Source organism: Coregonus lavaretus (genome assembly GCF_964263955.1).
Source record: "Coregonus lavaretus genome assembly, chromosome: 10".
Classification (NCBI taxonomy): domain Eukaryota; kingdom Metazoa; phylum Chordata; class Actinopteri; order Salmoniformes; family Salmonidae; genus Coregonus; species Coregonus lavaretus.
The window spans coordinates 39,612,348-39,735,139 of NC_139997.1; the positions used below are offsets into that span (position 1 = coordinate 39,612,348).

At 40.4% G+C, this 122,792-nt stretch overlaps 1 protein-coding gene and 1 pseudogene across 2 annotated transcripts; both read left to right on the plus strand.

The window, feature by feature from the left end:
* The first annotated feature begins 27,310 nt into the window (after positions 1–27,310).
* LOC311136335 (G-protein coupled receptor 83-like) lies at positions 27,311–27,786 on the plus strand (annotated as a pseudogene). Its single transcript has one exon. The product of its transcript is annotated as a G-protein coupled receptor 83-like (transcript).
* Positions 27,787–55,496: 27,710 nt separating this feature from the next.
* Positions 55,497–113,670, plus strand: LOC311136148 (androgen receptor-like). The gene is made up of 8 exons (XM_084170237.1): positions 55,497–57,538; positions 71,054–71,205; positions 74,053–74,169; positions 106,004–106,282; positions 106,503–106,647; positions 110,804–110,934; positions 112,344–112,495; positions 112,670–113,670. The coding sequence occupies exons 1-8, from the start codon at positions 56,121–56,123 to the stop codon at positions 112,826–112,828; spliced, it is 2,553 nt and encodes an 850-aa protein (XP_084026363.1). The 5' UTR covers positions 55,497–56,120; the 3' UTR covers positions 112,829–113,670.
* Positions 113,671–122,792: the final 9,122 nt, after the last annotated feature.

Consider the following 122,792-nt stretch of genomic DNA (forward strand, 5'->3'; position numbering starts at 1 on the left):
TTGCTCACGTTGAGGGAGAGGTTGTTGTCCTGGCACCACACTGCCAGGTCTCTGACTTCCTCCCTATAGGCTTTCTCATCGTTGTCGGTGATCAGGCCTACCACTGTTGTGTCGTCAGCAAACTTAATGATGGTGTTGGAGTCGTGCTTGGACACGGAGTCGTGGGTGAACAGGGAGTACAGGAGGGGACTAAGCACGCACCCCTGAGGGGCCCCAGTGTTGAGGATCAGCGTGGCAGATGTGTTGTTACCTACCCTTACCACCTGGGGGCGGCCCGTCAGGAAGTCCAGGTTCCAATTGCAGAGGGAGGTATTTAGTCCCAGGGTCCTTAGCTTAGTGATGAGCTTTGTGGGCACTATGGTGTTCAAGGACTGTGTGAGAGTCAGGCTGGGAAAGAATACAGCGCATTCAGAAAGTATTCAAACCCCTTCACTTTTTCCACATTTTGTTGCGTTTCAGCCTTATTCAAAAATAGATTAAATTGTTTTTTTTCCTCATCAATCTACTCACAATACCCCATAATGACGAATCAAAAACAGTTTTTTATAAATTTGTGCACATTTATTGAAAATAAAAAACTGAAATATTACATTTACATTAGTATTCAGACCCTTTACTCAGTATTTTGTTGAGCCACCTTTGGCAGCGATTACAGCCTTGAGTCTTCTTGGGTATGACGCTACAAGCTTGGCACACCTGTATTTGGGGAGTTTCTCCCATTCTTCTCTGCAGATCCTCTCAAGCTCTGTCAGGTTGGATGGGGAGCGTCGCTGCACAGCTATTTTCAGGTCTCTCCAGAGATGTTCGATCAGGTTCAAGTCTGGGCTCTGGCTGGGCCACTCAAGGACATTCAGAGACTTATCCCGAAGCCACTCCTGCGTTATCTTGGCTGTGTGCTTAGGGTCATTGTCCTGTTGGAAGGTGAACCTTCACGCCAGTCTGACGCCCTGAGCGCTCTGGAGCAGGATTTCATCAAGGATCTCTCTGTACTTTGCTCTGTTCATCTTTACCTCGATCCTGACTAGTCTCCCAGCCCTGCCGCTGAAAAACATCCCCCCCAGCATGATGCTGCCACCACCATGCTTCACCGTAGGGATGGTGCCAGGTTTCCTCCAGACGTGATGCTTGGCATTCAGGCCAAAGAATTCAATCTTGGTTTCATCAGACCAGAGAGTCTTGTTTCTAATGGTCTGAGAGTCCTTTAGGTGCCTTTTGGCAAACTCCAAGCAGGCTGTCATGTGCCTTTTACTGAGGAGTGGCTTCATAAAGGCCTGATTGGCGGAGTGCTGCAGAGATGGTTGTCCTTTCTGAAGGTTCTCCCATCTCTACAGAGGAACTCTGGAGCTCTGTCAGAGTGAACATCGGGTTCTTGGTCACATCCCTGACCAAGGCCCTTCTCCCCCGATTGCTCAGTTTGGCAGCCAGCTCTAGGAAGAGTCTTGGTGGTTCCAAACGTCTTCCATTTAAGAATGATGGAGGCCACTGTGTTCTTGGGGACCTTCAATGCTGCAGAAATGTTTTGGTACCCTTCCCCAGATCTGTGCCTCGACACAATCCTGTCTCGGAGCTCTACGGACAATTCCTTCGACCTCATGGCTTGCTTTTTGCTCTGACATGCGCTGTCAACCTTATATAGACATTTGTGTGCCTTTCCAAATCATGTCCAATCAATTGAATTTACCACAGGTGGACTCCAATGAAGTTGTAGAAACATCTCAAGGATGATCAATGGAAACAGGATGAACCTGAGCTCAATTTCGAGTCTCATAGCAAAGGGTCTGAATACTTACGTAAATAAGGTTTTCCTGTTTTCACTTTGTCATTATGGGGTATTGTGTGTAGAAAATGTATTCAATCCATTTGAGAATAAGGCTGTAATGTAACAAAATGTGGGGTCTGAATACTTTCCGAATGCACTGTAAGTAATAAATCGTTTGTCACAATAGCTCTGGACTGAACAGCCAACACAGGAGAACGCAAATAAGATATAATGTTATTTTACTTTCATCAAGAGGTCATTCCTTTTCCACATTGTATTTCATGTGCATGGATCTCTGAAACTGTATTGACAAAGTGGCTCAATTTCAAACTGCCATCTGAAGCATTTCACAACCATGACATGTTGTCACTTTGGTTCCAGATATTTCCTGCTAACTAGCCTTGCAGTTATCTTCCTCATTGTAGCTTCCTCTTTGTGATGTTAAGGCTTATTAATGATCAGGCGTGTTGTCAGATGCACAGTATCATCAGTGTCTTTGTCGCCGTTTGGTCAAAGGAGAGAACTCGACTAAGGAATCATTGGGGCATACACTAAACATCCACCATTTCAACTAGAGGTCAAATCATTCAGGTATAACATTATATTGTTTCATGGTTTAATTTATAATTCATTAAATTGACATAACAAATCTGTACAACTTTGCAATATATTATACAGTATAATGTATTGCTTTTTCTGAATGTAATGGGTCTTTGGTCATTGTTTCTATTTGATTTGTGGTTTTATGAAGATATCAACAGAACTGTTATCTACCCTAAACAAACAGTTGAAAGGTGCTGGTCCAGGATAGTCCACTGGTTTCACTAAAGTACAGTTAAGTACACCAAAACAAAAAAGTACATCAAGACAAAAAAGAGCCTGGAGTTAAATGTTTGGACAGCGAATACATTCATGTTTAAAAATTACACAAATGTGTCTTCTTTTCATACTACAGGCTCATCGTCAGCAACTGTGAGAGCAGGCCCCCCACTTAGTGTATTTGACAAGCTGAGTTGGACACTCAGTATGACAGGGTGTCAGTTTGTCAAATACCCCAAGTGAGGGGTCACTTGTCTGCTGAGCATCTCCCATCAATTGACTTCAAAGAAGATCACTTCATTGACCTCCAAGTGACTTTCACTGTTAAGACTTTCTCAGAGGCAACACATTTTGATTATGTGAAAGATATTGTCTTTATCTACTACGAGCGATAGTGTACATTTGATCACGCACTGTCACTAATTTCTCATGCATTTGGTGTAAGTTTGTATGATGGAACTTGGTACACTGTGTAACAAATGTGTGTGTTTGTCTCTGTATTAAATATTGCATAAGTACTGGGTTATATAAAATTGAGGTCCCTAGTATATTTATAGACGATGTGTATAGATGAATAGGAATGAATAGAAATTGAATAATGATTGCATTTCTATAGATAACTTTTCAACAGGTTTCTAAGCACTTTATGCAGGCCTGCATTATGTGTAAGGGTGACTGACCCACTACTACCAATGTAAAGTAATCACTGGGTGATGCACAGGAACGGTGAGTGGTGGCTCTATGATGCTCAGCGCATATCAGTTATCACAGAGGAAATTAAAGGAGAGTTTGTGCTAATATGAAGCAGAGTCTAAACATTGCTTTTAATTAATTAAGGGAGATATAGAGCAGATATATCACTTATTTATCTTGCACTCTGTGCTTTTACAAGGCCTATTATTATGTTCAATAACCTGCCTTTGGATACTTCTATAAAATACCACCCTTTATCTGTCAGTCCCACATGCTTTCCTGTGCTCACAAAGCCACATGAGCTTGAGTAAGAGCGGATGTCTGTGCTATCTTGTGATTAGATAGCAGTGTGTGACTCACATACTGCATAGCAATGGCGGTCAATAAATATGGAGCCATCACCCATCAGTGTCATGTGTCATCAGTAACACTGAATATCATTGTAATTTACCGACATGGTACCAAAACCACCCAGCATGACTATACTGTATGTATTTCCATACAGTAACTTTGTATTTCCAATTGTGATTTCCTCTGAGATGAGACTAATTCAACCCAGATGGCTGGCCTCCATGGGAGTCTTCCATCAGTCAGGTAAAGATATACTAAAAGTAAAGTAAAAGTCTAAAAGAGAGAGAAAACGTTCAGAATTTCCATACTATGGCCACGACTTGTGCAATGGAAACAATGGAACAGTGAAAACCCTGCTCATCTGTCACCCCAGACAGGCTCAACCAAATTTGAATGTTTTATAAATATTATTTCAAATCACACACTTCATAAACAACAGCTGTAGACTAACAGTGTAATGCTTACTTACGGGCCATTCCCAACAATTCAGAGAGAAAGAAATTAGAGAAATAATATAAAAAAATAACATGTAATAATAAAAGTAATAATAAATACACAATGAGTAACGATAACTTGACTATATACATGGGGTACCAGTACCGAGTCGATGTGCAAGGGTACAAGGTAATTGAGTTAGAGACAGTGCCTTTGGAAAATATTCAGACGCCTTGACTTTTTCCACATTTTGTTAGGTTACAGACTTATTCTAAAATTGATTAAATTGTTTTTTCCCCTCATCAATCTACACACAATACCCCACAAAGACAAAACAAAAGCAGGTTTTTAGAAATGTTTGCTAATTTATAAAATTAAATAAAAGGAAAATTCTATTTACATAAGCATTCAGACCCTTTACTCAGTACTTTGTTGAAGCACCTTTGGCAGCGATTACAGCCTCGAGTCGTCTTGGGTTTGATGCTACAAGCTTGGCACATCTGTATTTGGGGAGTTTCTCCCATTTTTCTCTGCAGATCCGCTCAAGCTCTGTCAGGTTGGATGGGGAGCGTCGCTGCACAGCTATTTTCAGGTCTCTCCAGAGATGTTCTATCGGGTTCAATCTATCTATCTGTCTGGGCTCTGGCTGTGCCACTCAAGGACATTCAGAGACTTGTCCCGAAGCCACTCTTGCGTTGTCTTGGCTGTGTGCTTAGGGTCATTGTCCTGTTGGAAGGTGAACCTTCGCCCCCAGTCTGAGGTCCTGAGCACTCTGGAGCTGGTTTTCATCAAGGATCTCTCTGTACTTTGCTTCATTAATCTTTCCCTCGATCATGACTAGTCTCCCGGTCCCTGCCGCTGAAAAACATCCCCACAGCATGAGGCTGCCACCACCATGCTTCACCGTAAGGATGGTGCCAGGTTTCCTCCAAGCCAGGCCAAAGAGTTCAATCTTGGTTTCATCAGACCAGAGAATCTCCTTTCTCATGGTCTGATTAGGTGCCTTTTGGCAAACTCCAAGCGGGCTGTCATGTGCCTTTTACTGAGGAGGGATGTCCGTCTGGCCACTCTACCCTAAAGGCCTGATTGGTAGAGTGCTGCAGAGATGGTTGTCCTTCTGGAAGGTTCTCCCATCTCCACAGAGGAACTCAAGAGCTCGGTCAGAGTGACTATTGGGTTCTTGGTCACCTCCCTGACCAAGGCCCTTCTCCTCCGATTGCTCAGTTTGTACGGGCGGCCAGCTCTAGGAAGAGTCTTGGTGGTTCCAAACTTCTTCCATTTAAGAATGATGGAGGCCGCTGTGTTCTTGGGGACCTTCAATGCTGCAGACAGTGTTTGTTACCCTTCCCTAGATCTGTGCCTCAACACAATCCTGTCTCAGAGCTCCACGGACAATTCCTTCGACTTCATGGCTTGGTTTTTGCTCTGACATGCACTGTCAATTGTGAGACCTTATATAGACAGGTGTGTGCCTTTCCAAATCATGTCCAATCAATTGAATTTACCACAGGTGGACTCCAATCAAGTTGTAGAAACATCTCAAGGATGTTCAATGGAAACAGGATAACCTGAGCTCAATTTCGAGTCTCATAGCAATTTGCTAAAATTTCTACAAACCTCTTTTTGCTTTGTCATTATGGGGTATTGTATGTAGGTTGATGAGGAAAATTGTTTATTTAATCAATTTTAGAATAAGGCTGACACGTAACAAAATGTGGAAAAGGTCAATGGGTCTGAATACTTTCCCGAAGGCACTGTATGTACAGTACCAGTCAAAAGTTTGGACACACCTACTCATTCAAGGGTTTTTCTTTATTTTTCCTATTTTCTACATTGTAGAATAATAGTGAAGACAACAAAACTATGAAATAACACATACGGAATCATGTAGTAACCAAAAAAGTGTTAAACAAATCAAAATATATTTTGTATTTGAGATTCTTCAAATTAGCCACCCTTTGCCTTGATGACAGCTTTGCACACTCTTGGCATTCTCTCAACCATTTTCATGAGATAGTCACCTGGAATGCATTTCAATTAACAGGTATGCCTTGTTAAAAGTTAATTTGTAAAAATAGTGAAAAGGGTAAATCCATTTGAATTCAATCACTTTTTGACAGCACCCCTTTTGACTTGAACGAAACCTGCCATACATGTTTGCCCATTGTAGAGGTGTAGTAATGAAAAAGAAGGCCCACACACTCTTTAAGCTCCCAATTCACCGCTTTATTGATTACATTTCGATCCCAAACCGATCTTCGTCAGGTTTTTTTGTTTGACCTGACAAAGATCCGTTTCGCATTCAAAACGTAGAATTGTTCAATTTAAATGATTATACAAAATTCTTGCAACCAAGAGAATGTTATTTATATGGGGGATCGACGGGCCTCCCGAGTGGCGTAGCGGTCTAAGGCCCTGCATCGCAATGCTGCGGCGTCACTACAGCCTGGGGTTCGATCCCAGGCTGTGTCATTACCGGCCATGACCGGGGTCCCATAGGGCGGCGCACATTTGGCCCAGCGTCATCCAGGTTAGGGGAGGGTTTGGCCAGGGGGCTTTACTTGGCTCATCGCGCTCTAGCGACTCCTTGTGGCGGAACAGGCCCCTGCAGGCTGACTTCAGTCGTCAGTTGAAGTGTTTCTTCCGACACATTGGTGCAGCTGGCTTCCGGGTTAAGCGAGCGGGTGTTAAGAAGCGCGGTTTGGCGGGTCATGTTTTCGGAGGACCCATGACTCGACCTTCGCCTCTCCCGTTGGGGAGTTGCAGCGATGAGACAAGATTGTAATCACGAAACTGGAGAGAAAAAGGGGGTAAAAATTACAATAAATTAAAATTGTAAAAGTGCGTCGACAACATTGTCCCCACAGTGACCGTACATACATATCCTAACCAGAAGCCATGGATTACAGGCAACATCTGTACTGAGCTAAAGGTTAGAGCTGCCGCTTTCAAGGAGCGGGACACTAATCCGGACGCTTATAAGAAATCCCGCTACGCTGTCCGATGAGCCATTAAACAGGCAAAGCGTCAATACAGGACTAAGATCGAATTCTACTACGCCTGCTCTGACCAGTAGCGGTGCGGAGGTAAAATAACTGGGGAAGCCAAGCCATATTACAACCTATGTGTTGTGATAATTACGTTGTTTGCTCTTTAACCTGTGAATTCATATGCCTTGCGAATGCGATATATAGACCTAAAGGCCGAGTCAATAAGAATACACAGTGGCAGAATAAATTCAACCACACCTTTGTTTTATCACAAAACCAGACAGCAACCTCTGTCCGGTGAAGTCCACAAAGCATATTGCATGTAACAGACAGTTACATGACCTATAGCATTGTCAATCAACTTAATGTTTCCGACATTTTCGGACCACTAAACAACTATTGATTTAGAACCACAGAGAGTTACCGCAAGTCGCAAAGAAAACAGGAGATGCCTCCACCATTCCAGCTCCATTTCAACATCATCAAATCACCTCTGCTTAGTCTAATACAGTGACAACTAACAGATACCAAAAACAATTTAGTCCAATCAATGTAAGCTAAATATGATGTGGATGTACTTGGTTCTGATTTCTGTGTGCACTTTTATTTTTTGTTGTCCTAGGCTACCTGGCTAAAGTTATTGTTCGCTAGCCTAACTTCCATTCATGAGCAACATTAGCTAGTTAACATTAGCCTTCTACAGTGGCTTGCGAAAGTATTCACCTCCCTTGGCATTTTTCCTATTTTGTTGCATTACAACCTGGAATTTAAATGGATTTTTGGGGGGTTTGTATCATTTGATTTACACAACATGCCTACCACTTTGAAGATGCAAAATATTTTATATTGTGAAACAAACAAGAAATAGTCAATACTTTGTAGAGCCACCTTTTGCAGCAATTACAGCTGCAAGTCTCTTGGGGTATGTCTCTATAAGCTTGGCACATCTAGCCACTGGGATTTTTGCCCATTCTTCAAGGCAAAACTGCTCCAGCTCCTTCAAGTTGGATGGGTTCCGCTGGTGTACAGCAATCTTTAAGTCATTCCACAGATTCTCAATTGAATTGAGGTCTGGGCTTTGACTAGGCCCAGACCTAGTACCCGCAAAACACCAGTCTCAATGTCAACAGTGAAGAGGCGACTCCGGGATGCTGACCTTCTAGGAGGAGTTGCAAAGAAAAAGCCATATCTCAGACTGCCCATCTTAATCTTTTCTTTTTATTGGCCAGTCTGAGATATGGCTTTTTCTTTGCAACTCTGCCTAGAATGTCAGCATCCCGGAGTCGCCTCTACACTGTTGATGTTGAGACTGGTGTTTTGCAGGTACTATTTAATGAAGCTGCCAGTTGAGGACCTGTGTGGCGTCTGTTTCTCAAACTAGACACTCTAATTTATTTGTCCTCTTGCTCAGTTGTGCACCGGGGCCTCCCACTCCTCTTTCTATTCTGGTTAGAGCCAATTTGCTCTGTTCTGTGAAGGGAGTAGTACACAGCGTTGTACGGGATCTTCAGTTTCTTGGCAATTTCTCGCATGGAATAGCCTTCATTTCTTAGAACAAGAATAGACTGACGAGTTTCAGAAGAAAGTTCTTTGTTTCTGGCCATTTTGAGCCTGTAATCGAACCCGCAATTGTTGATACTCCAGATACTCAACTAGTCTCAAGAAGGCCAGTTTTATTGCTTTTTTAATCAGCACAACAGTTTTCAGCTGTGCTAACATAATTGCAAAACTGTTTTATAATGATAAACTTGGATTAGCAAACACAACGTGCCATTGGAACACAGGACTGATGGTTGCTGATAATTGGCCTATGTAGATATTCCATAAAAAATCAGCCGTTTTCAGCTACAATAGCCATTTACAACATTAACAATGTCTACACTGTATTTCTGATCAATTTGATGTTATTTTAATGGACAAAAAATGTGCTTTTCTTTCGAAAACAAGGACATTTCTAAGTGACCCCAAACTTTTGAACGATAGTGTATATATGCATATCTTTTTTTTATATGTATATCTTTCCCTCCTCTAATTGGAGTAAACTAGTGAACAACAACACTTAAGCCTCTACTTCCAGCTTATACATACTATATACATTTTATATGGACACTGTCTGTTTTACAATAGTTATATTTTGTTTGTTTTTACTCCTGTCCTTCCTCTACCCTCAACCTCTCCCATCTATTTCTGATGTCCATCCGGTTTGATTTCTATTTGGCATATCTTTCAATCTGTGCTCTTTCACAAAAGTTCTTAACCTATAACCTATATACGTTTTATGGACACAGTATGTTTTACATTAGTTATCTTGTTGTTATTAGTTGTGATTAGTCCCAACCTTCATCTCCATTCAACCCCTCCCATCTTTATCTTAACACCATCGATATTGGATTTCTATTTGCCATATATGCTTCACAAAAGTTCTGAACCTTTCTATTCTTATTGTTTCTACAGATTGTAAATTGAATGTTTTGTTTTGCAATTATTCAGCCATTCCTGGACCTGTGACCAAAAACAAGCTACATATGGACAGTACCAAAACAAATGATCTAATGATTCTGTCTCTTCGCAGGAAAATCTGCAGATCTGGGAAGGTGGTATCCCCCATATAAATAACATTCTATTGGTTGCAAGAATTTTGTATAATCATTTAAATTGAACAATTCTACGTTTTGAATGCGAAACGGATCTTTGTCAGGTCAAACAAAAAAACCTGACGAAGATCGGTTTGGGATCGAAATGTAATCAATAAAGCGGTGAATTGGGAGCTTAAAGAGTGTGTGGGCCTTCTTTTTCATTACTACACCTCTACAATGGGCAAATATGTATGGCAGGTTTCGTTCAAGTCAAAAGGGGTGCTGTCAAAAAGTGATTGAATTCAAATGGATTTACCCTTTTCACTATTTTTACAAATTAACTTTTAACAAGGCATACCTGTTAATTGAAATGCATTCCAGGTGACTATCTCATGAAAATGGTTGAGAGAATGCCAAGAGTGTGCAAAGCTGTCATCAAGGCAAAGGGTGGCTAATTTGAAGAATCTCAAATACAAAATATATTTTGATTTGTTTAACACTTTTTTGGTTACTACATGATTCCGTATGTGTTATTTCATAGTTTTGTTGTCTTCACTATTATTCTACAATGTAGAAAATAGGAAAAATAAAGAAAAACCCTTGAATGAGTAGGTGTGTCCAAACTTTTGACTGGTACTGTACATACAGTGCCTTCGGGAAAGTATTCAGACCCATTGACCTTTTCCACATTTTGTTACGTGTCAGCCTTATTCTAAAATTGATTAAATAAACAATTTTCCTCATCAACCTACATACAATACCCCATAATGACAAAGCAAAAAGAGGTTTGTAGAAATTTTAGCAAATTGCTATGAGACTCGAAATTGAGCTCAGGTTATCCTGTTTCCATTGAACATCCTTGAGATGTTTCTACAACTTGATTGGAGTCCACCTGTGGTAAATTCAATTGATTGGACATGATTTGGAAAGGCACACACCTGTCTATATAAGGTCTCACAATTGACAGTGCATGTCAGAGCAAAAACCAAGCCATGAAGTCGAAGGAATTGTCCGTGGCTTATTAATGAAGCTGGTGACTGATGTGGTAAACTCCTCAATGCCATCGGATTTCAGTCTGTGCTAGAGAAACAGTCCTGTAGCTTAGCATTTGCTTCATCGGATCACTTCGGTATTGAGAGCTTCACTGGTACTTCCTGTTTGAGTTTTTGCTTGTAAACAGGAATCAGTAGGATAGAGTTATGGTCAGATTTTCCAAATGGAGAGCAAGGAAGTACTTTATTATTATTATTATTATTTATTTTTATTTTTTTGGGGGGTGGGAATGGATCAGCTTAATATTGCAGATAGATTGTATCTTCTATCAATGTAATTGTCTGCATCACTTCCAATCCCCCATGTTTTTTTTATATATATATATATATATATATACTCCCCTTTATTACTTTTCAACCCCACCATCCTTTCCCTACTTGGAGTAAATTAGTGAACAACAATGCCCAGGCCTCTACTTCCGGTCTATACTTACTATCTACACCTTATGGACAGAGTTAATTTTACAATAATTCTATTATATATATATATATATATTTGTTTTTTTTCATTTTCAATTTTTTTTGCTCTTGAACTTCTTCTACTCTCAACCTCTCCAATCATTTTCATGATGTCCATCCGGTTTGCTTCTATATGCCATATCTTTCTAACTGTGCTCTTTCCCAAAAGCTCCCAACATACAACCTATATACTTATTATGGACACAGTATGCTTACATTATTAGCTATCTTTGTTATTATTTGTTGTTATTTGTTATTAGTCCCATCCTTCAACTCTATTCAATACCTCCCATCTATCTCTTAACACCATCCATATAGGATTTCTATTTACCATATATATTTCAACCGTACTGTGATGTTTTACAAAAGTTCTGAACCTTTCTATTCTCATTGCTTCTACAGATTGTGAATTAAAAATAAACATTTTTGCTAAAAGTATTATTATATTATTGATTGATTGACTATGACTTTTCAGATCACCCAGTAATGCTATCTGCAAGGTTAGCTCCAGGTAAATATTGCAATCCTTTAGCCATTCCTGGACCTGTGTCCAAAAACAAGCTACAAATGGACAGAACCAAAACAAATGATCTAAGGATTCTGTCTCTTCACAGCAAAATCTGCAGAGCTGGGAAGATTGTATCCCCCATATAAATAACATTCTATTGGTAGCAAGAATTTTATATAATAATTTAAATTGAAAGATTCTAATTTTTGAATCCGGTGTCGTTTTGCATGTCAGTTCATAAACACTATGCCATGGGATCGGTACGTCAAAGATCTCTTCCCAACTATTTTGCAATCTATATGGGATGGCTGTCAATCCTTTGGTCCTTAAGTGAAACTGATATACTTTTTTATTTATCACAGTTTTCCTTAACCAATTATGTTCTTTAATGCAAGGCCGACAGACAAGTTCCTTACTTTCTCCCCCTTCCACTTTCCTCTTCCACCTTTGCGGTAAGGCTGCAATTATTTGGTTGTAATTTTGGGTAGAGCAGACATTTCCATATGTTTTTGTTAGCTGCATGAGCGACATAACTCCACCAGTCCTACCGATGATATCATTTACGAAGATTATACCTTTTTTTAAACATTCTGTCAAAAAATAAAGGTTTTTTGTCAATTAGTATATTTGAATTTAACCACAATATTTGTTGCATTATTTGTTCTGTCGTTTCTGGAGGATTAAATTGAAATTGCAACCAACATTCTATGGCTTGTTTTAGAAATAGTGATATTTGGGAGATTATTTCCTTTTCAAATAACTGAAAGTGAGAGGTTGTGATCTGAATAAAGGGAAAAAGGCCTTTCTTGAACATTGGGTGAGACAATCTTACTAATTTGCTTGAGAACCAGTTCGGATTTAAGTATAACTTTTGTATGACTGAAGCTTTTAGTGATAGGTCTAATGCTTTAATATTTAATAATTTCTGTCCTCCGAATTCATATTCATTATATAAATATGCCCTTTTAATTTTGTCTGGCTTGCCGTTCCAAATAAAATTGAATATTTTTTTCTCATATAATTTAAAAAACTGTTCGCTAGGCGTAGGCAAGACCATAAGCAAATAGGTAAACTGGGATAATACTAAAGAGTTAATCAGGGTGATTTTTCCACAAATTGACAGGTATTTTCCTTTCCATGGTAGTAAGATCTTATCTATTTTTGCTAACTTTCTATTAAAATTTATTGAAGTGAGATCATTTATTTCCTTTGGGATATGTATTCCGAGTATATCCACATCACCATCAGACCATTTTATTGGTAAACTACATGGTAATGTAAAAATTGTATTTTTCAGTGATCCAATACGTAATATAGTACATTTGTCATAATTTGGTTGTAATCCAGAGAGGTTAGAAAATGTATCTAGATCCTCTATGAGGCTGTGGAGGGATTCTAGTTGTGGATTACATTAATCATCAGCGTACAATGACACCTTTGTTTTTAAGCCCTGGATTTCTAATCCTCTGATATTATTATTGGATCTGATTTTAATAGCTAACATCTCGATGGCCACAATAAATAGATATGCCGATAGTGGACAACCTTGTTTCACTCCTCTTGACAGTTTAAAACTTTCTGAGAAATAGCCATTATTTACTATTTTACACCTAGGGTTACTATACATGATTTTGACCCATTTTATAAGAGATTCTCCAAAATTGAAATGCTCCAGGCATTTATATATAAATCCCAGTCGAACTTTATCAAATGCCTTTTCGAAGTCTGCTATGAATAGCAGGCCTGGTTTCCCATATTTTCCATAGTGTTCTATTGTTTCCAATACTTGCCTTATATTATCTCCAATGTATCTTCCATGTAAAAAACCTGTCTGATTAGAATGAATAATATCCGACAATACCTTTTTAATTCTATGCGCTATACATTTTGCTAGGATTTTTGCATCACAACACTGAAGTGTAAGGGGCCTCCAATTTTGTAAATGGACTGGATCTTTATATTTTCCACTTGTATCCTGTTTCAGTAATAATGAGATCAGACCTTCTTCTTGAGTGTCAGATAATCTACCATTTACATAGGAGTGGTTAAAACATGCTAATAACGGTCCTCTTAGTATATCAAAAAAGGTTTGGTATACCTCGACTGGTATACCATCCAACCCTGGAGTTTTCCCAGACTTAAAGTATTTAATTGCATCCAGAAGTTCCTCCTCTGTAATTTCACCTTCACATGAGTCTTTCCGTGTGGCTGTTAATTTGACATTATCAATAAAAAAAAAATCTCTACAATTAGCTTCAGTTAGAGGAGATGGAGGCGACTGAAAAGAAAACATATGCTTAAAGTACTTTGTTTCTTCCTTCAAAATATAATTTGGTGAATTATGGGTGACTCCGTCAATTGTAACCAGTTTCATGAAGTTCTTTTTGGTAGCATTCCTATGTTGAAGATTAAAAAATAATTTTGTGCATTTTTCCCCATATTCCATCCAGTTTGCTTTATTTTTATAATATATTACACTTGATCTTTCTTGAATATGTTTCTCCATTTCTTTTTGTTTTTCCTCTAATTTATTCTGAGCCTCTATGTTACAGTTTTTATTGCCATCTATCTGTTCTGTTAGACTTTCTATTTCCTTTCTTAGTATAAACTCTTTTGACCTAAATTGCTTTTGTTTTGGAGATGAGTACTGAATTGCATGGCCTCTAAAGGCACATTTAAAGGTGTCCCATACAATAAGGGGATTCGCTGTACCTGTGTTATGTTGGAAAAAGTCAGTTATAAATTCCTTTGTTCTAATTATAAATAAATTATCATCCAATAGGCTTTGATAAAATTTCCAATATCCTCGCCCACGTGGAAATTCAGTAAGAGTAATGTATATGCCTATTATATGATGGTCCGACCGCATTCTGTCCCCTATCAACACTTTTTTTTACTTTTGGTGCCAACGAGAATGAGATAAGAAAGAAGTCAAGACGACTAGCTTGATTCAGTCTCCGCCATGTATATCTCACTAGATCAGTATATTTAAGTCTCCATAAATCTACTAGTTCTAATATATCCATGACATTCACAATTTCCTTAAGAGCATGTGGGTGATTGTTTGTGGTGTGATTTCCTTTACGGTCCATTGAGCTATTTAACAGTATTATAATCCCCCACCATAATAATATTGTCTTGAGTTGCTTGCAGGCTTGATAATTTATTATATATATTGTCAAAGAATTGTGGATCATCATTATTTGGTCCGTAAAGGTTAATGAGCCATATCTGTTTATGGTCCAATAACATATTTAAAATAATCCATCTACCTTGCGTATCTATTTGGATAATTTGCACATTCGGATCGAAATTACTATTAATTAATATCATCACCCCTTTTTAATTTCTTTGCCCATGGGAGAAATATATTTCCCCCCCCCATTCTTTTTTCCACGCTACTTCATCTCGAATTGTTGAATGAGTTTCCTGTATACAATAGATATTATATTCATTCTCTTTGAGCCATGTAAATATTGTTCTTCTTTTGTTATTATCAGCTAAGCCATTACAATTATAACTGGCTATACTTATTTCACCATACACCATAATGAGATACAAGTTTCAAGTCTATTTATCATTATATATGTTTGTAAATTTACCAATAAAAAATAGCGTAATGATTGAGTGTCCATATAGCTGTACCGTGATATTTGCATTGCTATGGAGTAACCCTTCAATTGTTCTCCACTAATTCCCCCGCTAAAGCCCCTCCCCATCCCAAGTTGAGCCGTCATCCCAGTGATCAGCATCCCACCCACGTCCCTCCGTATCCCTAAGGCCCCGAGAGGCCAGGACCCATCCATCGAAAACAGCACACAGTGCCACCCACAAAACAGAAGCAGATTAACCGCCAAAAGCATTTCCAATGCTTTCACCTCTATATATATATCTATATAACTCTTTTTTTTAAATTATGCATATCCTATTTTCCATCATTATCAATTAATATGCGTAATAATGTCGGCAGTTCACACGTAGGATTCTAACATATAACCCGGATTGCCATTGTATTACATTTAATTCATTGACAAGCAATTATTATCCTAGCAAATAATTCCCGTGGTCCATCCCATACCCCCCCCCCCCCCCCCCCAACATCCCCACCCCCCCACAGCAGATGCCAGACGAGCACACACGCACATACTCACATACTCCAACACACTCAACCCCCCTCCTCCACAATCCACCATAAAATCAGATACTCAACGGCTGTTACTTTGTATGTGTTTCTGTGTGTGGAGTAAAGGTGATCTAGTGTTTTGTCTCCTCTAGTTGCACAGGTGACATGCTGGTAGAAACGAGGTAAAACGGATTTCAGTTCCCCTGCATTAAAATCACTGGCCACTAGGAGCGCTACCTCTGGATGAGCATTTTCTTGTTTGCTTATGGCCCTATGTGTTGCCAACTAATTTTCAGGGGAAGTTGCTAGAGGCAGGTCGATTTGTTGCTAAAAGTTACTAAATGACGTTGTGATGTCATTGCGTGATGACGTCATTACGTAATGACGTAAAACTGCGTCATTACGTAGAATACACAATAACGTTACTCAAATTGACTGGCCATCTCGGCAAAAAATATGATATGACATTTGTTAGTTTAGATTTGTTTGTTTATTATCACATATTTTTATTTGCAAAAGTAATATAAACACAACACATTTTATATGATCAGATATTTTTATTTTTTAAACACAACACATTGAATTATTGAACAATTACACATTACACATTATTGAACAATTACATTTTATTCATTTTCTTTTTAACTAGTAAACCTACACATTCTGAACAATTATAGTTTTAAGCAGTGTATTGGTAGTTAGTTATCATACTACCTAACTGATCAACAATTATAGGTACAAGCTAAGAACAAGGTATACAGTGGGGAGAACAAGTATTTGATACACTGCCGATTTTGCAGGTTTTCCTACTTACAAAGCATGTAGAGGTCTGTCATTTTTATCATAGGTACACTTTAACTGTGAGAGACGGAATCTAAAACAAAAATCCAGAAAATCACATTGTATGATTTTTAAGTAATTAATTTGCATTTTATTACATGACATAAGTATTTGATACATCAGAAAAGCAGAACTTAATATTTGGTACAGAAACCTTTGTTTGCAATTACAGAGATCATACGTTTCCTGTAGGTCTTGACCAGGTTTGCACACACTGCAGCAGGGATTTTGGCCCACTCCTCCATACCTTCTCCAGATCCTTCAGGTTTCGGGGCTGTCGCTGGGCAATACGGACTTTCAGCTCCCTCCAAAGATTTTCTATTGGGTTCAGGTCTGGAGACTGGCTAGGCCACTCCAGGACCTTGAGGTGCTTCTTATGGAGCCACTCCTTAGTTTCCCTGGCTGTGTGTTTCGGGTCGTTGTCATGCTGGAAGACCCAGCCACGACCCATCTTCAATGCTCTTACTGAGGGAAGGAGGTTGTTGGCCAAGATCTCGCGATACATGGCCCCATCCATCCTCCCCTCAATACGGTGCAGTCGTCCTGTCCCCTTTTCAGAAAAGCATCCCCAAAGAATGATGTTTCCACCTCCATGCTTCATGGTTGGGATGGTGTTCTTGGGGTTGTACTCATCCTTCTTCCTCCAAACACGGCGAGTGGAGTTTAGACCAAAAAGCTCTATTTTTGTCTCATCAGACCACATGACCTTCTCCCATTCCTCCTCTGGATCATCCAGATGGTCATTGGCAAACTTCAGACGGGCCTGGACATGCGCTGGCTTGAGCAGAGGGACCTTGCGTGCGCTGCAGGATTTTAATCCATGACGGCGTAGTGTGTTACTAATGGTTTTCTTTGAGACTGTGGTCCCAGCTCTCTTCAGGTCATTGACCAGGTCCTGCCGTGTAGTTCTGGGCTGATCCCTCACCTTCCTCATGATCATTGATGCCCCACGAGGTGAGATCTTGCATGGAGCCCCAGACCGAGGGTGATTGACCGTCATCTTGAACTTCTTCCATTTTCTAATAATTGCGCCAACAGTTGTTGCCTTCTCACCAAGCTGCTTGCCTATTGTCCTGTAGCCCATCCCAGCCTTGTGCAGGTCTACAATTTTATCCCTGATGTCCTTACACAGCTCTCTGGTCTTGGCCATTGTGGAGAGGTTAGAATCTGTTTGATTGAGTGTGTGGACAGGTGTCTTTTATACAAGTAACGAGTTCAAACAGGTGCAGTTAATACAGGTAATGAGTGGAGAACAGGAGGGCTTCTTAAAGAAAAACGAACAGGTCTGTGAGAGCCGGAATTCTTACTGGTTGGTAGGTGATCAAATACTTATGTCAGCAATAAAATGCAAATGAATTACTTAAAAATCATACAATGTGATTTTCTGGATTTTTGTTTTAGATTCCGTCTCTCACAGTTGAAGTGTACCTATGATAAAAATGACAGACCTCTACATGCTTTGTAAGTAGGAAAACTTGCAAAATCGGCAGTGTATCAAATACTTGTTCTCCCCACTGTATATGCTATCTTATTGAACAAGCAACTTAACTCAAATGATGATGTGTGCTCTAGGCATCTCTCTCCAGCTCTCTCCAGGTTTATGTGCTTCTTTGCTGGCTATTGCCACTGTTCTCGCTCACACTGCAGTGCACACTGCCACCATCAGCTGTGTGTCTCCGCCAGTTCCAGAAAGTCCACTCCTTGCATATGTACTGTAAATATGATGAATCATAGAATGGCAAGGAAATCCTCTTCTCTGTCCAACTGCATTGTCACGGAGCTGGAACCAGCAGAAGAGGACGGAGTGGCCTTAAAGCTGTATGCTGCTGTGGTGCCAAACTCCTGCAGAACTTCACTTGGTAGTTTATGCTGGTAACAGGTATCACCAGCCAGCTTCAATCCATACCACACCAGGAGTATGGAGTTGAGCGTGTGGAGTGACATTCTATTTCTTAACTTTGACTTGACCACACTCATTTGGCTGAACAGCCGTGTGGCAAGGAGAGGGCAGCGAGTGCACCCGGAAGAGTCTGTGTAGTTATTCACTTCACTCCAAAACTCAACTGTATTTTCAGTTGAGTCCCACGTAAACAGATGGATGTTTCTCCATTGGGAAACAATTTTATCAATTGTTTGGGGCTGGTACCCCAGTAGCTCAGCTACTTTAATCATTTCAGTGGTGCCTTTATTGTGCTTTAGCATTTCCTTAACACTGAACAAGGTCATGTTTCACAAGGCTTCTAGGTTGTCTGGGAGCCTTGCTTGCAGCTCCTTGCTTAAAGCAACAATGTAATTGATGCACTGTCTCCAAATGACCTTTTTGTCATCTGGCGCAAGACTGAGTTGGTACACCGTGCTCTCGAAAAGGTACCCAAGGTATGGTGATGGACTGAGATGTCCATCAATGGAATCCTTCAGGACATCAATTTTTGCCATAGGGTTGACTACTCTGCTGCAAATTAATGTTAAGAGGTGTATCAGATTGTCCAAAAGCTTGACAGGATCTGTTTGCTCTCCCTCAAATGACTTCACTGCAACTTGTACGTCGGACAGGATTGATTTCAAGAATGTCAGGTAGACATAGTTGGTCTTGTCCATGTACATGGCGTGGAGCACATCCGCCATTGTAAGGTTCTGTATTTATTTTCTTAGTTCACCTTAGTTCACCTAGCCCTGTTTCTTTGTGTTCTTGAACGTAGGCCTGTCTTTCATTTTTGTTAATTGATTTTACCTGTGTTAGTTACTCACCTGGTCTCATCAGCTCCTTATTTAGTTCAGTTCATTCTGTTTGTGCCTTGTGAGGTATTGTTCGTTTTGACTCTACTAAGCCTTTTCCTAGCTCATTTGTGAAAATCAGTTATAGCCTTCAGTCTTAGTTTTGATTCACCTGCCTGATTGCCTACCTGTGTATGACCATTGCCTGCCTGTGACCACGATTCCTGCCGCGCTCTGCGCGTGAATCTACACCTTTTTCTCCCTGAGTATTCATTACAGCCATGTAGCAATGCTCACTGGCCTTGTCCAACTCAAAGTGGAGTTTCAGTTCTTCCCACTGGCTCAATATACAGTGAGGGAAAAAAGTATTTGATCCCCTGCTGATCTTGTACGTTTTCCCACTGACAAAGAAATGATCAGTCTATAATTTTAATGGTAGGTTTATTTGAACAGTGAGAGACAGAATAACAACAAAAAAATCCAGGAAAACGCATGTCAAAAATTTTATAAATTGATTTGCATTTTAATGAGGGAAATAAGTATTTGATCCCCTCTCAATCAGAAAGATTTCTGGCTCCCAGGTGTCTTTTATACAGGTAACGAGCTGAGATTAGGAGCACACTCTTAAAGGGAGTGCTCCTTATCTCAGTTTGTTACCTGTATAAAAGACACCTGTCCACAGAAGCAATCAATCAATCAGATTCCAAACTCTCTACCATGGCCAAGACCAAAGAGCTCTCCAAGGATGTCAGGGACAAGATTGTAGACCTACACAAGGCTGGAATGGGCTACAAGACCATTGCCAAGCAGCTTGGTGAGAAGGTGACAAAAGTTGGTGCGAATATTCGCAAATGGAAGAAACACAAAATAGCTGTCAATCTCCCTCGGCCTGGGGCTCCATGCAAGATCTCACCTCGTGGAGTTGCAATGATCATGAGAACGGTGAGGAATCAGCCCAGAACTACACGGGAGGATCTTGTCAATGATCTCAAGGCAGCTGGGACCATAGTCACCAAGAAAACAATTGGTAACACACTACGCTGTGAAGGACTGAAATCCTGCAGCGCCCGCAAGGTCCCCCTGCTCAAGAAAGCACATATAAAGGGCCGTCTGAAATTTACCAATGAACATCGGAATGATTCTGAGGAGAACTGGGTGAAAGTGTTGTGGTCAGATGAGACCAAAATCGAGCTCTTTGGCATCAACTCAACTCGCCGTGTTTGGAGGAGGAGGAATGCTGCCTATGACCCCAAGAACACCATCCCCACCGTCAAACATGGAGGTGGAAACATTATGCTTTGGGGGTGTTTTTCTGCTAAGGGGACAGGACAACTTCACCGCATCAAAGGGACGATGGACGGGGCCATGTACCGTCAAATCTTGGGTGAGAACCTCCTTCCCTCAGCCAGGGCATTGAAAATGGGTCGTGGATGGGTATTCCAGCATGACAATGACCCAAAACACACGGCCAAGGCAACAAAGGAGTGGCTCAAGAAGAAGCACATTAAGGTCCTGGAGTGGCCTAGCCAGTCTCCAGACCTTAATCCCATAGAAAATCTGTGGAGGGAGCTGATGGTTCGAGTTGCCAAACGTCAGCCTCGAAAACATAATGACTTGGAGAAGGTCTGCAAAGAGGAGTGGAACAAAATCCCTCCTGAGATGTGTGCAAACCTGGTGGCCAACTACAAGAAACGTCTGACCTCTGTGATAGCCAACAAGGGTTTTGCCACCAAGTTTTGCAGAGGGGTCAAATACTTATTTCCCTCATTAAAATGCAAATCAATTTATAACATTTTTGACATGCGTTTTTCTGGATTTTTTTGTTGTTATTCTTTGTCTCACTGTTCAAATAAACCTACCATTAAAATTATAGACTGATCATGTCTTTGTCAGTGGGCAAACGTACAAAATCAGCAGGGGATCAAATACTTTTTTCCCTCACTGTATGAGTTACCGCAGGCTCAATCGATAGCCAACGTGTGGCACACACTTTGGTGATCTGCAGGGGTTTCTGGCCACAATTAATGGTGGCATACACTGCTTTGTACACCTCGTGCCATTTTGGGGAAATAGAAAATCAGTTGTAGGTTTCCCTGATTAAGTACTCAACACTCCTAGGGATGGTTTCTTTGAATGCTGCACTGACAGCCAATTGTAAAGAATGGCACACACAGCGGATGAGTACCAAATTGGGCAATGCACATTCTTCCTTTAAAATCTTGTGCACCCCGTTGTGCACCCCAGTCATCACAGACGCATTATCAGTGTCAATCCCTTGAAGATTATATTTTTTAAGGTTACACTTCTCAAGAAACTCAACTACCGCCTTTGCTATTGATCTGGCATCGCCCCCCTCCAATTCAAACAGCCCGAGAAATGTGGACACAACGGTTAATTTTTTAGCACTTAAATACCGAATCACCACACCCAGGTATTTCGAGACACTGACATCAGTGGACTCATCCAAAAGGAGACTGAACTTCTCATCCCCCACATCTGATGTTACCCTTTTGAGAAAATAAGGAGCCAGTACTCCCCTAATAATTTCTGTGCACTTGGTGCAGTGCGTTTGGAAGTTTGTTGCTGCCACAGAATCTGAAAAGGCAGCTTTGCAAGCCATACCTAAATGGTCGCATGCTAGCAGCGGCGAACAATGCTCCGCAATGGCCATTGCCATAGTAGATTCTGCGCTTTTGCAGTTATCCACTTTCTTAACCAACTGTGGTAATGTAGACTGCCTTGCAGGGTTGTACAGTTTTGATTTATTTATAGCACAATGTTTTTTGATGTCATACATTTTTGCAAGCATATCTGATTTGCAGTACGCACAGTATGCCCAACAATCATCCCCAATTACTGGCTTCAGCCACCCTTTAAATTCTGGTACAGACGCCCACGCTTTTCTGTACTTCTGGCTGTACAATTTTGATTGAGACATATTGATTGATGTTGTAAGTTCTGTTCAAGATCAAACATTCGTGACCAACTATATTCATTTGGTTTGTCTCGTCGAACGCATACTACTGCTGCTGCAGTCAGCCAACAATGATTTGCAATTTGCTGAAATTGCTGCTGGCCTGCTGCTGCCTGTGCATGAGCTGAGCGCCTGCTGCTGACATCACTCACAATGCACTTTTGCAGCCAGGCATGTGTGTTGTGACTCAGTGTGTGACAGAGAAAATCGTTTTTGTGTCATTTAGAAGGAAAATGCGTGCATTTTAGCGTTTGAGTCACTTTTCAAAAGTTGCTAAAAGTTCCTCTTTTTTTTAAGTAGCTACATTTGTTGCTAGGTGCTGTTTGAAAAAAAAAGTTGCCAGGGTAGTCTGAAAAGTTGGCATCACTGTATACAGCTCGTTGAGTGCAGTCTTAGTGCCAGCATTGGTTTGTTGTGGTAAATAGACAGCTATGAAAAATGTAGATGAAAACTCTCTTGATAAATAGTATAGTCTACAGCTTATCATTAGGTATTCTAACTCAGGCGAGCAGAACCTCGAGACTTCCTTAATATTAGAGAGCGTGCACCATCGGTTGTTAACAAAGAGAAACATTTGAACCCAAGTCTGGAAATGACACCTAAAATAGATAAGTCTAGCTTGACCCTACCTATGGGTCATTAGACAGAGTGATTGTGGGAAATGATTACAAATGTATTTAACCTCATCTCATGTGTGATTATCCATGTTTATCATGTTCCCTGTTAAAGTACACATTTTATCCATGAAATGTTATCTATGGTGTTATGAAAGTGTGTAACTCTTTCATAGTTTCTTTATTTCTGTAAGGAACACAATGCCCTGTAAAGGGACTTTCACAAATCAACTTCTCCATCAGCCTGGTCTCATAGACTAGACATAACAGAGTAAAGTAAATCCGAGACAATTAAATTAAAATGATAAGTTACGTTTGGAATGGTTACATAAGATAGATGGTTACTTAATGCAAAAACAAAAGTAGTATGGTTGGATGGGTGGGCGTATAATGTAAATGTCTACCAACCCAAAGGTTATGAGTACGAATCTCATCACAGACAACTTTAGCTAATTATCAACTTTTGAACTACTTACTGCTTATAGCTACTTTGCAACTACTTAGCATGTTAGCTAACCCTTCCCCTAACCATTTTAGCTAACCCATTCCCTAACTTTAACCCTTTAACCTAACTCCTAAACTTAACCCTAAACTTAATCCTAACCTTAACCCTTAGCCTAGCTAACTTTAGCCAGCTAGCTGACGTTAGCCACTTAGCCACCTAGCTAGAATTCGTAAGATATCATATGTTTGCAAATTCATAACATATAGTATGTTTTGAAAATTCTGAACATATTGTACATTAAGCAAATTCGTAACATATAATACGATTTTCAATTTCTATATCATATGAAATGTGTGATGGACATCCACAAATTAATACATACCATACCATACGAAACGTAACATATCATATCAAAAGGAGAATGCCCGTTTACGTACAGAATAATACTAAATGCTCTGAGACCAGGTTGTCTCTATTGGTGGATAGGTCGAGAGAACGGTTTATTTCATGACATGGTATCAACAGACGTTAATGCTTAAGTCACAAATACACAATACACAAGAAATCCATCAATACAATAATCCTAATTTAATCCTAATAATAAATTCTGTAGGCCTATATTCCCATTCTTTCATTCTAAATTAATGGATTTTATATGATAAAATATGTATATTTTATGGCCTCCTATGGAATCCATTGAAGGTTCGGTGTTCAATGTAGGCCTAGCAGAATACCTTCTTTCTGGTGCGAACGTAAATCAAACAGACTACCTGAAAGAATAGCGCTGGATCTGTGGGTAGCTATGCTTCGAGTCAAATTATCTCACCAACCAGTTTAGACGAAGAGGAAAACATGCTGCAGCATCTGTCATTTATAGACACAAATGATCAAGAAACGGTGAAGTGAAGTTCCTCATTGCAAATGAGCGCGTGTTAGTTTTCCATGGTGACAAGAACAAATAGTTTCGCATACTTTTAAAAATATTTTTACACACAGTTAAATAATGTATCATTTTGGAATTTTTATGTTGATGAAGAAATGTACGACAACGTAACTAAATATGAGATGGAGTCACACAATTAAACAACCAAGACTTTACTCATTATAGTTTATTCAGTCATTATCATAATTTCACTTTTTGGGAATATTGTTGTTTGCCACGTTGTGATAAAGAACAAGAAGATGCATTCTGTTACTATTTTGTTTATTATAAAATTTGCGGTTGCTGATTGAATGATTACTCTACTCAACACTCCTTTTATTCTGGTAAGTTACCTGAGCTAAATAGTCACCACAGACATGGGCTATACTTGTTAGTGACTACGTAGTAGGCTCGTTGTTTTAAAGTGCATTTCTGTGCAGTCATGTCGTGATTTTGCAGAATAGGCTTCTTTGACTTATAAAGACCTTACTAAGGTTAGTAGCCAAAACTGTCTTACCTTACCAAAATACTAAGGACCTAAAACTCAACTTGTTTAAATGTTTGTTGCCACTGGATAATTTATTCACAAATGTAGCATCATGTTTGCTCTCATAGAAAGATAAAAATAATTTGCTCTATTGTTTACATATTTTTTTTTTATATTGCATTTGCAACTAACAGACTACTGTAACAACTACTGTAACAGGTGTACTGTGTGTAAGCATTGTACTGCTTCTACATCTTGGCTTTTGTGGTACAGTCTGATAGCTCGCCTCTGTACCATAGGAGATACAGTTGGAGTCCCAGCTCTCACTCCCTCCCAGCTCTCACTCCCTCCTGCTACACTAGTGGCAGCGGTGGGATTCATCCCATTTCTCTCAGGCATTGGAGAAGTGTTCTCTGGTTCGCAGCTAGGGCTTTGTGCATGAGGACGCTTTTCCAGAGAGGGAAGATACTGTAAAAGGTGTACAGTATGTGAGCGTTGTACTGCCTCACAGAGGTCCAGGTTTTTGTGGTAGGCTACAGGCTGTTAGGAGCTTGTCTCTACACCGTAAGAGCTACAGTTTGAGTCCCCCTTACAGATTTTACTCTCTCCTGCTACACACTTTCATCAATTCTATTCTTCTGATAGAGGTGATGAATAATGATTTGATTAAATGCACATCAAATGCATAATGATCAACATGACATCTGTGCCCTGCACTCTTAGAAAAAAGGGTTCCAAAAGGGTTCTTCCGCTGTCCCCATAGGAGAACCCTTTTTGATTCCAGGGAAAACCCTTTTTGGTTCAAGGTAGAACCCTTTGTGGCCAGAAAATGTATACTGACCAAAAATATAAATGCAACAGGTAAAGTGTTGGTCCCATGTTTCATGAGCTGAAATAAAAGATCCCAGAAATTTTCCATATGCACAAAAAGCTTATTTCTCTAAAATGTTGTGCACAAATGTGTTTACATCCCTGTCAGTGAGCATTTCTACGTTGCCAAGTTAATCCATCAATCTGAGAGGTGTGGCATATCAAGAAGCTGAATAAACAGCATGATCATTACACAGATGCACCTTGTGCTGGGGACAATAAAAGGCCACTGTAAAATATGCAGTTTTGTCACATAACACAATGCCACAGACGTCTCATGTTTTAAGGGAGTGTACAATTGACATGCTGACTGCAGGAATGTCCACCAGAGCTGTTGTCAGAGAATTGAATGTTAATTTATTTACCATAAGCCGCCTCCAACATCGTTTTAGAGAATTTGGAAGTATGTCCAATCGGTCTCACAACCGCCAGCCCAGGACCTCCTCCTTAACCTGCGGGATCGTCTGAGACCAGCCACAAGGACAGCTAATGAAAATGTGGGTTTGCACAACTGTATAATTTCTGCACAAACTGTCAGAAACCGTCTCAGGGAAGCTCATCTGCGTGCTCGTCTTCCTCACCAGGGTCTTGACCTGACTGCAGTTTGGCGTCGTAACTGACTTCAGTGGGCAAATGCTCACCTTCGATTGCCACTGGCACGCTGGAAAAGTGTGATCTTCACGGATTAATCCTGGTTTCAACTGTACCAGGCAGATGGCAGACAGCGTGTATGGCATTGTGTGGGTGAGCAGTTTGCTGATGTCAGCGTTGTGAACCATGGTAGCGGTGGGTTATGGTATGGAAATCAGTCAATTGAAATAAATGCATTATTCCCTAATCTATGGATTTCACATGACTGGGAATACAGATATGCATCTGTTGATCTTATGCCTGCCGCAGGCATAAGCTACGGACAATGAACACAAATACATTTTATCGATGGCAATTTGAATGCACAGAGATACCGTGACGAGATCCTGAGGCCCATTGTCGTGCCATTCATACGCCTCCATCACCTCATGTTTTAGCATGATAATGCACGGTCCCATGTCGCAAGGATCTGTACACAATTCCTGGAAGCTGAAAATGTCCCAGTTCTTCCATGGCCTGTATACTCACCAGACATGTCACCCATTGAGCATGTTTGGGATGCTCTGGATCGACGTGTACGACAGCGTGTTCCTGTTCCCACCAATATCCAGCAACTTCGCACAGCCATTGAAGAGAAGTGGGACAACATTCCACAGGCCACAATCAACAGCCTGATCACCTCTATGCAAAGGAGATGCGTCGCGCTGCATGAGGCAAATGGTGGTCACACCAGATACTTACTGGTTTTCTGATGAACAACCCTACTTTTTTTTAAACAGATCAACAGATGCATCTGTATTCCCCGTCATGAGAAATCCATAGATTATGGACTAATTAATTAATTTCAATTGACTGATTTCCTTATATGAACTGTAACTCAGTAAAATCTTTGAAATTGTCACATGTTGCGTTTATATTTTTGTTCAGTGTCGGCCTTGTGCTTCCTTTTAGACATGAATAAATGGCTCCTGATTTTGAATGTACCTTTTACCTTGAATAGCCTCTATAATAACGACTATAAGCCTCTATAAACCCATAACTACTTACTTCCAAAAGTCGTTTTTTTCCTAATCACAGATAAGTTTGAATGGTGTGTCTGCCCAGCTTCCCACAGCCGTCAGATATGTTCTGGAAGTACTTGGACCTGGCCACGTTTTTCCTCCTCTACTTGTTGCCACTTTCTATCATCTCCATAGCTTACATTATCGTTGATAAGAAGCTATGGATGCGTAACGCTATAGGGGATGTGACTCTGGCGCAATATGTCGCCCACAGACTAAGGAAGAAGATGACTCTGAAGATGATGATGTTGGTGGTGGCTGTTTTTTGCTATTTGCTGTTTCTCTTTAAACTGTTATGTGATTTTAGTGTCCAGCCAGGCCATTAACACTAACAATGCTATCTACTTCACCTTCCATTGGTTTGCCATGAATAGTTTGCCATGAATTTGCCATGAATAGTAATAATCCTTTTATCTACTGCTGGCTGAACGGAAGTTTCAGGACCGAGCTCAAGTCCCTGCCTTTTATTTGGCGTTCCAAGAGGGCAGCACATCCATGCTGAGGTTGTCATCGCTATAACTACATAGATTATGTATAAAGATACAGAGGTTAATGCAGAGGTTAACATCTTTTCATAAGATTATGTGAAGGTCTTACCTATCTCCATCCGGTTGCTGTAATTTATCATTAGATCTAGGTCAACCTATAATATGAAATATTAGAGAATAACGAAAGTATATTTCATTAAGGGGAGGTAAAAAAAAGAATAAAATGGTGAAGTAGTTTGTGAAATATTTTGTCAAATATCGGGAAAGGGAATATCAGTGAAACACTTGTACGTATACCGTAATGGTAAATAAAACTAATGTGATTTTGCATGTTATGTGTTTTACAAAACATGATAGCCTACGGATAAACAATTCAAATAAAAAAATATTTGTTTCAGTGCCTATTCTTCTTTTATAGTATAATGTTTGTAAATTTGTAACTGTGCAGTAAGTTACAGCACAAATCCCATTCAAGTCATGGGACCGATATTAGCATTTTTTGCGTATCATGTCCAAATCATCCAAAACTATTTAAAATGTATTGTGAAGCTCAACAAAGTAACTTATAGATTTGAACATGATGCGTGAAAAATGCTAATATCGGTCCGATGACTTGAATGGGATTTGTGCCACAAATGCTAAAATGTTAGCATGTGGAAACAGTGCCATGGAAACTAAACCAATGCATGGATTGCTGTCATACCTTGCTTTATTTTTCTAGATCAAATAATATTGAAAACAACCACTTTTTGTGCAGTATTAATTTACCATCCTTACAAACCACTTAATGTAAATGTGCATTACTTTATTGTACATAGGCTGGTCATCTAGGTTTGTACCTGTAGACTTTCTATCACCATGAAGAAAATCAATGGGGGGGGATAGCTATGCATGCTCAGGTTTTCAGTTTTTTTTGTCTCAATTATTGTTTGTTTCACCCCCAAAAAAACATTTTGCATCTTCAAAGTGGTAGGCATCTTGTGTAAATCAAATGATACAAACACCCCAAAAATCAATTTTAATTCCAGGTTGTAAGGCAACAAAATAGGAAAAATGCCAAGGGGGGTGAGTACTTTCGCAAGCCACTGCTGGTTAGGAAACCAATATGTCATTTTGTAATTTGGGTGAACTATACCTTTAACGGCAAAAAGCCTATAAAACAATATTTCATAGCAGTATAACTCCATCATCCTACTCATGCCACCTGGTGTATAATATTGTGAACTACTTCACATTCGAATTTCAACCATATTTTCATCATATTATGCATTAAAGTGGCAGAATCATATTATTTTCAATAGATCACCAACTAGAAATGTCATATCACAAAAATTATAAAACATGTTTTACATTTGTCAATCTCAAATTAGATGGTCTTACTGGGAAGTCAGCTTTGTAACAGTTTACAGTTTTACCACACACACACAAAAACACAATAAGGTATATTCTATAAGCAATTGATATTGATATGGTTGTAAACAATACATTATTATTTTGGTTGCTAATACTAATTTGTTGTCTCATTGACATCACTGAAATCCTAATATTTAATGTAATACACATAGAGAACATCAGAGGGCTCCATCAGCTTGTTTATGACTGTAAAGCAGTCAAATAGCTTTATTTGACCATACAGCAAAAAAAAGTCATAATCATATCCAGTCTCCTACAGATGTACAATTATTGTACTTTTTCTTATTTTTGACTGTGGATTGTGATGTCTTCAGGTAAATTTCTTGTGATTTCTATACTGTACTTGTTTGGAAAAGTTAATGAATAATGCTGAGAAAAACTTAAGTTTAATTTCATAACAAAATAATTTGTATTGTTACACAATGTAGAAACCTTGCTAAAATGTAGCTTAGTAGAAATGTCAGTAGTGCGGCACTAGTTCTGCAAATCTTAATTTTACATCTGCTTTTCAATGATGTCTTGCAGAAATACAGTAACTGGCCACATTTTCTGTTGAAATCTGTCTATGACTATATACTTTTCATTATGTGAAGTTGATGACTTACTGAAATCTTCTGTTCCTGACTAATGACATCACAACACAATTACCATGAATAGGAATGTAATTTTAGTTATGTTTACAAAAGTCCAAAACATGTATAAAAGGTATACTAATACAAAATGAAATACTTTTTCTTCATTCATTCAGTACAACAATTAACATAATTTGTACAGTATGCATTTAAAAGAACATATCTTCTGACAAACTTTTTTCATATGAATGCATCGTTTTCATGCATAGCATTTGATGCATGACAAAATATCTGAAACATACAGTAAATTATGTCACATTAACATTCACATAGAGTACATGTGAAACCAGGTAAAAAAAATCACATTTTATCTATTCCAAATAAAAAATACAAATATAGCTGACCAGGCTTCACAGGATGACAGAAAGGACACAAAATCAATTGGATAACAAAGCAAGCACTCTCATGTAGGACCTATCTTCCTTTATGTGCAATCAGTGAAAGCATTACCATGTTTATCTCTCAATACCACAAGGACATCCATTATAGTGATGACAAGTTTCAAGTTGATAGGCCACTGTGTAGTGGATTTGCAGTGGACACGTAAAATAACTCAGCCATCTTTTGACCAATCCGTTAGCTGAAAGTAAGTTAAGACATGCACCATGGGCCTACATTCCAAAGTTGGTGATTTGGTCCTATGGTTCATGAGAAGATGTTTTAAGTATTTCAAATATGCATCTACTGGTATAGTGTGGCCATCTTTGAATGCACCAATGTTATTTTCTCAAATGCTTTATGGACTACTGTGAGTCCAAAGACCACATTTTGAGTGAATCTGACTTTTAGTCCATGAGAAGATTTTTTATTTTACCTTTATTTAACTAGGCAAGTCAGTTAAGAACTAATTCTTATTTACAATGACGGCCTACAGCGGCCAAACCCGGACGATGCTGGGCCAATTGTGCGCCGCCTTATGGGACTCCCAATCATGGCCGGTTGCAATACAGCCTGGAATCGAACCAGGGGGTCTGTAGTGACGCCTCAAGCACTGAGATGCAGTGCCTTAGACCGCTGCGCCACTCGGGAGCCCATAAGGTCCGTCGGGACAGAATTTCCTCAATCTTAGACATTTTGGAAAACCTTTGGTTATTTTAAGCATTAGCGTTACATAGTCAAAAAATTAAATTGTTTTTTAAGATATCAATGCCAAGTGTAGCATGGTTCATCATGGTAATGTCTTTGATGACTCTAAAAGGTTTCAAGTTGATAGGCTATTGTGGGGTGGATTTACAAAGGATTGAAATGGACACGTAAAATCTGATTTCCTGATTGATCAATAACTCAGCCATCTCTTAACCAATCCCTTAGCTTTTCTCAAACTGAGTTATGAAATGTATTATGAGACTACATACCGAATTTCATGAGAAGAAGTTACCTATGATTCATGAGAAGTTTTTCAAAGTTTTCCAAAATTTCTAAGATGGAGGAAAATCTGTCCCGACGGACCTTATGGATCCTTGAGGCAAATTTGTTCAGCACGGGGAACGACACCTACATACAACATTTCAAATGTAAGTCTCTAGGTCAAACGACGCGGCAGATATGAGGGTTTAAGTGGGACTGCTTATAACAGTGCCACCTATAGGTCAATCAGTGCTATTATTTTTGACCAAGTTATTCATGGCCTCTAGTTTTTGTGTGCCAAATTAGAAAAAAGTTACCAATCTATGCTTGAGTTATTTGACCATGTCAAGGAAAACAAATAATCTAAGAATAACAATAGCTTCGCTGTGAAACCCTAAATGTTTACATATCCACACCTGAGAGTTTGAGCAGTTACGTTGTTCCATGTAGGTTCTAGTTCAGTAGTATGCATACTGATCATATTATAACCTGTTGATGTCAGCATTCTAGGTTGTGTTGGTAGAAGTGTTGTTAGCATTAACAGTTAGCATGTGCATCCTGTGACCTGGCGCTGCATGGCATATTCACACAGCAGGAGCAGGGTGTCAAGCCTTTGCAGGAGATAGAAGGTGTGGAGTAGTTCAGGTACTGTCAGCAGAGTGCAGGAGGAAAGGTACCGAAAGACGTGATCAAACCCACACAGGCCTTTCAGCAACTCGTGAGGTATGCCCATCATCAGCGCCACCTGCTGGTAGTTCTGTACTCCTGGGAACGTTGGGTCCAGCTTCAGAGCCAGAGAATCCACCAAGGCCTGGGGCAGCCTGCCTAGACGGACCCCTGGACAGAAGATACACAGGCCAATGGGGAAATTAGCACAGATCCCCCTGACCACCTACCATGAGAGGTTAACTATTCAGCTATTACTGGATGCTACTGTTTCTACATTCAACATTTGAGAATGTCTGGTGGACAGTGACAGTGTGCAAATAACTTCATCCTCTGCGGACAACACACCACGTCAGTTGGTGTGTTGCTTCACCGGGAAGCCTACAGGTAGCAAATTCTAGCAATATTATCATGCTGTCATCATTACTACCTCAGGACTAGCACATGCTGTAAAGGGAAAACATGTATCCTCTTCTTGAATATTTAGCCAGTGGTGCCAAGTATGCGGCTAGGTCTCTTGGCACGATAGTCTGTTTCTCCATGTGGCCTGTAGAACAGTAAGACATTGTATATTTGACTATACCTCTTGGCCAAGGTAAAGACACGTTTTAAAACCATCAAGACGCAATGAAAAACGACTTTAAAAACGACTGTTAGAAACTACTGCATTAACTTTGAAATCCAGAACAAGATTCAATTGTGAACATGTAGCTCAACTAAATCCCTAGCCACAACAGCAACAGAACTTCACCTCATCAGTCATATACAGTGCCTTGAAAAAGTATTCATCCCCCTTTGCATTTTTCCTATTTTGTTGCATTACAACCTGTAATTTAAATTGATTTCATGTAATGGACATACACAAAATAGTCCAAATTGGTGAAGTGAAATGAAAATAATTACTTGTTTCAAAAAATTCTAAAAAATAAATAATGGAAAAGTGGTGCGTGCATATGTATTCACACGCTTTGCTATGAAGCCCCTAAATAAGATCTGGTGCAACCAATTACCCTCAGAAGTCACATAATTAGTTAAAGAAAATCCACCTGTGTGCAATCTAAGTGTCACATGATCTGTCACATGATCTCAGTATATACAGTTGAAGTCGGAGGTTTACATACACCTTAGCCAAATACATTTAAACTCAGTTTTTCACAATTCCTGACATTTAATCCTAGTAAAAATTCCCTGTCTTAGGTCAGTTAGGATCACCACTTTATTTTAAGAATGTGAAATGTCAGGATAATAGTAGAGGGAGTGATTTATTTCAGCTTTTATTTATTTCATCACATTCCCAGTGGGTCAGAAGTTTACATACACTCAATCAGTATTTGGTAGCATTGCCTTTAAGATGTTTAACTTGGGTCAAACGTTTCGGGTAGCCTTCCACAAGCTTCCCACAATAAGTTGGGTGGATTTTGGCCCATTCTTCCTGACAGAGCTGGTGTAACTGAGTCAGGTTTGTAGGCCTCCTTGCTCGCACACACTTTTTCAGTTCTGCCCACACATTTTCTATAGGATTGAGGTCAGAGCTTTGTGATGGCCACTCCAATACCTTGACTTTGTTGTCCTTAAGCCATTTTGCCACAACATTGGAAGTATGCTTGGGGTCATTGTCCATTTGGAAGACCCATTTGCGACCAAGCTTTAACTTCCTGACTGATGTCTTGAGATGTTGCTTCAATATATCCACATAATTTTCCTTCCTCATGATGTAATCTATTTTGTGAAGTGCACCAGTCCCTCCTGCAGCAAAGCACCCCCACAGAATGATGCTGCCACCCCCGTGCTTCACGGTTGGGATGGTGTTCTTCGGGTTGCAAGCATCCCCCTTTTTACTCCAAATATAACGATGGTCATTATGGCCAAACAGTTCTATTTTTGTTTCATCAGACCAGAGGACATTTCTCCAAAAAGTACGATCTTTGTCCCCATGTGCAGTTGCAAACCGTAGTCTGGCTTTTTTATGGCGGTTTTGGAGCAGTGGCTTCTTCCTTGCTGAGCGGCCTTTCAGGTTATGTCGATATAGGACTCGTTTTACTGTGGATATAGATACTTTTGTACCTGTTTCCTCCAGCATCTTCACAAGGTCCTTTGCTGTTGTTCTGGGATTGATTTGCACTTTTCGCACCAAAGTACGTTCATCTCTAGGAGACAGAACGCGTCTCCTTCCTGAGCGGTATGACGGCTGCGTGGTCCCATGGTGTTTATACTTGCGTACTATTGTTTGTACAGATGAACATGGTACCTTCAGGCATTTGGAAATTGCTCCCAAGGATGAACCAGACTTGTTGAGGTCTACCATTTTTTTCCTGAGGTCTTGGCTGATTTATTTTGATTTTCCCATGATGTCAAGCAAAGAGGCACTGAGTTTGTAGGTAGGCCTTGAAATACATCCACAGGTACACCTCCAATTGACCCAAATTATGTCAATTAGCCTATCAGAAGCTTCTAAAACCCTGACATCATTTTCTGGAATTTTCCAAGCTGTTTAAAGGCACAGTCAACTTAGTGTATGTAAACTTCTGACCCACTGGAATTGTGATACAGTGAATTATAAGTGAAATAATCTGTCTGTAAACAATTGTTGGAAAAATGACTTCAACAACACTAAGCAAGGGGCACCACCAAGCAATCCATGAAGACCAAGGCGCTCTCCAAACAGGTCAGGGACAAAGTTGTGGAGAGGTACAGATCAGGGTTGGGTTATAAAAAAATATCAGAACATCCCACGGAGCACCATTTAAATCAATATCTTTAATGGAAAGAATATGGCACCACAACAAACCTGCCAAGAAAGGGCCGCCCACCAAAACCCACTGACCAGGCAAGGAGGGCATTTATCAGAGAGGCAACAAAGAGACCAAAGATAACCCTGAATGAGCTGCAAAGCTCCACAGCAGAGATTGGAGTATCTGTCCATAGGACCACTTTAAGCCGTACACTCCACAGAGCTGGCTTTACGCAAGAGTGGCCAGAAAACAGCCATTGCTTAAAGAAAAAAATAAGCAAACACGTTTGGTGTTCGCCAAAGGCATGTGGGAGACTCCCCAAACATATGGAAGAAGGTCCTCTGGTCAGATGAGACTAAAATTGAGCTTTTTGGCCATCAAGAAAAACGCTATGTCTGGCGCAAACCCAACACCTCTCATCACTCCGAGAACACCATCCCCACAGTGAAGCATGGTGGTGGCAGCATCATGCTGTGGGGATGTTTTTAATCGGCAGGGACTGGGAAACTGGTCAGAATTGAAGGAAAGATGGATGCCGCTAAATAAAGGGAAATTCTTGAGGGAAACCTGTTTCAGTCTTCCAGAGATTTGAGACTGGGACGGAGGTTAATCTTCCAGCAGCACAATGACCCTAAGCATACTGCTAAAGCAACACTTGAGTGGTTTAAGGGGAAACATTTAAATGTCTTGGAATGGCCTAGTCAAAGCCCAGACCTCAATCCAATTGAGAATCTGTGGCATGACTTAAAGATTGCTGTACACCAGCAGAACCCGTCCAACTTGAAGGAGCTGGAGCAGTTTTGCCTTGAAGAATGGGCAAAGATCCCAGTGGCTAGATGTGCCAAGCTTATAGAGACATACCCCAAGAGACTTGCAGCTGTAATTGCTGCAAAAGGTTGCTCTACAAAGTATTGACTTTGGGAGGGTGAATAGTTATGCACGCTCAAGTTTTCTGTTTTTTTGTCTTATTTCTTGTTTGGTTCACAATAAAAAATATTTTGCATCTTCAACGTGGTAGGCATGTTGTGTAAATTAAATGATACAAACCCCCCAAAACTCAATTTTAATTCCAGGTTGTAATGCAACAAAATAGAAAAATGCCAAGGGGGGTGAATACTTTTGCAAACCACTCTATACTGTGTATTGTGGTTTCTTTGAGATTTGCAATGTTTCATTTTGTTTCTGTTGGATGTGCTCCAGCATTAAAATAAGCTTTAGATATCTAGTCAACTGAATAATAACCCACCTTGCATGATCCGGATACACTTCTTCAGCAGGCTCGCTGTTTCCATCTACAAATATTAATATCAATGAATTAATACTTTTTTTGCTTCGTCCAGGGAAACATCCTCTACTAAATTACTGAAGCTGTAAACTTAATTTGGCACATCTAGCAAATTATGTCTTAAATGACAAGTGGGAAACATGAAAAAAAGTATCTATGGGCATCCAGTCTCTTGCCTATAATGGGAGGATATCACAACTCATATTTTATGAGATCAGCCAGTGTGTGTGTGTGTGCCATTTGCTTTAAACATTTGCTGTGTAAGTATAAAGTACAGCTATATCTAGTGACTGCTCACTCAAACTCACTACTGTTGAGTAAATGGTCATCTGTGTGAGAACAACAGGTGACACAACCCTGTCTTTCCTAAGAGTAATTACCGCATTAGTGCCTCCCAGACTGCTGTTGCAGAGTTGTTGATGGCTGCTCCAACAGCTGTCAGTTTGCTCCTCTGGGCAGTCAGATGGACTCCTCCTCAGTTGTCTTCCTCCTGACCCGTCTCCGGAGGGGCCGTCCCTAATCTCAGATATCTCAGTAATCCCCAGGCTCACAGAGCTACAGTCTGGGTCAGTAGTACTGTGGAGGTCCAGTGTTGAGGCTGCAGTACTGTGGAAGTCTAGCTCAGTGCACTCTACTGGGACATGCTGATGGAGAGGGCTCTCCTGCAGCTCAGAGGCACAGTATCCCTCACTGCTCTGTAGGAACAGGGACCCTGCCACAGACTCCCCACTGTCTATTGGACCCACAGGGGTCTCCATTGTGAGTGGGACGTCCCCACTGGTTGAGGGCGGCTCAAAGGATATCTGAGAGACAAACCCAGAGGAGCAGTTACTGCAGGTGGAGTTCTGCACCAGCGGCTCGGTCTCCAGGAGATAGCTGTGGTCCTGAGTTTTAAGGTCAGGGCTTAGTAGAATGGACCCCAGAGGGCCAATCATGTCCACTTTGGACTGCAGTCTGGCCAACGTGTCTGCAGTGGTGGTAGAGTTATCACATGCACCTGTAGGAAGACAGGTCATCAGAGGGTTACATTAGTACCCTAACAAACCCCTTATGAACCATGCATTCACAAATTGACTAGAATATGAGTCAATTAGGGGACGTTTAATGCCCTTATTCATCATGTGTTATGTCTGTTCTAGTGAGACGTCAATGGACTATTAACAATGTGCTGGTCAATAAAGCGTAGTGGGTGCTGTTCTACTCTGATAATTACCTGAGTCTTGGTCTTGCTGCTCCAGGTTCAGTGTGACCCTGTTCACTGGGGATGCTGCACACTCCATGTCATTCTGACTTGTGCTTTGAGGAGCCAGGCATCCTTTCAGAGAGAGAAGATCATTAATGAGCTAGAGGGGGCACAGTTTGAGGAGGATTACTTGTACCCTGCGTGTTACTATAAAAGTTATTTCAACAAACACACTGACAGAATTCACATTATTACAGTTTCATCAGTGGTTGTGTGAACATCTCATACAACAAAAACTTCATTAAATTAGAGATTTGTGTGTGGATAATGAGATACCTTTAAATATTTTCTTTAGTAAGGTATGTCTGAAGTATATAAGCAAGGCAGCAGCGAGGATGATTGCCATGGTAACCAGGGCTACAGAAATTGTGGTGGCAACAGCAGCATTTTGGGCTGGGCCTTCTGGGCTCCAGACTTTTTCCACATACACTTCTCTGCTTCCTGCGAAACAAAAGGATTGAGGTTGGTGCTGATCAAATGGCTGGGCACATGCTTAAACACAACATTTATTTAATGTTTTAAATTTCTGACTCTGATCCTTTGGCAAATACAATTATTATAACACTATTCTATTAATAAAGAACAGTGTTATAATTCTTCAATATCTCATAACTCAAACAATGCATTCTCTACGTCAACAATTGCACACAGAAAATTAGCAAAATAAAAACATGGGTAATTATGTTGCCAGCACATGGAGGTAATTTTCTAATATAACAGTAGGCTACACAATTGACTCATACAATAATTAAGTTGTTTTCCTTTCTCAGAGTCCCGGGCCAAGCTTTACTGAGACTTACGGCTGCACTGCTGCTCAGTAGTGTAGGAGGGACCACACGGCATGCACTCCAAGTCCTGCAAGCCATCTATCCGTGTCTTACTGTAAAAGCTGAAATCAGATCAAATTAAAGCAGGAAAAAAAGTCTGAAATAGTTGTATTCCAAGTAAACGAGCTAATAACACTAAGTCAACATGTTCTGGTCTGGATGAAGAGCTTTTATGACTTAAAAGCACAGCTATGTCTTAACTATAACGATCTGTAGATACTATATGTAAGAATGTGATGAGATAATATACAGTACAAACCCTGGTAAACACTCCCCACAGACAGCATTGCTTTTAGAGGTACACAGTGACTTCTGGTGCCTGTTTATGCGTTTACACGACTGGCAGAATCTGCAGTTGTGGTAACCCTGACCCTCTTTATAAGTCTTTACATTACAGGGGATGCAATAAGCCGACCGTCCAATTCCATAACCACAGTCCTGGCGGGAAATAAGAATCAAAATATACAGTGCACATTAGACCTGTTTACAGCTAAGGATTTCACTGAAGTTAATTTCTTAAGCAGACGGTTGCAAAACAGAAATATAAATGAATATGATGATTAGAGGTCTAGATTACAAAATACATGACAGTTTCCCCTTCCAATGAGCACTGGGGTTATTTTAGGTCATGGTAAACCCAAATGTGAAGATCCTTAGCATGCCTGCCAAGTGGACTTGTGTGAACTTGGAATAAAGTTCTCTCTGCCAGTGGGATTCTTTTAGAGTGAGATCACCACAGACAGTCAAACCAAACTCTTTGTGGTTTCATAAAAATGTAGGAACTTCATTTGAGCCAGTTTTCTACAGCAACAGGAAATGTGAATTATTATGTGGATTATAATTAATGGACATTTTTGTAGGGTTGATAGGCTACATTTTTCAAAAGGGAAAATCAAGTCGGAAATTTCTCAATGGAAATTACAAATTTCAGAAGCCTTTTTAAACCTAAAATACACTACAAGTTTTACATGTCCTGCATTGCAGGAAAGTTATCCTGCAAATTAAGAATCAAATTAAGATCCTACACCTGTAGTAATCACATATAATGGTTCTGCAGTAAAGGATGTGAACATTTAAACCTTAAAACGTTTAAAGGAAATTGGGATCCTTAACGTTAAGAAAAATCCCTAACCGAGTTATCATAAGCACCGTATCTAATCAGTCTCCTCCGTTCCTAAAGGAATCGAATCTTGTCACTCAGAAATGGGAGTCGAAGTCGACATACAAGGAGTCGAGGAATCAATTATTTTGGCGTCAACTCTCCGCTACTTACGCACGTCGTCGTAGTTAACAGTTGGAAAAATGGCAGAGAAAGGCAAGCGACACCTGTGAAATCCTGTACGGCAATACTTTGAGAAGTTCAAGGAAATGCAAGGTGGAATTGAGGTACAGTAATAGTAGTACAGGTTAATCACGTGAAAGGGACGCACCGTGAGACCCAAACATGAGACCCAAACCATTGCAGGCAGCAGCACAGCTGCATTGTGAATTCACATGGAATTGTATGAATTCTTCTAACCGCTTTAACTCAAAACCCATAATAAAATGGAGGTTTAAACGTTAAGAAATGCTTTCCATTTGTCACGTCCCTACTGCTCAGCTGAGTTGATAGGCTACTAGACATGGCTGCAGTGAGAAGGAGATGAATCTGTGCAGCCAGCACCTAAAGGCCTATTAGTTTGTTGTCCTTTGTAAAAATCCAGTAAATTCTCTTTAAAGACAAAAATATTCCTCTATAATGTAATAATACCCACCTCTGACAGCTCTTGTCCTGGTCCACATTGCAGACAAGGGTGGCAGTTCCCATTCAAGTAGTACTGGGTTTCAGAACAATCCATGACAGCAATGTAACTCCTATAAAAATGCAATATGTACGATAGTTAATAGCTCAGTAGTTACTTATTTTTTAAAATCTTTATAATGAACACTGAGTAAAATGGAAACAGAATGCATAGAGATTGCTGTATCTTAGCCACTGCATTGAATATTGAATGAAATGTATTGCTTGTGTGCATGTTGAACCATTTTCAATATCCCTTCACTTGATGTCACTAAAGTACACTAAACATGCAGACAACAAAACACAAAGAGGATATAGAATTACAGGCAAAGAATGTCTAAAGCTGAAATCAGAGAGGCTCCATCCATCATCTCTATGTGTTGTTTTGAGGGGTAAAAAGCAATATAATAATTTTGAGAAAGAATACATGTAGAGGTTTTAGCGTCATTTATCCTCTACTTTAAATTACAAAACTGCTATACTAATATTGATTGGTGAGATTACTAAACTGTTTAATGAAATACCACAAAGCAAAAGCACTAAGGTTGAACAGCTCATTGGCAACTGGAAAGATCATTCATGAACAGCAGTGCGTATCTGATACCCATCACTTAGGCTACAAGCGAATAAATTACACCTCCCACCCTTAGTCTCACAAGCAATTAATCAAAAAATTAAAATATATATCAATGTCACATTACCTTGATCCATAAGTTTTACGAAGATACTTAAGCACACTTTTAAAAATCGTTTTCACGAGCATATACTTTTGCACGCTATCGATAGGCAGTGCCACTTCATCCAATCTAGACATGCCCTGACATGCCTTACAGGCTGCGCGTCGGGCGGCCAAAACCATCATCAATGCGCACTAATTAGGAAACGTCTGAAGTTTCACATTTACATTTTTAGTCATTTAGCAGACGCTAAATTCACACATACATTTTCAAACTGCGTAACACTATCGTATAGGGAATATGCAGCTGTATTTTTGTTATAGTGGTCCTGGAATATTGGCTAATTACAGAGAATTAACACATGATAGAAGACTGCCAGTCTGTGTAGTCTGCATGTCTGTCTGTGTAATAGTAGGGCTACTCTATGTGCAATGTAGTAGGCCTATAATAACATGTGTATGTAATAGATAAGAACTGTGTAGGCTAATAGTCTGTCTCTGTAATTTAAATGATCAACATTTATATTCATTAAGTTGTTTTTGTGACAACATTTTAATGTTTCTCTATATTAGAGAATTATGGCTCATTTTAGTTATTTTGAAATTGTTGTCACAGTATGAAAACTAAACATCAAATTGCTTCAATTGAGGTTTTAATATGTACTTTTCAAATTTTGTAACATAATAATCTTTCCTCATACTTTTACAACAGAACACACCAGCATGTAGGCTAATGTTGGACAATTCATTTTACCTTCATCCAGGGTAGACTAAATCAAGATACTTCTTGCAATAGTGTACTTTCAATTTGTGCCATCTCCATTGTTTACTACTAAATTCCATCCATGCAGTGCCAGGCTGACCTGGTTACCGCTTGAAACAAGTTATCTTTTTCCAAGCAAAGCATTGTTCAGTCTACATAGGTCTACTTACTTATCATCTTTCACAAAGGACAGGGAGTAATCAAAGTGTGGGATGATTTGTAGTGCACCAGCTTTCACACAGTCTTCATAACCTCCTAACACAAACCTTTGGGGTAGGCTACAGAGAATCAATATCCTCCCATTGTAAGAGGACATCAAAATAGTAAATCCTCTAATTTTAACTGTAGACTAAATCCTTTATTTTAATGCTGCCAAACAATGTAGATGTGACACAGATCACATAGGCCAATTTATGTTTATCATTTGCGGAGGGTGATGTGGAGAGGAGCAGGTCAGAGTGAACCATTGGTAATGGTGGTGAACTGTACTTATGTGATGAGTGACCTTTACTTTAGATCTGAAGACTCCTGTCATCTCATTAGAGCCAGAACCTATGCAGGGCAGTGGGATAACGCAGCATTATGTAAGTCAAGCAGACAACCTTCTTTCAATACCAGGTCAGTTACACCAGAGTTGCTATATAGAGTATGGGTTCAATACATTTTTACATTTGAGGCATTTAGCAGACTTACAGCTAGTGAGTGCATACATTATTAATATTATTTTTTGTATATATATTTTTTTACATACTGGTCCCCCGTGGGAAACGAACCCACAACCCTGGCGTTGCAAACGCCATGCTCTACCAACTGAGCTACATTGGACTATGTAGACATGACATAATGTTCTTCTGAAAAGCCTCCAAATTCCATTGTTTGACATGGATGACATAGAGATGTCTGATTGTTGAATGTGCCTTGCATAATCTTTTCGAGAAAGTTATGGGAAGCAAAGTATTGTTTGTTGCCAATATGTATGTTCTAGCTGTTGGACAGGTGTTGTTATGTTTTGTGAGAACTAGATAATTCCATTGGATGAGGAAACAGAGGTCATGCACAGTCTTATGTCAAACTTAAATGTCATTGTTACAGGTGGAGGAGCCTTCTATATTCTAGTAGACTTCAAACAACAAGACAGTGAATTCTCTCATATTCATAATCTCAACTATTTGCGGTGAATGATGTGACCTTGGTATTGCACTGTTGTGCTTACTGTCTATGTCATTCCAACATAATTTCCCTAACATCAAATGTAGTCCTCTAAGAATGCAAACATCATTATGCAAAAAAAAAATTCATAGGCTGATGGCAATTTAGTGTGTGAATGTATGCAAACAGTTAGATTCCTAGTAATGTTACTTTCTACCACTGTACTCTACTGTGGAAAGAAGCTCCGCCCACTGTCTCAGAGTGCATGCAATGTCTCCCTTTGACCCAGCAGGGAGACTGGCTCATTCACTGTGCTTCTCTAATTCAGAAGAAGCACTCAGACCAGCTAAGAAAATGGAGTGCTGACTTTGTATAGTCTGGAATGTTACTTTGTAGATATATATTTTTCCATTTTCAAATATTGCAGTTAAAGCATTTTCTTCCCATCTCTTTAACAACGTTTTAAATAACTAAACTCAAGATTTAACATAATAATTTCCTTTTGGTGTCATTAAATACTTTTCAAGATGTGTATTTCTCAAACTCAGAATGGAACTGTAACCCAGTTCTCACCAATAGGTTTATGTCTAGTCTACTGTCATGTGGTGTTAACCATGGATTACTTTACTTTGTTTACCGCCAAAGGACAGATATTACTTTTGAATACATAAATAAGTCAATGTCAAAGCATTACTCAAACATGTACTCATATTTTGCTAGGTCGACAAAGAGGCTTCTCTATCTAACCATAAACATAAGCAATCAGGGCATCAATGTGGCCATTTTAACAATGCATCATAATGCTGCATTAGCCACTTGGGAAGGAATCTCGAGTGCTGACAGAAAGCAGCCAGTGGTGTTTTACCTAGTGCTGTGTAGCCTACTTGAAGGACTGTTTTTTGTTCCAGTGGGAGCTGGTCCTCTGAAGGCCATGAATGGCTGCCAAACACAGACAGACGGACACAGAAATGCTTAAGATAAGAACCCTGACTGAAACATTTATCACCTGCAGCCAAAGGGAAAAAGTTATATTTTGGTCAAACACATTTGTCGTTTGCCCCAGTAACCTCGCCAGCTCCCTAAAGAGACTTTCACTAGTTTATCCTTAGCTCCTCATCACCACGGGAAATAGGAATTTTCCAGTGTCCTGATAATATTATAACCTGGAATATGCTTTGTCATAAGTGGTTTCAAGGGTATAAAACAGAGCATTACAGTAATCATCCCATCCATTCTGAAGCCTAAACATCCTTCAGAAGATTATTGTGTAGGCTGTGCTATTGTCTGATATACTTCTCCATATTACTTTATCAAAGACAAAGATGCCCATGTTGTCTTCATTTTGGTCTAATAAATCTCATTTTAGTGTCTGGACAGTCAGCAGACAGTGCATAATAAAGGACATCAGTGTCTTTGAAATGTAGTATATATAACAAGACATACAGTAATTTGATGTTACACCTGTTTTGTCTCAGTGTGCCTGTCACTGCAAAGTTACTGGTGACTTGTATGAATCCATGAAAAATATGAACTACTTAATTTCTTCTCTTACTACATCAAATTTCTGAGCTACTGTATGTGACTTTAGATCATCCATTGGCACAGTGAACACTGACCAGATGACGTTGATACATCTTAGTGTGTTCCATCTGGCTGCTTCTCCTTTATTCTCATAGGCCCATTGCAGACAATGGTTGTTGGCACAAGTGTATTGGTCCACATCTCTTACACACCAGACATGTTGGATGTGACTAGGCAGGAATAGCCCAAAGTTCAATTGGAATATCAGACTTCTTCTCTTTTGAAAGGATGGTTACCGTACCGATGATGTTAATATTTAATCTGTTGGTAGCCTCAGAGCACGGCACAACATAACCACAGCAGAGCCTTACAGAAGTGGTTCCAAACTTTTACTCCACACGACCCCAAATTGACACTAGAAAATGCAGGGGACCACACATGGACAAATTATATTCCCTAGTCAATCTCAACACATAATAATGACATGAAAGCGCAAGTGTAAGAGATCCTTAGTTGACACTAAAAGGTTATATTCTATACCCATTTGAAGAGAAAAAAGTTATTAATTTGTTTGATAAGATTACAGATTTTCTCAGGAACCCCATTTAAATTTCAAGGGACCCCACGTTCGGGAACCCAAGTTTGGGAACCACTGCCTTATGGGAAGAGTGGCAGTAGGCCACTGGGCACTAATAGCTCAAAGCACTGCCCTTTAACATTACACAAACACATGTCACCTATCTTGCTGGCACTTGTGACCTGCTATACCAAAATCAAACCGAGGAGCTTACTATCCTCCGTAGCCTCCATCATGGCTTGGTGGAGAATGTGTTGCCTATAACAATGTAATTAATTACACTGTACCTGCTTATAACAGGTTGAACTGAGCAAACTTGCTGATGTTCAGCAGAATCCTGCTTATCTTTTAAGAAGTTTATGAAGCCAAGCTTTTCATGATATCAGACAATAGGCAGAATCTACTGCACACCCAGAGCTGATTAATGAAGGTGCTTGAGGCAAAAGGCAAAACTGGAGAAACAGGAAAAAGTCTCTGCATACTGCCAGTCAGAGGCACTTTTCTTTAATAGTGGATGAGCTTTCGGTCAATGATATCAGACAACAAATCCCTTATGGTTCAAGAGTCCTAAAACAAGAGGTCCCTTTGGCAAAAGTTACTTGCCAGGAGTTATGCAATATACAATGACTATCCTTTATGAGAGCAGTCACCAGCAATTTGAGTAATGGAAAGCAAAGTGAATAGTTATGAAAAAAATTAATCATGAATTGTAACCACTTTTACGTAGACATACATCCATAATTTCAAACATAATTTAAAAGCCCATTTCATAGAAATAAAAGATCCCAGAAATGTTCCATACGCACAAAAAGCTTATTTCGCTCAGATTTTGTGCACAAATTTGCTTTCATCCCCATTAGTGAGCATTTATTCTTTGCCAAGAGAATCCATCCACCTGACAGGCGTAGCATATCAAGAAGCTGATTAAACAGCATGATTATTACACAGGTGAACCTTGTGATGGGGATCATAAAAGGCCACTCTAAAATGTGTGGTTTTGTCACACAACACAATGCCACTGATGTCTCAAGTTTTGAGGGAGCGTGCAATTGGCATGCTGACTGCAGGAATGTCCAACAGAGCTGTTGCCAGAGATTTGAAAGTTAACTTCTACGTCGTTTTAGAGAATTTGGCAGTACATCCAACCGGCCGCACAACCGCATGCCACGTGTAACCACGCCAGCACAGGACCTCCACATCCGGCTTCCTCACCTGCAAGATTGTCTGAGGAGGGGGAAGGGGGTGCTGAGGAGTACTTCTGTCTGTAATAAAGCCATTTTGTGGGGAAAATCTCATTCTGATTGGCTGGACCTGGCTCCCCAACTGGGATTTATTTCAATTGACTGATTTCTTTCTACAGTCGTGGTCAAACGTTTTGAGAATTACACAAGTATTGGTCTTCACAAAGTTTGCTGCTTCAGTGTTTTTAGATATTTTTGTCAGATGTTACTATGGTATACTGAAGTATAATTACAAGCATTCCATAAGTGTCAAAGGCTTTTATTGCCAATTATACATTAAGTTTATGCAAAGAGTCAATATTTGCAGTGTTGACCCTTCTTTTTCAAGACCTCTGCAATCCGCCCTGGCATGCTGTCAATTAACTTCTGGGCCACATCCTGACTGATGGCAGCTCATTCTTGCATAATCAATGCTTGGAGTTTGTCAGAATTTGTGGGGTTTTGTTTGTCCACCCGCCTCTTGAGGATTGACCACAAGTTCTTAATGGGATTAAGGTCTGGGGAGTTACCTGGCCATGGACCCAAAATGTCGATGTTTTGTTCCCCGAGCCACTTAGTTATCACTTTTGCCTTATGGCAAGGTGCTCCATTATGCTGGAAAAGGCATTGTTCGTCACCAAACTGTTCTTGGATGGTTGGGAGAAGTTGCTCTCGGAGGATGTGTTGGTACCATTCTTTCTTTATGGCTGTTTTCTTAGGCAAAATTGTGAGTGAGCCTACTCCCTTGGCTGAGAAGCAACCCCACACATGAATGGTCTCAGGATGCTTTACTGTTGGCATGACACAGGACTGATGGTAGCGCTCACCTTGTCTTCTCCGGAGAAGCTTTTTTCCGGATGCCCCAAACAATCGGAAAGGGGATTCATCAGAGAAAATGACTTTACCCCAGTCCTCAGCAGTCCAATCCCTGTACCTTTTGCAGAATATCAATCTGTCCCTGATGCTTCCTCGCTGCCCTTCTTGACACCAGGCCATCCTCCAAAAGTCTTCGCCTCACTGTGCGTGCAGATGCACTCACACCTGCCTGCTGCCATTCCTGAGCAAGCTCTGCACTGGTGGTGCCCCGATTCCGCAGCTGAATCAACTTTAGGAGACGGTCTTGGCGCTCGCTGGACTTTCTTGGGTGCCCTGAAGCCTTCTTCACAACAATTGAACCTCTCTCCTTGAAGTTCTTGATGATCCGATAAATGGTTGATTTAGGTGCAATCTTACTAGCAGCAATATCCTTGCCTGTGAAGCCCTTTTTGTGCAAAGCAATGATGACGGCACATGTTTCCTTGCAGGTAACCATGGTTAACAGAGGAAGAACAATGATTTCAAGCACCACCCTCCTTTTAAAGCTTCCAGTCTGTTATTCTAACTCAATCAGCATGACAGAGTGATCTCCAGCCTGGTCCTTGTCAACACTCTCACCTGTGTTAACGAGAGAATCACTGACATGATGTCAGCTGGTCCTTTTGTGGCAGGGCTGAAATGCAGTGGAAATGTTTTTTGGGGATTAAGTTCATTTTCATGGCAAAGAGGGACTTTGCAATGAATTGCAATTCATCTGATCACTCTTCGTAACATTCTGGAGTATATGCAAATTGCCATCATAAAGACTGAGGCAGCAGACTTTGTGAAAATTAATATTTGTTTTATTCTCAAAACTTTTGACCACGACTGTATGAACTGTAACTCAGTAAAATCTTTTAAATTGTTGCAGGTTGCGTTTATATTTTTGTTCAGTATATGTAATAACTTACTTTGAAGAGATGGTTATTGGGTCTAAATAATTGTTTGGCGTTTGGTAGTCTAAATTCAGTGTTACAGTGGGGGAAAAAAGTATTTAGTCAGCCACCAATTGTGCAAGTTCTCCCACTTAAAAAGATGAGAGAGGCCTGTAATTTTCATCATAGGTACACGTCAACTATGACAGACAAAATGAGGAAAAAAAATCCAGAAAATCACATTGTAGGATTTTTAATGAATTTATTTGCAAATTATGGTGGAAAATAAGTATTTGGTCAATAACAAAAGTTTCTCAATACTTGTTATATACCCTTTGTTGGCAATGACACAGGTCAAACGTTTTCTGTAAGTCTTCACAAGGTTTTCAGACACTGTTGCTGGTATTTTGGCCCATTCCTCCATGCAGATCTCCTCTAGAGCAGTGATGTTTTGGGGCTGTCGCTGGGCAACATGGACTTTCAACTCCCTCCAAAGATTTTCTATGGGGTTGAGATCTGGAGACTGGCTAGGCCACTCCAGGACCTTGAAATGCTTCTTACGAAGCCACTCCTTCGTTGCCCGGGCGGTGTGTTTGGGATCATTGTCATGCTGAAAGACCCAGCCACGTTTCATCTTCAATGCCCTTGCTGATGGAAGGAGGTTTTCACTCAAAATCTCACGATACATGGCCCCATTCATTATTTCCTTTACACGGATCAGTCGTCCTGGTCAACAAATACGAGTCCCTTGAGTCAGGGCGTGACAGAATTGTTTATTCTAGATAACATTTTCTTCTGAAAATTTGTGTCTTCAGTATTTTACAGATAGAAAGATGAGAAAAGTATTCATCAACAATCTGCTCTGTGAATGTCTGGTCCTGTAGTGTCTCAAACAAATGAAACCAAAATGTTAATTCTGACTTTGCAGAGTCCAGAAAATAGATTTGCAGGATATGCAAATATCTGCATATTTAATGAGACATCGCCTAATTTGCATAATATTTATACAATATTTCAGATTGTTTTAATACAAAAAAAACATTGTATTTGTATCTGCATTCAACTGGTAAAATTTTATTGTGACACGATTAAGGGAAAAAAATACCCTATTAGGGTGTGGTGCCTGGCCTTAAATGTTTATCCATATTCAAACGCACCAGTACAAAGCAGCATCACAGACAGATGTTGGCTTGGTGACCCTTACACATAGGAAAATGACAAACCATGTGGAACTTATTAAAAAGGGGTACAGTATGTAAGACCCTTAGTCTTATTATTCACTCACATTAGAATAGGAACAGGGGAATAAACCTATTTAAGTGGGACTACTGGATCAATAGCCAAAACTACAGTGGGTTAAAGTCCCAACCATAGATGGAAAAACTATATATTACTCTGTTCTCTGTTTATAACCTTGAATAAAAAAAAATATTTAGCCTTGGCATTTCTTCTCTTGGAAACCTTGCCTTTTTCCTCTTTCCCTCTCCCACACATTCACTCCTTTCCCTTCACCCTGTTTCAGCTGGCCAGCCTTACAGTTTTAAAATGTATAACTGCCTTAATTTTGCTGGACCCCAGGAAGACTAGCTGCTGCCTTGGCAGCAGCTAATGGGGATCCATAATAAATACAAATACAGTAAAGAACAAAAATCACAGACTCACATAAGCAAAGTACATTACAAATGTTTTCATAAATCTTGTCAGATATCTCATATTGAGCTATATTGGGAGAAGTAAGATGAATCCCAAAGATATATTCAGAGGATACAGAGACAAGGCATTTAGGTTGAGAGACTGTTTTTGATCAAATGTGTGAATAACAATGTAATTATTGCCTATTACTGTAGGCGTCCCCAAAAATCTACCTCGCTGGAGCTGACATCCTAACTAGTGCATGAGTATGCCTTTAGAGCAAGACAAAGTGCAATTTCAATTCACTTTTTTTCTACAGCTCTCTGAGACAGTAATGTATTTTGGATTTTCTTTTGAAGGCAATTAATTAATCACATCATTCATTTTGACTTATAGTACACACATTGTAGCTGGTTCTATTGTGTATGTTTCAGGGTGGTCTGGATAGTCCATGGACAACATCTCTATCTCAGCAGGAACCACAAAAGATTACTCATTTTATAGTTTTTCAATCATGAAATTGTAATTCATAGATGAAAGCCCTTCTTGATTAAATGATTTCAACGGTACTCCCCATCGGGTTATTGCCTGCATGTTTTGTATTTTGCACATAATAGAACTCCCTGTTCTTACCTCTCCTTCAAGAAAGTGGAGGAGGACTATACATATTTTAACAGTCAGTTTAGGTATAAACTGGAGTGATATTACTGAATCTAATCTACTATATCCTATGGCAACTATTTAGCTTACCATAAGCCCAATTCTGAAAAGACAAGGAGACGGTAAAGACCGAAGCTGAAATGTGTTTCTTGTTATGTCTGATAACTAGGACCTAGAGGTTACTTGGTCAGGTCAAGTGATCAGGAAAACTCCTGTCCCTACTGATGATACATCATAATAGACATTACATGGATATGCTGTTGGTTTGTAGCCTACAGTTTGTAACCAAGAAGCAACAAGGGGGTTGGGATCAGGAGGACATTGTTTCAGAAAGATCTTGAAGACCGGATGCCACATGTGGTTCACAGTGATATTGTATTGATATCTGATGGAACATGTTGCCCAAATTAAACCCCATATCTATTATACCATCGTCACTTACACAGTCCAAACCAAGCAGTTTTTGAACGCAGCTCTTTTCCTGCAACCAATTATTTTGTCTTTACACAAGATTGGGATAAAGATTACAGAAAATGTTTTGTTTTTATGGATTATTATATACTATTTGTATATAAATTAAAATATTTAAATAATTCCACAAAAGAAATCACTGATTCCTAACCTGGCACGTATAGAATGGGATGGCCTTGCTGAACCTGCAGACAGCCTTGAGTTAACCCTCTTAGATACAATGTTCTGTTTCAAGGTTGTCTTTCATCAGAGATCTTGACCCAGCCTAGAATAGATGGGTGGTGGTGTGATGTTTGCATAGAAAAGATAGCCCTATTTCGTAAAAGACCAAGTCCATATTATGGCAAGAACAGCTCAAATAAGCAAAGAGAAACGACAGTCCATCATTACTTTAAGACAGGAAGGTCAGTCAATATGGAAAATTTCAAGACTTTGAATGTTTCTTCAAGTGCAGTCGAAAAAACCATCAAGCGCTATGATGAAACTGGCTCTCATGAGGACCGCCACAGGAATGGAAGACCCAGAGTTACCTCTGCTGCAGAGGATAAGTTCATTAGAGTTTCCAGCCTCAGAAATTGCAGCCCAAATAAATGCTTCACAGAGTTCAAGTAACAGACACATCTCAACATCAACTGTTCAGAGGGGACTGTGTGAATCAGGCCTTCATGGTCGAATTGCTGCAAAGAAACCACGGGGCGGCAGGTGGCTTAGTGGTTAAGAGCGTTGTGCCAGTAACCGAAAGGTCGCTGGTTCTAATCCCCGAGCCGACTAGGTGAAAAATCTGTCGATGTGCCCTTGAGCAAGGCACTTAACCCTAATTGCTCATGTAAGTCGCTCTGGATAAGAGCGTCTGCTAAATGACTAAAAAAAAAAAAAAAAAAAAAAAAAAAAACACTACTAAAGGACACCAATAAGAAGAAGAGACCTGCTTGGGCCAAGAAACACGAGCAATGGACATTAGACCGGTGGAAATGTGTCCTTCGGTCTGGTGTCCAAATTTGAGATTTTTGGTTCAAACCGCTGTGTCTTTGTGAGACGCGGTGTGGGTGAACGGATGATTTCCGCATGTGTAGTTCCCACCGTAAAGCATGGAGGAGGAGGTGTTATGGTGTGGGGGTACTTTGCTGGTGACACTGTCTGTGATTTATTTACAATTCAAGGCACACTTAACCAGCATGGCTACCACAGCATTCTGCAGCGATACGCCATCCCATCTGGTTTGGGCTTAGTGGGACTATCATTTGTTTTTCAACAGGACAATGACCCAATACACCTACAGGCTGTGTAAGGGCTATTTTACCAAGAAGGAGAGTGATGGAGTGCTGCATCAGATGACCTGGCCTCCACAATCACCCGACCTCAACCCAATTGAGATGGTTTGGGATGAGTCGGACGGCAGAGTGAAGGAAAAGCAGCCAACAAGTGCTCAGCATATGTGGGAACTCCTTCAAGACTGTTGGAAAAGCATTCCAGGTTAAGCTGGTTGAGAGAATGCCGAGTGTGCAAAGCTGTCATCAAGGCAAAGGGTGGCTATTTGAATAATATATTTTTATTTGTTTAACACTTTCTTGGTTACTACATGATTCCATATGTGTTATTTTATAGTTTTGATGTCTTTACTATTATTCTACCAAGTAAAAAATAGTAAAAATAAAGAAAAACCCTTGAATGAGTAGGTGTGTCCAAACTTTTGACTGGTACTGTACATTTAGTACTTGTGTAAGTATTCAGAATTTTGACTATTAACTCACGTTTCCTCTTTTTTTTTTTAATACCCCACATGTGGTATATCCTTTTTGGGGTTTCCTATGGGCGTAATAGGAGTATAATTTACTACCAAACCATCCTTGCATGCCTGTAGGTGCTGAATTTTGTATGTATTAGGCCTACACTATTAATCAAATGACCCTGTGCAAGAATATGCTTTTTATATTTATTGTATTTATTTTGTGTACTTTTTTGGATTTTCTTTTTACATTAGTTTTTTGGACACATTAGATGACATTTGCATAGTTATTACATTACAGTGATTATATTACATAATCAAAGGGTGTTGGAATTATTTGTTATTTTCTTTACAAGGAATTATTTAAATGTTGTTATACAACAACCTGTGTTTTTAGGAAAGACTGATCTTGGCCCATGCACTCTGCATTTAGGTAATTCTTTTGGAGGAAACATGTTGGAACAGTTATGTTCTAGTTTGATGATTCTTATACCAGGTGGCACTAGTAAGTTGTCTTGTGAAGGAAACTTAACCTGCTACTGCCTAGACTCTAAAGTGAATGAAGGTTATTTTGGATAACTGTGTCAGCAATGTAAGCCTGTTGTGGTGAAACAGACACGTATTTCTAGTAGCTACAAGCATTGCATGATGAGCAGTGATGTGTCGACATAATTAGACCTGTGCTCTGCCACTGCAAAGCAAATTGGCCAGTGTTACCTAGTGTTGATTTTTCAGTGTAACATTTCTAGTGTTGATTCAAGTGTTAAATTAACTCTGTAAGTGTTAAATTAACACTCTTTGGTGTAAAATAACCCCAGTGTTGGTGTTAACCAGTGTTAAACAAAAACCACATCCATCATTATCATATTTCCCAGAATGCTCTATTGCAGGTTGATTTTTAGAATTGTTTGTTTCAATACCTATGTTTTTGCATGTACATTGATTAATTAATCTTATGCTAATCAAATATAAATAACATATATATTTTTTACTAATATAATCTGTTACTTGGGCTTATTGCACCTGTTACTAAAATGGTTGTTCCAGTTTAGATGGTTTAGGTAGTCTCATATCAGTCTTCGCAACCTGGCAGTCATTCTGAATGCAGATTGCAGGCGAATCAAAATTCTAAATGTTGGGTATCCCCACTCTGGCTGGATTCCAATAGGAATTACACATCACTTTGTAAACCATCATAATGTGACATGCAGGCCTGAAAATCTTGAGTTTTAGGCCACTGTATTAGGGTAAAACTCTCAAAATAAGGCCTTATTAGATACTTGTTGTATTGTGTTAAATAATTTAATTTTTATGATAATATATTCATTCAGGATCTCACTTGGTGAAGGTCACAGGACTGAAAATGTATGCATGCAACAACCATGTCTCTGTCACTAACAAATACTGTAATGGGTGGTAACTCTACAATTCACTTGAAAGGCAAGGCACTCTGGGAAATATGCAAATAAGGCTTTACACTAAGCAGTGTGTTAATTTAACACTAAAACGTGTGAACCCCTATAGACACTGGACCAGTGTTAAATTTAACACTGTCAGTGTTGATTTAACATTGGAGAATGTGCACTACACTCAGCCAACTCAAACCTTTTTTATTATAGGCTACTGTGGGTTGGTCCTAATTTCAACCCTATCTTATCTAAATAAGTAATTTCATGATTTTCATATTTAATATTCACATTGAAATACGTTTGACTGTCTAGCCTACTCCTATCAATAGGATATATATATATATATATATATATATATATATATATATACAGTGGGGAGAACAAGTATTTGATACACTGCCAATTTTGCAGATTTTCCTACTTACAAAGCATGTAGAGGTCTGTCATTTTTATCATAGGTACACTTCAACTGTGAGAGACGGAATCTAAAACACAAATCCAGAAAATCACATTGTATGATTTTTAAGTAATTAATTTGCATTTTATTGCATGACATAAGTATTTGATACATCAGAAAAGCAGAACTTAATATTTGGTACAGAAACCTTTGTTTGCAATTATAGAGATCATACATTTCCTGTAGGTCTTGACCAGGTTTGCACACACTGCAGCAGGTATTTTGGCCCACTCCTCCATACAGACCTTCTCCAGATCCTTCAGGTTTCGGGGCTGTCGCTGGGCAATACGGACTTTCAGCTCCCTCCAAAGATTTTCTATTGGGTTCAGGTCTGGAGACTGGTTAGGCCACTCCAGGACCTTGAGATGCTTCTTACGGAGCCACTCCTTAGTTGCCCTGGCTGTGTGTTTCGGGTCGTTGTCATGCTGGAAGACCCAGCCACGACCCATCTTCAATGCTCTTACTGAGGGAAGGAGGTTGTTGGCCAAGATCTCGCGATACATGGCCCCATCCATCCTCCCCTCAATACGGTGCAGTCGTCCTGTCCCCTTTGCAGAAAAGCATCCCCAAAGAATGATGTTTCCACCTCCATGCTTCACGGTTGGGATGGTGTTCTTGGGGTTGTACTCATCCTTCTTCTTCCTCCAAACACGGCGAGTGGAGTTTAGACCAAAAAGCTCTATTTTTGTCTCATCAGACCACATGACCTTCTCCCATTCCTCCTCTGGATCATCCAAATGGTCATTGGCAAACTTCAGACGGGCCTGGACATGCGCTGGCTTGAGCAGGGGGACATTGCATGCGCTGCAGGATTTTAATCCATGACGGCGTAGTATGTTACTTATGGTTTTCTTTGAGACTGTGGTCCCAGCTCTCTTCAGGTCATTGACCAGGTCCTGCCGTGTAGTTCTGGGCTGATCCCTCACCTTCCTCATGATCATTGATGCCCCACGAGGTGAGATCTTGCATGGAGCCCCAGACCGAGGGTGATTGATCGTCATCTTGAACTTCTTCCATTTTCTAATAATTGCGCCAACAGTTGTTGCCTTCTCACCAAGCTGCTTGCCTATTGTCCTGTAGCCCATCCCAGCCTTGTGCAGGTCTACAATTTTATCCCTGATGTCCTTACACAGCTCTCTGGTCTTGGCCATTGTGGAGAGGTTGGAGTCTGTTTGATTCAGTGTGTGGACAGGTGTCTTTTATACAGGTAACGAGTTCAAACAGGTGCAGTTAATACAGGTAATGAGTGGAGAACAGGAGGGCTTCTTAAAGAAAAACTAACAGGTCTGTGAGAGCCGGAATTCTTACTGGTTGGTAGGTGATCAAATACTTATGTCATGCAATAAAATGCAAATTAATTTCTTAAAAATCATACAATGTGATTTTCTGGATTTTTGTTTTAGATTCCGTCTCTCACAGTTGAAGTGTACCTATGATAAAAATGACAGACCTCTACATGCTTTGTAAGTAGGAAAACCTGCAAAATCGGCAGTGTATCAAATACTTGTTCTCCCCACTGTATATATATATATATATATATATATGTATATATATATATATATATTGACTGGCCTTAATCCAAGGATATTTATTTAGTCACTAGGGAATGCTGCCAAACTCACAGGCTGACGGCAAAAAGCGCTCAAGGACATTGGAAGATAACTTTATCCCTGCGCAAACTTGCAGCAATCAAAACATTTTTAAAAGCAAGCATTAATTGCTGTTCTACCAGGGTGTGTTCAGTTATTTAACAAGGTTTTTTTGGGTGCATCATTCTTTTGTAGACTTGAACCTTTAACATGGATATTAAACATTAATTTACTAGAGGAGTTTCATGATTGAAACAGGCAGCGCTTCTCTCCGGTTATGCATTTGCCAGATTGAACACAGACAGAGCGCATTCTCTTTCAACAGGAAAAAAAGACACGATTATAGTCCATCGACTTCAGAACTCATCACTTTAGGCAGGACAGGTTTCATTTTCGCCTTCATGGATGGTGAGCGCAAATCTGACATGTAGGATACTTCTGTTGGATGGTGAGCGCAAATCTGACATGTAGGATTCTTCTGTTGGCTTTATAATGTCAAAATGTATGCATATACTTTTTTATATCTGAATCCGTAAGCAAAATGTTAATCTATTTTTTTTTAAATGAAATAACGACATATTTGTTTTCAAACCCATTTTATATAAACTGGGTAAATCATTTTTGGTTTAGGCTAAACATTTCTGACAAAAAAAGCTATTAAATTACGCAATAGGCCTATCCTCTTATTTTTTAGGCTAGGTCTAAATAATTGACTCATTGTTTTGTTATACGCCTATAACTTTAAATTCTAATCAATGAACTTGATCAATAAGCCTACGTTTTCACAAACATTATTTTTACAACTCTGACGGCCAATCACTGTAAACGCCGTTTTTTTGGACTATGGAGATTCCGGTTGGATTAGGAGGAGTTTGTGACTCCCCAAACCTAGTTTTTCTCGGACCTTTCCAAAACGTTTTCCACAACGTGCAAGCACTGCCGAGTAACACGACTGTCACCGAAAGCTTCGACTTTTGTAGTTCAAAGTACAGTTTTTTGCAGAATAAACACCCCTGGGAGATGCGCCAAACGAACCGGCAATCATCCCGAAAAGAAATATGGTCAGGGACTGCTCGCAATTCTGATATTGAAGTGAGGGAAGATGACAGCGTTAGTTTTTCCAGAACATTCGAATCAGTGGCAAATCGTATCCATTTTGCCAAAAGCTCAACAGGAAACAAAGACGGGTTTTCCTCTTTGAACGAATCAGACAATCCAAACGCGAATGGATACGGTTCGTGTCGCTCTGGACCGCAAGTCTCCAACACGGAACAACAGTGCTGTCAACCCACTGTGTCCCATCACGGAAATGAGTTAAATCCTAACAATGATGCCCGTGTGGCGAACAATTGTTCCAGTTCTGCCTGCACCACAATCTCAAAAACGGCGAGGGAGCTCTGCAACGCTGTCTCTGTGTCACTGGGATTAACCATGGACGCGAATGAGATGACTGATCTGGGACCTAATCACGCACCATCCAGTGCAAATGACCAAAGTCAAGAAAACTATTTGTTTCAGGTGCCTCTATTGAAATGTTCTGGAGCTGGAGAAAACGTCTCCATAACCGATTACAAATGCCCCAGTGAGCGCAATGCCAGGCCACTACAAAGTGATAAACAACTAGTTGAGATGTTTCAACGTTCCCCTGCAAACAACCCTACAGAAGAAGTGGCGACCATGCAGCACCTTAGCTCCGGACATCCATCCACAGATGAACAGGAGTTTAGACTGAATGAAAACAGGGATGACCCGACTTCAAAAGAAACAGATCAGGCGTCTTATCATTTTGACCAACTGTTGCCAGCACACTTGGCACACTTCAGTCAAACCGACTCAGACAGAAACTCGTCTCATGTGTTCAACAAACTCCCAGCACATGTCGGTGAAACTGGAGAGACTATGGAGGACAAATATGCTGACTACTTACAACAACAGTACAGTGTCAAGATCAAATCTGAGGCCTTTAATAGGCCTAATGAACCTGCCGGAACGTCATGGGGCTTTCAGTACAGGTATAATGACAATGACAATACACAATATGGACCGAGGCAGGGTATGAATCCATACAGTGCGGGACCGGACACTGCGTTCATCTGTAACCCTTATGAATATGAGAGGGGTGGTGGTCTCGTGCGCAGAGAGCGGCCAACCCCTGAGCAGTGGTACCCGGGCGAGATGCTAGGGAGGATGCCCTATCCCAACTCCCCATGCCTAAAGAATGAGGTTGGTGACAGTCTGGATGTCTCTTACACAGATGCCAGGTAAGAACTTTATTGACATGCACAAATACACAGCAACACTTTACATTACAGTGACCTTATTACTGTGTAATTAACCTACATGTGTAAATTCAGTGTTACAAAGCAATCTGTCACCTGTCACGTTTTACAATGTTATGGGCTGCATAATTCTTCATTCCCTCTTCTAACAGACTATCACAATTTACTATAATAGGGCGGCTACTGTTATATTGATAATATGTATTTGATGAAAAACAAAATCAACTACTCCATTGTCAAATGGTAATATTGCAAATGATATAGTGTTTTATTTTATTCTCTTTAATACATTTTAGCACTCTCAGTAGCACTCTCTGCGGTGGTTACTGCAGTAGTAACATAGAATGAGAACGAATTCTGCATGAGTTAGGCCACTATTGATCCCGAAAAGGATAGCTGTGAATAGTGTTAAAAGGACAGAAAAAACATCACATTTTAACAGTTCAGATTTGTAAATCATAGAGGAATTGCAATGTTGCACCTCCATATGTTCATGATCACACTCCAATCAGCTTTGGGGTGCCCCATTAATGCACATGTTTTTCTCTCAAGGGACTTTGCAATCAAGGTGATTTGTTAGGTGCTGCTCATTGTCATTACAGAAAATAAAGGTGTTATAAGCCTACTTTGTAGCCTACTTTGAGCATATTTAGTTATAAGCTCTGAATAGTGTATACCAGAGTGCTTGTCTGTTTTGCTTTTTTAAACTAAATAATACCTTCTAGGCTTCATAAGAACTTATTTAAATTGTACTGTTGTCTGTATAACCTTTTCCTCTAATTTGATTGGACACAAAGCCACATGCCACATGATTTACGTATTTGTTGTGTACAGATCCATGGAACATTTCTCAATCGCAAAATAATAAATGTATTGTTGAATTGATTAACAATGCTTTTCATAGGCTACTTTGAAAATGAACTGTTGTCCAACATAAATCCTGCTTGTAGAATGTGCAACTAATATCATGCAAAAAAGCAAGCATCATATGTGTAGTATCTGTATTACACTGAGTACGGTCCTTGAGCAAATGTTAGTTGTCTTTAATGTTTTGTTTTAATCTTTAATGGTGTTTGGTGTAGCAGGATGGATGGAATGGCACAAAAGAGAGCCCTTATTGGACCACGCAGGGTCTGAAGTTCAGTGATCAAGATCATTGTGCAATAGTAGAATCCCAGTGTTTTATATTCAATATCTGTTTTTACATATTGTTTATGTTTGAGCGGCAGGAATCAAACATTTCTGACTTCCTTTCTGATCAAATGTCTGATCAAATATCTGAGCAAATGTTGCTAAAGGATCATGTTGCTCTCACCTGGAGGTTGGCACACTCATTTAACTTCCTGCTCCTTATTTCTGAGGTTGCTAAAGGTTTCTAAATGATAGCTGTAACTGTATAGTGCAATATATGGTGTACATTATTTTCATTCAACAGTATGTGCTCAGAAATTTGCACAGAAAGGTAGTCAAATCAATGTCTCAACCTTAAAGAGGACCTGTCATTTTTCAAGAACTTATCATGTAGCCTACAGAATAAGATAATTATATATATAGACTACACTCTTAGAAAAAAAGAGTTCCAAAAGAGTTCTTCGGCTGTCCCCATAGGAGAACCCTTTTTTGTTCCAGGTATAATAACTATTTTGGGTTCCATGTAGAACCCTTTGTGGAAAGGGTTATACATGGAACCCAAAAGGGTTCTTCAAAGGGTTCTCCTATGGGGACAACCGAAGAACCCTTTTAGGTTCTAGATAACATCTTTCTTCCTAAGATCAGGGTTCTCCAACTGGTAGACCGCTGTCCGAATTTGGCCCGCAGGTAATTTTATTTGGCCCCCCAAGTTTTCTGAGCATAAAAATTAATAAACTCTAAAAACCAGCAAATCAGCTCCAAGTGCCTTTAATTTTGAAAATCTGTTCCAAGGTATTCTCCCACATAATAGAGAGACACATGTGATTGTATACAAATGTAAGCAGGTTTGAAATGATTATGTTTTAGTCAAATGTATCTGTTTGGGCTTCCTGCGGTCAATTTGCAGTCTACAAATTATTTGTAATTATGTTACGGCCCCCTGACCAACTGCTCAAGGAAAAATCAGCCCACAGTTGAATCTAGTTGATGATCCCTGGTGTACAGGCTCTGTGAAGATAGGCTTCTGAGGGGCTGTAACAATTCAATGAACATACTTTCTTATCTTACACACAAGACACTGCATACCCTAACACTGAGTTGAGGGAGAAGTTTGTTATTGGTCCAGTCCAAGAAAATTGTTTCACTCCAAAGATGGCTACTGATGATCTCAATTCACATATATTCAGAACAAGAAATGCTATAAAATCTTGTTTACAGTATAAACCATTTACTAACATGATCATATGAGACGTGGACCTCTTCATTTAAATTTAGTTACAGGAGATATAGAAACAACATTCTTCCTTCCTGCCCCGTGAGAAAGCATGTTTGAATCTCAAACATGTTTGAATCTCAAACATGTTTGAATCTGTACCTCAATTATTCCCAACCAGAAGACAAAGACTTAGACAAGAAGCATCTCTATAATATCTGTTACAGGGAGTAATATTTCTCCAACTCAGGATAATAGTGCATCATTGGTGCCCTTACTTGTTGATTAATTTTGCCCTGTTGTTTTGCATTTTGCTATTTGCATTTATAAGATGTTTCTAAGATATTGAAGTGGTATGGAATTTATAATCAAACAATTGCATGCATTGTAATGGGTAGCAATAACACTACATTTGCATGTTTGCCTGTATAGTATTTCTCGTTTCCACATTGTCAGAAATCTGTACATTTAGAACTACTTTGATTAATGTCATGAGATAGAGATATAGTTTTACATGAGTTAACTATGGTGATCCACTTTACTGCCCGTTTGATAGCAGCCCCACATTATTCATACACATGGCCATATTTTTGAATATATTTGTCTTACTTGGAGAGCTCATCTACACTACCATTCAAACGTTTGGGGTCACTTAGACATTTCCTTGTTTTCGAAAGAAAAGCAATTTTTCTGTCCATTAAAATAACATCAAATTGATCAGAAATACAGCGTAGACATTGTTAATGTTGTAAATGGCTATTGTAGCTGGAAACGGCTGATATTTACATAGGCGTACAGAGGCCCATTATCAGCAACCATCAGTCCTGTGTTCCAATGGCATGTTGTGTTTGCTAATCCAAGTTTATCATTTTAAAAGGCTAATTGATCATTAGAAAACCCTTTTGCAATTATGTTAGCACAGCTGAAAACTGTTGTGCTGATTAAAGAAGCAATAAAACTGGCCTTCTTGAGACTAGTTGAGTATCTGGAGCATCAAAAAGGCCAGAAACAAATACGTTTCTTCTGAAACTCGTCAGTCTATTCTTGTTCTGAGAAATGAAGGCTAATCCATGCGAGAAATTGCCAAGAAACTGAAGATCTTGTATAACGCTGTGTACTACTCCCTTCACAGAACAGCGCAAGCTGCTCTAACCACAATAGAAAGAGGAGTGGGAGGCCCCGGTGCACAACTGAGCAAGAGGACAAATACATTAGAGTGTCTAGTTTGAGAAACAGACGCCTCACAGGTCCTCAGCTGGCAGCTTCATTAAATAGTACCCGCAAAACACCAGTCTCAACGTCAACAGTGAAGAGGCGACTCTGGGATGCTGACCTTCTAGGCAGAGTTGCAAAGAAAAAGCCATATCTCAGACTGGCCAATAAAAATAAAAGATTAAGATGGGCAGTCTGAGATATGGCTTTTTCTTTGCAACTCTGCCTAGAAGGTCAGCATCCCGGAGTCGCCTCTTCACTGTTGACGTTGAGACTGGTGTTTTGCGGGTACTATTTAATGAAGCTGCCAGTTGATCAATTTGATGGACATTTCTAAGTGACCCCAAACTTTTTAACGGTAGTGTATATACATTTTTAAATGGTCTGATAGGCCCACTATAACTGAGCCCTAGCTTGAGTTCCCATGTCAACTTGATTGTTTATTCAATTACCCCCATAGACAAAGTAATATTGTCTCTGTCAGAAAATGTTTCACATTGTGTCATTAACACTTACATTGTTCTGATCTGCAATATAACAGCAGTAACTACAATTTTACCACACATAGACCTATTACATCACATTAAGTGCTTTTAAGATTGGTATTTTAGTAAACATAAACAGTAACTCAACTCTGGACCTCAAAGCCAGTTCCACTGCATTTTGTCATTGTTCCCATCTAATCAGGGACTGATTTAGACCTAGGACACAAGGTGGGTGCAATTAATTATCAGGTAGAACAGAAACCAGCAGGCTCCGGACCTCGTACAGCAGGGGTGTCAAACTCCTTCCATGGAGGACCTAGTGTCTGCTGGTTTTAGTTTTTCCCTTTCAATTAAGACCTAGACAACCAGGTGAGGGGAGTTCCTTGCTAATCAGTGACCTTAATTCATCAATCAAGTACAAGGGTGGAGCGAAAACTCACAGACACTTGGCTCCTCCGTGGAACAAGTTTGACACGTGTCGTAGAATAAGAGTTGAATACCCCTGCTCTATAGGATGCTTTTATAAGCAATGTATGATCCAAGGGTGAATTTCTTTTTTTTATGGACTGGAACTATAACAAAGCATGTCTGATCAGGCTTCATCCAACTATGGAATTAAATACAAAAATCAGAGGTAATTCACCAACCATGTTACATAGATGTTACAGTGTACTATGGATAAATGTTAAAATTGGTCAGTAATAATATATTATCAATTGAGAATATATACTGTAGTTCCAAAAAGCGCAGCACAGTGACTGAATGGAACATGGAAGTGTGGAAGAACAAGATAGGCCTCTAAAAGTCTTGTTAGGCAAAGGGTCAATTAAGTTGTCAATTTCTGTTGCAGCAATTATGCTCTGCTTGGTGTGAAAATATATTTCTGTCTTACTCAGCAGTCACTGGCACCTAACACTTTTATTTGTGGACTGTTCCTTACCTTTAGAGGCATATTTGCATATTTTTCACTATTAATGAAGATGACATTGTTCTATAGTTTCCACATTATAGGAGCCGGACGGATTTCCACCCAATATCACACAGGCAGTATAGTTCTTTACACTGTAAGATTCAGGTTTTAAAAATAAAAGCTATTGGTTACCACCACATTGACCATATTTCAGGATGATGGTTTGAGTTTGTAGTTACATTGAAAAAAACAACAATAAAACTTATATTCCTGCATTCGCTATTCAAAACTATATAAAAGTTGCTTTAAAACTAACCCTATCCATGAAATGCTGCAGTCACTGTACTGTTTTTAATGAGTTTTCTCTAGAGTATGTTAATTGCGATGCTGTGAGTGCATTCAGTGCATACTGTTTGCTCAGTACTGTTACTATATCTGTGTTTATTCCACCATCACTCCCAATCAGTGTAGGATTAATGATCCCTGTGGTATTTCATCAGAATTGTCTGGCTGTAAAGTTTAATCATCTTTACCATGGGTGGATCACCTCTTCCACCACGCCCTCTCTCTGATCACTCACCCCCCACTGGACTAAGAGTGGGCTTCATGCCTCAGATCCCTCTTGTCCTATTTGATGTCCCTTCCTTGGCCCCATGGCTCATTATGGAATTGTTTTTATACACTCACAACACAAGCAGGTGGCAGCCTGCAATGCACTGGGCTTTATGTCTGGGAAAGGTTGTTTTGAATTTGTTCTGTAATTTGAGGTGGGTGTCTGTTTACCTGTGTGTGCGCATGTGTGCTCTTTTTGAGGACAAAGGGCTGGATGCAATAATGGTCAGTACTCCACTGCTGTTTATGATGACCTAACAATCTGATCCACACACCAAGTGAGACAGTGAATTTACCTGAGATTCTAAATTACTCTCCAAATTGCACCTCAAGCGTGCAAGTGCTGTGCTAATGACAATTCACATGTCAAAGTCACACACCACTTGAAGTGTAAAATATTATGTGGATTCCAAGGTCTAACATTTCTTAGTGCTATTTATTTCAGTGTTTGGAACTTACAAACCATTATTTGCTCCAATTAGCTTATGGGCTGCATTCTTGATATCAGCCTCCTGTTATATCAAATTCAGTATAGCTTATTTTGCTCATGTGGAGTAGTCATTCACCTAGTCTACATTTATTTGGGGGAAATGTTGAATGTGAATTTAATTTCAAACTAGTTAGATGGGGTGGGTAGGGGAAAACCGGGAAAAAAGTAACACTTAGGCCTAGCACTTAGTTTTTTTCCTAATTACTCAGAGATCGATAGAGCTAGATACACCATATTTTATGACAAACAACTTATATATGTCCTCTACCATTATCAACTGTAATTTCATTTCTAGGGTAAATGAGTTGAAATGAAATAGACAGAGAACAGAACTACTGCGACTTTACTTTTGTAACTGCCGGCGGGAGTAACACAGCCTTGGGACGGAAATAACAGCTGGCGAGAAGTGCACAAAATCTGTCTTACCTCTATGTTTCTGGTTTGTAATGGTCTTTACTTTCAACAAATGTACTACCAGCCATCATTTCATGTTTGTGCCAATTTGAATAATTAATGCTATAGGTTATAAATGTATGAAAATGAACCATGCGTCAACATCGCAATGCTGCGCAACCACAATATTTTGCCTTACAATATTAATCGGACTAAAATGGATCACATAATAGCTATCTTCTCATCTCACTTTAATGGGAATGTAGTAAGAGATGTTTTTCACCCTTTTCAATGACTATTCATGCTTAGCCCTACCAATCAGGTGTGCTCCAGCTGTCCTTGTCATGCGCACTCCTCGTGTCTTGATAGAATAAATGTCTTCATTCTCTTCACAAACGGCAAACTCATCATGCTTATCACATTTCCATGGCTTGACATAAGGTAATTGACCCCCAGAATCATAAAGATATATATTTTTAACCACTAACCTGTCGATAAAAGCTTATGTGAGAAGCTGATCCATCAAGTCAGTTGATTAAGGCATAATTCTAATGATGTCATATATAATTTTCAAACATTCAGTCACTTCTTGATGTTTTGCTAAAGCAATATGAACTAGAGGAGACAATGCACTCACTAACTGTAAGTCGCTCTGGATAAGAGCGTCTGCTAAATGACTAAAATGTAAATGTAATGGCCCGTGCTTAAACATTTATTTTATTTTATTCCAAGTCATTAGTTTACATTGTGTTACTTTCGTCCCACCCGTCTCTCCTGTAACTTCTCCACCGCTAACATCCAAGACTAGCTAGCATGATACTTGAAACCTATGCTGTCATTTAGTCACTAGATGGGTTAAGAAAATTACATATCTTTGGAACCTTAAATAACTAAACACAACTCTACAACCCAAAAAAACTTCCTGGTCCGTTTTTTACTTACATCGCTCAAAACCACTTTTTGTTGATAACTCGGCGAAACATGGTCGGACTAGGCTGTTTCTTTGCAGGGAGCCCCGTTACTCCACATTAGGCATGTACTGACTTGACTACATCATTCTAGCTTCTGTGTTATCTGAGAAAATGGGCGTGTTACTTTCGCCCCGTGTTACTTTTGTCCCGGCTCTCCCCTACAAAGAACATCTGCTTTGATTCAGTAGGATTCTGTGGTTACATGGCAAGTCTTTGACAGTGAGGCTGAACGGTAATTTCAGAGGAGTAAGATTATTTAGTTTCCAATATAAAATGACATATTTTTTTCATCCTCTATGATTTTAACAATACAATATATATGTGGAGATGTTTTGCTTAATAGAGTTTTATGAATAGTCAAAATGGTCAGAATGAAAATAATTCAGCTTTTCTGATAATTTCTATTTACCCCTGCCTTGCCATGCCTGCCCTATACATTCACATTAATACGCCATGTTGACATCCACAGGATATGCCATCAACATATTAATTTCCTGCAGTATTTATTTTTTGTCATTTAGCAGACGCTCTTATCCAGAGCAACTTACAGGAGCAATTAGGGTTAAGTGCCTTGCTCAAGGGCACATCGACAGATTTTTCACCTAGTCTGCTCGGGGATTAGAACCAGCAACCTTTCGGTTACTGGCACAACGCTCTTAACCACTAAGCAACCTGCCGCCACATCATAGTATTGCCACATATCCTGAATGCACTTCTCATTTTGGAATTCCAAGAATTCTAATTATTTATCTGAAATGTTTATAGCAAAAGTGGATAAGAGCAGCATAGTGACATTTTTATCCTTGCATTGATTACATCAATAATTGAATCACACATTTCAAGTACCTACTGTACATTTATTACTGATTTATGATTAACCAGATCAATCTCCCTTTAATGTCTATGGATTAATTACCTCAATCTCCCAGTAACATCAGGCAGGTAATCAGAATAGATTTACAGTCATATCAAATTAAATATTAAGCCACTGATAGCTGTTCAGAGGTAACTATGACAAAACGGAACCTTTTGCTTTATTCCCTTACAGCTGGACTCTCTTGCTCTAGATTCTGACCAAGTCAGTGGACATTCAGCTTACTGCAGATACTGTAGAGATTATTGTTTTGGTGCTTGGTTATAAGCTTTGTCCTTGTCTTTTTTATATAGAGCCTTGACATCCTACGTTGCGTGTCATTGAGGTATAGTTATGTCTGTACATACTGTCCAATCTCTTCCTGTGCTCACGGCTGCAGTAGAGCACCCCTCTTGCCCCCCTTGGCCCTGGCACTGCTGTTCACACCTTTCCCACACTCTCTCATCATCACACCCTCTGCCCAGCTCTAATGGGAGATCAGAAAAAGTCTTACCCAGTCTGGTTCACCCGGTGAGGATCTCACTTAGAAACTGTGAAAATGATTCAATACATCGGGATCTGTTAATCAAATAAAGTTTTGGGTAAATGCATTTGAATTCAATCACTTTTTGACAGTGTCCCTTTTGATTTAAACAAAACTTTAATGGAAGAAGTGGTCAGAAAGGGACTTTTTGGACCTGAATGCCAAAACATTCAGGAGATGAAGATGCTCAAAGTTGACCCATTTTGCATCCCTGGAAAATAAAAACATTTGAGTTTGATATCATTTAAAAGCTCACACACAGTGTTGTCAATCAATTGTATTATTTCTTAAGAAAAAAAAAGGAATACAAATTGTAATTTTAACCTAAAAACGCGTAAACTACAATTTTTAAAAAAAATATCTGCATATGTTGTAGCTTACACTCGATTTCACATCATCTGAGGTTTTTGTGATGTGCCCGCCATCGGTTAAGACATAACATGCTCTTGAATACAGGTCTCTTCAGACCATTGCAATGTAGATGGTACACAATTGACATTTAAATTGAATTGAAATTTTAACAACTAATTACTATACCACAGGTCCACCCATTGTATGTCAACTTAAATGGTCAAGTCTATTCTATTATCTATATTGCTATGATTTAAATAGGTTTCCTATGGAGGCTTGACAGTATAATTTAAAACAACAGATATACCCATTCAAGTCAACATTTTCGGATGTGTGGTAGATCAGCTTTAATATTGCAGATAGATTGTAGCTTCCATCAATGTAATTGTCTGCATCACTTCCAATCCCCCATATATGTTTTTTGCAAATATATACAGTACCAGTCAAAGGTTTGGACACACCTACTCATTCAAAGGTTTTTCTTTATTTTTACTATTTTCTACATTGTAGAATAATAGTGAAGACATCAAAACTATTAAATAACACATAAGGAATCATGTAGTAACCAAAAAAAGTGTTAAACAAATCAAAATATATGTTATATTTGAGATTCTTCAAATAGCCACCTTTTGCCTTGATGACAGCTTTGCACACTCTTGGCATTCTCTCAGCCAGCTTCACCTGGAATGCTTTTCCAACAGTCTTGAAGGAGTTCCCACATATGCTGAGCACTTGTTGGCTGCTTTTCCTTCACTCTGCGGTCCAACTCATCCCAAACCATCTCAATTGGGTTGAGGTCGGGGGATTGTGGAGGCCAGGTCATCTGACGCAGCACTCCATCACTCTCCTTCTTGGTCAAATAGCACTTACACAGCCTGGAGGTGTGTTGGGTCATTGTCCTGTTGAAAAACAAATGAAAGTCCCACTAAGCGCAAACCAGATGGGATGGCGTCTCGCTGCAGAATGCTCTGGTAGCCATGCTGGTTAAGTGTGCCTTGAATTCTAAATAAATCACTTGACAGTGTCACCAGCAAAGCACCCCCACACCATCACACCTCCTCTTCCTTCACAGTGGGAACCACACATGCGGAGATCATCCATTCACCTACTCTGCGTCTCACAAAGACATGGCGGTTGGAACCAAAAATCTCAAATTTGGATTCATCTGACCAAAGGACAGATTTCCACTGGTCTAATGTTCATTGCTCGTGTTTCTTGGCCCAAGCAAGTCTCTTCTTCTTATTGGTGTCCTTTTAGTAGTGATTTCTTTGCAGCAATTCGACAATGAAGGCCTGATTCATTTACATTTACGTCATTTAGCAGACGCTCTTATCCAGAGCGACTTACAAATTGGTGCATTCACCTTATAGCCAGTGGGATAACCACTTTACAAAATGTTTTTTTTTTTTTCTTTCTTTGGGGTGGGGTAAGGGGGGGTAGAAATATTACTTTATCCTATCTCAGGTATTCCTTAAAGAGGTGGGGTTTCAAGTGTCTCCGGAAGGTGGTGAGTGACTCCACTGTCCTGGCGTCGTGAGGGAGCTTGTTCCACCATTGGGGTGCCAGAGCAGCGAACAGTTTTGACTGGGCTGAGTGGGAACTGTGCTTCCGCAGAGGTAGGGGGGCCAGCAGGCCAGAGGTGGATGAACGCAATGCCCTCGTTTGGGTGTAGGGACTGATCAGAGCCTGAAGGTACGGAGGTGTTGTTCCCCTCACAGCTCCGTAGGCAAGCACCATGGTCTTGTAGCAGATGCGAGCTTCAACTGGAAGCCAGTGGAATGTGCGGAGGAGCGGGGTGACGTGAGAGAACTTGGGAAGGTTGAACACCAGACGGGCTGCGGTATTCTGGATGAGTTGTAGGGGTTTAATGGCACAGGCAGGGAGCCCAGCCAACAGCGAGTTGCAGTAATCCAGACGGGAGATGACAAGTGCCTGGATTAGGACCTGTGCCGCTTCCTGTGTAAGGCAGGGTCGTACTCTCCGAATGTTGTAGAGTACGTGTAGAGCATGAACCTACAGGATCGGGTCACCGCCTTGATGTTAGCGGAGAACGACAGGGTGTTGACCAGGGTCACGCCAAGGCTCTTCGCACTCTGGGAGGAGGACACAACAGAGTTGTCAACCGTGATGGCGAGATCATGGAACGGGCAGTCCTTCCCCGGGAGGAAGAGCAGCTCCGTCTTGCCGAGGATCAGCTTGAGGTGGTGATCTGTCATCCACACTGATATGTCTGCCAGACATGCAGAGATGCGATTCGCCACCTGGTTGACACGGTCTCCTTTGAACAGTTGATGTTGAGATGTGTCTGTTACTTGAACTCTGTGAAGCATTTATTTGGGCTGCAATTTCTGAGGCTGGGAACTCTAATGAACTTATCCTCTGCAGCAGAGGTAACTCTGGGTCTTCCTTTCCTGTAGCGGTCCTCATGAGAGCCAGTTTCATCATAGCGCTTGATGGTTTTTCTTGAAGTTCTTGAAAGTTTCTGGATTTACTGACCTTCCTGTCTTAAAGTAATGATGGACTGTTGTTTCTCTGCTTATTTGAGCTGTTCTTGCCATAATATGGACTTGGTCTTTCACCAAATAGGGCTATCTTCTGTATACCAACCCTACCTTGTCACAACACAACTGATTGGCTCAAACTCATTAAGAAGGAAAGAAATTCCACAAATTGAAATGCATTCCAGGTGACTAACTCATGAATCTGGTTGAGATAATGCCAAGAGTGTGCAAAGCTGTCATCAAGGCAAAGGGTGGATACTTTGAAGAATCTCAAATTTAAAATATATTTTGATTACATATGTGTTATTTCATAGTTTTGATGTCTTCACTATTATTCTACAATGTAGAAAATAGTAAAAATAAAGAAAAAACCTTGAATAAGTAGGCGTGTCCAAACCTTTGACTGGTGCTGTATACGTTTTACGGACACAGTATGTTTTACATTAGTTATCTTGTTGTTATTAGTTGTTATTAGTCCCAACCTTTAGCTCCATTCAATTCAATCTATCTCTTAACACCATCCATATTGGATTTCTATTTGCCATATATTTTTCAACTGTGCTGTGATGTGCCACAAAAGTTCTGAACCTTTCTATTCTCATTGTTTCTACAGATTGTAAATTGAAAATATGTTTTTTTTCTAAAAGTATGAATATATTATTGATCGATTCACTATGACTTTTCAGATCACCCAGTAGTGCTATCTGCTGGGTTAGCTCCAGGTAAATATTGCAATTCCTCAGCCATTCCTGGACCTGTGACCAAAAACAAGCTACATATGGACAGTACCAAAACAAATGATCTAATGATTCTGTCTCTTCGCAGTAAAATCTGCAGAGCTGGGAAGGTTGAATCCCCCATATAAATAACATTCTATTGGTTGCAGGAATTTTGTATAATCATTTAAATTGAACAATTCTAAGTTTTGAATGCGAAACGGATCTTCGTCAGGTCAAACAAAAAAACATGACGAAGATCGGTTTGGGATCGAAATGTAGTCAATAAAGCGGTGAATTGGGAGCTTAAAGAGTGTGTGGGCCTTCTTGTTCTTTACTACACCTCTACAATGGGCAAATATGTATGGAAGGTTTCATTCAAGTTAAAAGGGGTGCTGTCAAAAAGTGATTGAATTCAAATGGATTTACCCTTTTCACTATTTCTACAGAACCACATGAATAGGTGATGCACTTGATGGTAGTAGTATTGCACCTGAGGCCTCAATGTGAGGAGTCCTATAGAATGCCAGCCAGAGGCAATCACGTTTCATTTTGATCATGGACTATGGTCCGGATTGGGTGTCAGCTTCTGTGTGGGGTGTTGTCATTTGCCCCTTCTAAGTCAGTTGCTTATAGTTCAACATGTTTATTTTTTGCAAAATAACAACTTGTTTAAGCGACGTATCTTGCATAATGTTAATTTCGTCGGAGCAATTGCTCTGTGTTTGTCAATTATCATGTGGACAATGATGCTCAGCAGTTATACCATAATAGTTTTGATGAAGTCCACTAGTCCTTTCTCAATGGTTTCATCCATATATATATATATATATATATATATATATATATATATATATATATATATATATATATATATATGCACGCATGACTGACTGTAAGTTGCTTTGGATAAAAGTGTTTGCTAAATAGCATATATTATATTACTTTTGTTAAAATGGCAGGAAACGGCTTATCGGAGTGTATGTAGTGGCAATAGAGAGAGGCAGAAGATAATAGGAATGCATGTGCTTATTGAATTATGCTGTTGACTAATTCTGTACTGTTTGTGTGTATGTTTTTGTTGTTTTCTAAAAGCCTTTACTATATTCCTAAAGGTTTGAGGGTGGCAGGGACCACATGTACCCCATGGAGTTCTTCTTCCCGCCCCAGAGGACCTGTCTGATCTGTGCAGAAGAGGCATCCGGCTGCCACTATGGAGCGCTCACCTGTGGCAGCTGCAAAGTGTTCTTCAAGAGAGCCGCAGAAGGTAAGACTTGATGAAGTAATATGCCGTTGCACCTCTCCACACAGAAGACAGAGCAGAGCATCAGTGGTGGAAATGGGATCCATATGTCAGATCCACCTCTCATGCATTTTGGAAATAATGTCTTGATGTATTACACTGAACAAAAATATACAGTGCATTCGGAAAGTATTCAGATCCCTTGACTTTTTCCACATTTTGTTACCTTACAGCCTTATTCTAAAATTGTTTTTCTTTTTTTATAATCTCATCTATCTACACACAATACCCCATAATGACAAAGCAAAAACAGGTTTTTAAACATTTTACAAAAAACGTAACTACATAAGTATTCAGACCCTTTGCTATGAAACTCGAAATTGAGCTCAGGTGTATCCTGTTTCCATTGATCATCCTTAAGATGTTTCTACAACTTGATTGGAGTCAACCTGTGGTAAATTCAATTGATTGGACATGATTTGGAAAGGCACACACCTATCCATATAAGGTCCCACAGTTGACAGTGCATGTCAGAGCAAAAACCAAGCCATGAGGTTGAAGGAATTGTCCGTAGAGCTCTGAGACAGAATTGTGTCTAGACACAGATCTGGGGATGGGTACAAAAAAATGTCTGCAGCATTGAAGGTCCCCAAGAACACAGTGGAATCGGGGGAGAAGGGTCTTGGTCAGGGAGGTGACCAAGAACTCGATGGTCACTCTGACAGAGCTCCAGAGTTCCTCTGTGGAGATGGGAGAACCTTCCAGAAGGACAACCATCTCTGCAGCACTCCACCAATCAGGCCTTTATGGTAGTGGCCAGACGGAAGCCACTTCTCAGTAAAAGGCACATGACAGCCCGCTTGGAGTTTGCCAAAAGGCACCTCAGGGACTCTCAGACCATGAGAAACAAGATTCTCTGGTCTGATGAAACCAAAACCAGCCAAGACAACACAGGAGTGGCTTCGGGACAAGTCTCTGAATGTCCTTAAGTGGCCAGCCAGAGCCCGGACTTGAACCTGATTGGAGAGACCTGAAAATAGCTGTGCAGCAACGCTCCCCATCCAACCTGACAGAGCTTGAGAGGATCTGCAGAGAAGAATGGGAGAAACTCTCCAAATAGAGGTGTGTCAAGCTTGTAGTGTCATACCCAAGAAGACTCAAGGCTGTAATCGCTGCCAAAGGTGCTTCAACAAAGTATGGAGGAAAGGATCTGAATTATTATGTAAATGTGATATTTCCGTAAAAAAAATATCTATAAATGTCAAAAAAATTCTAAACCTGTTTTTGCTTTGTTATTATGGGGTATTGTGAGTAGATTGTTGATGGGAAAAAACAATTGAATCAATTTTAGAATAAGGGTGTAACGTAACAAAATGTGGAAAAAGTCCAGGGGTCTGAATACTTTCCGAATGCATTGTAAACGCAACATGCAACAATTTCAACGATTTTACTGAGTTACAGTTCATATAAGGAAATCAGTAAATTGAAATTAATTAATTAGGCCCTAATCTATGGATTTCACATGACTGGCCAGGCTCAGCCAATCAGAATGTGTTTGTCCCCGCAATAGTTTTATTACAGACAGAAATAATCCTCAGTTTGATCACCTGTCCGGGTGGCTGTCTCAGATGATCCCGCAGGTGAAGAAGCCGGATGTGGAAGTCCGGGGCTGGCATGGTTACATATGGTCTGCGGTTGTGAAGCCGGTTGGACGTACTTCCAAGTTCTCTAAAATGACGTCGGAGGCAGCTTATGGTAGAGAAATTAACATTCAATTCTCTGACAACATCTTTGGTGGACATTCCTGCAGTCAGCATGCCAATTGCACACTCCCTCAAAACATGAGATGTCTGTGGCATTGTGTTGAGTGACAAAACTGCACATTTTAGATTGGCCTTTTATTGTCCCCAGCACGAGGTGCACCTCTGTAATGATCATGCTGTTTAATCAGCTTATTGATATGCCAAACCTGTCAGGTGGATGGATTGTCTTGGCAAAGGAGAAATGCTCACTAACAGGGATGTAAACAAATTTGTACATCAAATTTGAGAGAAATAAGCTTTTTGTGCGTATGGAACATTTCTGCGATCTTTTCTTTCAGCTCATGAAACATGAGACCAACACTTTTGCATGTTGCGTTTATATTTTTGTTCAGTATAGATGTAAATGATGCCATAAGGAAAATAGTTAAATGTATTTCAAAGGAAAATTCCCATGGTCCATAGTATGGTTGATTTTGGAATATGTCAACAGCAATCTATGTAATTATTTTTACAAAATTGCCTAAAGTTACATTCATCCTAGCCTACCCCTCTGGGAAATCCTTAAGTCAGATTCAAACACAAACATTCTGAGCTACCAAGGCAAGCTAATCAGGCTTTTACTGTCAATTATATCTAATTCATTACTATTTCATTACAATGGCAGTTTTGGATGCAATATATTTTCTCTTTAATTGACCATGATCTGCCATGAAAATAACAGAAAACACCAGCTAAATGCTGCCTTCCAGCTCCTAGGTATTAATTTGTTTTGTTCAGTATTTTCCTTTCTTACTCGAACTGTGAGTGGAAGCCCCATAACTGCCATCAAACCAAGCCATGTAAAATTACAGATTTGATTAATTCAATGTGCTACTCAAAGAGCACGTCAATGTACTCTTCAACAAAAGTGTGTACACTGAGGAGATTTTATAGTCGAAGCTCCTGCTTTTTATGATTACCACATGATAAGCAAGAGAGCAAAACGTATGACTGTTCCTGTTGTAATCATTCATGATGTAACTAACAACCATGTGAAAACTTACCACCATGACGTAACTTTCCTCCTCATTCAAAGTAGAATTCTCATCTCTGTTTGCGTCTTTGTTAGGGAAACAGAAATACCTGTGTGCCAGCAGAAACGACTGTACCATCGATAAACTGAGAAGGAAGAACTGCCCATCATGTCGACTGAGGAGGTGTTTTGAAGCTGGGATGACCCTCGGAGGTAAATACAACTATTATGTCAATTTCTTAAATCAATGAGAAATAATCTACAGTGAGGGAAAAAAGTATTTGATCCCCTGCTGATTTTGTACGTTTGCCCACTGACAAAGAAATGATCAGTCTGTAATTTTAATGGTAGGTTTATTTGAACAGTGAGAGACAGAATAACAACAAGAAAATCCAGAAAAACGCATGTCAAAAATGTTATAAATTGATTTGCATTTTAATGAGGGAAATAAGTATTTGACCCCCTCTCAATCAGAAAGATTTCTGGCTCCCAGGTGTCTTTTATAGAGGTAACGAGCTGAGATTAGGAGCACACTCTTAAAGGGAGTGCTCCTAATCTCAGTTTGTTACCTGTATAAAAGACACCTGTCCACAGAAGCAATCAATCAGATTCCAAACTCTCCACCATGGCCAAGACCAAAGAGCTCTCCAAGGATGTCAGGGACAAGATTGTAGACCTACACAAGGCTGGAATGGGCTACAAGACCATCACCAAGCAGCTTGGTGAGAAGGTGACAACAGTTGGTGCGATTATTCGCAAATGGAAGAAACACAAAAGATCTGTCAATCTCCCTCGGCCTGGGGCTCCAGGCAAGATCTCACCTTGTGGAGTTGCAATGATCATGAGAACGGTGAGGAATCAGCCCAGAACTACACGGGAGGATCTTGTCAATGATCTCAAGGCAGCTGGGACCATAGTCACCAAGAAAACAATTGGTAACACACTACGCCGTGAAGGACTGAAATCCTGCAGCGCCCGCAAGGTCCCCCTGCTCAAGAAAGCACATATACAGGCCCGTCTGAAGTTTGCCAATGAACATCTGAATGATTCAGATGAGACCAAAATGGCATCAACTCAACTCGCCATGTTTGGAGGAGGAGGAATGCTGCCTATGACCCCAAGAACACCATCCCCAACGTCAAACATGGAGGTGGAAAAATTATGCTTTGGGGGTGTTTTTCTGCTAAGGGGACAGGACAACTTCACCGCATGAAAGGGACGATGGACGGCGCCATGTACCGTCAAATCTTGGGTGAGAACCTCCTTCCCTCAGCCAGGGCATTGAAAATGGGTCATGGATGGGTATTCCAGCATGACAATGACCCAAAACACACGGCCAAGGCAACAAAGGAGTGGCTCAAGAAGAAGCACATTAAGGTCCTGGAGTGGCCTAGCCAGTCTCCAGACCTTAATCCCATAGAAAATCTGTGGAGGGAGCTGAAGGTTCGAGTTGCCAAACGTCAGGCTCGAAACCTTAATGACTTGGAGAAGATCTGCAAAGAGGAGTGGGACAAAATCCCTCCTGAGATGTGTGCAAACCTGGTGGCCAACTACAAGAAACGTCTGACCTCTGTGATTGCCAACAAGGGTTTTGCCACCAAGTACTTTAGTCATGTTTTGCAGAGGGGTCAAATACTTATTTCCCTCATTAAAATGCAAATCAATTTATAACATTTTTGACATGCGTTTTTCCTGATTTTTTTGTTGTTATTCTGTCTCTCACTGTTCAACTAAACCTACCATTAAAATTATAGACTGATCATGTCTTTGTCAGTGGCCAAACGTACAAAATCAGCAGGGGATCAAATACTTTTTTCCCTCACTGTAAGTACTTAGCCTCCCATCCACCCACCCACTGATCGATAATCATGGACAAAAGATTGTGAATGCACTGTTACATAGACTCACCGGACAGTTTATTAGGTACACGACCCCGTTCATGAAAACATATCGCTCCTACAGACAGTGAGTCACATGGCTGTGGGTTGCTATATATAGCAGGCAGACAGGCATTGAAGCATTCAGTTACTGTTCAATTGAACTTTAGAATGGGCAAAACAAATCGCGTGGTATGATTGTCGGTGCCAGGGGCGCCGGATCCAGTATCTCAGAAACAGCCGCCCTCCTAGGCTTTTCACGCACGACAGTGTCTAGGGTTTACTGAGAATGATGCGACAAACAAAAAACATCCAGTCAGCGAAAACAGCTCGTTGATGAGAGAGGTCAAAGAAGAATGGCAAGAATCGTGCAAGATAACAGGCGGGCTACAAACAGGCAAATAACGGTGCAGTACAACAGTGGTGTGCAGTACAGCATCTCAGAACACACAACTCGTCGATCCTTGTCACGGATGGGCTATTGCAGCAGACAACCACACCGGGTTCCACTCCTATCAGCTAAAAAAAAGAAGAAGTGGCTCCAATTGCCACGCGATCACCAACACTAGACAATTGAACATAACAGCGAGTTCAGTTTACTTGAGTGGCCTGCACAGTCCCCAGACCTCAACCCAATAGCATATCTGCGGGAAGTAGGGGTGCTGAGGGAGCTGCAGCACCCCCCCCTGAAAAAATACAATAAAAATAGTGCACTAGGCCTTTATTATTCCCTACAGCACCCCCACCCCAAAACATCTTCCAGCGGCCATGCCCAATAGAGCATCTTTGGGATGAGATGGAACGGGCTGTTCGCAGCATGAACGTACCACTGTCCAATCTGCAGCAACTGCGTGATGCCATCGCATCAGCATGGAACAACATTCCTGTGGAATGTTGCCGACACCTTGTAAAATGCCCCCAAGAATTCAGCCGGTTCTGGAGGCAAAGGGGGGTCCGACCAGGTACTAGGTGGGTCTACCTAATAAACTGGCCGGTGAGTGTATATGGGTCATTCTACAGAAGTGGTGCAAATTGGGGTTTGAAAAAAAAGCTAATTTGTATCCTATTTTTCCCAAACTTTCAGCACACGTCTTCCAACCTCCATGCCATCAGAAAGTATTCACACCCCTTAAACTTTTTCCACATTTTGTTATGTTACAGCCTGAATTTTAAATGGATTAAATTGAGATTTGTTGTCTCTGGCCTACACACAATACCCCATAATGTCAAAGTGGAATGAGTTATTATTATTGTTATATATATATACAGTGGGGAGAACAAGTATTTGATACACTGCCGATTTTGCAGGTTTTCCTACTTACAAAGCATGTAGAGGTCTGTAATTTTTATCATAGGTACACTTCAACTGTGAGAGACGTAATCTAAAACAAAAATCCAGAAAATCACATTGTATGATTTTTAAGTAATTCATTTGCATTTTATTGCATGACATAAGTATTTGATCACCTACCAACCAGTAAGAATTCCAGCTCTCACAGACCTGTTAGTTTTTCTTTAAGAAGCCCTCCTGTTCTCCACTCATTACCTGTATTAACTGCACCTGTTTGAACTCGTTACCTGTATAAAAGACACCTGTCCACACACTCAATCAAACAGACTCCAACCTCTCCACAATGGCCAAGACCAGAGAGCTGTGTAAGGACATCAGGGATAAAATTGTAGACCTGCACAAGGCTGGGATAGGCAAGCAGCTTGGTGAGAAGGCAACAACTGTTGGCACAATTATTAGAAGATGGAAGAAGTTCAAGATGACGGTCAATCACCCTCAGTCTGGGGCTCCATGCAAGATCTCACCTCGTGGGGCATCAATGATCATGAGGAAGGTGAGGAATCAGCCCAGAACTACAGGGCAGGACCTGGTCAATGACCTGAAGAGAGCTGGGACCACAGTCTCAAAGAAAACCATTAGTAACACACTACGCCGTCATGGATTAAAATCCTGCAGCGCACGCAAGGTCCCCCTGCTCAAGCCAGCGCATGTCCAGGCCCGTCTGAAGTTTGCCAATGACCATCTGGAAGATCCAGAGGAGGAATGGGAGAAGGTCATGTGATCTGATGAGACAAAAATAGAGCTTTTTGGTCTAACCTCCACTCGCCGAGGAAGAAGAAGGATGAGTACAACCCCAAGAACACCATCCCAACCGTGAAGCATGGAGGTGGAAACATCATTCTTTGGGGATGCTTTTCTGCAAAGGGGACAGGACGACTGCACCGTATTGAGGGGAGGATGGGTGGGGCCATGTATCGCGAGATCTTGGCCAACAACCTCCTTCCCTCAGTAAGAGCATTGAAGATGGGTCGTGGCTGGGTCTTCCAGCATGACAACGACCCGAAACACACAGCCAGGGCAACTAAGGAGTGGCACCATAAGAGCATCTCAAGGTCCTGGAGTGACCTAGCCAGTCTCCAGACCTGAACCCAATAGAAAATCTTTGGAGGGAGCTGAAAGTCCATAATGCTCAGCGACAGCCCCGAAACCTGAAGGATCTGGAGAAGGTCTATATGGAGGAGTGGGCCAAAATCCCTGCTGCAGTGTGTGCAAACCTGGTCAAGACCTACAGGAAACATATGATCTCTGTAATTGCAAACAAAGGTTTCTGTACCTTACATCTACATTTTACATTTACGCAGACGCTCTTATCCAGAGCGAGTGCATTCATTTTCATACTGGCCCCCCGTGGGAATCGAACCCACAACCCTGCCGTTGCAAATGCCATGCTCTTCCAACTGAGCTACACGTACCAAATATTAAGTTCTGCTTTTCTGATGTATCAAATACTTACAGTGAGGGAAAAAAGTATTTGATCCCCTGCTGATTTTGTACGTTTGCCCACTGACAAAGACATGATCAGTTTATAATTTTAATGGTAGGTTTATTTGAACAGTGAGAGACAGAATAACAACAACAAAATCCAGAAAAATGCATGTCAAAAATGTTATAAATTGATTTGCATTTGAATGAGGGAAATAAGTATTTGACCCCTCTGCAAAACATGACTTAGTACTTGGTGGCAAAACCCTTGTTGGCAATCACAGAGGTCAGACGTTTCTTGTAGTTGGCCACCAGGTTTGCACACATCTCAGGAGGGATTTTGTCCCACTCCGCTTTGCAGATCTTCTCCAAGTCATTAAGGTCTCGAGCCTGACGTTTGGCAACTCGAACCTTCAGCTCCCTCCACAGATTTTCTATGAGATTAAGGTCTAGAGACTGGCTAGGCCACTCCAGGACCTTAATGTGCTTCTTCTTGAGCCACTCCTTTGTTGCCTTGGCTGTGGGTTTTGGGTCATTGTCATGCTGGAATACCCATCCACGACCCATTTTCAATGCCCTGGCTGAGGGAAGGAGGTTCTGACGGTACATGGCCCTGTCCATCGTCCCTTTGATGCGGTGAAGTTGTCCTGTCCCCTTAGCAGAAAAACACCCCCAAAGCATAATGTTTCCACCTCCATGTTTAATGGTGGGGATGGTGTTCTTGGGGTCATAGGCAGCATTCCTCCTCCTCCAAACACGGCGAGTTGAGTTGATGCCAAAGAGCTCGATTTTGGTCTCATCTGACCACAACACTTTCACCCAGTTCTCCTCTGAATCATTCAGATGTTCATTGGCAAACTTCAGATGGGCCTGTATATGTGCTTTCTTGAGCAGGGGGACCTTGCGGGCGCTGCAGGATTTCAGTCCTTCACGGCGTAGTGTGTTACCAATTGTTTTCTTGGTGACTATGGTCCCAGCTGCCTTGAGATCATTGACAAGATCCTCCCGTGTAGTTCTGGGCTGATTCCTCACCGTTCTCATGATCATTGCAACTCCATGAGGTGAGATCTTGCATGGAGCCCCAGGCCGAGGGAGATTGACAGTTATTTTGTGTTTCTTCCATTTGCGAATAATCACACCAACTGTTGTCACCTTCTCACAAAGCTGCTTGGCGATGGTCTTGTAGCCCATTCCAGCCTTGTGTAGGTCTACAATCTTGTCCCTGACATCCTTGAAGAGCTCTTTGGTCTTTGCCATTGTGGAGAGTTTAGAATCTTATTGATTGATTGCTTCTGTGGACAGGTGTCTTTTATACAGGTAACAAACTGAGATTAGGAGCACTCCCTTTAAGAGTGTGCTCCTAATCTCAGCTTGTTACCTGCATAAAAGACACCTGGGAGCCAGAAATCTTTCTGATTGAGATGGGGTCAAATACTTATTTCCCTCATTAAAATGCAAATCAATTTATAACATTTTTGACATGCGTTTTTCTTGATTTTTTTGTTGTTATTCTGTCTCTCACTGTTCAAATAAACCTACCATTAAAATTATAGACTGATAATTTCTTTGTCAGTGGGCAAACTTACAGAATCAGCAGGGGATCAAATACTTTTTTCCCTCACTGTATGTCATGCAATAAAATGCAAATTAATTACTTAAAAATCATACAATGTGATTTTCTGGATTTTTGTTTTAGATTCCGTCTCTCACAGTTGAAGTGTACCTATGATAAAAATTACAGACCTCTACATGCTTTGTAAGTAGGAAAACCTGCAAAATCGTCAGTGTATCAAATACTTGTTCTCCCCACTATATATATATATTTTACAAATTAATTAAAAATGAAAAGCTGAAATGTCTTGAGTCTATAAGTACCCCAGTAAATACCCCAATATTCCTTTATGTCAAGCCTAAATAAGTTCAGGAGTAAAAATTAGCTTAACAAGTCACATAATAAGTTACACGGACTCACTCTGTGTGCAATAATAGTGTTTAACATGATTTTTGAATGAGTATCTCATCTCTGTACCCCACAAATACAATTATCTGTAAGGTCCCTCAGTCAAGCAGTGAATTCCAAACACAGATTCATCCACAAACACCAGCGAGGTTTTCTAATGCTTCGCAAAGAAGAGCACTTATTGGTAGATGGGTACAAATAAAAAAATCAGACATTGAATATCCCTTTGAGCATGGTGAAGTTATTATTTACACTATGGATGGTGTACCAATACACCCAGTCACTACAAAGATACAGGCGTCCTTCCTAACTCAGTTGCCGGAGAGGAAGGAAACTGCTCAGGGACTTCACCATGAGGCCAATGGTGACTACAAAACTGTTACAGAATGTAATGGCTGTGATAGGAGAAAACTGAGGATGGATCAACAACATTGTAGTAACAGTACTCCACAATACTAACCAAATTGACAGAGTGAAAAGAAGGAAGCCTGTACAGAATACAAAATTCCAAAACATGCATCCTGTTTGCAACAAGGCACTAAAGTAATACTGCAAAAAATGTGGCAAAGCAATTCACTTTTTGTCCTGAATACAAAGTGTTATGTTTGGGGCAAATCCAATACAACACCTTACTGAGTACCACTCTCCATATTTTCAAGCATAGTGGTGGCTGCATCATGTTATGGGTATGCTTATAATCGTTAAGGACTGGGGAGTTTTTCAGGATAAAAAATAAACGGAATGGAGCTAAGCACAGGCAAAATCCTAGAGGAAAACCTGGTTCAGTCTGCTTTCCACCAGACACTGGGAGATTAATCTACCTCTCAGCATATTTGAAATATTTACCTGAATTCCTTACCACCCCACTAAATTTGTCACTACCGAAACATAGTAAAACAGTTGCAATAAAGGGAGAACAATGCACAGTAGTAATCATTTTGATTAACCTTCCATTACAGATATTTTTTTGAAATTGCATTTGCATACAAAATTAACAAAATAGTAAAAACATGATTTTTTACCTGATTTTCAAAACCTTTCAATTTAATTTAGAGAAATATAATCTCTATTGTTCTCTGTAAAATGTTCAATGTTGATTTTATGAATCTGAAACTTGTTGATCGATTGAATTAGTTATGCATCTAATTAACTATATTGTTAGATGTTTAAATTATTGCTTTACCTATGTTTATTTTGGCAACATAAGAGGTGTTTCGGTGTCAAGTGTGAATCATATGAATAAATGGAGGACTCTAGATGGATGTAACTCATTTTAGTATAGGCATTGCCATTGAGGGCTTCCATCATTTAAAAGTATCTTGTTCAAACAACTTAGTATCTCGTTTGAATTACTTAGTATCACGTTTGTTTTTACTAAGTCATTCAAACAAGATACTAAGTCTTTTGAATGAGATACTAAGTCATTCAAACTAGATAATTGTTATTTTGTCTAATCAGGCCCCATTTGTTATGCAGCTTGTCAGACCATGTAATGGTTGCTGCAACCATTCATTCACTGATTCCATCCATTGATATGATTGACAGTTCTTTGATAGCCTAAATCATGGCTGCTTTTGAATGCCAGAGCATGCAGATAAAAAAATAATAATGTGGCCTTCTCTTCAGCTCCAATTTTGCTCTGGTACTGCTCAGCCTCAAGCTTTGGGCATGCGCCGCCTAGAATATTTCGTTTCCATTATCACCATGTTTTTAATTAGGCCTATTCAGTTGTAATTATTTAGCATATCCCACCCACAGTATCCTATATCTAGTTTCTAACATTAGGATATGTAGTTTCTTTTTTGAAGGACTAACGGATGTTTTAGGTAGGCGGCAATACATAGGCTACTGTAAAATATATTTTTGTTTTTCTTGGAATAGAAACACCATAATATAAATCAATTTAATTAAGCTAAAATATCTTAAATAAATGGTAAATAATAAAGGCCTTCTTTTCATAAATAAAAGGGAATAAATACGCTCAAACTATAGCCGTGAAATGATTTGCGCACAGAAGTAAGCCCCAACAAGCATTTAGCAACATGTGCATTGAGCGTGGGAAATACGCTCTACAAATTCAATATTATTATTATTATTATTATTATTATTATTATAAAGACAGAAAATACATATGTAAAAGCTTAATTACATAAATTAATATTAGTGGTAATATAGCCATAATATAAACAAGAGAAAGGAGAATGGAATATATATTTTTATTTAACCTTTATTTTGACAGGGAAGTCATACTGAGACTAGTGTCTCTTTTACAGATGAGCCCTGCAGAAATACATCAAACACATACAATATACAAAATTACAAAACATATTAAGAAAAATAGACACATTTATCAACATAGAGGTCTCCGATCATTACTTTGGCATGACCAAGGGGGACCAGAACATCTAATTTCAGAGAGCTCTGTAAGTTGAAGCCGCCCCCATGTGTGGATGCTATTTCTCAACAATCTATTACATTTAAGTAGGGACAGGCACAGAGTGCAGTAGGACACTGTCACAATGCTACATAGTCATAGGCCTACACTTCACAACTACTGGAGGGAATACACAGCCGTCCTTGATTGTGAATGAAATGTCAAATGTGTTCGACATGAGGTAAACAACGGTTTTCCATCAATAGAATCAATGTAGGGACACAGGCGGCGCGTGAGTTTCAAGTTTGGGGAAGATAATTTTCACCATAAAAATGCACCTTTCTAATAAAGCATTCCATGCATCATTGCGCTTGCAGACTTATGTAAGACAGCCAACTATTCGTAATGTGATGAGTAGATTGGATAGTCATTTAGGCTAATAATCAGTGGTGTAAAGTACTTAAGTAAAAATACTTTAAAGTACATTTACGTCATTTAGCAGACGCTCTTATCCAGAGCGACTTACAGTTAGTGAGTGCATACATTTTTATTTTTTATACTGGAATCGAACCCATAACCCTGGCGTTGCAAATGCCATGCTCTACCAACTGAGCTACATCACTGCCGGCCATTCCCTCCCCTACCCTGGGCCAATTGTGCGCCGCCCCATGGGTCTCCCGGTCGCAGCCGGCTACGACAGAGCCTGGATTCGAACCAGGATCTCTAGTGGCACAGCTAGCACTGCGATGCAGTGCCTTAGACCACTGCGCCACTTGTACATAATGTTTCTGCCACCGTCTCGTATGACCAAAAAGAGCTTCTGGATATCAGGACAGCGATTACTCACGTCGTATTGGACAAAGATTTTTTCTTCAACGAGTCGGACGCGAAGGATATTCTACAGACACCCGAAAAGGCCCAAATCCCCGTCATTTGCATGAGAAAGAAATGGCGATATCGTGGACGTAGGTTGGGGTGCCTTGTAAGGATCCGACGGCGAGTGAGTAATCTGCCTCTTCCATCAGTTCTATTAGCCAACGTACAATCATTTGAAAACAAAATGGACGACCTAAGATCAAGGATATCCTACCAACGGGACATTAAAAACTGTAATATCTTATGTTTCACGTGGCTGAACGACGACATGGATAACATACAGCTGGCGGGATATACGTTACATCGGCAGGATAGAACGGCTGACTCCGGTAAGACAAGGGGTGGCGGTCTGTGTATATTTGTAAACAACAGCTGGTGCACGAACTCTAATACTAAGGAAGTCTCAAGGTTTTGCTCGCCTGAGGTAGAGTATTTCATGATAAGCTGTAGACCACACTATTGACCAAGAGAGTTTTCTTTTTCGTAGCTGTCTATTTAACAACAAAAACTGACGCTGGCACTAAGGAAAACATTCATCCAGAGGCAGTGCTCCTAGTGGCCGGGGACTTCAATGCAGGGAAACTTAAATCCGTTCTACCTAATTTCTACCAGCATGTTAAATGTGCAACCAGAGGGAAAACAACTCTAGACCACCTTTACTCCACACACAGAGACGCGTACAAAGCTCTCCCTCGCCCTCCATTTGGCAAATCTGACCATAATTCTATCCTCCTGATTCCTGCTTATAAGCAAAAACTAAAGCAGGAAGCACCAGTGACTCAGTTAATAAGGAAGTGGTCAGATGAAGCAGATGCTAAGCTACAGGACTGTTTTGCTAGCACAGACTGGAATATGTTCCAGGATTCTTCCGATGGCATTGAGGAGTACACCACATCAGTCACTGGCTTCATCAATAAGTGCATCGATGACGTCGTCCCCACAGTGACTGTACGTACATACCCCAACCAGAAGCCATGGATTACAGGCAACATCCGCACTGAGCTAAAGGGTAGAGCTGCCACTTTCAAGGAGCGGGACTCTAACCCGGACGCTTATAAGAAATCCCGCTATGCCCTCCTATGAACCATCAAACAGGCAACGAGTCAATACAGGACTAAGATTGAATTGTACTACACCGGCGCCGACGCTCGTCGGGTGTGGCAGGGCTTGCAAACTATTACAGACTACAAAGGGAAGCACAGCCGCGAGCTGCCCAGTGATTCGAGCCTACCAGACGAGCTAAATCAATTCTATACTCGCTTTGTGGCAAGCAACACTGAAGCATGCATGAGAGCATCAGCTGTTCCGGATGACTATGTGATCACGCTCTCCGTAGCCGATATGAGTAAGACTTTTAAGCAGGTCAACATTCACAAGGCCGGATTACCAGGGCGTATACTCAGAGCAAACGCTGACCAACTGGCAATTGTCTTCACTGATATTTTCAACATGTCCCTGACTGAGTCTGTAATACCAACATGTTTCAAGCAGATCACCATAGTCCCTGTGCCCAAGAACACTAAGATAACCTGCCTAAATGACTTCCGACCCGTAGCACTCACGTCTGTAGCCATGAAGGGCTTTGAAAGGCTGGTCATGGCTCACATCAACACCATTATCCCAGAAACCCTAGACCCACTCCAATTTTCATACCGCCCACAGCTGATGCAATCTCTATTGCACTCAACACTGCCCTTTCCCACCTGGACAAGAGAAACACCTACATGAGAATGCTATTCAGTGACTACAGCTCAGCGTTCAACACCATAGTGCCCTCAAAGCTCATCACTAAGCTAAGGACCCTGGGATTAAACACCTCCCTCTGCAACTGGATCCTGGACTTCCTGATGGGCCGACCCCAGGTGGTAAGGGTAGGTAACAACACATCTGCCACGCTGATCCTCAACATGGGTGCCACTCAGGGGTGCGTGCTCAGTCCCCTCCTGTACTCCCTGTTCACCCATGACTGCATGACCAGGAACGACTCCAACACCATCATTAAGTTTGCCGACGACACAACATTGGTAGGCCTGATCACAGACAACGATGAGACAGCATATAGGGAGGAGGTCAGAGACCTGGCCATGTGGTGCCAGGATAACAACCTCTCCCTCAACGTGATCAAGACAAAGGAGATGATTGTGGACTACATAAAAAAAAGAGGACTGAGCACGCCCTCATTCTCATCGATGGGGCTGTAATGGAACAGGTTGAGAGCTTCAAGTTCCTTGGTGCCACATCACCAACAAACTATCATGGTCCAAACACACCAAGACAGTCGTGAAGAGGGCACGACAAAGCCTATTCCCCCTCAGGAGACTGAAAAGATTTGGCATGGGTCCTCAGATCCTCAAAAAGTTATACAGCTGCACCATCGAAAGCATCCTGACTGGTTGCATCACCGCCTGGTATGGCAACTGCTCGGCCTCCGACCGCAAGGCACTACAGAGGGTAGTGCGTACGGCCCAGTACATCACTGGGGCCAAGCTTCCTGCCGTCCATGAAAATTGTCAAAGACTCCAGCCACCCTAGTCATAGACTGTTCTCTCAGCTACCGCACGGCAGGCGGTACCGGAGCGCCAAGTCTAGGTCCAAAAGGCATCTTAACAGCTTCTACCCCCAAGCCATAAGACTCCGGAACAGCTAATCATGGCTACCCGGACTATTTGCATTACAGCCCCAGACCACCAAACTTTACAGTTGGCACTATGCATTCGGGCAGGTAGCGTTCTCCTAGCATCCACCAAACCCAGATTCGTCCGTCAGACTGCCAGACGGTGATTCATCACTCCAGACAACAAGATTCCACTGCTCCAGAGTCCAATGGTGGCGAGCTTTACACCACTCCAGCCGACACTTGGCATTGCGCATGGTGATCTTAGGCTTCTGTGCGGCTGCTCGGCCATGGAAACCCATTTCATGAAGCTCTCTTCGAACAGTTCTTGTGCTGACGTTGCTTCCAGAGGCAGTTTGGAACTCGATAGTGAGTGTTGCAACCGAGGACAGACAACTTTTACACGCTACACGCTTCAGCACTCGGCGATCCCGTTCTGTGAGCTTGTGTGGAATACCACTTCGCGGCTGAGCCGTTGATGCACCTAGACGTTTCCACTTAACAATAACAGCACTTACAGTTGACCGGGGCAGCTCTAGCAGGGCAGAAATTTCACGAACTGACTTGTTGGAAAGGTGGCATCCTATGACGGTGCCACGTTGAACATCACAGAGCTCTTCAGTAAGGCCATTCTACTGCCAATGTTTGTCTATGGAGATTGCATGACTGTGTGCTTGATTTTATACATCTGTCAACAACGGGTGTGGTTGAAATAGCCGAATCCACTAATTTGAAGACTTTTTCCACATATTGTTATCTTACATCCTTTTCCTAAAATTGATTAAATAGTTTTTTCCCCCTCATCAATCTACACACAATACCCCATAATTACAAAGCAAAAAATGGGTTTTAGAATTGTTGTACATTTATCAAAAACTAAAAAACGGAAATATCACATTTACATAAGTATTCAAATCCTTTACTCAGTACTTTCTTGAAGCACCTTTGACAGCGATTACAGCCCCGGGTCTTCTTGGGTATGACGCTACAAGCTTGGCACACCTGTATTTGGGGAGTTTCTACCATTCTTCTCTGCAGATCCTCTCAAGCTCTGTCAGGTTGGATGGGGAGCGTCGCTGCACAGCTATTTTCAGGTCTCTCCAGACATGTTTGATCGGGTTTAAGTCTGGGCTCTGGCTGGGCCACTCAAGGACATTCAGAGACTTGTCCCGAAGCCACTCCTGCGTTGTCTTGGCTGTGTGCTTAGGGTCGTTGTCCTGTCTGAGGTCCTGAGTGCTCTGGAGCAGGTTTTCATCAAGGATCTCTCTGTACTTTGCTCCGTTCATCTTTCCCTCGATCCTGATTAGTCTCCCAGTCCCTGCTGCTGAAAAACATCCCCACATCATGATGCTGCCACCACCATGCTTCACCATAGGGATGGTGCCAGGTTTCCTCCAGATATGGTGCTTGACATTCAGGCCAAAGAGTTCAATCTTGGTTTCATCAGACCAGAGAATCTTGTTTCTCATGGTCTGAGATTCCTTTAGGTGCCTTTTGGCAAACTCCAAGCAGGCTGTCATGTGCCTTTTACTGAGGAGTGGCTTCCTTCTGGCCACTCTACCATAAAGGCCTGATTGATGGAGTGCTGCAGAGATGGTTGTCCTTCTCCACAGAGGAACTCTGGAGTTCTGACCATCGGGTTCTTGGTCACCTACCTGACCAAGGCCCTTCTCCCCCAATTGCTCAGTTTGGCCGGGCGGCCAGCTCTGGGAAGAGTCTGGTGTTTCCAAACTTCTTCCATTTAAGAATGTTGGAGGCCATTGTGTTCTTGGGGACCTTCAATGCTGCAGAAATTTTTTGGTACCCTTCCCCAGGTCTGTGCCTCAACACAATCCTGTCTCGGAGCTCTACGGGTAATTCCTTCGACCTCATGGCTTGGTTTTTGCTCTGACATGCATTGTCAAGTGTGGGACCTTATATAGACAGCTATGTGCCTTTCCAAATAATGTCCAATCAATTGAATTTACCACAGGTGGACTCCAATCAAGTTGTAGAAAAGAGCAAAGGGTCTGAATACTAATGTAAATAAGGTATTTCTGTTTTTTATTTGTAATAGATTTGCAAAAATGTCTTTACCTGTTTTCGCTTTGTCATTATGGGGTAGTGTGTGTACAGTTGAAGTCGGAAGTTTACATACACCTTAGCCAAATACATTTAAATTCAGTTTTTCACAATTCCTGACATTTAATCCTAGTAAACATTCCCTGTCTTAGGTCAGTTAGGATCACCACTTTATTTTAAGAATGTGAAATGTCAGAATAATAGTAGAGAGAATGATTTATTTAAGCTTGTATTTATTTCATCACATTCCTACTGGGTCAGAAGTTTACATACACACAATTAGTATTTGGTAGCATTGCCTTTAAATTGTTTAACTTGGGTCAAACGTTTCTGGTAGCCATCCACAAGCTTCCCACAATAAGTTGGGTGAATTTTGGCCCATTCTTCCTGACAGAGCTGGTGTAACTGAGTCAGGTTTGTAGGCCTCCTTGCTCGAACACGCTTTTTCAGTTCTGCCCACACATTTTCTATAGAATTGAGGTCAGGGCTTTGTGATGGCCACTCCAATACCTTGACTTTGTTGTCCTTAAGCCATTTTGCCACAACTTTGGAAGTATGCTTGGGGTCATTGTCCATTTGGAAGACCCATTTACGACCAAGCTTTAACTTCCTGACTGATGTCTTGAGATGTTGCTTCAATATATCCACATAATTTTCCTTCCTCATGATGCGATTTATTTTGTGAAGTGCACCAGTCCCTCCTGCAGCAAAGCACCCCCACAGCATGATGCTGCCACCCCCGTGCTTCACGGTTGGGATGGTCTTCTTCGGCTTGCAAGCCTACCCTTTTTTCTCCAAAGATAACGATGGTCATTATGGCCAAACAGTTCTATTTTTGTTTCATCAGACCAGAGGACATTTCTCCAAAATGTACGATCTTTGTCCCCATGTGCAGTTGCAAACCGTAGTCTGGCTTTTTTATGGCGGTTTTGGAGCAGTGGCTTCTTCCTTGCTGAGCGGCCTTTCAGGTTATGTCGATATAGGACTCGTTTTACTGTGGATATAGATACTTTTGTACCTGTTTCCTCCAGCATCTTCACAAGGTCCTTTGCTGTTGTTCTGGGATTGATTTGCACTTTTTGCACCAAAGTACGTTCATCTCTAGGAGACAGAACGCCTCTCCTTCCTGAGTGGTATGACGGCTGCATGGTCCCATGGTATTTATACTTGCGTACTATTGTTTGTACAGATGAACGCGTTACCTCAAGGCATTTGGAAATTGCTCAGAAGGATGAACCAGACTTGTGGAGGTCTACAAATTCATTTTCTGAGGTCTTGGCTGATTTCTTTTGATTTTCCCATGATGTCAAGCAAAGATGCACTGAGTTTGAAGGTAGGCCTTGAATTACATTCACAGGTACACCTCCAATTGACTCAAATGATGTCAATTAGCCTATCAGAATCTTCTAAAGCCATTACATAATTCTCTGGAATTTTTCAAGCTGTTTAAAGGCACAGTCAACTTAGTGTACAGTGGGGAGAACAAGTATTTGATACACCGACGATTTTGCTGTTTTTCCTACTTACAAAGCATGTAGAGGTCTGTAAGAGACGGAATCTAAAACAAAAATCCAGAAAATCACATTGTATGATTTTTAAGTAATTAATTTGCATTTTATTGCATGACATAAGTATTTGATACATCAGAAAAGCAGAACTTAATATTTGGTACAGAAACCTTTGTTTGCAATTACTGAGATCATACGTTTCCTGTAGGTCTTGACCAGGTTTGCACACACTGCAGCAGGGATTTTGGCCCACTCCTCCATACAGACCTTCTCCAGATCCTTCAAGTTTCGGGGCTGTCGCTGGGCAATACAGACTTTCAGCTCCTCCAAAGATGTTCTATTGGGTTCAGGTCTGGAGACTGGCTAGGCCACTCCAGGACCTTGAGATGCTTCTTACGGAGCCACTCCTTAGTTGCCCTGGCTGTGTGTTTCGGGTCGTTGTCATGCTGAAAGACCCAGCCACGACCCATCTTCAATGCTCTTACTGAGGGAAGGAGGTTGTTGGCCAAGATCTCGCGATACATGGCCCCATCCATCCTCCCCTCAATACAGTGCAGTCGTCCTGTCCCCTTTTCAGAAAAGCATCCCCAAAGAATGATGTTTCCACATCCATGCTTCACGGTTGGGATGGTGTTCTTGGGGTTGTACTCATCCTTCTTCTTCCTCCAAACACGGCGAGTGGAGTTTAGACCAAAAAGCTCTATTTTTGTCTCATCAGACCACATGACATTCTCCCATTCCTCCTCTGGATCATCCAGATGGTCATTGGCAAACTTCAGACGGGCCTGGACATGCGCTAGCTTGAGCAGGGGGACCTTGCGTGCGCTGCAGGATTTTAATCCATGACGGCGTAGTGTGTTACTAATGGTTTTCTTTGAGACTGTGGTCCCAGCTCTCTTCAGGTCATTGACCAGGTCCTGCCGTGTAGTTCTGGGCTGATCCCTCACCTTCCTCATGATCATTGATGTCCCACGAGGTGAGATCTTGCATGGAGCCCCAGACCTAGGGTGATTGACCATCATCTTGAACTTCATCCATTTTCTAATAATTGCGCCAACAGTTGTTGCCTTCTCACCAAGCTGCTTGCCTATTGTCCTGTAGCCCATCCCAGCCTTGTGCAGGTCTACAATTTTATCCCTGATGTTCTTACACAGCTCTCTGGTCTTGGCCATTGTGGAGAGGTTGGAGTCTGTTTGATTGAGTGTATGGACAGGTGTCTTTTGTACAGGTAACGAGTTCAAACAGGTGCAGTTAATACAGGTAATGAGGGGAGAACATGAGGGCTTCTTAAAGAAAAACGAACAGGTCTGTGAGAGCCGGAATTGTTACTGGTTGGTAGTTGATGAAATACTTATGTCATGCAATAAAATGCAAATTAATTACTTAAAAATCATACAATGTGATTTTCTGGATTTTTGTTTTAGATTACGTCTCTCACAGTTGAAGTGTACCTATGATAAAAATTACAGACCTCTACATGCTTTGTAAGTAGGAAAACCTGCAAAATCGGCAGTGTATCAAATACTTGTTCTCCCCACTGCATGTAAACTTCTGACCCACTGTAATTGTGATACAGTGAATTATAAGTGAAATAATCTGTCTGTAAACAATTGTTGGAAAAATGTCTTGTGTCATGCACAAAGTAGATGTCCTAACCGACTTGCCAAAACTATAGTTTGTTAACAAGAAATTATTGGAGTGGTTGAAAAACAAGTTTTAATGACTCCAATCTATGTGTATGTGAACTTCCGACTTCAACTGTATATTGATGAGGAAAATATGTTTATTCAATCTATTTTAGAATAAGGCTGTAATGTAACAAAATGTGGAAAAAGGGAAGGGGTCTGAACACTTTCTGAATGCACTGTATATAGTGTAAGTGTAATAGAAACTGCAGAATATAGAAATCAAAATGTTTCACATGCATGTGACTCTGAAGGAGGATTTGATAAAGTGATGATTCTTTCCCTGCATCTGTAAATTACAAGATGCGCCCATCTCTTCATGTACAATTTGACAACTGATAGGCCTAATATTGTCACTCATCAGATTATTGTCAATTTAATCTTGTCTATAGGCTAACTCTTATTATATGTGAAATTAGTTTCGGCATAGTTTAGGTGTAGTTTGTATGGGCCGGCTGTGCAGGCTGACTGGCATCATTTGTTTCCTGCTCATCATGTTTGGTATACTCAGTGTACAGCATACATACAGTACGTGATCAATGATGATCACTGCAATCAACAGCTGCAGTGTTGCTCATTACATTACCCCATATCATGGAATAGGCTATGTGAAAGTTAATAAAGACAAAAGGCTGACACATGGATTTATTTGATTTGGATGGATAGTTGACATGACAGAAAGGTAGGCGGATATTATTGTTATTATTATTCATTTATTTGGTATTTTACCCCCTTTTTCAATCTTGTCTCATCGCTGCAACTCCCCAACGGGCTCGGGAGGCGAAGGTTGAGTCATGCGTCCTCCGAAACATGACCCGCCAAACTGCGCTTCTTAACACCCACCAGTTTAACCCGGAAGCCAGCCGCACCAATGTGTAGGAGGAAACACTGTTCACCTGACGACGAGGTCAACCTGCAGACGCCCGGCCCACCACAAGGTGCTGCTAGAGTACGATGAGCCAAGTAAAGTCGCTCTATGGGACTCCCGATCACGGCCGGTTGTGATACAGCCCGGGATCGAACCCGGGCCTGTAGTGACGCCTCTAGCACTGCGATGCAGTGCCTAAGACCGCTGCGCCACTCGGGAGGCACCCAGGCAGAAATGTTCTTATCTAAAAAGTGGTTTAAACTTTGCTTCAGTATACATTTCTCGAGCTCGTTGTGTGTTGTTTTGTGCACGGGACTCGAGCCTGGATGGACTTGCACCTCGCAAAAACCTTTGCACAATATAATGTATTTCTAAATTCAAACAAAATACACCAGTGACATCATTTAGGAGATAAAGGTTGTGAGCACAGTTTCTAATCAGATCGACAATTATCTTCTAATGTATGTGTGGCTTTAGTGCACAGCATTTTCTGCTTGGTTTCAAGAGCGTTGAAAGAGAGAAATTAAATAGTCTTTGCATTTTATAATAGCCCTTACAAACACATTGTTTACTACCAAAGTCTGATGATGCTTCTGTTAATAAAAGGCGTATTGTGTTGGGTCGGGTGATTTGCCATCACCTGGTGATATTGGTTGGCTTAAGGCACATTCATTCTACAGTCTTTTAGTGTGTGTGTTTCGGTAGTGACATCAAAAGTTGGGACAGCATAAAAAGAAAAAAAAAGATGTTTAACAATAAACAAAACGACTAATTAGATCAGTATATTTCAGTGTAATAATAGAACAACTCAAGATATTCTACTGAAATAATAGTGTTACATTTTTTTATAAAAATCATTAATAATAGCGTTAATTTTCAAACATTAAGTTTAGGAGTCAGGGTTTGGGACAGCCACCTCTCAATAGAAATAGGTGTATAAACAATGACTTTGTACTATATTAATTTAACAATATGTTTGTTATTGCATTGGATTGAATTTGAACATATCATGATGTAAGTAAATGCCCTAGGTTTTTTAAAATCGTTTTTTGGGGGTGGGACTGCAATTTGCACCACTTCGGTAGAATCCCCCATATACAGCATAAGGCCCCCAGCGCATTTCCAGTTTTAGGGCATACAACTGAACTTCAGGGTTTAACTCAGCATAGATTATTTTGTAGACATTGTCTCGTTTAGGCTAAGTACCTGATTTCTTGTGAATGTTTCAACCCGTACTACACATCTTAGCCAGCTTTTTTGAATCGCTGCATCACAACGATGAATACTACTGCCACCAGGCAATTTAGACCTATTTCATTCACTTTCCCTTACAGTCACCCAGAGCTGTTTGTCATATGAGGTCTCAAAGATGGACATGTTCTGGACTAATTTTAGTACATTTTCTCATTCTGTTAATGGTGACAACTGCACAGAGAAACACAAAGTAGACACGAGACACGTGAATTAAAGGAGCAGAAATGCTGGTAATTTAGCCACCAGCCGCTGACAAGCCCATGGGGGGAAAATGTGATGTGATGCTGTGATTGTCAGGGAAAAGGTACCTCTATTCCGGCTGTAGTTAGAAAGAGCCTTCCTTCCCCTCAGACGCTTCTCTCATAGATTTTTATTGTGCACTGTGCACTTTCTCACAGGTAAATTAAGGACAGTAATTTGAAAGCTCAGAGGAGAGCTTCAAATGTGAAAGATTCTTCTCTGATTACGGAATAATGCATTGGTTGAATTTGCTACTACTGAAGAATGGAAGAGACCAGTCAAGTATCGTTGCATGGAGGTTTTCATTTGGAATGCAGAATTCCATATTACGTTATTACTCTCAGAACTGTAATTACTTTCCCAAATAGAACATCACATTTTGATATGGCAGTTCATTTTACAGATCCACTTAAGCTATTTCATTTAGCAGAGGTTCATTGAAAGAGAAAATATAATTGAATAACCTGGGCGACCTTTTCCTGCTCCTAACCTTCTCATTTGCATATAAAAAGAGACATGCCATATGGTTAGAGGATAGACTTTCTTTGTTGGCTGAGGCCTAGTAATCAACCCTGGGATTAAATGTGTTGTGTCTAGAAGGGTTCAGTAGCAGTTTAAGGTAATTATACCAACTCCAGGAATACTAGAGGTACCCTGTCTCCCAATACCCACCCTACCTCCTCTTGCTTAAAAAAATAATTATGACTTGAACTTGAGACTTGGACCTTTTCCCATAATCCAACAGATCATTAAACGTTCCACTCTGCATTTGCCTTGGTGAAGGACAATTGAAATACCATGATTAATAAAATGTTTTTGAAGAGTGAGTAGAAGTCTCTAACAAATTTTTGTGCAGGAAAGTAACAAGCAAGTGCCAAAGATTTGTTTGAGTATGTGCTAGCATATGATCGTTCACCAATACCTTTATGAAAATGTGTCAAGGTATATACTACTGTTATACGATTAAAATCATAATAATGTTAAATAAGAGTCTAAGCCCTGTCTAAGCTGGGGCAGGGGGGGTTCTACTAAGGAATTGTTTTAAGAAGGTCATACCAAGGATCATTTTGCTATTTGATTTTGAATTTTAAGACCCCTTGAAGTATAACAAATATAAATAAATATTTGGAGAAACATTTTATTTGGCCTTACTGATATTAGCCCTTACAAACACATTGAATTACATTTGAGTCATTTAGCAGTTAGGGTTATGTGCCTTGCTCAAGGGCACATTGACAGATTTGTCACCTAGTCGGCTCAGGGATTTAAACCAGCGACCTTTAGGTTACTGGCCCAACCGCTAGGCTACCTGCGGCCTGTAAATAACAGATTCACTACATGGAACAACTGATAGTCCCTCAAAAAATCTAAAGGAAGTTTGTTCTTAAGTGTATGTCCTATATCTGAGACATAAGAAAGATCAGGAAACATTTGTTTTTACATGTATTTAACACCTTATTTTTGGCACTAAACAGTCTACTTATGTACTTCCATAAATTTTTTCAACTGGTAACGGGAGACCTTCAGACGAGTCTTGTGAGGCCTGTGGGCGTCTCACCTTTGCACAGAGGGGTCATATTAGTGTGTAGCCCAAACTGTTCGGGCGCTACAGACAGAAGTTGGCAGATTGGCTGTACCGACTTCAGACGAGTCCCAAGACGCTTGTGTTCGTGAGAGTCTCATCGTTCCATACAGGGGTCATAACAGTTTGTAGGCCAAACCGTTCAGATGCTACAGACCATTTTGTGAGAAGACCGATTTTCGGGATGTCTCATGGTCTGACAAACACTGATTTAGCTCTGTCACCTTTCACCGCAGATGCGGAAGTGTGACATGGGCAAATGCGGTGGATTGAGACGCATCCAACAGATCTCTCTAGCTTAAACTGATGGATTTTGATGGGGATTTTTATTATTATGCTAATTAGATTTCCAAGGGGTGCGGACATCGACCTTAGACATGAAACTGTAACCATAACTACCCGCCAGCATGCTTAAACCTAACCCATTCCAGTTGTTCATTACTCACGTTTGTTTAAGATTTTTATTTTGATATCAGGATCGTTTGGATCTAAATTATCAGCATAATTTATGCATAATGTAGTTATATGCTGTGTTATGTAACATTGTTATATTTAAGTCATATACACTTGTAGGCCAAGCAGAAGTTGTACCCTTTGTGTAAACTGAATAATATACTGCAACCACATAATATACACTGACTGTACAAAACATTAGGAACACCTGCTCTTTCCATGACATAGACTGACCATGTGAATCCAGGTGAAATCTATGATCCCTTATTGATGTCACTTGTTAAATCCACTTCAATCAGTGTAGATGAAGGATAGGAGACAGGTTAAAGGATTTTTAAGCCGTGAGACAATTGAGACATTAATTGTGTATGTGTGTGCCATTTAGAGGGTGAATGGGCAAGACTAAAGATTTAAGTGCCTTTGAACGGGGTATGATAGTAGGTACCAGGAGCACCGGTTTGAGTGTGTCAAGAACTGCAATGCACGCTCAACAGTTTCCCATGTGTATCAAGAATGGTCCACCACCCAAAGGACATCCAGCCAACTTGACACAACTGTGTGAAGCATTGGAGTCAACATGGGCCAGCATCACACTCAGTGTACTACAGTTATTCTAACCTCATTCAAACCAGGAGGAGCTCAACTATTAATTCATTTACAGCTTGATATTGTTTAGCTATACCTACAAATCTGACATAATACCAAATGCCATGTGTACCTCTTAATTAATAGATCTCCTCCGCTCGTCTGAGCCATTCCGTAAAGAATGTGGAAATCAGTATATTGTATATGTTTAGCTTTCCTCTAAATTGGGTGAGTTACAGAGAAAACTCATATCTTGGCTGCCTTTGTTTGGGTTGGCAACAGTTTGAAGGGGGCGAAGATCTTAACCTGACCTATTTACTATGTGTTATGCAAAGATCAGTGCCAAGATAAGATACTAACATTTTTAATATATTTGGGAATCCTTGGAGGAATGTTTTAATTATTTTCTTTCTCTAAATTACATGAAGGGTTATTTATTACATCTGAAATAGAAATGTCATGATTTACCAGCATATTATGATTCAGCTACTGAGGCACTTTTCATTACTCAGATTGAAAAAATTAATGAACAATAAGACTGGGATCCAAGGGTGCGCCGATGGTTCACTCTACATTTCCTTAAAGGGGCAATCTGCAGTTGCTTTATCCATTTTTTGACTTATAAATTAGTTAGATGTACCTATTGATTCTTTAAGAATATAACTTATAAATTCCTCATGAGCTTAGTTCAACTGTCATACCCCATCAGAACCCCAAATACTGTAGAAGCTTGTTTTACTCCAATGTTTGTAAATAAAGTAAATGTAAACAAACACTGTATAGCCTCAAAACAGAGTTGAAACTCTAGTTTTAATATAATGGATGGTCAGTCCAGAGCTCTGTCTATGAATTTGAGAGTGGTTACATTTCTCCAGCCCCATCACAGCTTTTTACAGAAACAGTGGCAGGGAATATACTTTGTTATTGTTTCAACAGCAGATTGCCCCTTTAAGCTAATTCTGAGCGACATGGGTCTCATTATGTCTGCCGAAAACCAAACACTGCATTCCACAGTAAGAACCTCATACCAATGGTCAAGCATGGTGGCGGTAGTGTGATGGTTTAGGGATGCTTTGCTGCCTCAGGACCTGGATGACTTGCCATCATTGAAAGAACCATGGATTCTGCTCTGTATCAGATAATTCTAAAGGAGAATTCAGGCCATCCATCCAGAGCTGAAGCTGAAGTGCAGCTGGGGAATGCAGCAAGACAATGATCCAAAACACACAAGCAAGTCTACATCAGAATGGCTGAAAAGCAACAAATATAAAGTTTTGGAATGGCCTAGCCAAAGTCCAGACTTAAACCCAATGGAGATGTTATAGCAGGACCTGAAACGAGCAGTTCATGCTCAAAAACCCACAAATGTTGCTGAGTTAAAGCAGTTCAGCATGGAAGAGTGGGACAAAATTCCTCCACAGCCATGTGAGAGACTGATCAACAACTACAAGAAAGCGTTTGGTTACAGTCATTGCAGCTAAAGGTGGCACAACCAGTTATTGAGTGTAAGGGGTCAATAACTTTTTCACACAGTGGCATTGGGTGTTGCATAACTTTGCTAAATTAAATAAATGAAATAAGTATACCAATGTGTTATTTGTTCACTCAGGTTTCCTTTATCTAATATTAGGTATTGGTTGAAGATCTGATAACATTCAGTGTCAAAAATATGCAATTATAGAAAAAAACAAAGGTGGCAAATGCTTTTTCACAGCACTTTACCCCTGGTAGACACTTATAGAAAAACAGCATAACACATTACAAAGTACACTAATCCCAACGTTGAAATATGGAAATAATTTGTTTGCTGTGTTGAAGCACATCCATTATAATACTGTAACAGTACAGTAAATGATTGCTACATTTGTTCAGCTGCTAATAATATCATCAAGGTGTATCCCTGTGACATGGTGTGCCCATTGACTCTGTCAAGTGTGACCTTACCAAATGTCCTGCTCTGCCCACTGTTGCCATGGCCATTGATTCGCTAGCCAACATACCATCCTCCCTCTCACATTGCTCACCTAGTTATCCTTCACAACTGGTATATTTTTCCTCTGTGGAACATTGGACTCTTCTAACAATGCAACTCTCAAACACGTTTGACACTAAATGCATTACCATGTGTCATCCCTTGCCCTGGTGTATTGATCTTTTATGCATTTGGAAGAATTATGGTAATATTCAAGATTAGATTTTTCCTTTCCTGTGGCTGGGTTTCTATGGATGGCTTGGCTAGATTAAGTACTGGCAGTACATTATACGTTTTGGGGATTAATATGCAATGATTTCTCCACCATTATCTTTACAATTGCTTCCAAAAATGTATTTCACATGAGTAGGCTCTGAGAGGGTTAAAAAAGGTGTTCACATGTACAGTATACTGTATCAGAACTGGACATGTCTATTCTGGGCCTGTGCTCATAAAGCGATATGCCAAGCTATAATTAAAATAGTTCTCAGAGCCATGACCTAGTGCCTTTGAGGAAAGTAGTGGTAGTGGGGGCCAAGCCTGTTGAGGCACACACTGAGTAAAATCATAATTGTTACTAATTTATTATAATTTATTAATAATTTGTCTAATACTGTTATTAATATTACTATGCATGTTTTAAGCATAACGCCCCTCGTTAATGGCACAAACACAAAGACTGAGAAGATGAAGTCTCAAGTTCCCATGATTGCATTCAGGTTAGAGCTACTATGCAGAGCTACTATGCATGCACCACATGTTGAGGGACATCAATAGTCAATCCTTCAGGGGCTTCTTAAGCCTGGGATAAACGGGGAAGCAGACTGAAGATCCCATATAAGCAAATCCCTTATCCTCTAGATTCCATCTAGTGTCCCACTGTGCTGAACTAAACTTCTGACCTGAGAAGTAACTATGCACAGGAAAATTATTTTCACCTTAGACTTCAACAAAACTTTGTAAAAGCAGTGAGGATGTCTCCTATCAACCTTAGCCATACCATTCAGTTAGAGTATTTGAAATGCCTATAGGTTATTGATCCGATAGTTGGGAAGCAACAATTTGCATTTCTCTGTCACTCACACTGCCACGCAAGTGCCAAGCATATAGAGGCAGCTGAAATAACAGTGTGAACGTAGAGCTCAGCAACTCCACAGTGTTGGTGTAATCTGGCAGAAATAATTATATTGAGTGAATGGTGGGTTTATAAAGTTGAAGTCGGAAGTTTACATACACCTTAGCCAAATACATTTAAATTCAGTTTTTCACAATTCCTGACATTTAATCCTAGTAAGAATTCCCTGTCCTAGGTCAGTTAGGATCACCACTTTATTTTAAGAATGTGAAATGTCAGAATAATAGTAGAGAGAATGATTTATTTCAGCTTTTATTTCTTTCATCACATTCCCAGTGGGTCAGAAGTTTACATACACTCAATTAGTATTTGTTACCATTGCCTCTAAATTGTTTAACTTGGGTCAAATGTTTCAGGTAGCCTTCCACAAGCTTCCCACAATAAATTGGGTGAATTTTGGCCCATTCCTCCTGACAGAGCTGGTGTAACTGAGTCAGGTTTTTAGGCCTCCTGCTCGCACAAACTTTTTCAGTTCTGCCCACAAATCTTCTATAGGATTGAGGTCAAGGTTTTGTGATGGCCACTCCAATACCTTGACCTTGTTGTCCTTAAGCCATTTTGCCACAACTTTGGAAGGATGCTTGGGGTCATTGTCCATTTGGAAGACACATTTGCGACCAAGCTTTAACTTCCTGACTGATGTCTTGAGTTGCTTCAATATATCCACATAATATTCCTTCCTCATGATGCCATCTATTTTGTGAAGTGCACCAGTCCCTCCTGCAGCAAAGCACCCCCACGGTGTGATGCTGCCACCCCCTTCACGGTTGAATGCACAGTAGTAGATATATTAGAATGAGCAATGTGAAGAATACAGTATATAAATACACAGTATGAAAAACTGTATAAAGGAAGTGTCCAGTGTTTAATGTCTCTATATACATGGGTCAGCAGCATTGGCTGTGTGTGTTTGAGTGTGTGTGTATGTGCATGTGTTTGTGAGTATGGGCGTATGCATGTGTGTGAGTGTATTTGTGAGTACAGGAGTCTGCTTGTGTATGAGGTGTGTCTGTGTGTGTGTTGTTAAGAACGCTATTTTCTGTTGATTATTTCCTATTGGAATTTGGCCTTTAGGTACCGTCTCTAATGCCAGAGGTCACCATAAAGCAGGTCTCATTAACTTGTATCTTGGCCCTTGAGCCATAAAAATCGGCCATGGGTGTCCTTAAGTGATTAAGATGTTTCAAATGTATAGTCTATTCAACCCCAAGGTCTCAGCCTTGATTTAATGCTTTGGTACCAGGCACGGAAGGGTGAAACTGTGAACAGATAAGTCAAGATTATTTAGGTCTGCCCTCCCCTCTGGAGGGGGAGAGATTTGCTGTGAAACTCTTAGAGGAATGTGTCTGTCTATGTCTGTCTTTGACTATTAAACCTTTAAATCTAGAAGTTGTTCGCCTTATATTTTGTATCGAGCATTTCTCCACACCTCGACCGGTTTTCAATTCCTAACATTGTGTGTGTGAGCTTGTGTGTGTATTTTGCGTGAGTGAGTCTATCTTTGTCTCTTACTACAGGAGGTGGTGTGATTACTGTTCAACTGTTTGATGGCCAGGAGATAGAAGCTGTTTTTCAGTCTTTCGGTCCCGGCTTTGATGCACCTGTACGTCGCTGTCTGCCAGATGGTAGCATATAGCGTGCTAGATTGTAGCAAGTTGCAATATGTAACTTTTTCGTTGCATATTGGGGGGGGGGTTCATGGTCAATGGGTTCCAGGGTCAACACCTTTCTAGGGGGGTCCAGGGGTGTGCCCTCCTTGGAGATTTATTTTAAAGAAATAGCTGTGAAATGAATTGTGTTTTGAATTTTGAAGGTAAAATACATCAAAAACGTTCCTGATAATTTGGTCAATGTATCCCAACCACAACTGAAATACCAATATTTTCTGTATTGCTTTAAACTGTTGGTCTAACTCTAACAGTTCAGAAAGTAATTTCCCCTCCAAAAATGAGCATAACAACATATTGGTCCATATTATCAGGCTGGTGTGTTATTTAGCAATAAGAATGGAAAAAAAAGAGGACTGAGCACGCCCCCATTCTCATCGACGGGGCTGTAGTGGAACAGGTTGAGAGCTTCAAGTTCCTTGGTGTCCACATCACCAACGAACTATCATGGTCCAAACACACCAAGACAGTCGTGAAGAGGGCACGACAAAGCCTATTCCCCCTCAGGAGACTGAAAAGATTTGGCATGGGTCCTCAGATCCTCAAAAAATTCTACAGCTGCACCATCGAGAGCATCCTGACTGGTTGCATCACCGCCTGGTATGGCAACTGCTTGGCCTCCGACCGCAAGGCACTACAGAGGGTAGTGCGTACGGCCCAGTACATCACTGGGGCCAAGCTTCCTGCCATCCAGGACCTCTATACCAGGCGGTGTCAGAGGAAGGCCCTCAAAATTGTCAAAGACTCCAGCCACCCTAGTCATAGACTGTTCTCCCTGCTACCGCACGGCAAGCGGTACCGGAGTGCCAAGTCTAGGTCCAAAAGACTTCTCAACAGCTTTTACCCCCAAGCCATAAGACTTCTGAACAGCTAATCATGCCTACCCGGACTATTTGCACTGCCCCCCCACCCCATCCTTTTTACGCTGCTGCTACTCTGTTAATTATTTATGCATAGTCACTTTAACTCTACCCACATGTACATATTACTTCAACTATCTCAACTAGCCGGTGCCCCCGCACATTGACTCTGCACCGGTACCCCCCTGTATATATAGCCTCCCTACTGTTATTTAATTTTTCTTCTGCTCTTTTTTTCTCAACACTTTTTTAGTTGTTGTTTTATTTTTACTTTTTTTGTTAAAATAAATGCACTGTTGGTTAAGGGCTGTAAGTAAGCATTTCACTGTAATGTCTGCACCTGTTGTATTCGGCGCATGTGACCAATACAATTTGATTTGATTTGATTTGATTTGGAATGGTCACCTGTAGCCCAACTGATGCAGCATAGTGGCTATAGATAAATAGGCTGAAGCATGGGGTTACTCATCTATATTTGTGCTAATCATTAGCTAGATCAGTGCTTCCCAAACTTTTTCAGACATGGCCCCCTTGCATCATGGGGGAAGATCCTATGCCCCCCTCCCCCCATGTCCCCTCACCTCCCCCAATTGAATGAACTGCTACTATTGTTGCACAAAACTATAGTATAAGAATACCTTTTACTCATCAAGAAACAGCACATACAAACACCAGTACCTGGTTTTGTAGGCCGTCATTGTAAATATGATTTTTTTCTTAACTAACCGAATAGTTAAAAATAAATTAAATTCCCTTCCATATTGAAGTCAACACGAAAACATTTATAAAGGTGAAATAAACCAGCTTACTGCTTTGCAATGTCACATGCAACTCTGTCAATAAAGACTAGGGTGGGCCAATATATTTTATAGATTTTCTCAATTGAAATCAAATATAAATATGGTTCTGAAAGTATTCTTAGGGTGATTACCCTTCACAAACCACGGCCTCTGAGGACGGGGCCAAATCAAAAGCATAATTGGGGGATCCAATCATAAAATGAGGAATTGAGTAGTACTGCGTAGTGTAAAGCCACAGAAAGCCAGTAGCTACGGTGGGAAAATATTTTCCAATCCATCAAATTCATCATGGTATTGTATTGCGGGGGTCAAATTGACCTTTCTCTTATTCCCCCGCAAGTTACGATAATACTAGCGTATCTCCTTATCGCCAATAAAGTTGTAGTTTTGTTGTCAGTGAAGGAATAATATTTTGAGACATTGCCTAATCCATCTTTATCTTAAGCAGTTTCTTTAGCAGTTGACTTCCGATTATATCCAAATGAGTTTAGGTGGTTGTTATTGATTGTGGGTATACTACTGTACCATATACTACCGAAATGATTGAGCTAATTAAAGCAGAGTTCCTAGCATCTGAAAATATTTATATTCAGAATAGAGCAGTTCTGTACAATAAAGAGGTCCTCTTTATTCAACATGATTTAGGACAGGAACATAACATGATAAGAGTGTGATGTGTATGATATGCACTGGCCTTCAATTTTGGAAGTACATATTAGAAGACCACGCTGTTCTAGCGTATTAGTCTCCTTCTACTCTCTTCCTGTTGTGTTACAAAAAAATGCTAAACTGGAATTTATGTTTACATGGAAACATTTTCCACTTCCATAGTAACCTGGAATGAGATTAGATAGTGGAAGATGTTTAAGATCAGAATGTGGAATGTAAACATCTAAACAACTATTAATCCAGACCTTCATTTTCACATTTCAGAAAGGATTGCTGTTTTGCCACCAACCTTCCTGATACTAGTTCTGTTTGATCAGGGCCTTGAATTTAAATGGACCATAACCCCATCACAGCTGCAGTGCCACAGTACCACAATTCCATCATTCAAATTTGAAGGAATTCTATGCTCTCTTACAGTGCATTCGGAAAGTATTCAGAACCCTTGACTTTTTCCACATTTTGTTACGTTACAGCCTTATTCTAGAATGGATTAAATTGTATTTTGTTCCTCAAATCTACACACAATACCCCATACTGACAAATCAAAAACAGGTTTTTAGATTTTTTGCAAATTTATAACAAAATTAATGATAATATATATATAATTTACATAAGTATTCAGACCCTTTACTCAGTACTTTGTTGAAGCACCTTTGGCAGCGATTACAGCCTCGCGTCTTCTTGGGTATGACGCTACAAGCTTGGCACAGCTGTATTTGGGGAGTTTCTCCCATTCTTCTCTGCAGATCCTCTCAAGCTCTGTCAGGTTGGATGGGCAGCGTTGCTGCACAGCTATTTTCAGGTCTCTCCAGAAATGTTCGATCAGGTTCAAGTCTGGGATCTGGCTGGGCCACTCAAGGACATTCAGAGACTTGTCCTGAAGCCACTCCTGCGTTGTCTTGGCTGTGTGCTTAGGGTCGTTGTCCTGTTGGAAGGTGAACCTTCACCCCAGTCTGAGGTCCTGAGCACTCTGGAGCAGGTTTTCATCAAGGATCTCTCTGTACTTTGCTCCGTTCATCTTTCCCTCGATCCTGACTAGTCTCTCAGTCCGTGACGCTGAAAAACATCCCCACAGCATGATGCTGCCACCACCATGCTTCACCATAGGGATGGTGCCAGGTTTCCTCCAGACGTGACACTTAGCATTCAGGCCAAAGAGTTCAATCTTGGTTTCATCAGACCAGAGAATCTTGTTTCTCATGGTCTGAGAGTCCTTTGGGTGCCTTTTGGCAAACTCCAAGCAGGCTGTCATGTGCCTATTACTGAGGAGTGGCTTCTGTCTGGCCACTCTACCATAAAGGCCTGATTGGTGCAGTGCTGCAGAGATGGTTGTCCTTCTGGAAGGTTCTCCCATCTCCACAGAAGAACGGTTGCTCAATTTGGCCGGGCGGCCAGCTCCAGGAAGAGTCTTGGTGGTTCCAAACTTCTTCTATTTAAGAATGATGGAGGCCACTGTGTTCTTGGGGACCTTCAATGCTGCAGACATTTTTTGGTACCCTTCCCCTGATCTGTGCCTTGACACAATCCTGTCTCGGAGTTCTATGGACAATTCCTTCGACCTCATGGCTTGGTTTTTGATCTGACATGCACTGTCAACTGTGGGACCTTATATAGACAGGTGTGTGCCTTTCCAAATCATGTCCAATCAATTGAATTTACCACAGTCAAGTTGTAGAAACATCTCAAGGATGATCAATGGAAACAGGATGCACCTGAGCTCAATTTCGAGTCTCATAGCAAAGGGTCTGAATACTTATGTAAATGTGATATTTCCGTTTTTTTTTTTTAATACATTTGCAAACATTTCAAAAAACCTGTTTTCACTTTGTCATTATGGGGTATTGTTTGTAGATTGATGAGGACATTTTTTATTCAATCCATTTTAGAATAAGGCTGTAACGTAACAAAATGTTGAAAAAGTAAAGGGGTCTGAATACTTTCCGAATGCACTGTCTATCATAATAAAACTTTGAATGGGATATTATTTGAAACAAAAAGGAGTCTTTTCACTATAGCTTAGAGTGTGACATATCTTCTTACAGTCTCACCTGTCAAGAGTATGCTCTCCCTTGGTATGTCCTTCTTCTTTGTTGTTGTTCTGTTGTTATGTTTAAACTTTCATTCCTCTCACGTTTTCCTTTCCTCTGATTTGGCAGTTGTTTAATAGCTGCACCAAATATTACACTATTCTTTTACCATTACTCATCCATGTCCTATTTCCTGACCTTATGTAGCACGTAAACTGAAGAAGCTTGGACAGCTGAAGAGCCCGGAGGAGGATCTGCCCACCCAAGGCCCCACTGATGCCATCCAGTGCGTCTCTCCTCAATCTGGCCTGAGCTTCCATTCCCAGCTGGTGTTCCTTAACATCTTGGAGTCCATCGAGCCAGAGGTGGTAAATGCGGGACACGACCAAGGCCAGCCGGACTCCGCTGCAGCACTGCTCACCAGCCTCAACGAACTCGGGGAGCGCCAACTTGTCAAAGTGGTCAAGTGGGCCAAAGGCTTGCCAGGTACAGTGCTGGACTAGAAGAAGAATATGAAACTTATTTCCATGTTGTCCTTGATAAGTTAATTGTTTAGAAGATGTCATCATTTGATTTATAACACGTTTGCAATGGCATTGCAGCAAATTGGAGGTAGTGAAGGCATGTATCATGTTTTCATAATAATTATATTGTAATCAATGATAGTTATCCATTTCCGATTTCCGATTCTTCATTTTCTTCTCAGGTTTTCGGAATCTGCATGTGGATGACCAGATGACAGTCATCCAGCATTCATGGATGGGGGTGATGGTGTTCGGCTTGGGATGGAGGTCCTACAAGAATGTCAATGGCAAAATGCTCTATTTCGCCCCGGACCTTGTTTTCAATGAGTAAGTGCAGCTATGTGATAGTGAATTCAATTATCTCTGCTAAATTACCATATTACCACAAGGGCCACCAACTCAGTGTTGTCCCCATTATGTTGGTGGATATTTCCTCCAGTGAGTTGGCTGTCATAAGTATGACAGATGCCAATTTCCACTTTTTGGTCCATCTCTTTCCCTGTCTCAGTCTCTCTCTTTCTCTCTCTCTCACTCTCTCTCAGTCTCTCTGTCTCTCTCACTCTCTCTCACTCTCGCTCAGTCTCGCTCAGTCTCTCTCAGTCTCTCTCAGTCTCTCTTTCTCACCGATATGTCTAGAATTACATGTGCAGAAGGGCTTACAAGCCTGGCTTTCAGTAACATTTATATTTAATTTCCTTGTTCTGTGTTCTTTTGTCACGTGGAAAGTCCGGAGGAAGATTAGATTTTTTTCAGACTTCAATCATACAGTGCCTTCAAAAGGTATTCATACCCCTGGACTTATTCCACATTTATTTGTCTTACAGCCTGAATTCAGAATGGATTAAATATATTTGTTCTCTGTCACCCATCTACACACAGTACCCAATAATGACCAAGTGAAAACATGTTTTTAGAAATGTTAGGAAATGTATTGAAAATGAAATACAGGAATATCAATTTTACATAAGTATTCACACCCCTGAGTCAATACATGTTAGAATCATCTTTGGCAGTGATTACAGCTGTGAGTCTTTCTGGGTAAGTCTCTAAGAGCTTTGCACACCTGGATTGTACAATATTTGCCCATTATTATTTTCTCTGTCAAATTGGTTGTTGATCATTGCTAGACAACCATTTTCAAGTCTTGCCATAGATTTTCAAGCAGATTTAAGTCAAAACTGTACCTCGGCCACTCAGGAACATTCTCTGTATTCTTGGTAAGCAACTCCAGTGTAGATTTGGCCTTGTGTTTTAGGTTATTGTTTTGCTGAAAGGTGAATTAATCTCCCAGTGTCTGGTAGAAAGCAGACTGAACCAGGTTTTCCTCTAGGATTATGTCTGTGCTTAGCTCCATTCCATTTCTTTTTTATCCTGAAAAACTCCACAGTCGTTAACGATTACAAGCATACTCATAACATGATGCAGCCACCACTATGCATGAAAATATGGAGAGTGGTACTCAGTAATGTGTTGTATTGGATTTGCCCCAAACATAACACTTTGTGTTCAGGACAAAAAGTGAATTGCTTTCTGCACAGGCTTCCTTCTTTTCACTCTGTCAATTAGGTAAGTATTGTCAAGTAACTACAATGTTGTTAATCCATCCTCAGTTTTCTCCTATCACAGCCATTAAACTCTGTAACTGTTTTAAAGTCACCATTGACCTCATGGTGAAATTCCTGAGCGGTTTCCTTCCTCTACGGCAACTGAGTAAGGAAGGACGCCTGTATCTTTGTAGTGAATTAATAACTTCACCATGCTCGAAAGTGATATTCAATGCCTGCTTTATTTTTTATTTTTACCCATCTACCAATAGGTGCCCTTCTTTGCGAGTTATTGGAAAACCACCCTGGTCTTTGTGTTTGAAATTAACTGTTCGACTGAGGGACCTTACAGATAATTGTATGTGTGGGGTACAGAGATGAGGTAGTCATTCAAAAATCATGCTAAACACTATTATTGCACACAGAGTGAGTCCATGCAACTTATTATGTAAATTGTTAGGCATATTTTTACTCCTGGACTTATTGAGACTTAGCATAATAAAGGGATTGAGTACTTATTGACTCAAGACATTTCAGCGTTTCATTGGTAATTAATTAGTACAAATGTCTAAAAATATAATTCCACTTTGACATTATGGGGTATTGTGTGTAGGCCATTGACAACAAATCTCAATTTAATCAATTTTAAATTCAGGCTGTAACAAAGCAACATTTTGAAAAAGTCAAGGGGTGTGAATACTTTCTGAAGGCACTGTAAATGGTGCAGGTGTCAGGGGAAGTAGTGATATTTAGTTCATTTCTGAATATTACTGTGTACGCTAGTATCATAGGTGACTGAGGGAGTTCAATGACATTTAAAGTAATTCATTACTGAGGAATATGCACAGATTTACACTATATATACAAAAGTATGTGGACACCCCCTCAAATTAGTTTGTTTCGGCTATTTCAGCCACACCCGTTGCTGACAGGTGTATAAAATCGAGCACACAGCCATGCAATCTCCATAGACAAACATTGGCAGTAGAATGGCCTTACTGAAGTGCTCAGTGACTTTCAATGTGGCACCGTCATAGGATGCCACCTTTCCAACAAGTCAGTTCGTGAAATTTCTGCCCTGCTAGAGCTGCCCCGGTCAACTGTAAGTGCTGTTATTGTGAAGGGGAAACATAGAGGAGCAACAATGGCTCAGCTGCGAAGTGGTAGGCCACACAAGCTCACAGAACGGTACCGTCAAGTGCTGAAGCGCGTAGTGCGTAAAAATGATCTGTCGGTTGCAACACTCACTACCGAGTTCCAAACTGCCTCTGGAAGCAACGTCAGCACAAGAACTGTTCGTCGGGAGCTTTATGAAATGGTGTTCCATGGCCGAGCAGCCGCACACAAGCCTAAAATCACAATGCGCAATGCCAAGCGTCGGCTCGAGTGGTGTAAAGCTTGCCGCCATTGGACTCTGGAGCAGTGGAAACGCGTTCTCTGCAGTGATGAATCACGCTTCACCATCTGGCAGTCCGTCGGACTGAGTTTGGCGGACGCCAGGAGTACGCTACCTGTTCCAATGCATAGTGCCAACTTTCCCAGAAGAGTGGAGGCTGTTATAGCAGCAAAGGGGGGACCAACTCCATATTAATGCCCATGAGTTTGGAATGAGATGTTCGACGAGCAGGTGTCCACATACTTTTAGCCATGTAGTGTACTTCTGGTAATATACTAATGGAAATACAGTTGAAGTCAGAAGTTTACATACACCTTAGCTAAATAAGATGTAGAGAATATAACCTTCTACTACCATGCACTACAATAAATGTTGGGGAAGCTACTCTGAAAATATAGTTTACCAAGCTACCAATCACTTCACACTGGAAGAAGTTAAGCTACACTAAAGCTACCCTTGAGTAAAATATAGTTTACTTAACTGAAGTTACTTTGAAAAAATTGTTCACTACTTCCAAACTACTTTGTAATATTTATCATATCTAGATCTGAAATGTCATAGACTACAAATTGCAAGAACAGATCACTTTGGAGTCAGATGTTAACAGAATGTGTAGTTTAGCCTATGAAACACAAAAACTATGATTCAAGTGAGAATGAGGCAGGTCTGATGCCGAAAAAGAAAGGAAATTATTTCCTACTTCACCCATATTTTATTTTTGCAAAAAAGTTTATGTGTAGTTCCAGTAGTTAGCTACACCTCTACTTGGAAAAAATAGTTATTAACTACTGAAAACACTACCAAGATTTGAGTTTAGTTCAACTACCTCCAAGCTCCTGCAAAATGTAGTTACATTACTAGTTGAACTACATGTAGGTCACTACACCTCAACACTTACTATAGGTCTGCAAATTATTTATACATTAGATGTATAATGTATAATCAGGTCACATTTGCAGGAAACCTGTGTAACAGCAGCATTCAGTACCAATCACTGCGATCCTGTATTATCAGACTGTATACAGCAGGTAGCTTAGTGGTTAAGAGCGTTGTGCCAGTAACCGAAAGGTCGCTGGTTCTAATCCCCAAGCTGACTAAGTGAAAAATCTGTTGATGTGCTCTTGAGCAAGGAACTTAACCCTAATTGCTCATGTAAGTCGCTCTGGATAAGAGCGTCTGCTAAATGACTAAAATGTAAATGTATACCGGTTGAGATGACATCATTTCAAGCAGCTTTGCCCGCTGGGCAGTAGGTCAAATGTCACATATGAGCATATAACTATCGTCATAAAGAGGGAGGATGACAATTTTGTAATCATTGCAAAAGTTTCACATAATGGTCTCACCATCATATCCTCTCATCTATTTGCCCCCTCTATCCATATATATCATAGCAACACACTCACAGAGGATCCCTCTCTTAATATATTCCCCATAGGCTACCCCACTCCCTCTGGTCTTTTTATTGGCTCATTCTAATTATACTGTATCTCACCCTGACTCTCACTGCCCCCCTCCCTCCTCTCTTTTCTCACGTCCCCAGCCATCGGATGCACATCTCCAGCATGTTCGATCACTGCATACGGATGAGACACCTCTCCCAAGAGTTTGTCCTGCTGCAAGTCACTCAGGAAGAGTTCCTCTGCATGAAGGCCCTGCTCCTCTTCAGCATCAGTGAGTGTTGCTGCCCAGCCGAAGGCTGAGAGGTCCATTAAAATACTTTAGAAAGCATCACATTGTGTATTTCTTCTTTTATGAAATTGACTTGCAAGCAATTTGAGATACACTACATGACCAAAAGTATATGGACAACTGCTTGTCGAACATCTCATTCCAAAATCATGGGCATTAATATGGAGTTGTTCCCCCCCTTTGCTGCTATAACAGCCTCCACTCTTCTGGGAAAGCTTTCCACTAGATGTTGGAACATTGCTGCGGGGACTTGCTTCCATTCAGCCACAAGAGCATTAGTGAGGTTGGGCACTGATGTTGGGGCGATTAGGCCTGGCTCGCAGTCGGCGTTCCAATTCATCCCAAAGGTGCTCGATTGGGTTGAGGTCAGGGCTCTGTGCAGGCCAGTTAAGTTCTCCCACACCGATCTCGACAAACCATTTCTATATGGACCTCGCTTTGTGCACGGGGGCATTGTCATGCTGAAACAGGAAAGGGCCTTCCCCAAACTGTTGCCACAAAGTTGGAAGCACAGAATCATCTAGAATGTCATTGTATGCTGTAGTGTTAAGATTTCCCTTCACTGGAACTAAGAGGCCTAGCCCGAACCATGAAAAACAGCCCCAGACCATTATTCCTCCTCCACCAAACTTTACAGTTGGCACTATGCATTGGGGCAGGTAGCGTTCTCCTGGCATCAAGCAAACCCAGATTTGTCTGTCGGACTGCCAGATGGTACAGCGTGATTGAGTCTGCTCCACAGTCCAATGGCGGCAAGCTTTACACCACTCCAGCCGACGTTTGGCATTGAGCATGGTGATCTTAGGCTTGTGTGCGGCTGCTCGGCCATGGAAACCCATTTCATGAAGCTCCCGACGAACAGTTCTTGTGCTGATGTTGCTTCCAGAGGCAGTTTGGAACTCGGTAGTGAGTGCTGCAACAGAGAACAGACAATTTTTACACGCTACGTGCTTCAGCACTCGGCGGTGAGCTTGTATGGCCTACCACTTCGCGGCTGTGCCGTTGTTGCTCCTAGACGTTTCCACTTCACAATAACAGCACTTACAGTTGACCAGGGCATCTCTAGCAAGTCAGAAATTTCACGAACTGACTTGTTGGAAAGATGGCATCCTATGACGGTGCCACGTTGAAAGTCACTGAGCTCTTCATTAAGGCCATTCTACTGCCAATGTTTGTCTATGGAAATTGCATGGCTGTGTGCTTGATTTATACTCCTGTCAGCAACAGGTGTGGCTGAAATAGCCGAATCCACTAATTTGAAGGGGTGTCCACATACTTTTGTATATACAGTATAGTGTAGCTTCGATTGATGAAACCAAACAGTGTGTTTTTATAGTTGAACAGAGATTCAATATTGTGAACAAAACAACTACATGCTGTCTCCTTTGCAGTTCCAGTGGATGGTCTTAAGAGTCAGAAGTACTTTGATGAATTGCGGCTGACCTACATCAATGAACTTGATCGCGTCATTAACTATGGAAGGAAGTCTAACTGCTCTCAGAGGTTGTATCAACTCACCCATCTCATGGATTCCCTCCAACCGGTGAGAGACAATGTGCATCCTCAATAACTGTATTTGATTTATTCTGTTGTCATAGAATGTATGATGACGTTTTATCTGTTATGAAATTCTTACTTAATGTTTTCCAGAGCAAAATCGTAGAATGTGACAGAATTGTAACTTTGTCTTGTCTCTGTCCATCTTTCCAACCCCCAGGTCGTGAGGAAACTCCAGCAGTTTACATTTGATCTGTTTGTCCAGGCCCAGTCTCTTCCCACCAAGGTCAACTTTCCAGAGATGATTGCAGAGATAATCTCAGTACATTTGCCAAAGATCCTGGCAGGCTTGGCCAAACCAATCCTGTTCCACAAGTAGCAAATAGCAGGATTTGCCATCATACTGAGAACATCTGATCCAAGCTGCCTCTATATACTTCAGCCAAGGCTCTGTAGTGTTTCCCTTGTAATGTTTTCTCCCTCTCCTTTTTTTTTAAATAGCTCAATGTACCATTTTTGAAATCATTGCATCATTACAGTAGTTTAGCCGCTTATCAGACATAATTGAGATCATTTTCTCAGATGGGCTGCAAGGTTTTAGCATTTATTTCAAGCGTTGCAAGGTGTCACCTTGTTGACGGCCCAATCTGTCCTGTATTTCAATCTGTCCTGTATTTCAAGAAAAATAAATCACACAAGACTAGTAGTGTTATGTCAAATGTAAGAAACAGAAGAATATCATCCATTGAATCAATGAAGACAAAACTAAACAAATGCATAAACAGTTAAACATATCTATGCATATCTCTACTTTAGGAACTTTGATGAGATTGTGCTATGCAATTTTTTTTATTACCAAAAGGAACGTGAAATAGTTGTTTGCAGCATACTCTTACATACACAGTAGTCTATCTGTATTTACTAGCTAACTGCTCAATGGTTGTATCTAACTGTGACTATGGTGTAATAGAATGCTATTTTCAATATACATATACAATGCATACATCGCTAAATGTATTGTACAGTATTTAAAACTTTCTTGCTAGTTATTTAGGTAGTGAACAAACAGTAATTCTAATGGTACCATCATACTTCCATCTATTCACCCAAAGTGATTAACTAATTCCAGACACACAGAGCGAGACAATTGCAATTAATAACTTTTCAGAATATTTTCAGTGGCAGTGAGTAATTTAAAAGTAAATTATAGTATGAAACCTTCTACAACTTGGCTGCACATTTTGTCTGCATGTAGTTTCAGATGACTATTTTGCTTCACACATGACAATACTGTGCCAAAGTTAGTTGGTCAAACTGAACATACTCAATCTCTCAATGCTGAAAATCCTCTTCTAAGGTTTAACATGGCCTGAATATTTGCATTCTTTAGTTCATCATCAGAACATACAGAGGTGCATGCTCCATGTGTTTGTAGATGTTAGAATGATTGAATCTTTATTGAAAACAATGCATGCTAAATTCATGTGGCCCTTTGTAACTGTCAAGTAGGTGTACATTTTGGCAATTTCAGTGCAATTATGATAGTTATTGTGTTCAGAGTAATCCCACATATGCCATTCTACCTTTAAAAGCATGTTAACATTTCATTAGTTTAGATTGAGTCAAGTCAAATAGTTCAAACAATGGCCGTGTCTGAATACCCATACTTGCGTTCTAAACAGTAAGCATTTAGGTATGCAAAATTATAACATTTTATAGAATGTGAAATTTCAAAAATCTAGTATGCTTTAGATGCCAGGATGTTATACTCATTTTGGCTTTTCATCTAGTAGAATTCGCTGCACACTTTTGAGGAAGAGAATCGTCTTTCCAGACACGTGTGTTTGATAAATCAGCTGATAAAATAAAATAAATTATACAATATTTTATATATTTGCTTGTTTAGAAAAGTAGTAAAAAAAAATAATAATATGTATATCATAAGGTCCATTAAATGCAAACAATGTTCAAACTAGGGGAGAACGAATGCCTCCTCTCGTTGAAGCCACGAAGTACAAGGCCGACTGCGGTACTGCAGGCATTGTCTGCAGAAAACAGGATCCCCCATTATAGTGAATGGGAAAATGGCTATCTTCGTGTAAAATAATAACACAATCATGGTGCCAATAATTGCCTCTATTACACCAGATGCATGTCCCTGAACAAATTATTTTAAAATTGCACACAGAAGAAATTATAAAGACAATTTAGTTGCTAATGGCAGCCTGCAGTATCCCGGTCAACCTTCAACATGAGTTACACAATGAGAGGGGGCAGCACAGAGCTAGCCTGTAATGTCACTTCCTGGAGTAGCTCAAACTGCGCATGTTACAGTATGTACCCATGAGACGCCATCTTAACAGACTTCCTTGGCTTCAAATGCGCTATTGAGTCTTCACATAGGAATGAATTGTGTCACGTGATCAATGGCTTTGTCCATTCATATACAGTCATTAGTACAAACTAAGTGAATGTGACATTTTTGTTCAGATACCTCAACAAAATAACACTTTGGATTCAAGGATAGCACAAAACAATAGTTTAATTCCCTGTCTTTGTTTTTATATTCCAGCTCTGGCTTAAATTACTTCATAAAATCAAACAGTTTCATATTTTAGATTAGGTGAAATGCATTATCATATTAAGAATGTAATTATATGCCTTTAAAATGCTGAATTCTTCATGTAGATTTCTTGAAAACAGAAAAAACTCCAGAAAGATCCCATTTTCATGGCCTTCGACATCTGACTGAACAAATGTTGGTAGCCTAGCGGTTAGAGCTTTGGGCCAGTAACTGAAAGATTGCTGGTTTGAATCCCCGAGCTGACAAGGTGAAAAATCTGTTAATGTGCAAGGCACTTAACCCTAATTGCTCCTGTAAGTCACTCTAGATAAGAGCGTCTGCTAAATGATTAAAATGTGGTTCAAGATTTGATTAACCAGTAATGTTACATTTAATTTTCTGGGAAGCAACTTGGTCTAAATAGGCTGTGGAAAGAATGGGTTGTCTGAATACACTTCACATGCACCATGCAATTACTTGCAGGTGTTAACCCATTTATAACAACACCATAGCTGCTTAATTAGAATATGTATGACTCCAGACTGAAAACAGCTAGCACTAATCAACACTGTAATGAATTTGTGTTACAATACAAATGCTTCTCAGATTTTAAGCAGTAATTGATTACACTTGTGAATTTGACTTTTCTTTGCCTGACACCATAAAAATGTCCAGGGATGAAACGAGAGAATTTTAGTTTTTTTGTTGTTGTTGTTTTATCACCATAAATGGCAATAGCATGCATCCTTCACAACAATTGCACTCATTCTCAGACACATGCATGTTATGCATGCAAAAAATAGTCTATGCTGGGCATGCAGAAAACTTGTCAAGTATAGTGCTGTCATACACTCAGTGGACAGTATATTAGGTACACCCATCTAGTACCGGATCAGACCCCCTTTGCCTCCAGAACAGCCTGAATTCTTCAGGGTATGGAAACATTGCTCAATTGGTATCAAGGGGCCTAACGTGTGCCAGGAAAACATTACCCACACCATTACACCACCGCCACCAGCCTGTACTGTTCACACCAGGCAGGATGGGGCCAAATCCTGATTCTGCCATCAGTATGACGCAACAGGAACCAGGATTCATCGGACCAGGCTATGTTTTTCCACTCCTCAATTGTCCAGTGTTGCTGATCGCATGCCCACTAGAGCCGCTTCTTCTTGTTTTTAGCTGATAGGAGTGGAACCCGGTGTGGTCGTCTGCTGCTATTGTCCATCTGTGACAAGGACCAACGAGTTGTGCGTTCCGAGATGCCGTTCTGCACACCACTGTTGTACTGCGCCGCTATTTACCTGTTTGTGGCCCGCCTGTTAGCTTGCACGATTCTTGCCATTCTCCTTTGATCTCTCATCAATGAGCTGTTTTCACCCACAGAACTGCCGCTGACTGGATGTTTTTTGTTTGTCACACCATTCTTGGTAATCCCTAGACACTGTCGTGCGTGAAAAGCCCAGGAGGCCGGACGTTTCTGAGATACCGGAACCGGCGCGCCTGGCACCGACAATCATACCACGCTCAAAGTCGCTTAGGTCACTCGCTTTGCCCATCCTAACATTAAATCGAACAGTAACGGAATGTCTCGATGCCTGTCTGCCTTCTTTATACAGCAAGCCACGGCCACGTGACTCACTGTCTGTAGGAGCAAACCATTTTCATGAAAGGGGTACCTAATAAACTGGCCACTGAGTGTATATATCTTCAATAGCTTGTGCATAAAGCTGTATTTACATTGTGACTTAAATCCTCTCTCTATAATGCATATTACTGTAAGTCAATTGAGACCATAATCAAAAGCATTGTAAAATGTAAGTTAAAGTTCTTGTGTTATGAGGAACTTTTGTTGTTGACCACCATAATTCTTATAAATGGACTGCAATTATCAAGGATCTCAATTCAATCAAACCCCATTGCAATATTGAAGCAGTAGCATGTATACAAATATACTATTTCCCTTACAAACAATTAATCAATCAAATGTATTTTATAAAGCCCTTTTTACATCAGCAGTTGTCACAAAGTGCTAAACAAAACGGCAAAATGGTTTTGGTAAAAACAGCAGATTAAGACACTTGTACATGACAGAAGTTGTGTACACAAGGATACTACATAAATATTGCTACGGCAGATTTGATTGAATTCAGCCCTAGGTTACAATTGCTCATTGAAAATATCTGACATTTTCTCGTCTGGAGAGACATAGGCTATGCCTACAAGCAATGACCTTGTTAATTTGAATGTTGATAAGAAAATGTTTAATACATCAGATGACAATTTGTAGAAACCATGGGTACATTGGTATTGTTGTATTAATTTGTTACTGATCTTGAGAAGAAAATATACTCATTACATGGTTTTCCTCAAAAGAACATCCCAAATCAGGCACCCCAAATTGGAAAATATTTCTGAGTACAAATGCAAAATGTACAATCGGTTATATTTTTTGTCAAATTCATTTTAGTATTTTCCCAAGTTACGTTTTCTCGCTTATATTTTTTCTGGTTTCAGATTTTTTTTCTCAGTTTCTTTTCTTTTTCACTGTCAAAATTACAATACCCACAATACAGTTATCATTAGCGTCTCTAATTGGCTACACAAAGTGCGGCCACCACACAGATGGGCATTCCCATGCCATTGCTTCTTCAGAAAGTATCAGGGGAAAAAATAACTGATGGATTATTTTAATATCTTGTGAGAAACTTCTGCAAATAAACACATTTTCAATACATTTGATTAATATTAGACTAAATTCAACACACTTTTGAATACTGTTGAAATCTGTTTTCATGTCTGGATTCCGTGATTCCACATCGCAGATTTTATAGGGCCCTAAATATGAAAGCCATAGAATTGCCTTAAAAAGCATAGAGATTTTGTACCATATATTATTTTACAGTTTGTGTAACTTCTTAAATCATCTGTAAAGTAAAATTAGCCACAGTTGTGTCTACCATACTGAGCCCACATGACTGAATTTGAATTCTGAGGTAAATTCTGAGGTAAATTAGATGGTAAAATGGTCTCTGATTTAAAGGAAATTATCACAAAGATAAAGCTATTTCTCTTTATACATCCAGTAATCATGCAATTACTATTTTGTTTATCATTATACATTTTTTCAACATGCTTTTTAGATTGACTTGGAGAACAGGACTGCTCTGTCAAGCAATAAATGATTTGCCATAATTCACTTTACTTTAAATGTACCATGGTAGACCAACATTGAATCAAAATGACAAAATGTATTTAAAATATCCATATAAGCCTACAAGTAAATTACATCACAAGTATATTAAAAAGTCAAAATGGACATAGCTGTATGTATTTATAAACTAGTATATTAACCTGTTTTTGTGTAAATGGTATAATTACTTTGTGTACGTGTTACTGACATTTTTATGTCTCTTACAAAATGTTATGGCTGAATTTTTTTCTTACAAAATCAATTGATAATGCTTTTTGACTACCTTCTGTAGTAGTATTGACGATTTATATATTTTGTGAGTTACATTTTTGGGAATTGCTAAGTGCAAAGTTGCATAACTTCTTAAAGATATGAGGCCCTCCTGTAGCTCAGTTGGTAGAGCATGGTGCTTGCAACGCAAGGGTTGTGGGTTCGTTTCCCATGGGGGGCCAGTATGAAAAATTTATGCACTCACTAATTGTAAATCGCTCTGGATAAGAGCGTCTGCTAAATGACTAAAATGTCCAAAAAAAATGAGGCAATTCTGACCATCAAAATGGTGTTACCTAATCTTTGAAAGTTTGTTGATTTTTACAACGTATTTTATGGGAAGTGACTACTATTGAATGTGTCTTTATTTATTAAGAACGACCCCCACCCGTAATCTGTAAATTGATTGTCAATTTTCAACTATTAATATGATTTGTCAGGTCGGTCTTTAGTGTAAATGTTTTGTGTTCCTTGTTTATGTTCCTTTGCATATTATTAAAAACGATAAAAAATGTAAATGTGTGCGTTTTACTTATTTTAATTTACATATTGTAGTTGTCTTATGTTGTGTGCACTATCGAGCTAGCTACTTTGTTTATGTTTGGGGATTGTGAAAATCTGAGCGCAAAAGGGAGATTCAGCCCCTCCCCACTACGTAAATTCTGGCTAAAATCCTGCCTCCACTTCGACCACTACTTTGATTCGTCAAGCGAATCAGTGATGCTGTGCTCTTACCCGGAAGATTTTTATTCCCCTATCTCAGATGAAGCAAGTATCGGCAACAGATTTCTACATTTACGTTTATTTTATGTCACAAGCGATTAGCTATATGCCATGAAAGTGACGCAACTTTTTTACTTCCGGGTTCTCGTTTTGTAGGCTATGAATGAGTCTCAAAATTGCATCGTCAAAGTCATGGAAACGCAGTCATTTACGATTCATTTAAAAAATATATACATGTTTCCGCGTGAATTTCCTTACCATATGCCAGTTTTCAATATATTTGACAGCCAAGAACAAGCACGAATCACTACAAATCCCACCAGGTCTATACTGTACAGTATGTCTATCTTTCAAAAGAAATTGAATTAGGAAGTCAGTTGGGGTCTCAATTTACTGTTGAGAGATAGCATAGTAGAATACACAACATGTAGAATACACAACATGTAATTCGAAATTTGGTAGTGCTTCAGCAGTTTTCCTCTAATGTCAGTCACTGACAGTCAATTAACTAGCCCATGTCAGCTAACATTTTATAGATTGCTAGGTAAGTTAGTCCAGTCAGCTATCTAAACCTTGTAGTAATCATGGCCATATTACTGACCGGGAAACCCAAGGCACGTGCCCAGGGGCCCTGACTTCCAGGGGGCCCCCATTGATTTTGTTAGTCACTCTCACTCAGATAGCATATGAACATGGCATAAGTCAGGGCAAAATGCGTAGAACTACAAGGAATAAGCATTAAAACTGCAACATTCTCTCTATCCCATGGCACAATAAGAATCACATGAAATTAGTTTCAAAACTGCCCTTATTCAAGTGATTAGCCTTACGAACATAGAAACTTGGTTGCAATGGTAAAAATGTAATACATCTTTAATACTGGTAATCAGAATGTGTTGTTAGGTGTCAAGTTATATTGCTACGATTTGATTGTTTGAAGTGTAATTTCATGAAAAAAAGCTGTTGTTTCAAGACCCTAAAATACAATGTTTTACCTTCTATATTTCTTCGGCCCATGGCCCACCACTCAGATTATATTTTGGCCCACCAAGACCAAATGTTTGAGCACCCCTGCCCTAAGTACTTTAAACAATGCATAAACAAAGTTTTGTAGTATAAACCACTTGCATTTTGTTTTATCATTAATACACAGTTCAATATACTGTAAACCAAAACGTCATTTTAAAGTGTTTTTCACGGTTGCAAATCCGAGGGACACAAATGGCACTGCATTTCAATAATTTTCCATTTAAATTTCTAATCAATTCAATTCAATACAACTTGTCCCCTTAGGGCAATTAATAAATGCTCTGGATAAAAGCATCTGCTTATTGACAAAAATATAATAGAATACAATATATCTTGTAAATTCCTTCTTGATAAGACCATAGTGCATTTTGAACAGGTTATGAGCATGCTTTAAAAATAGAACCTGGCTCCCCTGGATTCTTAAGGAAATGCAGCTGTTTTTATATCAATATCAAATAATTTATGGATAACAATTAAAAACCTTACTGTAATAGATTTCCATTAAAATTGCCAATAATTTTGCTGGGACTGCCTGGGTGGGGAGGGGGAAAACAGAAAACTAGCTGTTATTGGCAGAGAGGTTTGGAACTCTTTGTTATTGGTCTAGTGTAGATTGTATTTTTAACCAACAACTATCAGGAGAAAACATCAGCTAGTTTCATCAGCTGTTGTACAATATGATATAAAATGCAGGAAAAACTGAATTTTGACTACACTGGGTCTTTAATTAAAAGTATCTGAATGCTAAATATTTGCTTTTATCACGTCGCTGACATTCTGAAAACTCTAAGAGGAAACTTGGTTGATACAATACTGCCCCTTGAATAATTACTTGTATTTCACCTCTCTCTAAAGTGAACACTGCCTATCAGTATTGATGACAGATTCAACCTGGTTTATTTTTTCAAGTTGAGAACTTGTCAAGGCCAATGTTGCCATATATACTTTGGCATGTGTGAACTCTGTTGTCAACATTGAAAACATGTTGTGGGAAGGAACTGGCTTATGGCCATTTGATTTGAGACTGAGGATATTCACATGTATTCAGAACCCTTGACTTTTTCCACATTTTGTTACGTTACAGCCTTACTCTAAATTGATGAAATAGCGCCCCCCCCATCAATCTACACACAATACCCCATAATGACAAAGCAAAAACAGGTTTTAAGAAATGTTTGCACATTTGTTAAAAATAAAAAACGGAAATATGACATTTACATAAGTATTCAGACCCTTTACTCAGTACTTTGTTGAAGAACCTTTGGCAGCGATTACAGCCTCGATTCTTCTTGGGTATGACGCTACAAGCTTGGCACAGCTGTATTTGGGGAGTTTCTCCCATTCTTCTCTGCAGATCCTCTCAAGCTCTGTCAGGTTGGATGGGGAGCGTCGCTGCACAGCTATTATCAGGTCTCTCCAGAGGTCCTGAGCAGGGCGGCAGGTAGCTTAGTGGGTAAGAGCGTTGTGCCAGTAACCGAAAGGTCGCTGGTTCTAATCCCCGAGCCGACTAGGTGAAAAATCTGTCGATGTGCCCTTGAGCAAGGCACTTAACCCTAATTGCTCCTGTAAGTCGCTCTGGATAAGAGCGTCTGCTAAATGACCAAAAAAAAAAAAAAAAATCAGGTTCAAGTCCGGGCTCTGGTTGGGCCACTCAAGGACATTCAGAGACTTGCCCCGAAGCCACTCCTGCATTGTCTTGGCTGTGTGCTTAGGGTCGTTGTCCTGTTGGAAGGTGAACCTTCGCCTCAGTCTGAGGTCCTGAGCAGGTTTTCATCAAGGATCTCTCTGTACTTTGTTCCAATCATCTTTCCCTCGGTCCTGACTAGTCTCCCAGTCCCTGCCGCTGAAAAACATCCCAACAGCATGATGCTGCCACCACCATGCTTCACCGTAGGGATGGTGCCAGGTTTCCTCCACACGTCCTTTGGCATTCAGGCCAAAGAGTTCAATCTTGGTTTCATCAGACCAGAGAACCTTGTTTCTCATGGTCTGAGTCCTTTAGGTGCCTTTTGGCAAACTCCAAGCGGGCTGTCATGTGCTTTTTACTGAAGAGTGGCTTCTGTCTGGTCACTCTACCATTAAAATGCCTGATTGGTGGAGTGCTGCAGTGATGGTTGTCCTTCTGGAAGGTTCTTCCATCTCCACAGAGGAACTCTGGAGCTCTGTCAGAGTGACCATCGGGTTCTTGGTCACCTCCTTGGCCAAGGCCCTTCTCCCCCGATTGCTCAGTTTGGCTGGGCGGGCAGCTCTAGGAAGAGTCTTGGTGGTTCCAAATGTCTTCCATTTAAGAATGATGGAGGCCACTGTGTTCTTGGGGACCTTCAATGCTGCCTAAATGTTTTGGTTCCCTTTCCCCAGATCTGTGCCTCGACAATCCTGTCTCGGAGCTCTACGGACAATTCCTTCAACCTCATGGCTTGGTTTTTGCTCTGACATGGACTGTCAACTGTGGGACCTTATATAGACAGGTGTGTACCTTTCCAAATCATGTCCAATCAATTGAATTTACCACAGGTGGACTCCGATCAAGTTGTTGAAACATCTCAAGGATGATCAATGGAAACA

What these genes read in the sequence shown, in the direction of transcription:
- LOC311136148 (XM_084170237.1), top strand. Translation starts at nt 56,121, where the DNA reads ATGGAGATTCCGGTTGGATTAGGAGGAGTTTGTGACTCCCCAAACCTA. An exon ending in AGCTGGGATGACCCTCGGAG is followed by an intron (nt 74,170 to 106,003) that starts GTAAATACAACT and finishes GACCTTATGTAG; the next exon opens with CACGTAAACTGAAGAAGCTT. An exon ending in TCATGGATTCCCTCCAACCG is followed by an intron (nt 112,496 to 112,669) that starts GTGAGAGACAAT and finishes TCCAACCCCCAG; the next exon opens with GTCGTGAGGAAACTCCAGCA.